General features: G+C 43.1%; 2 long non-coding RNA genes across 4 annotated transcripts; one reads left to right on the plus strand and one right to left on the minus strand.

Moving 5' to 3' along the window:
• Positions 1-37,187: 37,187 nt before the first annotated feature.
• LOC122461637 lies at positions 37,188-82,045 on the minus strand. 3 transcript variants are annotated; one of them, XR_006283674.1, is made up of 3 exons: positions 81,551-82,045; positions 62,130-62,216; positions 37,188-37,440 (listed from the first exon to the last, which is right to left on the minus strand). It is a non-coding gene; the product is annotated as an uncharacterized LOC122461637 (long non-coding RNA). The 3 variants fall into 3 exon arrangements; XR_006283673.1 differs by lacking the exon at positions 37,188-37,440 and adding an exon at positions 60,970-61,136; XR_006283675.1 differs by lacking the exon at positions 62,130-62,216.
• Positions 82,046-83,117: 1,072 nt separating this feature from the next.
• LOC122461638 lies at positions 83,118-92,385 on the plus strand. Its single transcript, XR_006283676.1, has 3 exons — positions 83,118-83,180; positions 85,027-85,161; positions 91,448-92,385. It is a non-coding gene; the product is annotated as an uncharacterized LOC122461638 (long non-coding RNA).
• Positions 92,386-125,828: the final 33,443 nt, after the last annotated feature.

Here is a 125,828-nt window from a genome sequence, read left to right on the forward strand (position 1 = left end):
ATGGGTAAATCAACACCACTCTGGATGTGGACTTTACAATTAAATTAGCTGTATCTTCAGTTCAGGAGCTCAGTGATGCTCCTGATCTGAAGCACATGTGTTAACAAAAATAATCTGGATAATCTTTGCCAGAAACTGGGAATGGGCAACAGGGGATGGATCACTTGATGATTACCTGTTCCGTTCATTCGCTCTGGGGCACCTGACATTGACCACTATCAGACGACAGGATACTGGGCTAGATGGACCTTTAGTCTGACCAAGCATGGCTGTTCTTATGCATATGAATTCAATAGTGGGGAACAGATTAAGTTGAAAGGGCAAGGCAAGATGGCATGCTCCTAGCAGAAATGGGATGGCTGGTGAGCCTTACTCCAATTGCATCTCCTGTGAGAGGTATAGAAGACAAGATAAAGAAGATCTATTGCAAAATATATGGGATGAAATTCTGGTCAGTTACACTGGTGTAAGCCCATAGTAGTTCCATTGACTTCAGTGGAATTTCTCTGGTTACATCAATGCTAGAGAGAAGAGAAGTTTGCCTGTGGAGACTACGTATGAACCATATTGATAGGTCTGACACTATTGGAGGGCAATATGTAATACTTGTGGGAATGACTACTGTTCAGTGAAGTCAATCTTTGGTATAGTTGAGTTCTGTTCTGTGCTTTGGGTATACTTTGTGTCTATCTAATAACAAGACAGTGGAACATGCTTGGAGGGTTAAAACTTATATGTACTAAATTCTTAGCTGAATACTCTGGGATGTATTTTGAAATTGCATGGTGTATATCAGGACTGAATTTGGCCCTTTTTGTTGCTAAACTCCTAGGCTCTCATTTTTTAAAATGTCTCAGCTAGGCTTCCCACTTTCCACCCACAAATAATTGCAAGTGCCAGGTTACTGGCTCCATTGTGAGCACAAATGATGTCTAACTGCCTGATTTGAAGCCACAACCTCATTGATGTCTACAGGCCCCCATCTGCATGCTCAGCATTTTCTCCCACAATTATTTGCGGGTACAAAATGAGAAGCCAGTTTTAAAAACAAGGGTCTGATTCTGATGTTACTCACACCAGTCTGACACTGATGTAACTCCACTGCCATCAGTAGCGTTACTTCTGATTTACACTAGTGCAAGTGGCACACAATCAGGTACATGGCCCTTTTTACATATACACAGACATACACATATACAGAAATAAAAGCCATAATGTTATACTTTTATTTGTCATGTAAGGCACCCTGAAAGCTGGTTTAAGATACTCAGCTCTGCAATTTGCTGCTCATATAATGCACTACAGGTATTCCTTGGTGTTCCTGATTACGTAAAGGTTTCATTTGCAAACCCATCTGTATATTAATTTAGAAGGGTTGTGTGAGCTGGCTGCTGTATCTTTTTTGTTAACAAGAAAGCAACATTTTGTGACCCATTTATAGAATGAACCTGAATGAAGACTGGAAATACTGAGATTCACCATATAACCCTCAGTATCATTTGTTTTACAGTAATTTAATGCTAGCTGAACACAGTAGTCAACCTCTTTTACTCCTGCTTCCAGGGTAGAACAGCAGGGATGACAAACCTTATTCTTTACTTCAGGAACAGCACACAGCAGTGAGAGAGAGTTGTACCCTAGGAGAGTGTGGGCTGGGGTGGCTCTGAGCAATTCTGATGACTGGATTTTGTTTTGTAGACAAGAAAACCACAGAAATTGCATATTGCACTAAAGCCTGGATTCCCCCCCACCCCCCGCTCAAGTCTAGAAAGTTTTAAGAACCATGAACCACCAATACACAAAGGATTACAAAATAAGGGCCTGATCCAAAGCCCATTGACGTCAACAGGAGTTTCTCCACTGACACCAGTACGCTTTGGATTGACCATAAAAGACAGACAATGCCATTGGGGCAAGACTGAAATAAACTAGAAGTGGATTAATGAGCATAAGGGATTTCTTTTTTAATGAAAAATTTACACCAAGTCTACACCTTTCACCAGTAGGTTTCTCGCCCTAATTCACCCTGGATCAGTAGTGACCAAAAATGGCTGTTGGGCTTCTGTCTATTAAAGGAGATGGCTGACTCCATCCATTATCTAGGGGGAGAAGAGTTCCTGTCACTTATGACAATGTCACAGAAGCACAGAAATGTAGGGCTTGAAGGGACCTCAAAAAGTCATCTAGCCTAGTCCCTTTCATGGAAACACGACCAAGTATACCTAGACCATCCCTGACAGGTGTTTTTCTAACTTCTTAAAAACCTCAAAAGACAGGGATTCCACAACTTCCCTTGGAAGCCTATTCCAGAACTTAACTATCCTTATAGTTAAAAAGGGTTTCGTAATATCTAACCTAAATCTCCCGTGCTGCTGATTAAGATGATTATTTCTTGTCCTGCCTTCAGTGGACAAACAATTGATCAAAGTCCTCCTTGTAACAGCCCTTAACATATCTGAAGACTGTGATCAGGTCCCCGCTCAGTCTTCTTTGCTCAAGTCTAAACACGCCCAGTTTTTTAACCTTTCCGCGTAGGTCAGGTTTTCTAAACCTTTTATCATTTTTGTTGCTCACTTCTTAAACTCTCTCCAGTTTTTCCACATCTTTCTTAAAGCGTGCCCCAAACTGGACACAATACTCCAGCTGTGATCTCACCAATGCCAAACAGACCAGGACAATTACCTCTCAGGTCTTAGATACGACATTCCTGTTAGTACACCACAGAATGATATTAGGCTTTTTTTGCAACTGCATCACATTATTGACTCTTATTAAATTTGTGATCCACTACACCCTTTTCAGTAGTACTACAACCTACCCAGTTATTCCTCATTTTGTAGTTGTGCATTGATTTTTCCTTCCTAAGTGTAGTATTTTGCACTGGTCTTTATTGTATTTCATCTTGTTGATTTCAGACCAATTCTGCAATTTGTCAAGATTGTTTTGAAATCTAATCCTGGCCTTGTAAGTGCTAGCAATCCCTCCCTGCTTGATGTCATCCTCAGATTTGATAAGCATACTCTCCACTCCCTTACCCAAATCATTAATGAAAATACTGAATAGTACCAGACCCAGGACAGACCGCATGCAGGACCCCACTTAGGGTGTCCCGATGTCCCGATTTGATAGGGGCAGTCCTGATTTTTGGGTCTTTTTCTTATATAGGCTCCTATTATCCCCCACCTCCGTCCCGATTTTTCACATTTGCTGTCTGGTCACTCTAATCCCACTAGCTACATCCTCCCAGTTTGACGTGAACCATTGATAACTGCTCTTTAAATAGGGTCTTTCAACCAGTTTTGCACCAACCCTATAGTAATTTCATCTAGACCACATTTCCCTAGTTTGCTTATGGGGATGTCATGTGGGACTAGAGCCTTACTAAAATCAAAACAGGACTTGATGACCTCTCAAGGTCCCTTCCAGTCCTATGATTCTGTGATATATCCCATCTGCAGCTTCCCACTATTCACTAGGCCAGCAGCCCTGTCAAAGAAATTTGGTCCCTATTAATTATTTAGGAGAAAGGACAAGGAAGAAGTGGGCATGGAGGACAAACAACCTTCTTCCCTCCTTGGGATGGTCCTTTTAGGTCAGGGTGGAGGCACAATACCTGGAGTTGCGACCTCCTCTGGCCATGCCATTCCTGCTGGATGGATAAATGGCTTTTGTTGCAGGGGCTGTGAGTTCATTCCTTAGCATCAACACTAAAAAAGTTTTTTTTTTTTTTTAAAAATCATTAACGAAAGCAGTTCTTGACATTTTAATCCTGATTGCATCTGCTATTGCTGCCACAAAATGAAACATGGAGTAAGTGTCAGCCCTGAAGCAGCCGTGCTTTGAGCTTATGGCATAGAGCAGATTGGGGAAAATAAAACAACTCCACTTATCCACAGACAGTACATAAGGCTGTATTAGTTTTGTAATGATCAGCGATCTCACAGAAAGCATGCAAATGACTATTTACTATGGACATCATACAGTCTTCTTGTAAATCATGAAATTCAAGCTCTGAGGTCCCTGTGGTTTCACCTCATTCAAGGACTGAGTAAAACATAGGGCCAGATTGCGTGCGGCTGTGCTGTGGATGAACGAGAGGAGGAAAGAGGATTGTGCTGTTCTCCTTGACATGGAAAATTTGAATCGAGCAATGACATTCCTTTTAGTTAACGTGGCATAACACAGCAACCAGAGCCTGCTGCAAGCTGCAGTCTGCCACCATCTGTTCTGCTCTCTACAGTCCAAAGCCCTGCCTTCCAAAATGGAGGATGACCATTGGTCTCTGCAGCCACACCCCACATGCTGACTCAAGACTGACAGCTACTCCAAACAGGCACAGTGGCCTTCCTCACTTGCTGCTCTGCACAGTGGCCAGGTGTAGTCCCGGGCCCTCTGCTCTCCCAAGCCAGCTGCTCAGCCAGTGCAGTAGATCAGGGATGACTGAGGCAGGTGTTAGTATAACATATTCATTTCACTAACAACTAAGTAAACATAGGAGTGATACTGCTGTAATCTATCCTGGGTGTGTTCTCCACCCCAGTCGCTGCGACTCACTCCCGTGTCTGTGGGTGAATCAACAGGAAGTGTGGCATTGCCTAGTGTCCGGCAGGATGCGTGGCTTCCTGTTGAAGCTTACCCCTTTATAGCATACTTCTTAGGAGGTAGGGCCATGGATTTGCATTCCTTGTCACAGTCTGCTGGGCATGCATGGGGAACTCCATCAGAGGTGTATTAGCTGGTGCACTTTCCTTTCCTCCTGGTGAGTTCCAGGTGGAATTCTGTATTCCTGAGGAATAACTCATTCCTGTGCTCTTTCTAGGGGTGCATATGTGTAATGGGGAATTCTGAAGAAAATGGAGTTGCACTGGTGAATTAAGGGAAAATTTGCCCAGCAGAAACTTTGTTACTAGTGCTAGTGAGTTAGAAGGAAAAAGTTGAGCTTGACTTTCAGATCCCAGACTGAATTTGTGTGGCTCACACTTAGAAAAAAAAAAAGACTATTTTTTACAACAGAGCTAATTAGAGCTGAAGTCATTGAGACTAAATAGGGGGCTCCACAAGGTCATTTTTAGAGAATAATTTTCAGTGCAGAGTCATACTAAAATTTGTGGAAAATCATTAAAGTCTCAGATATATATTATAGAAATGGGAGACAATTAACCTCTTTTCCAAAGGCAAGCAAGAGTATCCAGAAACATATGTAGCAGAAGTTCCAGGTTTTCCTAAGGGCAAGTGGTAAATGGTACCTTGGCATTTATCCAAATAAAAAACATAGAGGTTATCAAGGAGTTGGAAATACTATACCTTTGTAAGTGATTATTTGTCTGTTTCCAGCTATTGCCAGTTATTTCTATTAAATTAAAATTGTTCAGTGCAGGAGACTGGACTAGATGATCTATTGGGGGTCCCTTCCAGCCCTACATTTCTATGATTTCTGTGCTCTATTTCCTCCCCCATTAAGAATTGGTTTGGTGGAATCCTTCAGAAAAAGCAAACTTAGCAATATGGAATTCCTAGGAGGACACCTGTTTTGTGTCGGAGACTGAAAAGGTTGCCAGTGCTGACAAACCCCTTACTGAAGTCAGGTTTCAGAGTAACAGCCGTGTTAGTCTGTATTCGCAAAAAGAAAAGGAGTACTTGTAAATTGGTTAGTCTCTAAGGTGCCACAAGTACTCCTTTTCTTTTTACTGAAGTCAGTAAGCCTAAAATTTGACCTATAGTAGCCAACAGTGAAAAGAAGAGAGTCCATTTGTGCAGATATAAGTCCCAGGGATCATGTCCAAGATGTTCACATTATGACCCTTGCTAATCTCCCATTGCAGCTAACAATGCAGCAGACCAACTCTGACAATATGCACTGGGACCACAATAGAAGACAGACACAGATGTCAACATGAATGACCCCTTTCAGGTACTCAGCCAAAGAGGGCACTAAAAATAGTCTCTCCAGAGAAGGCTGACATTCTTTCTGGCATGAAAGAAGACATTACATGCTGCAAGAGACACACAGAGAGAAAATAACACTAAATATCCATGGCACCATATTGCTACAAACATTGAAAGCAACATCTATGGCAGCATGATACTTATACATGACCAAAGACTGGTGGAAAATACTTCTGTGAAACACCATGGCCCAGTGGAACTTATTGGGCATGGGGAAATGCTTATGAAAGAGATTGGAAAGCAGTGGTGCAACTGCTGGAGGGAGCTGATTGAACCAAAATTGTGCCAGAATAGCAAAAAAGTATGGACCACCATTCGCATGGTGAACCGGGATAGACAGCAGCCAAAGCTCATTGTCACAGTCTCTCCCCACCAAGTGGCACATCAACTCATCCTAAATGGTTAAGGCTAAGAGTTTGTCACAGATATTTTTAGTAAAAGTAATGGACAGGTCATGGCCAACAAACAAAATTCACAGAAGCCCATGACCTGTCCCTGAATTTCACTAAAGATATCCCTGACAAAATGCGGAGGGAGGTGGGTTCAGCACCCACTGCTTCTGGGGCTCCGGGGTCCCTCACCCCTGCAGTGTGTGGGAGCTCTACGGTCCCCCCTGCACGGTGACTGTGCAACTCTGGGGGCGGGGGAGGGAGGGCACTGCCTGCAGCAGCAGGGAGCTCCGGGGGGTTCCCTGCCACCTGCGGTGAGTGGGAGGCTCAAGGGTCCCCCACCGCCCACAGGAGCTGGACTGCTGTGGGGACCCCTCACCCCCTGCCATGGCTGGCAGCTCCAGGGTCCCCCTGCCATGGCTGGCAGCTCCGGGGTCCTCCTGCCATGGCTGGGAGCCCCAGGGTTCCCCTGCCGCCCACCAGGAGCTGTGGAATTTCCCCCACCAGGGCAGGGGCTGGGAGCTAGGGTGGGGCCAGCTGAGAGTTCCAGCCCTGGGGCAGAAAATGTCATGGAGGTCTCTGGAAGTCACGGATTCCATGACTTCCGTGACCTCTGTGACATAATTGTAGCCTTATAAATGGTAAATCAGCCCATAAAACAAAGTGCAGAACAAAACTAACCAAGCAGGAACTTCACTCATTCCTCAGAGAAAGCAACAAGCAGCTCAGCATGGAGGAGCTGACAATAGCTATGAACACCCTGAAATGTGGAAGGCAGCTGGACTTGGTGATATACCTAATGAACGATTACTAGACTTCAGGATGAGAGCAAAGATGTGGCTGCTTGACTTCTTTAACTGTTGCATAGAGTCAGAGAAACACAGAAAAGCAGGCTGTGGAGACAGGCCAAAGTGGCTGCAATGCTCAAACCCCTTAAAGACCCTAACTCTGCAAAGAGTTACCATCCCATATCCTTATTCTGTTTAACCTACAAGCTATAATGGGTACAACAGTGCCGCTAGTGGAAGGGCAGTTGACTGATGACTGTAACCTGTCTGCCAGATGGAGTTGGCAGCAACAAGGGCTGGGTTCAATATCTAGGGGTTTCTCTTAACAATACAATAAAGAATGAGCTCGAGCTCCCACGCAGCAATCTGGGAAAACTAAATACCACCACTGGGCTCCTCTAAGCATAATACTTCCCCTCTCACAATGAGTCTGTGTATAACAAAAGAAAGCTTTTAATAAAAGGAAAAAAGGGACCTAGCATTAATTTGGGAAAACACCAGAACCACAATTCAAAAGCATGTGACCACCAACAAACACCCACCCTACAGTGTGTTGGGCAGTATCCTTTGCCTCAGTTTCCCACTTTGGGTTGTGCAAATCTGACCAATGTTTCTTTACCATGCCACTCCCCTCAATCAGGGCAAGATAAGTACATTCTGCTGCCCTTTACTCACACAATAAGGATATCAACATTTCATTAGAGCACAGCAAGAAGCTGAAAAAGAAAGTGAACTCCAGGAATTGTGCATTCCAGAGACTGGTCACGACAAAATGGGGAGCGGATTCCCAAAACACTCCAAGCAACCAGCTTTGCTCTGTGTTACTCAACTACAGAGTGCTGTGCCCCAGTATGGTCAGACTCACTCCAGGCATACAAAATTGTTACTGAGCTCAAAACAATCCTGTAGCGTCGTCACAGGGACTAAGGCCTTGGCTACACTTGCACGTTATACCGCAATAAAGCTGCCCAGAGCGCTCTAACTCACTCCCCGTCCACACTGGCAAGGCACGTAGAGCGCTCTGACTCCCTGGCTAGAGCGCTGCTGGTCCTCCACCTCCCCGAGAGGGATAAGATTTGCTGCGCATTGGGTGAGACGCTACAGTGTCAGTGTGAACGAGGAGTTCCGTTACAGTGCTCTGATTGCCCTCCGGAAAGGTCCCATAATCCCATTAACTGAAGTGGCCTCTCTTGCCTTTGTTGTAAACTCTGGCAGGAATGGGGAAGTGGCCCTTTTAAAGCTCCATTTCGGAGTGCCAGCTGCTTATCAGCTCCGAGAAAAAAACAAACAGCTAATGTTTGCTTTGAGTGAGTAACAGACAGGCGGGGAGGGAGGGGGGGTCTGTACTTACAAGACAGCATGCTGACACACTCTCAGAACCCCCAAAACACACTCTCTCTCCCCCCACATACACACAACACACTCCACCCCACCCCCCACCCCCATTTGAAAAGCACGTTGCAGCCACTTGAACGCTGGGATAGCTGTCCATAATGCACCGCTCCCAATGCAGCTGTAAGTGCTGCAAATGTGGCCATGCCAGTGCGCTTTCAGCTGTCAGTGTGGACCGACTGGAGCGCTTTCCCTACTGCGCTATACGAAGGCTGGTTTAACCAAAAGCGCTCTACATCAGCAAGTGTAGCCAAGCCCTAAGAAACCAACTCCCACTGGGTCGCCATACTGACTCATGCACTTGCACCACCATCATCTGCCTTCAGTAAAAAGGGAGAGACAAAAAAAACCAGAGTGCATGATGCAAGACATCCAGTCTGGACAATACATTCCACCACCTAAGAGACTGAAGTCCAGAAAGAGATTTGCCTCTGAAAATCCCTTACACAAACAAAACACAACTGTGGAAGGCTACAGAGTAACAAAATGGCAGGAAATATCTATGATCTTGGCGAAACTGATTCCTTCATAACAACTCTACCCAGGCACTCACCTCAAACGAAAACAATGGCATTCTCTAAATTGAGCAAAAGCTGAGCTGGCAAAGGTGACAGTGTGATCAAGTGGAAGCTGAGGAATGACTCCAAGTGTGAAGGTGGAGAGACTAGGCAAACACTTGAACACTGTCTGATGCAGAACCAGGTCAACATCTTGTGCTCCTGAGGAACTATTTGAAGTAAGTGACAACAGCAGATGTTGGCTAGGGTTTTGAAGTGACAAGCTGTGATAACGATGGTAAAGTCCTTCACAGAATCTTCTTTCCAGTTATTAAGACCAATTTACCACCTTCTTTCATGACTTCTACTTTGCATGCATGCAAGTCCACAGTGTTCAGGAGGATACTGACTACTAGCTTGATTCAGAGCCCATTAAAGTCAATGGTAGTCTTGAATGAACTTTAGATCAGACACTGTGAGTCTATTTTTCCAAGGTGCTGAGCAGCCAACACTTCAGTTGAATTCAATGGGATTTGGGTGCTCAGCACTTCTGAAAATCCAAGCCCACATTACTAAAGTAACTACTGAAAAGGGAAACAGATCTAATCTCTTGCAGTCCTGGCATCCTTACATACCCCCCAACTTTGAAAAAGCTGGAAGGGTTTGAGGGAGAGCACAGGGTGCTCAACGAATACAAGATGGAGTTCATGTTTTATAAAAACAATTAGGAATCTGGTGGTACCTTAAAGACTAACAGATTTATTTGGGCATACGCTTTCGTGGGTAAAAAACCCACTTCTTTGAAGAAGTGGGTTTTTTATGCATGAAAGCTTATGCCAAAATAAATCTGTTAGTCTTTAAGGTGCCACCGGATTCCTCATTGTTTTTGCGGATACAGACTAGCACGGCTACTCCTCTGATACTTGGTACCGTGTTTTATAGTAAACCCAAGAAGACTTTGGGGCTGCACACATGCTGGAAACAAATACTTATGACTACAGCTGGTTGGAAATATTCCAGCAAAACAAATTTTCATCAAATTTACGGATTTATCTAAAATTGAAACATCCTGTGGAGATGGTTTGATTTTGACAAAGTTCCTCTGAAACCTGCCGGTTTTTTGCAAGCTCTGCCTTTTTTGCAACTGGCCTGGTGGGCTGCTGGGGAGCTTGAGCTTCCAGGATATTAAGCTCTGGGGCAGCCAGCCAGGTGCATTGTCTTGGGGGCAGGATGCCAGGACATCCAGGGTCCATGGTGTTGGGGCAGGCAGACTGCTTCCGAGTTGGGTATCTCAGGGTTTCCAGGTTCTGGGTAGTCAGTGAGGTGGACTGCACAGAGTTCTAGACCTCAGCGACTTCCCTTTCATGGAGAATTTGAGGAGTTTGTTCCTAGTCGGAACAAATACTGACATCCTCTGTGAAATGGAACTACCTTTCTCTGAACAATTCTACTCATGACATGGAGGACGGGGAATTAGTGGGGGTCTACTTTATGACACTGCAGTTCATAACTACTACAGCCAGGGGAGGAGTGTGCGGACTAAAGAAGGTAGATGGTGAGACATCAAACTAATATTCACAAACCAAAGCAGCTGTGGTTACCCACTAAGAATATGTTTCTACAAGGATATTACTCTGCTTTCACACGCATACTGGTGTGAAACCAGGAGTAACTTCACTAGTGTGGATGGAGTTACTCTGGTGTAATAACAATATAAAGAGAGGAAAAGGTTCCCAATGTGGTTGGGTTTTTTTTTCTTTCAAACAAATCTGTACACATGTCACACAGATAGATGTGTGAATAGTAAATTATTCCATTCATTTCTTATTCTTGATGAACAGTAAATTGGTCTAATAACATTTAGTGTTCTATTCATTGATTGTCAGAGGGAGATTAGAGGCAAATAGCTTTTAAGTCTTTCCAGCTGCAAACATTAGGCTTGTCTAAAGTTCTGATTTTTGACTGTAATTGTCTCTGAATCTCTTCTCTGACATATCCTTCCCCTGCCATCCTCCGGTTCAGATGCACTTATCTGTGCCCTCAAAAATACATCATAATGATAACATGCTGTTGTGCTCATGTAGCACCTTCCATCCAAGGATCTCAATGCTCTTTATAACTATTAATTCATTTTTGCAACTCCCTTTGGGAGATAGATAAGCATCGTGACCTCCATTTTACAGATAGGAGAAACTTAGTCACCTAGACAATAAGAGCAACATTTTCAGAAGCGGCCAGTGATTCTAAGTGCCTCCATTTTGGCGTGCCTGGTTTTAGACTTTGGGGCTTGATTTTCAGAGATGCAAGCCCCTGGAGCTCCAGCTGAGCTTCAGGTGTAGTTGTGAGGTCTCAGCACCTCTGAAAAAACAGCCAAAGGGCACCCAAAAATCACTGGCCACTTATGAAAATGACTTACTCAATGCCACACAGTGAGTGGCTGGCAGATATGAGAATAGAACCCAGGAAAAGTTTGCCAGCTCTACCAGTGAATGAAAGGTTTATCTAATCACTGTCTCTAGGGCCTGATGTCTCTCTCACACTGGTGTAACTCCACTGTAGTTGATGTAGCCACACCTGTGTTCTTCTTGCACCCCATGGGCTTTGCTCCCTGGCTGGACTACATCTCCCAGGATGCACCATGGTCTCACTGTGAGGCTGAATCACCACTAAAGATCCCATGAGGCACCATGTCACCTTAGTTCAAGGTAGAGATTAATGCCAAACCAAAACAAAATGTTTCAAAATTTCCTAATTGAAAAATTTCTGTACTTTTCATTCTGCAAAAAGTTTCAATATTCCAATTCCTGATATGGGACAAAAATAAATAGTAAAATATCAGAAATGTAGGTTTTCTATCAGCTCTACTGCTAATGCATTTCAGGTTTACAAGGGGAAAGGTGACAAAGCCTTAATGATAAAGAAGTATAATAACTGTATTGTCATATACCAAATACAATGTTAGACAAATTATATGGAACTTTTAAACATGATTCACTAGGTAGCGTCCTTTTATATTAATTCTTCACCATTCAAAGGTGCATTCATCTTCATAATAATGTGTATCAAATATTGGCCATGTGGTGGATCTCTCGAGTATTCTTTTCAAGGATGCTTCCTATACATTCTGGAGTACACAGAGTTAAGAATAGCCATTGTGTGTACATTAGTGCATTGAGGTCAAGGATGCACATTTTAAGTGGTAGGACACCGTGAAAAATCTAAGTTTAACTATAATAAAAGTGAAGTTTCTATTGTTAATGAGGAGCGTTGTCTGCTGAAGACACTAATTTCACTACAGGGTGCAGTCTTCAGACTTTTCATTCTAATTAGAATTCATTTCCATATTCTTTATCAATTTGTTCTCCTGCTGAAATATTCTCAAATGACCTTTTGTCTTCACTTCTGACTCACCCAAAGATTTTATTTTTCCCAAAACAATCGTTCAGCTGCAACTGTGTTTTTCCAGTAAACACGTTCAACAATAAATGACCTTGCCAGCTCCTGCCTACATAGTGGGAGAAGGGCATCAACTGTGCTGAAGCTGCTACTAATATGTGTAGAGAAATTAAGAGCTGGGAAAGACCTTTTTAAATTCCTGGAGTCTTTCAATTCCAACTGCCCTGCAGTGGAGTGTGTCTTGTTTCAGTACTCAGTGTTATCCCATGGAATTCAATCTATGGCACTAGTAATCCCTTAGAGACCAGGTGACATTTTGCATGTAAGGCTAATAGATTACCTGTTAATGGAGAATTTTTCCTTGCCTTCTATTCTTCATGGCTTTGTCCAGTCCAGTGTTTATAATGACTAAAATTTCATAATAAAGTAAAATATTAACTGTAGTTGACAGATGATTTTCTGTTTATAATAGACTTTCAAAATGATTCGTGAGATATATTCATTACCCACATTATAAAAAAAAATGTGTTGAAAATAAGGAGAGGAAAGGTAGCAGCATTATAAAAGTAATAATTTCCACTTTGTGCATATCTTTCCTGAATTTTGGCAAATGTTGAATTAGGCAAGACAGACACTAATCTGGAAGCTTTCAGATTAATTATTGAATTCCTCTGCTACCAAATTATACAAATTCAGTGTGTTTAGATGCTATTGCAAATAGGCTTTCTTCCCCAAGTTGCAAGCTATTTTGCTGTGTATTGATATATTTGAAAATACTATGACATGTATTTAGTCCTATGTCCCCAGGTCGAGGCTTACTCTTCTTCTGCAAAATGCAGTTACTAACGGAGAAGATTTATATAACTCAACTTGAAGTTCACCCAAACATCTATTTTCTTATTCAGTACTTTAATGCTTCAACCGTCTCGGGGGGTGGAGGAGGGGAGGAGTGCAGTGAAGATGAGTATCTTGACAACAATTAATCACAGTGCTTTGTTATCCAGTTATAGTTCTCACAAACTAAGAATCAAACAGTTGCTTTCACTTTAAAGATGCTTTATAGATGAAAACACATTTACAAATCTTCTTTCAGAATAAAACAATAATCAGGCAGCTAATTAAATATACTGTAAATACTAAGCCTTTGAGCTAAAGACCTGTCCGGGCTGCAACATCATCTTTACTTTGTTATGATATGCCAAAAAGCTAATCAAAATATTATTTGGATAAAAAAAGAAAATCACATTAATGATTTTCCAGAGTGAACGTTGATGTCAAAAATGCTAATCCAGAGAAGCTGTCAGGAGTTTAAATTCATTTTTCATAGATTCGCCGTTGTTAAGTATAGCTCAGCGCCCAGCACAGGGTAAAACTTTTGCTTTCGAAACCAGCTATCAGCTTTGTGCCATCTCTTCAAGTTCTCTGCTCTGTTTCAAATGGATCAATTGAATGCCAACGCATAACACTTTTCATATACATCTTTTGTTAGGCTTCCTTATTCACTGCAATTATTTTTTCCTCCCAACTCTATGCTAATAGGGCTAGGAGAGATTTCATGGGAGAAGTATAATTGGCAATTCAGCATGCCCTTTCTGTGGCTCCTTTTCTGAAAGCAGATCATATTCTACATTTTAAAAATACATCACTTAACTTAGGGGTCTGCTGGCTAGTTAGTAAAATAATCTACAATAATTAGGTCAGGAGGCAATAGCAAGTAGTTGTATTTAACGTATGTTATTAATTTTCCACATAATATAATTCTCCCAAGTATCCAAATCAGTTTTCAGAAATGCGTAGGGAATAAAACAAAACCCTGACATAGGTAGAGTTGACAAACTGCCAAGCCAATCTACTAACTTTCACAGGGTATCCTATAAAAGGGATCTTTTGTTCTCTAAGTGCTGATTAAGTCCCATTAATATCCACATTCAGGGCCTCAAGTACAGTATTAATGCTAATATTGTTGTTAGGCAGATAGAAAGCAAGACGAAGGAACACTAAACAATCATCTCACAATATCATTGGACATATTCATTCAGCATGTACTGTGATGAGATCCCATAGATCTGAACATTTCTAAAAAGAAAAGGAAAATCCCATTAACATCTTCTGTGTAAATCTGTTGGCTACTTTCATTGGTGATGACTTCAGACAGCTGTGTTGCAGTTTTGCCAAAACCTCAATTATGTTTCAGTTCTGAAGGGTTGATGGCTTTTGCCCAACCAGAGCATCTGATCCAACAACCCTTACTCATGCTGAGTAATACCTACTCACACTAGTGGCCTCACCAGCCCCTGGCATTGCTCAAGTAAAGCTACAGCAGGGGCATGCAGGCAACCAGCAACCCCTGCCCCGTGTTAACAAATACATATATAAGAATGTGTAAGCAATAAGCTTCCATGTGTGCAGTTTCCTGGGTAAGTGGCTGGCCGTGTGGTAAGTTGGTTGCTGTAGCTGGGTGAATGGCTGCCTAGGTGAATCAACAGCTGATTCCCTACCACCAAAGTAATAGGAGCACATGCTAAAGGGAGAAACCTGCCAATCTCCTGCAAACACACATACAAGGACCTCTTTCCACTTGATGGGGGAAGGGAAGGAGGACCTAGATGTTAGACCCTGCGTAGATGCTGCCCAGGGGGGTTGATGCCCATCCTATCCTAAGTGCTCATGTGTGAGGATCTACCTTTAATAGTTAGGGCTGGAGATGCCTGATTTAACAGCGCACAGTAAGCTGTGGGGAGGGTAGCAGTACTTTCCTTGTAGATTTATGCTCTTTGGGCAACTGGGGGTGTGGATGAATGGTCTCTTTCGACAGCCCTCCAAAGAATGGAAAGCTGGGCTGAGGGAAGAGAGGTGAGGGCACAAGAGATTGGGTAGGTCTGAGGTCTCAGGTGTTGAGGGGGTTCTGGTGAGGGCTGCCAGCGGAACAAGAAGTTGGGAGCCATGGGAGTTGGAACAGGTAGAGACCTCAAGGCCTTGGAGGGAGCCAGGAGGGAGTGAGTGGACTGTGGCTAGTATCCTTCTACACCTCAGGTGCTCCTGGCATCCTTGTCCCCTGCCCTCACATTCTGCTCCCCGGTTTTTGGGCTTATTGGGATCAACAGAACAAGTCAAGTTTGATTAAAAATTGGTTAAATTGTTTTAAAGTTATGAAAAAATAAAATTAAATTGTGCAGCATTTGAGATGATGTCTACTGGAAAGAATCCCCAGTTTGAGATTATTTCTAATTTAAGACCATTCTAATTTTAGACTGTCCAATATTTGAAATGATCTCAAGTTTATATTGGCCCATTGGGAGATAATATGCATGCTACCTTTGCATAAAACGTTGTGTAAGAAATTCTAATTAATATTTTATTATATATTGTATTATTTGAAAAATAATTTATAATCAAGGCCCCAGGTCTTCTGTGGCCCTAAACTCTACACTAAGGTCCCTTACATTTGTGATGCTCTGGTGCAGTAACTGGAAATTCTGTGCTAGCTTAGTTTAAATTTAACAATAGACATTTTTAATTAAATGCAAAAATGAATCACACACTAAGCATCCTAGCCCCTGTGTTATTTACTTTTAAACTATATTTGAATTTGATGGATAAGAACAGTAGCTGGACACTTCTGCTAAAATTATCTCATCAGCAGTGAAATATTTAACAAATCTGACAGTAAAAATTTCATCTTTAGGTTTCAGAGTTCACAGCCCGTTACGATGAATGGCACAGTTCACACCTCTCAGAGCTGTTGTTTGCAGATGTCTGCACAATCAGGAAGACAATGTTTATGTTTGGCTGATGATTTCAAAGTTGCCATCACCGGACTAGAAACATTTTTTAAAAGAGCAAACACTGAGATGCAGATGATCATTTCTGCAACAAGGGCTGGGTGATTGGTGGTCCACGGCAAATTCCACAACCCTGGAATCCCAGAATTTCTCTTTGTAATGATGTAAAAGAGACCATACATTTGTCACAACAGTTAAGGCTAAACTCTGTGTTTCCTGACTTTTGAGCGTTTGTTTTCTCAGCCTTAAAGTTATAGCCACAGTAGTTTAGCCACATATAATTTCCTTGGGTGTTTGTTTGTTTTGTAGTTTAATTAAATTTTAATTCTAAAAACACAACTTCAATAGAAAAGTCTATTGCATATGTGTGAAATTTCCCCCTGTAAACACTCATAAGCGCTGCTGGCTAATTTGCAAGATCTCAGTAAAACCTACAAAATAAACTGGGTGAACAGAAGGGGTTCAGCTTTGACTGAGTTCTGCATGTGCAAAATTTCTGAGTGGAATATAAAAGCTATTGCTTCATTCATAATGAGTGAACTCTACCTCTGGGCAGTGGACTAGCGCAAAGCATATGTACAACATCTGTCCAATTCAAGCCATAGGGTGCATAAACCTTTAAGTATTATTATTATTTATATTAATGTAGCACCTTACAGCCCCAGTCATGGACCAGGATCCAATTGTGCTAGGTGCTGTACAAAACACAAAAAGATGTTCCCTGCCCAAAGAGGTAGTGCCTAAGCCTTGTCCTAGCCCTGTGCATGTAGGTCAGTTTCATTCACAGAGGTGGAAAAGAGTGTTGTCCCTTCTTCCAGCAACAGCATCCTTTTATACCAGCATTGGCCCCTACCAAGCAGTACCAGACTTCTGTGGCCTTGCATGTCTGCTTCCCAATGGAGGAGAAATCAGCGAGGATAGGCCTATCTAAGTGTAATTTGGTTTATTTACACATGCACAATAGCCCTGGACCAGAGATGATCACAAGCAGCATGCCTCCAATCTCCTCTTCCAGAAATCTCAGCCCGCACACTCATCTCTAGCTCCTAGAAAGGTACATTGTTCCAAGAATTGCCTCCTAATATGCAGAAAAAAGCAGAAAGCAAACTCTTTGCTATCCACAGTAGCTCTTCTCAAAGGACCACTGCAAAACTGAACTAACAGAGAATTTAGTCAAAGACTAAAAACTTGCTTGCATGCTAAGAAAAATAATTTATAAGACTGTGGGTATGTCTACACTGCAGCTAGAAGGGTGCTTCTCAGCACAAGCAAACAGACATGTGCTAGCTCTGCTCAAGCTAGCACCCTAAAAGTAGTGGTATAGTCAGGAGTAGCATGAGATAGTCACTGGAGCATGTACCCAGGTCATCCAGGGAGTTTGTACTCAGGTTGCTAGCCCCAGGTGCTACCACCAGCTATGCTGCTATTTTTAGAGTGCTAGCTTGAGCAGAACTAGCACATGTATCTACTCATGCTAGGAAGCATGCTCCCTGTCTGTAAAAATGCCATCTGGCGGCTCTCAATATAACACTAAATTCAATGATTTTGTTCACACTTCCCAAATAAATTTTTCTCTAGGATGAGGCCACGAATGTAAATAATTAAAGGCCCCGATTCTACAACTGAAACAATGAAGACAGACACTCGTGCCGCTGAAGCACTTCAGTTGGATTTTGTGTGGGCATAGGGATCAACTGGCATGGCTCTGATTGCAGCATCGGTGCCTATATTAGCTAGTTTTGAAGTTGCTGTCTTTTTTTCAAGGCTTTCCAAAAGTGAACTTGCGTCCCTAGAGCCTACTTATAGGGATACCATGGCTCTCAATGCCTGTAAGAAGCAATGAGAGAAAGTGCAGGGCTGCAGGAAGGGTTCGCTAAACCTCAACCTGAAACTAACGAATTTCTTCCCATTGTCCAGTTTTATAACTGGAAAACAAAATCTTCCTTATTGCGCCTGTATTTTCTTCAGCACCCTCATTATCGAGCCTCTTAACTTTTGGAGATGCGGCATGTCAAAGTGAGATGAATATACATTAATTTATACAAGAATTTCAGCCGCAAACAAGAACTATTGTAATTCAATTGTAAAACAAGCTAATTTACAGTTTACATGCGTGGCTGGACTAATACTAAATTCTGAATTAGCCTAGTTTAGGTACTGAACTTACCTAACCCAGATGGGCTGACCTATTGCTAGCGATGCCCAAGGTTCCCTATAGGAAGTTTACTGTAATTCTGATGAACCTGAAGACCCTGATAGTAGACAGAACCCAAGTGTGCAGGATTAGATGCAAAAGCTTATTAACAGGGTAATAAAATGAAAATTATTCTTCCTGGATTTATTGGTGCACAAATGTCTGCTTTACATTCTCACAGTTTCTGTCCTATCCTTGGCAGTTGTCTTCTTTGTTGTGTTCTTACAAAGAGAGAAATATCAAAACATTAATTTAAACTGTCACAATGCAAAGGGCTGACAGTCACATAAAGAATTATCATTATGGCAGAGAATCGAAACAAGTTAGAGATGGAAAATTAAAGTGACTAGCTAAACAGAACCGAACTTTTTGAAAAATCTAGGGTATTGCCATGACAATTCCTATTGCTGGAACCTTTTCTTTTTGTGTTTTTCAGCACATTCCTACTCAGTCTATTATCAAATTGAGAAAAAAATGAGAAAGAAAAAGAAAAATAATTTAATATGTATGCTAGTTTTAGTAAAATATGCGTTTCAAAAGAGAGACAGTTCCTGTTGTGCTAGTTTAAGGAGTAAAGTTATTCAAATAATGCAAATTTTCATAAAGTTTTCCACGACTGTGGAAGTTGGAATGAACAAGGACATAAGAATGGCCATACTGGGGCAGGCCAATTGTCCACCTAGCCCAGTATCCTGTCTTACTTTAGTGGCTGGTGCCAGATGCTTTAGAGGGAATGAACAGAACAGAGAAATTATTGAGTGATCCATCCCCTGTTGTCCACTTGCAGCTTTTGGGAGTCAGAGGTTTAGGGACACCCAGAGCATAGGATTGTGTCCCAGACCATATTGACTAATAGCCACAGATGGACCTATCCTCTGTGAACTTTATCTGTTTCTTTTTTGAGCCAGTTAATACTTTTGGCCTTCACAACATCCCCTGGCAATGAGTGACATGGGTTGACTGTGCATTGTGTGTCATTCTATTTGTTTTAAACCAGCTGCCTGTTAATGGGTGACCCCTGGTTCTTGTACAAGAGCACATGCCTTTGTCTAAGCCCATTTCCATTACATACTTTATGGATTCTCTCAGCATTCAAACAACACTAATATTCCACAGATTCTCCAAGGATCTCAAAGTGCTTTGCAAGCACGTATGAGGAAGCATTACCCTTATATCACAGATGGGGACACTGAGGCATAGAGGAGCCATATTGGATCAGACCAAAGGTCCATCTAGCCCAGCATCCTGTCTTCCAACAGTGGCCAATGCCAGGTGCCCCAGAGGAAATGAACAGAACAAGTAATCATCAAGTGATCCATCCCCTGTCACCCATTCCCAGCTTCTGGCAAACAGAGGCTAGGGACACCATCCCTGCCTATCCTGGCTAATAGCCATTGATGGACCTATTCTCCATTAATTTATCTAGTTTTTTTTAACCCTTTTAAACCAAAGATTGAGCTGGGAATAAAATCCAGTTTTCTTGACACCCAGTCCTATGCTTTAGCCTTTATACCATGTGCCCTCCCTACAAGATAAATTCTAGCTCAAGACAAAGTTATGGGCCTGATGCAGGAATCACTGGGTAAAATCGCTGGGCCTGTGTTATGCAGGCGGTGAGACTTGTTATAATCATCAATCCCTTCTGATCACAAAATCTATGATGCTCTAATCCCAAAGTAGTCTAATTAGCCATGTGGGTTAATGGCTAGCAGGTCTAACTATCAGCAAATTCTGAGTCCAAATCTAATAAGGCTGTTTTATTCATTTGAACTTTTATAATTAATTCCTATGCACACAAACTACATTAAAATGCCAATATCAATGGGTTGCCTCAGTTAGCAAATTACAGGCAACTGAGAAGAACCCTGAAGCTCTGGGATCTGTTTTCCCAAGGTGGATGAATAGGGGATTTATAAGGCTCACAAGAGAGAGGCATATAAATCTCCATGGATATAGGAACATAAGAGCCTTTCCTGGTGTCTGCCATTTGGGTGTGCTTTAAAGCACTGTAAGTGTGGAAGAACACCCCGTTTGGAATTCATTTCAGCATATGGCCCTAAATCTGTGCACCAAGTTACCATGGTGATGTGAGCCCATTTGAAAGAGGCGTTAGACCAAATGACTAACAGTCCCAAGTCATGCTGGCCATATAATACATGCACATAACCGGCCTGTCTGCACCCTCACTGGTCATAGGAAGTTTGCCTTTGGTCACACAGAGTAACAGGAGTGGAGATAATTTGTAAATGAGTATTGTTCTATGAGCAAATCAGAAAGGTTCTTTCCCACGTGGAAAAACATTCCAGAGAACTGAAAAATATTAATGACTGCAATATGAGGAGGTATAGCACCAGAGAGTTAAGGGAGTCAATTATTCATGTGGCTTTTATCATCCCAAATTTTCAGAGAAGGTATGTTCGCACATTGCTTTATCTGCCCATGTGAAAAGTAACAATGTGCTTAACTCCTTCTGTACAGTCACCCACCAAATGGTGCAACTCTCCCTTTCTCCATTAGCACACCAGGGATGTTTGACAGAACAGTAGGTACAGCCTAGACATAGCAACCTGGAATATTCAACAGCAGTCATGGCGTTAATGTGACTACTTAAATAGAGAACCTTAGGGTAAATTGCCTTTTACTAAATCTCATGGCTTTTATGTGACTGACTTTTTGTTTATCACTAGTCTCTTTTTTTTTTATTACACATTACATTTTTTTTTATCAGATACACCTTACTGTGAGGATGAATTTGACCATTTACCATTGTATTATCAGAAAGAAGCCTACTAGACCATGCATTCAAGGTAATTTCATTTTTTGCTCTGGGAAGTATAATTGAGGAATTACATTTTCAATGTAAGACAATATCTAAAACTAGTTCCTGGCATGAACCCTGGTCAAATGGTTACAATCCTCTTTAATAGGGTCTTTGATAGCATTCATTTAGAACTCTAGTGCAAAAGTTTGAAAAAAGACCTTGAATAAAATTAGTTTCCAAAGGAACGGGGATAGTAACAGAAGCCTCTTTCTCCCCAAATTAATGACAATCTTAAAATCTCCACTGCAATTGCTTTGAAACAGCACATTAATCTACAATGAAAATGTTTGCATAGCATTTAAAAACAATACAAACAGGATTAACAAAGAATTTCACAAGGACAGGAATGTATTTAATGCAATTTTAAGATATGAGAAGATAGGTTTAAAACCTTGACTATAACCTTTTTTTTTCTTCTTCTTTTTTTTTAAAGGAGGGTTATTGGGAGTGGATATAACTAACTTGGAAAACAAAATATCTGAGCAACTTGAACACTGAAAGGTTTATATAATAATTTAATATGGCCATTGTAACATTAAGCCTAGCTGCAGAGGTCAAGGGCGTGCATATAATTTTGTCTCCATTTCTTATTACCGGCTAATTCATTCTACATTTCCAATTGTTGCAGCAGTCAACTCAGAGCGGGATTTAGAGTGAGTGCAAACTACTTTGCACATATTATGCCCTCCTCAGCCCCTGTTGGGTAATATTTTACTCTGTGAGTAGTCCCATTGATCTCAGTAAAGTACTATTCAGCTTGAGTGAGGGTGGGAGAATGTAGTTCACGAAGAAGAGAAGTGTCTATAGGTAAGCGCCTCCTTACGTCCTTGCGGCATTGTAGAGTTTGAGCCCAATGTGGAGTGCTCAATGTGCAGAGTCAGCTTCAGCAGAGAGGCAGTGAGTAGAAGGCCTTATCCAAAGCTTACGAAAGTCTTTCCCTTGTTTTGATGGGTTTTTCATGAGGCCCAGCATCAGCTCTAAGAAAGGAAGTCGAACACTCTAAACCTTTCTACAGACATCTCCTGTATTTATATATATAGCAATATAGATTTACAAAGATACTGAAAATGAAATACAGGACAGCAAGCTTTGAAAAGCCAGCCATTTGGCCAAGACAGGCTGGGTTTGAAGAAGGGAGACTAGAAAGGATGTTTTACTTCCTGTGGGAAGGTTGGCAAATGTGGTTGGGATGTGACTCAAGACGCTGCTTTTTGGAGAGGGATATTTGATCTGCCTAAGTATCAGCCTCTGTGGAACCAGGGATATGAATCCAGATGGGGTGACTCAGCCGGTCTATTCATCCTCTGAGAGATTAATTGAGTTCCATGCTGTTATGTTGTGGGGGACCTGGATGAGATTTTTAAAAGAATCCCATAGAACTTTTTCTAATAGAAGGGGTTGACTCTAATGTTATTGGTCAAAATCACCCCACCCAGCCATTGCTGAAAGGAGTACTGTGTGCTATTTGAGCTTTTGGCATGTTATTTCTACCCCACAGGCGACTGCTCTTCAAAGCTGTATGCATGAATCTGCTCTCATTAAAGTCAGAGGCAAGTAAAGCTGAGTGAACTTTTTTGATCAAAACTTTTTTAGTGAAAAATGCAGATTCAATGACAGTAAAACATTTTGTGAATTCAGGTTGATTTCACTGAATTGTTTAGATTCGGGGGAAAAAATAGAAAAAACCCTGAAATGTTTTGTTTTTACATTTTTTGAATGAAACATTTCAGTTACTTATGTTACTTTTCAATTCACTGAATATTTTTCAAAAATTGTCATTTTTGTTTTCAGCTGAAACAATGTTTTTCTTCAGTTTTGGGAAATTGTCAGAAAACTGAGAAGATTTTCAGAAAGCCTTTGACAAGGTCCCTCACCAAAGGCTCTTAAGCAAAGTAATCTGTCATGGTAAAAGAGGGAAGGTCCTCTCATGGTCTCGTAACTGGTTAAATGATGGGAAACAAAGGGTAGGTATAAATGGTCAGTTTTCAGAATGGAGAGAGGTAAATAGTGGTGTCCCCCATGGGTCTGTACTGGGCCCAGTCCTATTTAACATATTCAGAAATGATCTGGAAAAAGGGGTAAACAGTGAGGTGGCAAAATTTGCAGATGATACAAAACTAAGATAGTTAAATCCCAGGCAGACTGCGAAGAGCTACAAAAGGATCTCTCAAAACTGGGTGATTGGGCAACAAAATGGCAGATGAAATTCAATGTTGATAAATGCAAAGTAATGCAAATTGGAAAACATAATCCCAACTATACATATAAAACGAAGGGGTCTAACGTAGCTGTTACCACTCAAGAAAGATCTTGGCATCATTGTGGATAGTTCTCTGAAAACATCCACTCAGTGTGCAGTGGCAGTCAAAAAAGCTAACACAATGTTGGGAATCATTAAGAAAGGGATAGATAATAAGACAGAAAATATCATATTGCCTCTATATAAATCCATGGTTCACCCACATCTTGACTACTGGGTGCAGATGTTGTCGCTGCATCTCATAAAAGTTATATTGGAATTGGAAAAGGTTCAGAAAAGGGCTACAAAAATGATTAGCTTCCATATGAGGAGAGATTAATAAGACTGGGACTTTTCAGCTTGGAATAGGGACATAAAGGGGGATACAACTGAGGTCTATAAAATCATGACTGGTGTGGAGAAAGTAAATAAGGAAGTGTTATTTACTCCGCATAACACAAGAACTAGGGGTCACCAAATGAAAGTAATAGGCAGCAGGTTTAAAACAAACAAAAGGAAGTATTTTTTCACACAATGCACAGTCAATCTGTGGACCTCCTTGCCAGAGGATGTTGTGAAGGCCAAGACCATAACAGGGTTCAAAAAAGAACTAGAAAAGTTAATGGAGGATAGGTCCATCAATGGCTATTAGCCACGATGGGCAGGGATGGTGTCCCTAGCCTCTGTTTGCCAGAGGCTGGGACTAGGTGACAGGGGATGTATCGCTTGATGATTACCTGTTCTGTTCATTCCCTCTGGGGCACCTGGTATTGAGCACTGTCAGAAGACAGGATACTGGGCTAGATGGACCTTTGGTCCGACCCAGTATGGCCGTTCTTATGTTCTTAAGTCCTTTATTTGTGCCAGCTCTAGGATGTAGGGTCAGGTCAATAGTTTGTAAAGCAAGTGGTATAGGGATCTTTTTAGCTGTAAGGAGCCCCAACTGATCTGAATTGGCCTAGCTTCACTGATTATGGTTATTTAGACCAGCTTAGAATCTGATTTGTATAATATTAGCTAAGAAGGCAGAGCTGTTGATCCAGCAGACCATAACCATACGCAGGAAAAAATGTTCATGGCAAGAGCAATCAAGGCAGAAGCTCAAATGGCAGCAAAAGCTGAAGAAACATCTGCAGTCATTGTGCATCAAGGATAGCACGGGCCCTGCCTCCACAGCCAGTAGCTCCAGGTGCTTTACCTAGGAGGCTTATTGCCAGCTTGTCTCAGCTCTTTTCACTGGCATTTGAGTGGACCAGTAGATGAAGCAGATGACATGGTGCAAACTGAGACCTGAGTGGTGAGAAATATGAGCGAAGGATCCAGATAGGGCTAAGTAAAGGCAGAATGCTGAAACAGTTTGTATAGTGGGGGTGCTGAGAGCCAATGAACCAAACTGTAAACCTTGTACATGATCTAAACCACTTCAAGCCACGGGGTGCAGTAGCACCCCCAGCTCCAGCACCTAAAAGTAAGAGTGAGCCCTAGGTGACATCCTCCATGCTGAATGGAATAAGTCCTAAGTCGGTTGCATGCCTGTTCCTTTACTCGCAATAATGGAAGGTAAAAATGGAACTAGGCGTGGCTGGAGAATGGCTGTGTCTGAGAGGATATGGGTTTAAATGAGATCATCATGCTGCTGGAGCAATTTTCTACCTATGCCCATTCTTTGGCTTCACTCTTGCAACTAGGTAGCAGTAACTTGGCAGCTGCATAGCGGCACTCTGGTGAATGTAACATAAGGCTCCCCCGCCTCCTCTGTCCTGCTCATCATTTCTTAATTTGCTTCTCTGTGCAGAACTCTCTACACCTGCACTATGTGGGATCAAGCCCTGGGAGTGTGTTTCTTGCAGTGAATTTAGAATGAGATGAACAAGGATTGTTTCAGGAGCAAAGAGCAAACCTAAGCTAAGACTTAAAATCTGATTTTTTGTATGATTATTGATTCCTCAGGAGGTGTGTGTGTGTGTGGGTGCAATCTCATCTGTATGTACTTTTTCTCTAAAAGAAGGGCAGCAGAAATGATTAAACACATGGAGAAAGAGGCTTCCATATGAAGAAAGATTAAAAAGACTAGCTCTGTTTAGCTTGCAAAACAGAAGAGTAAGTGATGATATAAGAGATGTATATAGAAGAATGCACAGAGAAGGGCCTATTTATCCTCCCCCTCACCCCACAAAAAAGGATTCATGCATGGAAAGGCATGCAAATGTAAAGGCAGGAATATCTGAAAAAATGCTTTGTACACAGCATACAATCAACCAATGTAACTCACCGCCGAAGGATATTATATAGGCAAATTTGTCAAAGATTTTTGAAGCATTAGACAATTTGAGTAATAAGCTGCAGTTATCAGAGCTAAGAGAAAAAACAAACAACCAAAGGACTGTTCCTTGTCCTTGTGTTCTGATTGGTTATTAATGGAATTTTTCTCCCCAAAGGCACAGCATTACTCATTGGACATAGTGGATAATGGTGCTCTTTTCCTTGAAGCATCACATTCAGTAGAAGGCATTGAGAAAGCCAGTAAGTGCCAGCTGTACCCAGAATCATATACATAAACCTGGCAGTGGTCAAGTAGCTCACTTTTTTTTATTTTTTCCTGAGCTAGTTATTTTCCCCAAAGAACCTCAACTTTAAATAGTGTTATAGTCAATCTCTTCAATCTCTCTGGTCACGCAATCACAGACATGAGGGTCGCTATCTTAAAGCAAAAAAACTTCAAATCCAGACTCCAGCGAGAAACTGCTGAATTGGAATTCATTTGCAAATTGGATACTATTAATTTGGGCTTGAATAGAGACTGGGAGTGGCTAAGTCATTATGCAAGGTAGCCTGTCTCCCCTTGTTTTTTTCCTGCAACCCCCCCCCCCCCCCAAGACGTTCTGGTTAAACTTGGATTATTGCTGTGCACATTGTAAGATGAGCTGTTGCCAGCAGGAGAATGAGTTTGTGTGTGTGGTTTTTGGAGGGGGGTGTGTGGGGGGTGTGGGGTGAGAAAACCTGGATTAGTGCTGGAGGTGACCCACCTTGATTATCATGCGCATTATAAAGAGGGGTTTCAAAGGGGGATGGGCTGTTGCCAGCAGGAGAGTGAGTTTGTATGTGTGTGTGGGGGGGGGGGGGGGGGGGGAAGGGTGAGAAAACCTGGATTTGTGCTGGAAATGGCTCCACTTGATGATCACTTTAGATAAGCTGTTGCCAGCGGGGGAGTGGGGTGGGAGGAAGTTTTGTTTCATGGTCTCTGTGTGTATATAATGTCTTCTGCAGTTTCCACGATATGCTATGCATCCGATGAAGTGAGCTGTAGCTCACGAAAGCTCATGCTCAAATAAACTGGTTAGTCTCTAAGGTGCCACAAGTACTCCTTTTCTTTTTACGAATACAGACTAACACGGCTGTTACTCTGAAAATAGTCAAGGTTGTGAACCTAGTATCTTAAAATTGAATTAAATACATTCTTGTCCTTGGAAAGTTCTTTGTTAATCCTGCTTCTGTGTATGTACTGTTAAATGTTAGGCAAACATTTTCACTGTGGATATAGCCTATTGTGCATATATGAGAGAAAGTGTGGTATCTCAGATATCATTCCATGGTAGCAGTCAGTGGACACTGAATTTTAATGGCATCCCCTGTATTTGCCACTGTTGAAGGTAATGTTATACTGCTAATGCTTAAATCCTCATTCCATACAGCTTGAGCATTTTTCAGTTCATATTTTCAGAGCTCTGTCATCTGTTAGAAAGCAATGGAAAATGGTGGTGGTGGTGAATAGAATTAGTATCTGCCTAAAAATGATCTGTAAATTGAGTACAAACTGTCTTTTACAGCATTTAAAATGCTACTTTTAGGTTTTGAATAATTTTCTTGCAACTGTTGGGCCATCTGCTTAGAAAGGGGTCTGTGTATTCACAAGACAGAAATCTTAAAAATACATTTTTCCCCATAAACAACTTTTGTTTGGAAAATCCACACATAATGCAGTCAGTGGAGGCTCAGGCTGAAATGAATGCTTGGGCTAATCACTATAAGAGGAAGTAATTATTTCATTGGATTTAGAACCTATCTTCAAAACAGGGTTTTGAAATGCACAAAATGCAGCCTGGGATACACATGTGCACATCCTCATAGCCAACCGATACACACACAGAGACCCACTCATGTACAGACTCTGATAGGCTACAAGAACTCCCTTGGGCATTTCCAAAATACAAAATTGGGTTGGGGACACAAGAAGAAACAAGCTTTCACAAGGCTAAGCTCCCAGAAATTACATCATATCATCAGCCAATTTTCTGCCCACACTGCACCATTTTGTACAAGGCATATGAAAAAAATAACATTGTGATCATATAATTAAAGACTGTATCATAATGCACAAGGGGGGGCTGAATTAAAGTTGCACGGGCAAACTTAATTCTGGCCTTTCCTAACTTTATGCTACAAACATATGTGACAGAGTTGGGCCAGATGGCTTCAGGAGAGTGACAGAAGGCAGATATATTAGCCCCAGGTTAAGTAGGTCCCTTTTCCCTGGGTAGGGGAACTTTCTGGAAACAATTAAGGCAGATAGGCTGATTAGAACACCTGCAGCCAATCAAGAAGCTGCTAGAATCAATTAAGGCAGGCTAATCAGGGCACCTGAGTTTAAAAAGGAGCTCACCTCAGTTTGTGGTGTGTCTGAGGAGCTGGGAGCAAGAGACGCTAGGAGCTGAGAGTGAGAGCATGTACTGTTGGAGGACTGAGGAGTACAAGCATTATCAGACACCAGGAGGAAGGTCCTATGGTGAGGATAAAAAAGGTGTTGGGAGGAGGCCATGGGGAAGTCGCCCAGGGAGTTGTAGCTGTTGCACAGCTGTTCCAGGAGTCACTCTAGACAACTGCATTCCACAGGGCCCTGGGCTGGAACCCAGAGTAGAGGGCGGGTCTGGGTTCCCCCCAAACCTCCCAACTCCTGATCAGACACAGGAGGAGTTGACCTGGACTGTGGGTTAACGAAAACGGCCAAGCTGAGGGCTGCCGTGCATCTCTGAGGTGAGCAAATCTGCCAATAAGTGCAAGACCCACCAAGGTAGAGGAGGAACTTTGTCACACATACTATTTTTTAAACATTTTTTTGCATACAAATATGTATATATGCAGAAGTTGTTTGCTTGTGTATATATACATAATTATTCAATTGTCTGTCCTTATATTTTTCTATTCATTTCTATAATTATTTCATCTGTTTTGTTTACCTGCTTTTCATCATGAAAATGAATAAAGTTCACACCCACAAAAATACTAATTTCCCTTTATATAAAGATAAATTAAAACTTCCTGATGTTCTGTATCAGCAAATTTCAGCAGGAATTTTCAAGGGATGCTCTATAACAAGTAAAGAAGAAATAATGTTTAATTATCCTCTTTATAAAATCCAATAATATGTCCCATCTTTTCTTATTTTTCTGTACTCGGGATTAACATCAGCCTCTTTGTGATGAGGAATCTGCATTCATGGCTTTTCTATTTAGATTTAAATAGGAATTATAGTTCTTGGCAGAAAAGAGGGATACATCAAATATCACAGCATTTGTGGCAGGTGGTCACTGCATTGCTCAGTACAGATTCAGCCTTACCCATTGCCTTAAGGAAACCTAAAAAAGTCAGAGATTCCTTTTATAAATATATACATATAACGTTGTATTTAACAAACATCTAATTTTTGACCCTACAATACTTCTTCCCTGAATTAAACCTCACTGAATTCAAGTTTGGTCTACAAAGCTGTGTTAGCAATTCAGGGGCACTATTGTAGCTAAGGATATGTTATGCTTTGCAATATAATCCCTGTTCGGGAGGGCTTAATGACTCAGCTGGTTTTAAGTGGACAGAGCTGTAACTTGTCATGCTTGTTATCAGTGCAGATGCCAATCAATCAGTATTATAGTCATATATTATTTTGCCAAAATAGCCTTACATTGGTTAGTTTGCCTTTTGTGGGACGAAGCTGCAAAAAAACCCAACCAAACAAACCCCCCTTACCAAAACCCTAATACTGTTTATTTTGATTCTTATTTTTCCTTTGACGGGCTTAATCAACTGGACTTTTGAATCTGTGGCAAGTGGGAGAATCATGGTGCAAGAGCTCCATTCTCAGGACCAAATTCTACCCCCCTGGCTCCAGTTGAGGAGCTTTTAATTCCAGAGTAGTCTGATTGAAATCAAATCACAGAGTAAGGGGCCACTCCATGTGTGTAAGGGTGGTAGAATCTGGCCCTGAATTATTACTGAGAGTAGAATCTCTAAAGAAGTTGAGGCACAGCTTGGATCGTTATCTGAACCTTACTCAAACTCTTCTGATCTGCTAAACTAACCCTGATGCCTCATATAAAGAGCTTCCTAATGGAATGTCAAGTGCTTATGCCTAGTCGTGTGTGTATGAAGGAGAAAATAGTAACTCTCAAGTCCTAGGATTTTCTTTTGCATTTATTTACCAAGCAATGAAGAAGCAGAAGGCCTACAAAGGCATTGAGAAGAACCTGAATTCTCTGAGATGGGGTTTGTGTAATTTTACCCAGCAAGTCTGTTTTGGTGGTTTTAATTGACTGCCACATTAGTGAAGCTGAAACGTATTCTATTACTGGGTGCTCATTTTACTTAGCTATTTGACTGGTAAGGGCCATCTGTTCTTTTCTATCCATCCCCATGTGCAGTGTCTATTGTTGTCAATGGGAGTTACACACACATGGATCAAGGGGAGAGTGCTCCTCTAAGTATTTTGATCCCTTGAACCTGGATTTTTCATTTTCATTGTGTGCATGTGATGCTCTCTCCATAATAACACTTGTTATTTAAGAATTCATATTGATCTTGTTGTAGACTTAAAACTGGTTTATAATTACTATGTTTATCAAAAGTTCAATCTTACAAAACAGCTATAGGTATATGGAACCTGAAGGGAAGGAATCCATCACAACATGGGAGTTATTGGAAAATATGTCCTTTGTTTTGGCATAGTGCTAGACTACCCTTAAGATGGGAGGCAGCTGGGATTTAGGTAAGTATGGTTGAGAAAAGGGATAGCAGATATTAGTGATAGATGAAGCTCAAAATCTACATAAGTTAGGTATGGATAAGCACCCAAATGTTTGGCTGATTAAGCAAAACTTATTAAAAACTCTCTAAATTTTACGTCTTTTGCATGAGATTTCTAGAACATGAGATTCTCATGAGATTTCTAGAACAATAATTCCAGGCTTGGTCTGGCTAGAAATACCACATGCACAGCTACTGCCAAACTTCCAGCACTTCCAATCTCAGAGTCTGATTCCGATCTCCACTATACCAGTGCAAATCACCACTGAAGTTAATGGAGTTACAAGAGCATTAATTAGATCTGGGACACTAGATGTGCAGAGGCAGCAGGGAAGAGAGACCAAACAGAAAGTTACCCAAACGTTTCAGAAGCTCTAGTGCTACCCAGATTCAGTGCTCCATGTGTGCAGAGCTTTGAAGTAAGGAGCCTTAATTTTTCCTTATGTGTCTGCCCATCCCCACTGGACACTCACATTGCTCTTACTATCTCCACCAAAATAAAAATGTTCATATTTGTCTATTAATATATAATCTGCTAACTATAGATTTAAATTAATAACCAGGACTGTGTGAATTTTTCATGATACAAAAAGCATATACTTTTACTGGAGCTTCTCACAAGACACTAGCATCCAGCTAACATCTTACCATACTCCGTGCTATGGATCATATGATCTGTACAGTGTTGATTGATTTTAATTGACTTTTGCTGCAGATAGCGAATCACAGTTGGAAACATTCCAAGACACTGCTAGCGAAGAATTGTGGGTGGGTGCATGTTTTGAAGTGATGATAAACATTGTGACATGTACTATGTGTATTACATATTCTCATATGCACACTTGACTTTTGTTGCCTCCACTTTTGCACAGTGTTTTTCAAGTTGACATTCCCATTTGCCAGTTTCAACAGAAGTCTGATACTTTTTGAACACCGCTTGCCAGTGTGTGTAACTGCTGGGCCCGCCCTTGCAATCCTTACTCCTGTGAGAAGCCCCTTGGAGGTCATTGAGACTATTCACATAAGCAATGCTTCTCTGTGTGAGCAAGACCAGCAGAATTGGGCTTGTAAAGAGTAACTTAAATGGGAAATGGTGATTGGGGAAAATTAGTAGCAATCATCATGCTGTGCAACATAATCCACTAACTTCTAATATAATTACCACCACCTAGAAGACTTCCCTCTTTTAGTATCATCAAATAATTTTATTCTTCCAGAAGATGCTAGTAACTATTAGCCAGAACATCTTCAGAATGCAAGTCCAGTGCGTTATAGATTCAACAGTGGGGTGCATTTTTTTCCACTGCAGCACAAATTCAACTCACAGAGGCCAAGCCCAGCTCCTTCGTGATTACCCAGGGCCAAATCCTGAATGGAGCTGAGCACCTGCAGACCTTCTTGAATTCAGTGGGGCTTAGCACCATTCTGTATACTACCATACAACAAACCAAATATATTTGTGCTGCTGCTGTGTGGGATGGGGTAGGGGATGAAGGACATTAAAAAGTGTGTTATGTGGTTCAAGCCCGTATTGTATTTTTCTAATATGTATCTTTCTTATACACACTCATGCTGTTATCCTTGTGCAGCCTAGAAGAATTTACCAGTAATCTGGAACTCCACACTTTTGGCCTGTGAGCTGTGTGTGTAATCAGGCTCAAAAACAGGCAGTGGGAGACAGCTTTGCCCTAGAACAACAATTAGGCAGCATCCATGGGAACCTAAAGATACAGCGCAATACAGATTAATGCGATACGGCAATGTATAGAAGCTAGAACCACTGTAAAGGAGTGGCACTAATTCACTAGACTTGTTCTGTGCAGAACACAGTGGAATCAAAGCTGTTAAATCTGTGCCATGAGGTATTATGGTCGTCATATGCACTCCTAGAGTTTACCCAGCAAACTGCCTTGCCAGGAACCTTCTCTATATTATAACATGCCACCTGCCTTCTGCTACTAATCTGAGAGCAGAATCAGAGTGGGGTGTGGGGAAGGATATAACAGGCATAAGTAACATCCGCAAATAGAAGCCATTCCCTTCACCTGGTGCTTCCTCTTTGGACATCCAATATTTTTGCAATCCGTTGACCTTTAATTTGTCCTTAGCCACGACTATTAATTGCCATGGAGATGAAAAGAGATAGAGAGAGGGGCAATTTTTGAGCAAGTTATCCATAGCCTGGGTTTCTGTCTTTTTAATATATTTCTTAGCAGAAAGTGCTGATTGTTTTCATTGATCTGTGCTGCTTCTGGTTTAATTTTTCTTTCTTTATCTTGAAGGCCCATGCTTATGCCTCTGTCTTTGCCAGGCTGTTCATTTGCTGCTGGCTAATCATAGGTTTGCATTTCAGTTAGTTGCCTATTTTCTCCATTTTTCCAGTCTATTGTCCACATATTTTTCTACAGATTTTGTCCTATTTGTGCACTGACAAGTGGCTATCAGTTAATGCCAGTATTTTTCCTGCTGGGTTCTTCTTCATTGCATCATCAAGGGCTTAAGTGGGACTTGTATGAGGCACAAGCCCAGCTGCCCTCCCAGGTGCAGGGTGACGTTCAGTGTTGGAGAATATCCCTCTTTTGCAGTAGCTGATTTTAATTAAATAACATTTCCTCTCTGTGTTATACTTTAGTTTCAGTCCCATATTGCAAGGGTTGATAATTCTTGGATAAAATATATTTCTGTCCCTTGAATCTATGATTCTAACTTTGTGTCAGGTTCTGATCTTCTGCTGCTATAAATCAGGAATATCTCCATTCAATTGAGTTATTCCGGTGTAGACCTGGTGTTAGATCAGATTCAGGCCTTTCTTTATATCTTGCCCTAATTCTATATGAGACTGAACCTCTCAGTGATGGCAGTGAAAACCTTTGCAATAATAAAAAATAATATTTTGCAATTTGATAGCACCTGTCAGCTGAGGTTATCAAATGCTTTATGGCCATGAATGAAGCTGCTGAGATGTAAACAAACTTCATGATCTCCATTTTAACAAGGGGGAATGGAGGCACAGAGGGATTAAGCGATTAGCCCAAGATCACACAGCAAGACAGCAGCGGAGGCAGGAAGAGAATACAGAGCTTTTGACTCCCAGTTCTGAGCCCTAACCACTAGACAACTCCACCCTTCTAGTCATAAAGCTGAGTGCTTGATCATTGGTGGTTATTAACACGATACTTTCTCAAGAATACTTTTGGGGTGTTAGCTGCAGTGTTTTGCCAAATTCCAGTTTCACATTAAGGTACTGACACCTGTAATTGTTGTGTTGCCCAGTTCACCAAATTCTTAGGGTGCCAGTAGCGTGCCAGGTGTATCACAACTCAGAGGCCAGCACTGTAGTTGCTTCAGCAGCTAGGTCTTGTATTAGGACCTGGATCCTAATAACCACTATTAATAACCGCTTGGACACATGGCTAAGTGTGCTGATATTTTACTAGGGCTGGCAGGGAAGGGGAAGATAGCAGATATCCTAGGGACAGAGGCTTAAATAGAGTTCAAAGTGAGCAATAGCAGTTCTGATTTGGGTCCTTGGGACAGTCCAATCGAGAGTCAGGGCTCATCAGGTCTGGTGCCTGGAGTTCTCTCTCCAGGGCAGTCCCTATTTCAGGAAACAGGTAATTGCAGATTTCCAAGCCAGGCTCAGTTAGTCTCTCTCATTGGGGCCCCTCTGCACTGGCTCCCTGCCCGGCTGTTGCTCCCCTATAAATCCCATACAGACCTACACCCAACTGTAACATCCATGTGACTCTACGTGTTCCTGAGCTTCTCTCCAGCTCCTGGGGCTTCTCGCCAGCTCCCTACTGCCATGCAACTTCCACTCCCAAACAGAGCCAGGCCTCTTCCTGGTTCACTATCTTTTCACTTACCTGGCCATGGGAAAGAGGCAAAACAGGGGACTACAACTCCCATAAACCCATCTATTCATTCATCCTATCCTGAACAGTTATCTAGTGTTGCTTTGCATTGTTAAACTGCTGCCAGGTTTTACCCCAGAGGTGGTTACATTTTAGTGCTGGTTAGAGAAAGTCTGCATATACATTTAAGACTCCAAGTCTGTAAAGGGATCTGCTAGCATGTGGTAAAATCCCGGCCCCACTGAAGTCAAGCGCAAAATGCCCATTGGCTTCAGTGGGACCAGGATTTCACCAATGGTTCCTTAGAACCATGCAGAGTCCCATTGAAATAAATGGTACCTTGCGCAAGAAATAATACAAAAGTGTGGAGCGAAGGTGCAGAATGATGTACACAACTCTGCCAGTATCTGTTAAAGCTGACAAGATGCAGTTGCAAGGCATTATTATTATAGCTGTATTTATCCTTTACTGAGGGTATTAGATTGGCTTTACTAGGCTAAGCAGATCATCAGTTTTTGATGGCTTCCTCGTTGTCTGGCCTTACTTTATACTCAGTAAAGCCAGGTCTGTATTCTGCTTGGATTGTGTCTGTACGTTTGGTCATGTATTCAATATCCCATGAGGCTTAAAAAAAAAAAAGAAAGAAAAGAAATGTGCGTGAGAGATCTACATGGGAGTAAACCAAGCACTGGTGAAGTGTTTGAGATTGTCTTCCTGCCATCAGTGCATTAATTTGAGCTCCCTTGTCTTTCCACCCTGGTTGAAAATAATTCCCATCTGCCTTTACTCCTCATCTAGCATACAAAGGATGAGGTCCCTTGTCTGAAATGGAGGGAGTGGGAAATTTTGCTGTGTTAATGAAGCATTTGGTTCAGAATTCTGCTGTTTCTGCCACTGGGATTTAAAACAACATGAGGTCCTAATATTTTAATTGATTCCATTGCAATCAGTCTGTCTCTTCTGCTCATGTAGAGTTTCTCAGTTTTTGTATTCTTCTTTGCCCGCCTGGAATACATGTGTAACTCCCCCCTCTTTCTTTTGGCTTATGCTGAAGATGCAATCATCTTTGATCCAGCTGGTTTTTAATTTATTATTTCCCCCATTGAGTAGATGTTTTTTCTCATTTTTCTGTCAGGCTCAAGGTTTGGCTCCTGTTTATCTAGGATATGTTAACATTCTGTTCCTCTTCTGGACACAGTCAGCCCATTGTATTGCCTGAAATTAAACACTGGGGATTTTTGAGTATTATTTTCTTCATCAACCCAGGGATTATCTTCCACAATTGCAGTTTTTCTCACTTTCTTCATATTTTCTGGCTCTTGTAATACTATGGGAAATACCTTTTTTTGGTCTTTGCCTCTCCAAATCTTTCCCTAGATAAACTACTGACCTGAAATGTTCGAATCCCTGCCTGCATGCAGGGACGTGAAGCAAAAGATAGTGTAGGATACTATAACTTGCCCCAGTGAGTCAAAGGTAGAGTCAAAATACAACCCAGAACTCTCAACCTCCTCCAGCAAGGGAAGGAAAGCCTTTTGACTAGAACACAGGATAAGCATTCAGAAGATCTGAGGTCTTGTCTGTCTCTGTTGCTGTCTTTCTGCTCCTTTTCTGTCACCTGGGGGAAGGCTTTCTGTACATTGTTTCCCACACTATGAAATGGGAACATTAATGAACCAGCTACTGTATTTACTGCCCTCAAGTGGATGGAATCAGAACTGAACAACTGTGTGTCATAAGCCTTATGATGTAGACAGGTATTGGAGATTCTCCTTTAGCTCAACAAGGTGTGGTCTTGTGACTTCGGAACAGGAGGGAATCTGAGTTCTAGGCCTGCTGCTTCTGGAAAGTTCCAGGTGGTCATGGTGTAGAACATAATGACAACAGTGAAGTTCAAGATAGACATGGATTTGTTAATATTACCTCCCAAGAGTTTTACAAGCCTTAATTCTTTAATGTGTAAAGCGTTTTGAGATGCACCTTAGGAAGATGATATAGACGTGCAAAGGATTATTATTAAAAACTCTTCCCTTTTTCTCCAGGAGCTGCTAAAATGCATTTGCAATTTATATCCTTTTTGATGAGCATTAAACATTCCCATCTGAATTAATAAAGCATGGGTTAGGGTTTTTTTTAGCCCCCTTCCATTAAAAAAAGTTACTGAGTTTTTTATTATTATTTTGCTTAGTGGTTTTTGGATTTCAATAAAAGTAACAGTGTGGTTACAACACTTTGCAAGATAAGTGAAGAGAGATCTTTTCACAGAACAATTATGAAATTTCAAAGCACCTTATAAATACCCTCCTATCTGCATACATGAGATAAGCATATTTTAGTAATAGTTATGACAGGCTAACAAGGAAAATGTGTGTGACCGCAGTACAGTGCCATCCCACTCAGACACACACACTTCCAGATAAACCAGCTTTTGAACAACATAGTGTTTCTTTGAATGGACAGTGGTAACTGGGGGAAGCTGGAAGACTTACAGAGATATCAACTCCCTGGAGGTTGAAGGTTGTGTGGAGGTGGTTCTCATCTTTCTGAGAAGAGCAAGGACTGATGAGATAGGGACGGGGTGTTCTGAAACCCTGTTTTCCCTAGTCTAGTGCTACAACACCAAAGCCGGGGGGAGTGGGGAGGGGGAAAGGGGGAGGAGAGGGACCCGCAGATTGGAGGAGGCACCTCTCAAAGCAAAGAAGAGCTAGTAACCTTATGAAAGGGAGTTCTAGTTTGGATCCTGGTTTTGTGTACCTAGGTGGTTATGGGACTGAATCTCCTCTCATTTACAGCAATGTTACACCAGTGAACTGAATAATCAGGCCCAAATCTCCACCTTTTATTGTTTTCTTTAGTTTCCAGCATATGGGAATGGGAGTCTGGAGATTTAGGGTGCAATCCTGGCTATTGAAGTCTCTGGTAAAAGTTCCACTGACTGCAATGTGGCCTGGCTTCACCCATAGGTTCTGTGTTCTGTTTCCAGCTCTACCCCGACTTTGTGTATGTTCGAGGGTCACTTCATTCCTCAGTTTCCCCTTCTGCAAAATGGGGATCTCCGGCTGCAAGGTCTAGATAAGGACAAAGTTTCAATGACCATTGTTATTGTTACACATTTACTAGCATAAAAACACTTGGTTATCTAACACCTCTTGATGGCTCCCCATAGACCCTCCTGGAAACATAGTATCACAAACCTTTAAAAAGAAAAGGAGGACTTGTGGCACCTTAGAGACTAACAAATTTATTTGAGCATTAGCTTTCGAGAGCTGTAGCTCACTCCGCTGAAGTGAGCTGTAGCTCACGAAAGCTTATGCTCAAATAAATTTGTTAGTCTCTAAGGTGCCACTAGTACTCCTTTTCTTTTTGCGAATACAGACTAAAACGGCTGCTACTCTGAAACCTTTAAAAGGGCCTTCCAACTGTGACAGACTCATTGGTGCCCTTTTATTGCTTCTTTATCATGTATAAAGATTTGTTAGTCTGTCTCTGATTGTGTTTTGACATTAACATATCAAAGCTTTCTTCCCTGTTTTTGCAGGATCACTCATCAGAGGCCTGAAGAACTGAAGTGGGAATTTTCTCAGCCCTCAGTTGAAAGGGTGGAGGTGTTGATTGTTTCACAAAGAATTTTTTCCTAAGCGTCTGTCAGGAGTTGACACTAAACAGCTATTAACAAAAACCTGCCAAGACCCCAAAGTATTTTTGTGATGGGTTGCTGTACTCACCCCTGGACGGCGCTGCCTGCTGGCGGTTTGGGGGAATAGCTCAGTCAGGCCGACACCTCTTACAGTGGTTACACCCCATCAGTTTCTCCTCTACAGCCTCTCACTCACTCTCGGGAGTCACAGCTGTCCTCTTCATGACTCAGCCCTCCAGTTAGGTCACTATGGTGGTTCACCTTTCAGGGGCAGTGCATCAAGGTTCCTGCTCTCCAACAGTCTGAGGCACTCTTCTGCTTCACTGCCTCACAGTACCACTCCCACAGTGGCTGGCTCAGGGACCCTTTACACACCAGCCATAGGGTTGCCAGGCATCTGGTTTTCGACCAGAACATCCGGTCAAAAAGGGACCCTGGCATCTCCAGTCGGCACTGCCAACTGGGCTCTTAAAAGTCCGGTTGGCGGTGCAGCGAGGGCCTGGGGCTAAGGCAGGCCCCTGCCTGCCCTAGCTCTACAGGACTCCCAGAAGTGACCGCCAGCCCCTAGACACATGGGTCCCTGCAGCCCCTAGACACATGGGCATCCAGGGAGACTCTGTGTGCTGCCTCCTCCCAGCATGTGGAGCCTCCCTGGCCGCCCACGCGTCTAGGGGCTGCAGGGACCTGGCTGCCACTTCCCGGGAGCTACGGTAAGCACGGCCAGGACCCCTCATCCCTCTCCCGCATCCCAACCCCCTGCCACAGCCCAGAGTCCCCTCCTGCACCCAAACTCCCTCCTGTACCCTACCCCCACCCCCCAAAACCCCAACTGCCTGCCCCACCCCCCTCCTGCACCCCAAATCCCTCAACCCCAGCCCCATGCCAGAGCCCACACCCCCAGCTGGAGTGCTCAAACCCGCCCCCCCCCCCCGCACCCTAACTCCCTGCCCCAGCCTGGAGCCTTTCCTGCACCCTGAACCCCTCATTTCTGGCCCCACCTGGAACCTGCACCCTAACCATCTGCCCTGTCCTGGAGCCCTGTCCCGGAGCCCTGTCCTGAACCAAACCCCTCATTCTTGGCCCCACCCCAGAGCCCGCACCCCCAGCCAGAGCCCTCACCCCTCTTCTGCACCTCAACCCACTGCCCCAGCCTGGTGAAAGTGAGTGACGGTGTGGGAGAGCGAGCAACAGAGGATGGAGCGAGCAGGGGTGGGACCTCAGAGAAGGGACGGGGCAGGGGTGTTCGTTTTCTGTGATTAGAAAGTTGGCAACCCTCACCAGCCAAGGTTCATTCCCTGCACCTTGCTGCCTTTTCCTGAGCCGTTTCCATACTTCCTGACCTTCCCCACTCCACTGGGTTTGCCAGTCTCTTCACTCCCTCCTTCCACGGAGTAACCTCATCTCTGCAGCCCCTCCCCCCAAACACTCTTCCCAGGAAGCGTCTGCAGCCTTTATCAGCAGCTACTTTATTGACAGCCTCCTGGCTTTTGTAGAAGCCCCACCTGTCCCTCCCAAGTGAGCTTCTCTCTAATTAGCTGCCTCAAGCCTAAAGTTCTCCAGTTTGCAGCTTAATTAGCTGATTGGGCCCACCTGGCCTAATGCAGCTATTGCAGAGCTAGTGGGGGAGTACACCCCACCACCGTTTTCAACTGTTTGACTAAAACGCTTTTCCTCTCTCAGCTGATTCAGGTCTCCAGGTTTCCATCTCCTGAATCTTGTGGGGTTGTGTGCCAACAACGTTCTTTGTCCTCCAAGGAGTTCTCTAGCAAAAACAAAGGTGGCATGGCTGGTGGCATAGCAATTTTGGGTGCCTTGCATTCTAGGAGCTTGCTTTGAGACAGCTGAAAGGGCCTTGATTTTCCAAAGACAGGTGCCCAGCATTTTCTGAAAATCAGGCCCTTTCAAGCTAGACTTCCCCAAAACCACTAGTCAGGCTTCTTCTAACGTACAATCACGCTTAAGTTTCCCTCCCTTAGATTTAAAATGAATGTCCATCCATCTATCCTTCTGGGTTTTCGTTAGACATCATAAAGAAACATAAGAGGGCATAAGCTTATCTTTTTTCTTGCTGCAGGTGACCTTTACCACAACCTGACCTAGCCATTGAGGTTCCCGCTGTGCAGTGGCAAAGCATTTATTCTGGGTAATGATGTCTAGAAGCATTCACTCCTTCCATGCAGTAGGGATGAGACCCAATGTCACTGGCACTTGCAGGTTCTCAGGAGGGTTTTGGTTTCCACCAGTCATGTCTGTGTAGATTCAGAGGATGACATTGTGGGAATGAGGAGGCTGAAGGCAATAGCCAGGACTGTGAATTCCCCAAACTGCAGTCATTAGGTTTTAATTCTGTCATGAGCACTTGAAAGTCTGCATCTTCAACAATGGAGATGGGGCTGAAAGACTTGCAGGCAGTTGTTACCGCCCAGGTTGTGGTGCTAGTCACAGGGCCAGAGGAGGAGCAGAGGAGGGGGCAGTTTTGTCTCTTCAACTGAATGATCCCTGACTCTTTTACTTTGTGTTTTTTGGGGAAAAACTGCAGAGAGGTCACAGATGAAACTGTGGAAGCTGGAGGGGTCGGAGTGTGTTAAATGGAATGTGCAGCACTAGATGGTACAAGCCACTGCTGGACAGACTTGGGGTCAGAGATACCGCCTGCCTCCATGTCACCGGCTGCTAGATTAATGTCACAAGCACACACCTTGGGTCTGATTAGAGGGCTCAGTCCCAGCTGGTATGACCTATGACTTCTGCTAATGCTTTGTTTGCAGCAAGAGCAACAAGCTTTCTGCTTATCACTGAGGTCCCACATAGTGTAATTCTGAAAAGAGAAGGATCACTCAGGTCTTTTACCACCTTCCGATTACAGGTTTTAAACACTAGCAGCCATGGAGGAGGTGGCAGCAGACGTGGAGGAGGGGGAGTCATCCTTTATTGTTGGACTGATTGTTTGGGCTTAGGAGAAGTCTCCCTTTCTGAAGTAGATTTCTACTTTGGATTTTTTTTCCCCCTTTTCTTCTCACTTTCAGCTTGCACCAGGAGGGCAGAACAGAACAAGCTGCTGTCAGATTTCTCTCTCCCTTTTTCTCAGTGGATTCCAATTCTAGTCTGTGGCAGAACAAGCTAGTCTCTCCAGCGGGAAGAAGTAGTTAATGAGTTAGGGAACCTCCCTCACTGAAGGGCAGTCGGCCTGTTTCAGGGCCACTGAGCTGCTCATGTGGGCAGCAAGGGGGGAAATCAGAGAGGGGGAGTAAGGTGTGTGGAGCTCAGACAACAGGATTAAAGAGGGTAGTCAGCGGTGGCTGTTTGGAAAGGGGCTTGTAACTGCAAGAGTGGGACTCCAGTGTTTGATGGTGCAAGCAGAGGTGATGACCATAAGAGGTGGGGCACTCGTATTTCGACAGTGACCTCTTTGGGGGCCTCACAATAAGTCTCAATCCTGAGCCGTGGGCTGCCCTTCCAGGGAAGAAGTCTTAGCCAAGTTGGTTTTTAAATGGTGGAATCTGAACTACCCTCAGAGATGAGGGGGTCTGGGAGTGGACTTCAAAGTGCATGGGCGACATTCTGCAACTCTAAGAGGTACAGCACAGAACTCACAGTCCAGGGCAAGGAGTGGCTGGTCCAGGAAATAGAGAAGCCCCTGGTGTAATTTAGACAGACCAGGCAGCATGTCTAAGTCACCACAGCCTCCCCAGGCTGTTCTGTGGGCCAAAGTGCAGCCTGAAATCTCTGCAACACTTCATGCTGCGGCTGTGCCCTGACATGCCCTTCCTGCCCCCAACATACCATGCATGCCAGGGCTTGCAAAAGGGGTCCTTGGAGGACAGCCTTACAGCTACCTTCCATGGCACCTGCACCAGAAGGATTCTCATCCAGGCAGATAAGAACATGAGAACGGCCATACTGGGTCAGACCAAAGGTCCATCTAGTCCAGTGTCCTGTCTTCCAACAGTGGCCAATACCAGATGCCCCAAAGGGAATGAACAGAACAGGTAATCATCAAGTGATCCATCCCCGTCACCCATTCCCAGCTTCTGGCAAACAGAAGCTAGGGACGCCATCCCTGCCCATCCTGGCTAATAGCCATTGATGGATATGGGGCTTTTACTTTGCTCTGGCCCTTTTACCTGGTGTAAGGGACTTGGAGTGGTGATGAGGATCTCACTCTGTGTATCCCAAAGATCAACAAGAGGACAGACTTGAAGATCCCACGCCATCTCCTTGAAGGGCCTGGGCCTCCACATCACTCTCATGCTTATCCTTCCTTGTGGATAACCTCACTTTGCTGGCCTTAGTCCTCTGTCCCCACATCCACCCATCAAAGGTGCAGAGTGGGCAGTTACCGTGGCTCCATGCAGCAGTGACTAGTGAATCGCTTTCCTTTAGAAACCTGCTGGTTATCCAGGGCAACATGCCGAGGGTGTCTCCTCCTGTCCATCCACAGCCTGGCCAATAGCTATGGAGCCCCTAACCCCTCAGATTTACAGTGGTTAGGTCCCTGGTGGTTGAGGGGAGCATGCGTATGAGCATCTGTTGCAGTACAAAGCAGAAGGCAGCTCAGGGCCCCCTGTCCATCTTGGTCTTTCTTTGCTGGCTTGCATTTGAAAGCTGTGAGGATGCCCTGACACTCTGTTGCAGGGATGTTGCTTGTTGCTGTAGGGCTCTGTGATTTACAGCACCAGAGAAGAGAAACACCTCAAATCATTGCCTTTTATAGACCACTGAAAACACAATAATTGACTGCAGTGTCAATTAGAGGAAGCAGGCAGCATCCCCAGGAATGTATGTCTCTCTACTCCCAACCCGGCAGTGCTGCACGACTAATAAACCAATCAATAAAGTAACTCTTACCTTTAAAAAATAAACAAATCGCTATTATAAACACCACCACCCACAAAGTGCACTGTAAACAGCCTCTTCTTCCCTGACCAGTTCTACAGCCCATCTGCTGACACCCAACTTCCAAAACACACCGTCAGCGTCTACCCCCTGTATGGGTAAGGCCGGGGAACAGAAGATACCCAAAGTACTGTTGTGTCAGTGCTTCTGTGAAGCAGTTATTTGAGTCTCCTGCACATTCTCAAATCACTCTGACAGTTCCTAGCAGAAAAACTCTCTCAAACTAACTCTCTCCTAGCTCCTCAACCCAGTATAAAAGCAGCTTTAACCTTCCCCCCCACAACATATCTATGTAATATTCCAAGAACTCAACACTCTGTCCTCATCACCCATCAAGACCCTAATCCTGGAAAACTTACATGCATAACTTTATGCATGTGAGTAGTACCATAGATTTCACTGTGCTGAAAGAAAAGCATATGTATGTCTTTGCAGGATTGGGGCCCTCATGTGCAACAGTAAAAGAACTCATATTTAAACCACAATAACAATACATTTTCCTATTTAAACTACAGGTATCGCTTTAAGATTATTTAAGCAAAGTTTTTCTTTTGCTCTTTGCCATTTGTGCTGTTTCTGCACTTCAGCTTGAACACAGATAGACTAGTCTATTTTACTCTAGGTTCTAGTGAGGTTCACATTCAGGCATGTCAAGGTTCCTTCCCCACTCTGAACTCTAAGATACAGATGTGGGGACCTGCATGAAAAACCCCCTACGCTTATTTTTACCAGCTTAGGTTAAAACTTCCCCACGGTACAAACTATTTTACCTTTTGCCCTTGGACTTTATTGCTGCCACCACCAAGCATCTAACAAATATATAACAGGGAAAGAGCCCGCTTGGAAATGTTTTTCCCCCCAAAATCCTCCCAAACCCTACAACCCCTTTCCTGGGCAAGGCTTGATAAAAATCCTCACCAATTTACACAGGTGAACACAGACGCAAACCCTTGGATCTTAAGAACAATGAAAAAGCAACCAGGTTCTTAAAAGAAGAATTTTAATTGAAGTAAAAGAATCACCTCTGTAAAATCAGGATGGTAAATACCTTACAGGGTAGTCAGATTCAAAACAGAGAATCCCTCTACGCAAAACCTTAAGTTACAAAAAGACACAAAAACAGGAATATACATTCCATTCAGCACAACTTATTTTATCAGCCATTTAAACAAAACAGAATCTAACGCATATCTAACTAGATTGCTTATTAGCCCTTTACAGGAGTTCTGACCTGCATTCCTGCTCTGGTCCCGGCAAAAGCAACACACAGACCGAGAGAACCCTTTGTTTCCGCCCCCCTTCCAGCTTTGAAAGTATCTTGTCTCCTCATTGGTCATTGTGGTCAGGTGCCAGCGAGGTTATCCTAGCTTCTTAACCCTTTACAGGTGAAAGGGTTTTCCTCCGGCCAGGAGGGATTTAAAGGTGTTTACCCTTCCCTTTACATTTATGACAAGGCGCTTGTGCACCAATGCTATGCTACAATTTTGGGGTTGCACAGGCTGCAGAGGAAATAGTTCTTTCTTTAAAATAACTCTTTCCATTGAAACATTTCTGCTCTTAAATTTTGTAAACATTTATCTTTACAAAACATACATTTGGAGGGACAAGTCTGACTTGACAGAGTCCCTTCAAGGCAAAATTCCTCTCTGGGAGTGCTGCAATAGCTTCATTTTTATTTTATTAAAGATAAACAGATTTGTTGACACTGCAAGTTTTTCTGACTCAGGTAAATGGCTTCTCATTTCTATATCATTTGGTTACATAAAAGAAAACTCCAGTGTAATGAAAGAAAAATTCTAATAACCTCATCTAATTAAAAAGTGTCTTAATTATATTACAGAATAATTAATTTCTTTTGATACTTACAAATTAGACACTCCCCCTGTGTACCTCTAAGGGCCAGAGGAATTAGGAACCGTAACAATGGGAATCTGTCTTTGAGAAGACAGAGTCCTCATAGGATTTACCTTGGCCAGTCACCAGTCTTGCTCATGAGAACAGGGACTCCATGGTGGTCAATTATTTGGCTGGAAATCCTGAACTGGCCCACCAAGTCCCAAACACAGAATGGTCCTATGCCATTTCTGTCATCAAAATGCATAACACCAAGTCATACAAGTGTTTATCCTACATAAAGCACTGGGGAACCATCCCTCTTAGCCTGTGCATACCAATTTGCCAGTTAGATTCTGTGTCCTATATCAATGTCTTCTGGCAGTGTCAGATAATGCAGGATGAGGGAGCGATATAGTTCAAGTGAGAGTGCTACAGGTCTCATTTTGAGATGGGCCCAAATCAAAACTCTGGCTCCAAACTCCCCTTGGCTGTCAGGAGATCAGACCCAAATTTCTTGTCTAGTCCTATCTCTATACTGTGCAGAACAAAACCCATGGACCTGATCACCCTCAAACACCAGAAACTTTGTGGCTGGGACTGTCTCTACTCCCATTCTACATGATGCTTTTTTACACTAGTTTTGTAGAAGGCAGGTTTACAGCAGAATGTCATCCACCTGGTTACAAAACTCCTATGCCGTACAACAAGTGCTATCCTGACCCAGTAGCTGAAAACACAATTGAGGCCTCTCCTCACATTTGCATCTTCATGGTCCCTATTACGGGTGCAAGCACCTACTGAAGAAGTGCTTTACATATAATATACTAGGATATAGTATTACTGTAACATGCACACCACCTCTGAGATACATGATATCCAGAGAGCTGGGTTCACTACACTGCCTAGGTTACATATCTAGGCTGAAGCGGATGCATGTGGTGTTGGTGGTGTAATACTATACAATATAATACAACTTGTGCGCATGCTCCTCTCAGCCACCAGGGACCTAACTGCTATAAAGTCTGGGGGGTAGGGGCTCCATAGTTACTGGCCAAGCTGCAGGTGGACGGGAAGACTCCCCCTTGGCATGTTGCCCTGGCTAACCTGCAGGGTTCACATTAAGCTTCCCAAATGCCATAATGCCCCTACAGGGGTCACAGGACTCTGGCTTCAAAATCGCTTGCTTTTCAGTTACAAACATCGGCATCCAGCATACATAGCAGCATCAACTGAACAGTGAAGGGAAGACAGGCATGAATTTGCAGCATTCCTGCAGGACCTGATGGATGCCAGCAGTGATCTTTGATTTCTCTCTGCATCAGAGGATTCTTTCCCTCCAAGAGGTATTTTAGAATTCAATGAAATTAAAGTTTCTGAAGCACACACACGTCACTATGCAAGCTCCATCTCTTACTCTGTGTTTTATATCACCTAGTCCAATAGGACCCCAATTCTATTTGGGACTTCTGGGTGCTATTGCAATCCAAATCAAACAATGGAGAGAAAATTATAGTAAAGGCAGTCGTGAATCTGGTAGCTAAAAGGATGCAACGAAACCACAGACCTGCTTTCCAAGGAGTTTGGCTGACTTCAGTGAAAGCTATCAGTGCACCTCATTTCGTCCTGTAGTAACTCTCGCTAATCTCCAAACACCCATTCACTAGCTGTAGATAAGAGTCACATTTAAATGTGGTCAGTCACACACTACTGCACCAGGAGGTGCGGCAACATTATACATGCTACTTACTAATGTAAAAGTTCCCATAACAGTAAACTTCTTCCTTTGACACTTTGATATCAAGTAGAAAGAAGAAATATTCAATTACTTTTCACATTCTTAATAATATTCACTTATCTTTTCCAGTTTTTTATATTGAAAACATGCCTGAGTTTGAGACGTCTACAGGCTCTTTTCCCTAGTAAAATTCAGCAAACCTTATGCTCATCTCTTTCCCTGTGAGGAATTAGAAAGAATTAATAATAAGGAATTTGCATAAAGTTTTTGTTATTTCATGGCCAGGCTCCGCTTCCCTAACCTCTGCACTTAGAGCGACCTCACCAATTACTAACGTGTATTGAAAATAAATATTCCTTGTCTCTCCTACCAAGACTTTTCAGACTTAGCAAACTGATCTTTCAAAATCACAGAAAAGGCAAGGGATATTCTCTCTCTGAATCACTCTACTCTACTAGAAATACAATTTTGAGAAAAGGAAAGCAATGTTTCCTTTTCACTGTTTCCATTCCATTCAGGCTGATAAATTCCTCTGGGATGTAACATTTCTATTCCATTTATTCCCTGTCTGATCCTCTCTCTCTCCTTCCTTCCCTGCCCCTGCTCTCCATTTTCCAATAGGCCTTGGAGTAAACTCTCCATTAGGCTGCAGTGGAAAGTGTTGTTTGTCATAGGCATTGGTGGCATATGACTTTCTGTTTGCAGTAACGGGGAATTGGATTTTTAAAGACATCTTTTTAGCGCAAGTACTCAAACAATCCTAGCTGACGGCATCAACCAAAGGACATTCCAGACATGTCAGATTCTCAGCCGATCAGGTGGGTGGCCAGCAAGTGAGCGATGGGACTTTATTACAAAGGGGCTTACCCAATAAAGTGTGTTAAGACTCTGTAAGGAAAGCAAAAACACTATGAATTCATGCTTTTCTGAGTGCTTCTGTTGGCAGTAGGGCACTGAATTAGTTTGAAAATGGAAGGTGTATGAATCTTTGCCTTGTAATCCATTATTCAAAAGGGAAGGCTCACTCACCATTTTCAAGTTATTGAAATAGCAAAATCATTCTGAAATATTTAAGTTTACCCTAGGGGGAATAAAATGGCCACATGAAAATGACTCCCTAATATTGTCAGACTGCCACTGTCTTCGTGTATTTATTGCATTTGCCAGCCACAATTTTGGGTCGTAGTCATCATCCTCCATTCTACTGCTCAGCCTCCTTGAGCTGGCATGCCAATGCAACAGCACCCCCTTTGGCCTGTGTCTTTTCTTTGTCTGTAAAACCCCATGCACCCTTATTACTGTGCTGTATAAATAATAACGACAGATGACAAATACACCAATTGTACATTGCTGCCATGGGGGATATTCTTTCCTGACCCTCATCACTGTGGGGTCCTCAAGCATGAGCCTAGATTTATCTGCATCTTGGAATCATCACGACAAACATCACTTATCAAAGTATACAGCCACTTCCTAAATCCAGATAGAGCATTTGCCTCTGGTCTTTCTGTGGCAGTGAATTACATAGGCTGCTTAAAATTGAATAAGGCTGTTGGGTGCATGTAAATGTTTTAGATTTGACAATAAAAGCAGCTATAGCAGACCAGTAGTTAATTGCACCCATCACAAACAACCATATCCAAATACAGATCTCCTGGCAACCTCAATACCCGCTTGCCCCCAACAAGTCCTGATTGCCTCAGATTCACCCTCTGTATTATAGTTGAGTAACAATGATCGACATTCTCACCATGAGACTCCACCTGAAAGGTGCTGCACAGGTATGTAATCCTGCTGCTCCTCCATGCACTGCTGCAAAAAGGAACTGCTGTGGTCCTCACCAATAGGGACTAGTAATGACCTACAGAGATGCCCTGCAAAGGATGCTCCATAACCCATGTATGAGGTGGTACAGGGCACCTATAGGCTGTCTGCAAGGGCTAGCATAGGGGTGTACACTGCCTGGGAAAGTCCTGGGGCCATGAGCAGTGGTTTCAGAAACTACTCATATCTACTAGTCACAAGCCCTGTGTAGGTACAGTGCAGGAGGCATGGATCAACCCACACAGATTCTTTGCATTCTGATTCTGGGGAGCAGAACATCCCATCCCCCAGGTGGGTCATTTAAGCAAGTCCAGTTTACTCAGAATTTACCTTCAGCAAAAAGTATTATTACAAGAGCAATTTCACTGGTTAATACCACTCACTCCCAGCAACACTGTAAACAAGAAGCGGGCAGCACCATCTCCTGCAAATGCAAAGAGGAGGCGTTTGCATGGGGCTTTTGTGGCCAGCATTGCAGGGTATTTGTGCGCCAGATGTGCTGAACATTTGTCTGTCCCTTTGTGCTTTGGCCATCATTCCGGAGGACATGCTTCCATGCGGATGATGCTCATTAAAAAAATAATGCGCTAATTAAATACCACTCACTCATGCTTAATGACCAGAGCTGCACCAGTGAAGAGATTTACATTGATTTAGTTTGCCTTGCACCTGCCTGTTACCCACCCGCCCCGCCAGTTTTCCCCAGGATTCTAGAGAACAGGCATAAGGAAGAGACAGAGATTAGGTAGCAAACACAGTCTCGTGGTTGTGGCTCTGGACTGGACTTCAAGAAACCAGCATTCAAATTCCAACTCTCCCACTGACTTGTGGTGTAGCCTCCACCAAGTCACCCAACTCTGTGCTTCAATTCCCCATCTGTAAAATGGGCAGTATAATATTTTTTTTATCTTGCACGTGTATTTAGATTGTAAGCTCTTTGGTCTCTTTCTATGTGTTTGTGCAGCATCTAGCAAAATGGGGCTCCAATGGGGTCTGTTGGGTTCTATTGTAATATAAATAATAATGAAAACCACACGACAAAAACCATCAAACTCCTGCTATGACACAAAAAAGAGACACCAGGAAAAGCTATTTAAAAAAAAAGAAAAGAAAACTACACAATAATGATAGGCTATAAAACAGCAATAAAAAGAAAGGAGATTAAATTGAGGCATGCAGGCAATTTAAAACAAATAAATAAAACTGAAGAAAGCCCAAACTTGTTTTTACTTGGTCTTAGAAAACAAATCTGGGGCAAAAAATCCACAGTTAGGCTAAAAAAAGACCTCATGGAAGGAAAAAGATTGACAAATACTTTGAGAATCAGTGTTACTTTTAACCAGCTTGAATATTCAACTTGGCATAAAAATATTCCTTCAATTAAAAATTATTAAAATTAGCTCAAAGTAGTTTTTGGTGTATTCACTGCTAGAATTTAATAGGATCTTGTACTCAACAAAGCTTTGAAGCAAAAATAATGTCTCAGGAGCTCATTACACAGTAAATCCCATCAAAACCAGGGTCCCGCCATGAAATTAACACAATTTGCAAATCATTATTGCAGAGTTCTCTGCCCCACTCTCCCCCTCCCTGCTCCCATCACTTTTTACTTGAATCTGAGATGCAGTCCCAAACCAAACCAAGCCACCACTGGAAAAAAGGGAATTATATCTTGAAACATCCTGAGCTGTGACTACAACACTGAAGCAGCACCATACAATTGTCACTACAAACAATATATACAGGGAAGAAGCTGCCAGGCAAACTGTGAAAATAGAAAAGGATCAAGGGATCCAAAGCAAAATATTGGTTGAGAATGTGTTTTGCTGTGGAAAAGTTTGAAGCTTTTGATAGTCTCAGCTTCTGGAAATAGAGGGGAAAGTTTTCAGTTTTCATCCTGAGTCTTAACACGGCTGAATTAATTGGTTATTTTACAGGACATGCTCGCTCACAAGTATTCATAAAAAATATATGGCTGGACAACGTTTCACTTTAATGAAATACTGATTCTTATTTCCTCTTGGCTGAATTGAAGGAGAAAAAAAAGGGCAATCAATAGAGTCTGAAACAGACATTACTCATTAAAATCCTAGACTGTCAATACAGTATATGTCTATCACTTAGGAGACTAGTGAAGTGTTGTCGGTAAAGGCACTTTGCTATTGTAGCTGTTAAACACTTTTGATTATGCTAAAACTTAGCAGGTGTCCTTTGCTTTCAGTGCTTCTTGGGTGTGAGGGAAGGTCACAATTAAGGGAGAGGTATCACCATGCTTAACTGATTTCACCTAAATGTGAAAACCAGTATAGTCTAGTTAGAGAAAAGTCTCCATAGAGCCCAGCTGTTACTTTTAATGCAGTATGTGGAATATTAAACTATTTATCTTGTTATTGAAGCCATAAGGAGGCTCTTTCATGTCATCATTTCTATTTTATTTTGTTTAGACTCCTTCATTAACTTTTCATATGGAAGATCTGTAATTTACATCTTCAAAGAACTTTCAAAATGTAAGTTTTAGGAACGACAAGTGCTGTATGTGTGCAGTTCCTGTCTGATGGCAAAATCAAATCACAAAAATACCATCAAGAGTTTTTCTTCTTTTCCTTTTATTTATGAGTAAAACACAAGGGACTTAATTTTGGAAAGGAAAAAAAAGGATCTTATTTTGACTTGCTATTAATCAGTACAAACTGAAGGTTAAAATAGTGCTGGCACCAAGACGCTGTAGAAGAATTTATATTTTATGGTCCGAGGCAAAGATCCCTGCATTAATTAAGTGCATTATACTGTCCTGAGACCAGGAATGTTCTGCATGCATTTATTGATACTAGAGACATACCAACTATTTTGAGATCCTAACTAAACCGTCAAAAAAAAAAAAAACTGTCCTACTAGCTTTCATTTTCTTCTTCTTCTATGTTTGAGAGAAGTGGCCTTATTTCTGAAGACTGGCAGCCCCAAAGTATATCTACAGAAATCTTTCGGACTTAGATATGCATCCTTATTTGCCTATTACCTTTTCCCAGTGAGAGAGAGAGAGAGTGTGTGTAGAAGGACTGGTTCATATGAAAACCTTCAGCTTGGATAAGGCAGATTTTAAAACATTTGCATGAAATACTGGTCCTACTGAAGTCAATGACAAAACTCCCACTAATTTCAAATGGGTCAAGATTTCATCCTTTGAGTGTTATAACTCCCTCCAGATCCAGGCCCCGATAAAAAAAAAAATTCCCCGAGACAACTAAATCATTTATTCCCATCTAACTCCTACGGAAATGTTTCATGAGTAAAATAAGCAAATGGTTAGCTTGGAATGGATTAGATGCAACAAGTTTAGTTCAACAATCAAGAGCTGTAGAAATATATCATTGTTGGCAACTGTTACTCTTGGGAGATGCTCACACTGGGTGGTGGTGGTGGTAGTGGGGGAGGGTGGGGGGTGGCAGTGTTGTGGAGATTCAGGTCCAGCCCAAGCTGCAAGTTCAAAGAACTGTCTATACAGCCATTTTTACAGCCTGAGTGTGAGCCCCACTAGCCCAGATCTGTTGACCTGGGATGGGATGCTTACTTCTGCGAGCTACATATAGACATAGTATGTAAGAGCTTAGATAGACAGATGGATATTTTGCACCGATATGCTTAGTCTGAGGCTAGGTGACCCACCAATGGGGAACGGGGGGGAGAGGTGTCAAAAGAGCCATGTAAATTTCATTTATACCAAAAAAGAGGTATATTTTTAAAAAAAGAGGATTGAGAATGCTCCCAGTGATCCAATCATGCAACAGACATACTATATGCACTTGGGAAGCAGAATGGTCTAGCGAGCACAGGGCACTAGATGAAGAATAAGGAGATGGAGGCTCTATTCCTGGCTCAGACTCTAACATGATGCGTGATCTTAGACAACTAATTTCTCCAGTTAGTTCCTCTGTTTTGCTTCCTCACTCTTTGTACATCTTGCCTATTTAGATTGCAAGCTCTTTGGGGGCAGAGATTGTCTCACACTACGTGTTGATATTGTATCCGGCATGTTGGGGCCTGAATCATGGTTGTAGCCTCTAGGAGTTTCTGTATTACTAATCGGTTAGTGTTCTTTGAGGGGAGTCAACAAAACATGTGGACAAAGGGGATCCAGTGGACATAGCATACTTAGATTTCCATAAAGCCTTTGACAAGGTCCCTCACCAAAGCCTCTTATGTAAATTAAGTTGTCATGGGATAAGAGGGAAGATCCTTTCATGGACTGAGAACTGGTTAAAAGACAGGGAACAAAGGGTAGGAATAAATGGTAAATTTTCAGAATGGAGAGGGGGTAACTAGTGGTGTTCCCCAAGAGTCAGTCCTAGAACCAATCCTATTCAACTTATTCATAAATGATGTGGAGAAAGGGGTAAACAGCGAGGTAGCAAAGTTTGCAGATGATACTAAACTGCTCAAGTTTCAGAGTAACAGTCGTGTTAGTCTGTATTCGCAAAAAGAAAAGGAGTACTTGTGGCACCTTAGAGACTAACCAATTTATTTGAGCATAAGCTTTCGTGATGCATCCGATGAAGTGAGCTGTAGCTCACGAAAGCTTATGCTCAAATAAATTGGTTAGTCTCTAAGGTGCCACAAGTACTCCTAAACTGCTCAAGATAGTTAAGACCAAAGGAGACTGTGAAGAACTTCAAAAAGATCTCACGAAACTAAGTGACTGGGCAACAAAATGGCAAATGAAATTTAATGTGGATAAATGTAAAGTAATGCACATTGGAAAAAATAACCCCAACTATACATATAATATGATGGGGGCTAATTTAGCAACAACTAATCAGGAGAAAGATCTTGGAGTCATCGTGGATAGTTCTCTGAAGACGTCCACGCAGCGTGCAGCGGCAATCAAAAAAGCAAATGGGATGTTAGGAACCATTAAAAAAAAAGGGATAGAGAATAAGACTGAGAATATCTTATTGCCCTTATATAAATCCATAGTACGTCCACGTCTTGAATACTGTATACAGATGTAGTCCCCTCATCTTAAAAAAAGATATACTGGCATTAGAAAAGGTTCAGAAAAGGGCAACTAAAATGATCAGGGGTTTGGAATGGGTCCCATATGAGGAGAGATTAAAGAGGCTAGGACTTTTCAGTTTGGAAAAGAGAAGACTAAGGAAGGATATGATAGAGGTATATAAAATCATGAGTGGTGTGGAGAAAGTGAAAAAGGAAAAGTTATTTACTTGTTCTCATAATATAAGAACTAGGGGCCACCTAATGAAATTAATGGTAGCAGGTTTAAAACAAAAGAAAGTTCTTCACTCAGCGCACAGTCAACCTGTGGAACTCCTTGCCTGAGGAGGTTAAGGCCAGGACTATAACAGGGTTTAAAAGAGAACTGGGTAAACTCATGGGGTTAAGTCCATTAATGGCTATTAGCCAGGATAGGTAAGGAATGGTGTCCCTAGCCTCCGTTTGTCAGAGGGTGGAGATGGATGTCAGGAGAGAAATCACTTGATCATTACCTGTTAGGTTCACTGCCTCTTGGGCACCTGGCATTGGCCACTGTCGGTAGACAGGATACTGGGCTGGATGGATCTTTGGTCTGACCCAGTATGGCCATTCTTATGTTCTTATTACAAATAATAATTTTAATAATGCACATCTGAGCTCCAGTGCCTCGGGCTGAAGTGATCATTTTGGAAAGCCGGAACAGTTTCTCTCATCTAAAAAACAGTCCGGATGAAGAGACACTTCTGATTGATAAAAGGGTTGAAGTTTGGATGTGTATTGTGAAGGGAGGAAGAATTCAGAACTATGAAGGAAACTAAGACGAAAAAGCATGAACTCTTCCAGGATTTTATTGTTTGAAACGAAGGGAGGAATGAGAGATCAAAGGATTGTCTGCAGTGTTGTTGTAGCCATGTTGGTCCCAGGATATGTCTCTCAGATTGAAGGATTAGCAATATAATGTTCTGGAAACTGGAGTTCAAAAAATGCTGACCTTAGTGTGGAGTTTCTGAATAATATTAATAAAAATCATAAATCTGCACTTAGTTAAAACATACCATAAAAGAAGAGACTTGGTTCTTTGGTATGGAAATGGAATTTGTTAGATTTGCAGATTTGGTGACACAAACATTTCACAAATTCATGGTGATTTCACTGAATTATTTCAGTTAAAAAATAAAAATAAAAATTTTCACAAAAACTCCAAAGGGAAACATCTCAATTTTTCCATTTGAAACAAATTTGTTATAAAATTTCCTTTAATTTTTTAAAAATCAGAAATTGTTTTAAACAGTCAAAACTGAAGTGAAATATTTTGATTTCCAGACAATTATTTCTCACTTTTTCATTTACTGAATTTTACTGAAAAAGTGGGAAACAATTATTTTTGGTTCCACCCCAAATGATTTCCTCCCCCAGAATTGCCATTCAACCAAAAAAATTATGTGAACAGCTCTCCGTGGAACACAACTGGTCAACATGAAAACCCAGCACAGCCTTTGTGCTGGGGATGGGCACACCAGTTGGATCACAATAAGAACCAGCCTGAAGCAGAATCTCATCAAGGTCTGAATAACATTTTTTACATCATTATCCTTCAGTTTCGCGTGCCCCAGCACTGCCTGCTTTTGAACAGAAGAGAAAGTCAGAAAAGTACCCCAAGAAAGGCTGTTCCAGATCTTTCCTCTCCAATTCTGCAGACTCAGGAGGTTCAGAGAAGCTTTCAAACATTTTAGTGCTTAAATTGGATGCAAGCAAACTTTTTTGAAGCTTACCCATCACTTGGAATACAGAAACAGCATGAGAGAATCAGATAATCAGTAGGTCATAAATCTATGTTACCTATGCTAGGACTTCATGATTGTCACTGTGCTGCACACGAGGGCCACACAGACATTCACAGAAGCAGCAGGGATAGAACTCAACTCCTCCTGCTCCAAAAGCACAGGCCACTAGAGCTAAAGGAGAATATCCACCATCCCTTACCATTACAGGGACTATGACATGCAGCTGAGCAGTCCTGCTACTATCAAGCAGGAGAAAGCGGTGCAAATACACCCTATAAGGTAACTGGTATGTGAGCAACTGTGATCAAATTGTTAATATGTGAAAGGTGGGGGCCTGACTCTCCACTCACATCAGTTTTACAGTGGTGTAGCTCTACTGATGTCAATGAAATTTTGCTACCCTAAGACCAGAGCAAGTATATGGCTGATCAGGCCCTACAGTTGTAAGAACTATCTATTTTCACATGTGGCAACTGCAATTTCACTACGAAAAACATTATTTTTCCAGACAGAAAATGAAATTCACCAGCCATTCCTCCAAGACTAAATATTATCAGTTTGACTATTTTCCCCTTGAAAAATTCACATATTGTTGTATAACAGAGCAAAAGTTAAAAACAACCCTCCCACACACAATTTCTCACTTTACATGCAATAAGCAGGTACTATTTTTCAACAGAGGCATGCAATTGTATATACAAAGGTGCACTTCCATCAGTGACCCAGCTTACATGGCTTGGAAAGGTATGAAGCATAGACCTGCTGAGCTGCCTTTATTAACAAAGATAATTAAAACAGAGTAGCTAAAGTCTGTTGATAAAAAACACCTTTCATCTGAGATGCAGTTTTTCAAAAATTAATTGGCTAAGCCTGTGAGGTAGGTGAAAAGTTTGATGTCCACTTTAAAGATGGGAAAACTGACACATGGAGAAATGAAGTGACTTCCCCAAGATACTAGGAACAAATCAGCGGGAAAACTGGGGATAGAATGCAGGCCTTCTAGAGCCCACTCATCTTCTCTAACTACTAGACATCACTCCCTTTCTGCTAGTAGGAAGAGGACCTCAAAAATATAACAGTAGAAACAAATTTCACAGGCAGCAGAGACATAGTCACTGCACCCAAGTTCACATGCGTTCTCCTTAGTCTATTCTCTGATACCACCTAATCCACAGTCCATTGGAGTGCATGGAAATATTCTTGTTCACTTTACTAGGCTTTGGATCAGCACCACAATGCATGATGCATGTGAATTGCTTTGGTAAAGATCTGAATGTTCTTGGGGGAGGTAAGTAAAGACTATAGGAACAGGATGTATCAGTCTATTGTTTCAAGAATTTCCACTTGAGAAGGGTAATGGAGGGAGCTAGTGTGATATAGAACTTTGACACTGGAGGCTGAACTGAGGAAAGACGACAGTAATTATTGACTTTATGGTCTAGTGATGTGCACAGACTGAAAGGGTTAAAAGTCTGCATTTAGCCTGGGATTTGCATTCCAGGAAGGAGGCTTTGAAGTGGATAGAATATGGGCTGAAGAAGTAAAAGAAAGCTGGACTGATAGAAAGTTGCTGGGCTAGTGAATAATACAGAAGCAGATAGTAATTGTTGAGGGAGATCTGATAAACTGTTTCAGAGCAAGGTCAAAAAAGCCAAACGTCAGAAAAAGGGAAAAAATGAAAGAAAGGTGTTTGCCAAAGGAAAAAAAATCTAAGAGGTGCTAGAGGGGAGAATCAATAGGTCCGATATCAGGTGCATTAGAACTGACTCTTAAGAAAGCCAAATTCTTCTGCTTCAATTTCATGGGTGAAGTAGCAAGATCTGTTATGGAATATCTGAGGTATGCATAACAAAGCACATGAAGGCACAGACAGAGGAATAGCTAGGAACCAAAGGTAAGTGAAGAGGGGCTAAGAAAGAACAAATTAGAAAAGTTTGCATTAAGACCCTCCATTTGCTACCATGAACTGACGCTCACTTGGACTCGAGGTCAGAGTGAAGGGACTACAGAGTGGAAGAGGCAGAGGAGATTGGGTGGGCTAAAAAGATCCAGACTAGACTGAACAAGGTGCCCATGTTGTCTAGTTGCTGAAATAGTGAAGGCAGCTTTGATATAATTTATGATTTGGTAGATGTAATGCCTGGAAAGGACCAAGGATCAAGGACTGGAACATCTAGGGGCAGAGATGATTGGACAATGTTTAGTAACCACTGAGTTACGGATGCCCATCAGTAGCAGGTCAGCCAGTTTAGACATCGGAAGAGCTGCCCAAGTGCTGGGGCTTATTGCCTGGTGTGCTGGATGCATGTGATAAGAAATGGAGGGAAGAACAGATTGAAAGGCAGAAGAGTTGAAGGTTGTGGGGAGAGTTCAGTAGATTTGTTGGAAAGATCCAGGTTTGGCGGCTGGGACAGAAAAGGGTAGAAAGAGGGAACATTGAGTTAAACTGGTTCTATTTGGAATCTTGGGAAGCCATTTAGCCAGATCATAGGCTTCTTGCAGTAGTTACACTTGTGAGGGTAAATGCAGGCAGAAAATTGAAAATACAGACCTTTATTAAGCTTGTTCAGATGGGTGATCTCCAGCTATGGGGTTGCCACAGTTCTAAGGACAACTGTAAACTTTTAGATGGAGGAAGACAAACCTATTCCCCTGTGTATGCGCTACTGAAACCATAAAGAGGAAGGTTCTGATGCTGATAGTTCAGCAAAGAGCAGAGATTTGGGAACTAGGGATCTGAGTTTGCAAGAAGTTAATGAAGGAGATTAAAGTAATTTGACAGCAGCAGGAGGGCCAACACAAAGGCCCTTGGCTCTTTAGAGACATTAAGAGAAGAGCGGCATGAATGCTGAGGAAAAACAACAGTCCAGGAATATTTGTTCAGAGCTGTAAGCAATTTGCTCTGAGGTGTTCTCATCCCTTTTGGGTTTGCTTTGTGTAAATATGCCAGTGAGCCAGTTTACTGGCAAGAAAGCGCATGAAAACAGCATATTTTAAGCAAATGAGGAGAAGGAAGGGTTCAAAATATTTAAAGGTTCTAATGTACTCGATTCACATTCTATTGTATACTTGAATCAATGTTTCAAGCATAAAAAGCTCTTTAACACATTCTATTCTGCCCCTCTCCTGCAGCAGACGAGGACATGCTTTACCATCCGTGGGCTCTCGGTGTGTTGTCAGCACACAGTTCACACGCTTGTACGTTTCTGTTGCCAGGGTTTGAGTCTGCATTCTCAGAGAGGTTGAAATTTGCTGCTTGCATGTTTTCAAATTCAGTTTGTGTTTGCAATGGACTAGTTGCTAGATCAAAGCCTAGCACTGTAGCTGGCTTAGAGACTGAGACATTGCCCAGCTGGTATCGAAGGATGGATCGATGAGGACTCTAAGTTTAAGAGGCTTCCTTTGAAGACACGCTGCTAGACTTCCCAGCCAAGCTTACTTCCACTTCCTGCAGATTAGAGAAGATTTTATAGCTGCAATGAGCAACAGGGCTTTCTTCCAATGAAAACAAAGGAGGTTTGAGCAAGCTGCCTTCTCTTCAGAAAAATAAAACCCACCAGACACCCTGCCTGTGAGGCTAATTATAGCTGGCCTGCCACCTCCACCAACCCCAGTCCCCACCTAAACCTTGTTATGAGTGATGGTCCAGTGAGCGCAGTCTCAAATCCAGTTTAGCATGAAGCTCCAGCCTTGCGAAGGGTAGAGAAATACAAGGAAGGAAGCATGAGCTAGAGAAAAATGAGTAATTTTTTCTTTTCTTTAAAAGACAATTAAAAGGCAAAAATCACCTGCAAAAAAAAAATCTTCAGTACGTTCCTGAGTAGCATCCCAGGATAGCATCCCCAGCATGTGTAAAACGTGAGTGCAAAAGCAATCACTGATGAAAGTTAGACCAATCAATTGGAGGAGAAACTAAGGGAGAGCCAAATCCTGCTTTTGTTTGCATCTATGCAGCCCCCCAGTTCCTCAGCCATTAAGCACGTTCCTGCACCCACTGGAATCAATAGAAACGTTGGCATTGACTTGCATAAGTGCAATATCAGGCCCATTGACTTCAGTGGGATTTTGCGGATGTAAGAAACTGATCCAATAACCACTGAATCCGGTCTTTTCAGTGACTGCAGTGGGCACTGGATCAGGCCCTAAGCAAAGGGGGAACAGGGCTTCGATGGGGTATACTTAGGGGGGAAAAGTTCAAAGTATTATGAACATATCAAAGCTTTTAATGCAACCAACTGTGTGGGCAGCAGTGGTGGAGGTGGTACATTTTTAAGGATTGTTTCAGGTCCTCTGTTTTTAGGCACAGAAGAGAGAAACGGCAAACCCACTAGAGTGACTGAATGTGAGAGGGGTGTAGAGTTGACTTTGTTGCAAAAAAATGTAAATGAAGCCAGAATGAGGTCCACAGAAGACTTGATTGGGACAAAGCACGTACTGTAATCTTGATATGCTGGTGTCTGTGGAATACTGATTTGACAGAGGCAGTGTTTCCCAGTGCGTAGAAAAGAGGGTTGGGATTCAACACCACTGGCTTCTATTCCCAGCTCTATCACTGATTTACTGTGTGACAGTGAGCAAGTCACTGAATTTCTCTGGGTCTTAACTCATTTTATAATGGATTAAATAATACTTACCTACCTCATGGGGTGCTCCGAAGTATTATTGTTTGCTTTGAGCTCCTTGGACAACAGGTTCTGTAAAAGTGCAGTATTCTAACTGACCCTTTCCCAAAGCTCCTGCATTGTCTGCACTTGCTACTGCCATGGTAACTCACACCCCAGAAGAGCTTTGATAGAAATCTCAGTCATCTGTTGCACATCTGCCTCTAAATCAATGCTAACCCTGCACGCCCATTATTCTGAGCAGGCACACCACTTTCGTGATGCTGTTTTGATGGATGACTTAATAGAGCTGCTACCAGATCCCGGTCTATAGGTATTTCATAAAAGCAAATTGATTTACATCCCTAAAACAACTTCTGATGAATTAGTGAGACTTGGGTGTCGATGTGCAAAGGAAATTTAAGTGACATAAATGGGCATGAGAGAGATTCTAATGTACTGCGCTTTCCCCACCCCCCCCAAGTGATATCACAGCACGAAGGCTTCACCAGGCAGTACTGGCAAGTAACAAGATGAGACTGTATCCCTATCCCTGAGTTTCCCTCCAACTGCTGAGTACACCGTGGCATGTGCAGCCTCTGCCATTTTAACCTGGTTGTTATCACTCAAGCATTCAACCAGTAGGCAAATGTCAAAAAAGTAGATCTAACCTTCTTTTATAGAACAGAGAAGGGATTATAGGGGGGAGAGAGAATATCTGAGCCTATATGCTGTTATAGGGCCAGATTCTGGATACCCCAAAGCTTTACTTGTGCAAATAGTCCAATGGTTTCATTACTTACTCATCAGAGTAAGGTATTACAGAGTTTAACCCTTAATGCTACGGAGCTTCATTTTTCTAAACCCAGAACAAAGATAACATGCACATTCTTAAACAATCATTTTTAAGACCCATATTGTTGCTTCTACTTCTAGGCATGGAGGGGATGAAAACAGTGGGAACCTGGGAATTTTTTGGTCAAAATCTGTTGGAGAAAGGGAAGGATAAGATAGCTGAGACAGCATGGCATAATATTAGCTTTCTTGGAACCTGCAGATGCTCACTCATGTGAACAATGCATAGACAGATCTTTGGGAAAAGGTCATGGCCAGTGGACAGCCACTATTTACATTATTTTCCCCCTGGAATCTGATTCTCTCACTCAGGATATGAATTATGTCCATTGGTTTCAATGAAAATTACTCAGCTCCAATAGCAGAGAATAGAGCACACAAAACGGGGAAGCACCCAGGTAGAACAATGCTAAATTTGATATACATTCACACACCAGTGCTAATTTCAAACACCCTTGGAAGATGAGGCTGGTCGTGTTTGGGTCTGTGCATGGAGTGGGTCACCTTGTGGAGCTGTTCTGCTGGGTTGAGAGGAAGGGGTAAGGCATAGAGTAGTGCAGAGGGGCACAGATCTTGACATCTCACCACTCTGCATCTCAGTTTCCATCTGTAAAACAGGGACAATGATACTGACTTCCTTTGTAAAACGCTTTGAGAGCTACTGATGACAAGGGCTATATAAAGAGCCAGGGATTAAAATACTTTGCAGATGTCCAGTAATCTGTGGGATTTCACCACAGATCTCATGAAATCTATGAATCTAGAAGGCTCCACCCTGTACCCCTACCACAATCAGGAAGACCCTATCCTCGATGTCTAATGCAAAGGGAATTCCACAAACTGAAACTTGTGGCAGTGCCCATCCTTGCTAGGGATTTTCCTCGCAGGGCCTTGATATGGCCCCAAACACTCACAGAAGTAGTCCCACTGAAGTTAATGGAACTACTCGTGTAAGTCCTCGTCAGCATGAGCACAGAGCTGCAACATCTGGCCTGTGGCCTTTTATCATATCGGAAAGACCCGTAGACATGTTTTAAACATCCTGACTGGCTGACGTGACAGCGCTTGTTACCAAGTCCTGATAAGCTGGAACATACAGACATCTATGAGTGCCTCAAAACATGTCAGAACACACATTTTAATTGATCAGGACCAACCAGAAAGCACACGGACTTAATCCCTGACCATGGAACGGCGAAGGTGATCAGATATTTGCCAATATACCCGTGTCTTTGATGAGTCTACTAAATATCATGTATTGGGCAATAAAAGACAATCAAAAGCTTAATGATTTACAGAATGTACTGTAGATACAGGGCCAAATTCCACCTTGTGTTACATTCAGGAGTTCCAGTGCAGCCAGTGGGGTGGCAGGATTGCTAATGAGGGGCAGTATTTGGCCCTCAGTTGTATAGTGACCATTTTACAAATGCATCTGTATCAAGAGGCCTAATAACTGTGATTTTGGACTTGCACCATATTCCCAACCTTACAGGACCTTTGCATTAATTGTTGTTGTCTGTATGGTTCTTCTTCTGTACAATAAAATGAAAATTAACAAGAAAACATTCACAAAAATGACAATTGAACAGTGACGTACCGATCAACGGGTTGATCAAGGAGCGCTCTGATGCATGACGAACTGATCAAGGAGTTCTCTGATGTTGGAGCGGAGATGTATCCTTTCCTTACCATTCAGGGAAGAGAATAAAGCTCTCATCATAATAACTTAATTTTATTGCATTTGAATTTTCTGCTTTAATCACAATCTGCCCCTGTATAGCTCCCACCACCTGCTTTTAATGAGACCAGTCGGCTGACAGGCCTTTACAGGATGAAACATGACTCTGTGGCTGCCTTCTTGTCTTGAGTAAACTCCTTAGCAGTTTAGAAGCTAATCTGTATGTTTTGTGACAATGCATTAATGATGCCCTGGCCTCTGAAGCAAAGGGGGATGCTTGGGTACTCAGGCAGATTAATATCTCGGGGGTCGAGTAAGTTGGGCCAATCCCCAAAAGCTGACACTCCAAAATATTAATCAATTGGTCAAAAGCCTTTAGAGCTGGCATGGCTAGAAAGCCAACTCCCTTAACAGCAACATAAAGACCCTCTGTGGCTGGTGTCCCCTGCAGGAGGAGGGGAGTCCTGCTACCATTATTTCTTGCAGGCTCTGGAAAATGTGGTGCCTGGCCCTGTAAGAAAGGAGAGACTCTGCCATTGCCTAGCTGTGAGATGCTCCCTCTTCTTTCCCTGCTGTTACTTATTTACCTTTTGCCAGGGACTCAGGCGCCAGCTTTCTTGCATCAGCCTCAATGGGACTTGAAGCACATGCTTACGGTTAGGCACATGCTAAAGTGCCCTGCTGAACTGGACCCTGAGTGCTAAGACCATAACAGAGAGAGCAAGCTTGTACAAAGTTATCTTCTGTGCACAGGAAAGCTAGAGATTAGAATCAAAGCCTTTGCAAAAACATAGGCTCTCATGACAAGATGCTTTTTGTTTAACATAGGCAGGTAGCTTTTGAGGAATAGAGTTGCTCTAAGGTGCCACAAGTACTCCTTTTCTTTTTACGAATACAGACTAACACGGCTGTTACTCTGAGAGTTGTGACTGGCGACTCCAGAGGCACTGAATAATAATCACCTTCACTAACTCTCACAGGGTTGTTTTTGCCAGTACAAACTGTGAGCAATTTATTCACAGGGCTGTGCTGCGGATGGACAGTTCTGCTCTATTTTTTAATAAGCACAAGTAGATAAATTACTAGAAAAGTTAGCTAGATGGGCCTGGTTGATCTCTAGTGGATAACAAGTGGTAATGATATGTACAACTGCCAGGTTCAAATGGCTCGAGGACCTAGGCTGTTTGGCAGTAAGAGATAAATGATAATGATCTTGATCATGCATTTCAATAGCACCCTTCATCCCAACAAATACCAAGAAACACTCTTAAAACCAGCAAAGATCAGTTATAACAAGAGATCCTCACATCCTTTCCCCGCCTCCTACCCTGGACTATATTTCAGATGCCTGTCCTGCAGTGGGAAAGGGCTGAGGGATTGGGAACTTGGTCCTTAAAACAAAACACAGTATCAAGGGAAGCAGCACCCAAACAAAGGTCTATGAAGCAGCACTTCCTACATTCTTGAAATATGACTTGATCTTGAAAACCCCCTTATTCATGTGAGTAATCCAACTGAAGTCAGTGAGACTACTGACAAAGTAAGAGTGTTTAGGATTAGGTGCATACTGAGTGTATTGATAGTGTAGGTTTCAGCAGTATTTTAATGAGCCCAAGGAATCAGTCATCTATAGCTGGGGTCATTTAGCAGACTATCCACAAAAGTGGTAAAGTTTAACAAATACAGGAAAATCCGCCCAATTCACCCCTCAGTTTGATGGCAGCATTTTAAGAAGGGTTCCCATTCCCCATGCTACTCAGACATCACTAATAATAAAAAACCAGACAACCTATACCGAGAATTATGCCATTTGCATGCGGCCACTTGTGTGCTGGGGTGGGGCAGTTATTGGCTAGCACTCAAACACTACACAACAGTGTATGACAGGAAGGGGGGGAAAGACATTCTATCTGACACCTCAAGGAGAATTTAGGGGGGCAGAATGTAGTTGTAGGAGCTGAGGAAAATTTATTTGGAGAATTTTGTCTCTTGCTCTACTTGCAGAATAACCATTGTGATAAGCTTGTGATCAGTTTAACAAATCATCGTGCAGAATTTTTTATACTATGGATTGAAAATGAATGTTATCAGTTCAATCTATATTTCTTACTAGTGAATGGTCATATAACTTGCATGACACTATTTCTGTTCCCTGATTGGATGAGAAAGCAGAGGCTTCCTGAAATTCACTTTCTGTGAATACCCATCCCAGTAAGCTGGATGACTAGAATATTTGTGAAAAGTGAACACAAATTAAGTACAAACATGACCACGATATTTTAGCTTACAATTCTAATGACTATTTTTGCACATCATTTTACCTTATTCACACACTTCCAGTAGTTATCCAAACTGGAATTTACTAGTGTTTCCGGCTGAAACTTACAAAAAGTGCAGTAGGATCTTTAATGACCACATGCAATCAGGCTCTTGCTTTTTCATCTTATCTGAAAGATGGCATCTGTAGCTGCATAGAGAAAAATGTCATCTACTGAATCACATAGCAACAGTTTTGCAGCAACTGGATATTTCTTAGAAACCATCCATCTGAGTGACCTGTACTGTCCATCTTTGTCTTGTGAGAACTGGCAGAATCACAAAAGAAGGTGAAATGGTTGTAGGATCGAGGTAAGTTTAAAAAAAAAAAACCCACCAAAACATTTATCAATGTAAAAGATAGGCAAAAACCCCACATCATTTCTGTCTCTTTTGTATTAGCTTATGGCCAGATTTGATCATTTGTTTAAAACCCAGGTAAAGTGACAGGAACTTGCACGTAGAGGCTTTCACAAGTCAAATTGGCATGCATTGAGGCCGTGGGGTGGCTGGTGTGCCAGCTATTGGTTTATCTCAGTGGAGTCTTGGCATATCTTGATACATCCTTCAAGCACAGGCAGCTGCATTTCAGCTTTCCAACTACATTTTACCGCTCACAAATTAAATATTGCTCTGTGAACTCAATACAACTCATGGATAAAAAACTAGAAATAAAGAAGGAGAAATGATCTCAGAAGCATCAGCAGCAAAAGCTGCTATTCCAGAGCTAGATTTCTCTCACTCACTAAGCAAACGGGGGGGGGGGGGGTGTCAAAAAGAAATGCCAAGCAAGTGCTATCCAAAACGGAATGTTTTCACAACACAAAGGGCTTGCTGAGTGTCTGTATCCTGGCTGATAGCTGCTCCAAGCACAACCCCTTGGCTATGCTCTGACTGGATTTTGGTGAGAGCCAAACTAGGGGCAGCCATCTTCCACCTATCACTCATGCATTTTCAGATAGGCACACAGATACTGTACAGAATTTGGCTCCATGTACGTATTTTAATGTATATGAAAAGAGGTGTATCACTGCAAAATTCAAATCCAAACTGAATTTGAAATCCCCTAAAAGGTCACTGGATTAGGATGTGGGGCTCAGCTGTGTCTTATTAAGAGAGGTCAGCTGCAAACATCAGATCTGGGTCTTGTTCAAAGTGTGCGTGGGCTCTGGTATGCAGTTTTGGTTCAGACTCACAGCTAGCAGAGCCCTAAAAAATTCTCCCAACAAAACAACTAGTAGGGCAAAAGTCTTGTACTGCCTGCGTATTCTGTGCTCATCCCACGCATTGAACTTCCATAGACATCAGTGAGCATCCAGCACCATACAACAAATGTTGCATTTGCAGCCCTAATGAAGTTGCTGGTGTAAAAAAGTTCAGGCATTCCCTAGGCCCTTCTCATGATGATCTCCCCCCACCCCTCAAAATCTTGGCTGGCATTGTTTCATTTTCTTATAGTTCACTTCATGTGCATATGCAGGTTGTGTTTGGATGTTTGTGTTACATTTTGTTCCATTATACCCTTGTGTGTGGCTAAAAAAAACCACTTTCTACATCCTCAGAGGTCCTACCTTGGGCTGTGGCATTTTCCTGACTGTCAACAAAAGGAATGCTTAGGAGACAGGTATGCAAGCAGCTGGGCACATTCAAAAGAGTTAGCCCAGTAGTTCCCAATGTACTGGGCTGCTTGCCACCCAGGGGACCATGTGACTTGTCTCAGGGGAAGACCGTGCTTCCATCACTTAGTCTGCGGCACAGCCCAGTGGTGTTAACAAACAAAGAGAGACTCTCAGCTCCAGAGACTGCAGCTTTCCATACCCCACTCTTGGACTGGCCCCATGAGATTACAGTGTGAGGATTGGGTGCAGCAGCTGTAGAGACACTGGCAGAGATTGGAGGAGAGGAGCAGATAGGGAGGAAATGGTCAGATTCTTCCCCCTATAGCAAAAGTGGCTCCTAGGTGCGGGGGCTGAAGCCAAACATCAGGGAGTGATTGGTAGTCATTGAACCTGGCTGCTTGGCTTCTCTGCCTGTTGTCTTTTAGCAGCTCCCCCCTCAAAGAGCCTGTTTTCAGTTTCCACAGACGTACACAAATAGCCCAGATGCACCAGTGGACCCCTTTGCTAGGGAGGGGAAGGCAAGAGACACCTTCTGCACACCTGCAAATAGTCCTTATCTGGGTGAGACACTCTTGGCATTTGAAAACCCATCCCAGAAATCTATTGACTGGGGACTGTATGTCAGGCAGGTGCTCGGAAGCAAGCACGTCTGTCCCCTGCCACAGCAGTGGGCCCTGTAGGGCTGCTGGAACCCCCATGTTACCTCCAGGAGCTGTAGGCCACATGAGGCTGCCAGAACCCCCACCCTGAGCAGTGGTCTTTGGAACCACATCCTCAACAGAGGAGCAGATGAAGGTTGGGCCACAAAGAGGCAGGGGCTCTGTGATGGGAAGCCCAGGGCTCTGGATTGCCTTGATCCAGCCCTGACCTAGCTACTTCAGCAATAGAATAGCTAGAACCACACCCAGAATCCAAAACCTAAGGTGGCAGCTGCACTGCGAGCAGCGAAAGGCAGCGAAACTTTCAAAAGTCCTTTTACATGTTTGTAATGATTATGAACATAAGTTTGCAATAATTATAATAGAGCTAACCACAATATCATTTCCTACCGAGGTAAGCTATAGATTTGTATAAAATATGTATCAAATTAATTCTAGATTTTTAACTTCAGAGCAGACAGGAATGTTTTATTATAATGATTCTGTATTGACATAACAACTTTTAGCTAAGCGGTTAGGACTATATATTTCCCTCATGGCCTGCTAAAGCACTGTAAATTGAAATGTACATTAAAAACAGTCAATCTTTGTTTGCTAGCAATCAGGAGGAGGAATTGACTCTATTTTTATTAAAAACCTGGTACCGGAGCTCAACCTGCCATGGGAACCTAGCTTCGAACCAGGGCTGGATCCTGAGTGGTCGCTCCCAGGCGACCAGGCCAGAGCAGAACGGTGGCTCTGTGTCGACTGGGGCCGGTCACTCTGCCTGGAGTTTGATCTGAAGCAGGCTCTTAGGGACTGGTGGTGCTCGACGGATCTGTGACAGCTTGGAGCCAGCGATCTACATCTTGCACTTGACGAACAGTATTGGGATGAGGAGAGGGATCAGTGTCAGAACGGGCCCGGTCCTGGGAAGCGCCTGCACGCAGTGATGCCCTCCTAGGGGATCAGCGACAGTCTGAGGAATGGTAACATCGATCCCTCGACAGGTCGCTGGAGCGGTACTGTGGTCTAGGAGATATCAGGTGCTGGGGGGCGCATGGCTCCGAAGGTCTGTGCCTGGTAGCCGGCGAGCTGCACCTCGAGCCTCTCTGCCCGTGTCCAACAACTGAATGGGACTGTGCTGTGTTTGCCTTTTGTGGTCAGAGCCGTGGCGGCTACTGGAGGGTGAGCACTGGCGGGACATCCCCTGTGATGGCGAATGGTGCCACTGAGGTGGGGACCATGGTGGTCCGAAGGCGGGTTTACCCCATGACCAGGGAACTGCAGGAGCTGGTGTGGGTGGCACTGGGAGGGACATGATCTCCTGCGCCCCCTGCAGGGCCTCCAGGGTGGATGGTACTCAGAGCTGACAGAGGCTTCTGCCACTATTCAGGGTGGCCGGCGGGGAGCGGGCTGAGCTACACCCCTCTACCAGATCTTGGGCCGGAGATCCCGATGAGGGTGAAGAGTTGCCCAGCATGGGACCTTGCTCACACCCAGACTTATCCTTTCCGTTGTGGGAGGCTGGAAACCAACCACGCACGGTCTTCTTGGTCAAAGCCTCGGATGGGGACTGGTGCCGGCCAGTGGACGGTCCCATTGGGGCACTGCGTACCGAGGTCACGGTGCTTGGCACTGAGTCAGAGCATTGTTCCGGTGCCGGAGTGAGAGCCAACTCCATAAGGAGTGCTCTTAAACAAATATCATGCTCCTTCTTAGTCCTTGGCTTGAAGGACTTGCACATTTTGCACTTTTCACTAACGTGCCCTTTGCCCAAGCAATGCAGACAGCTGCTATGTGGATCACTAATGGGCATGGGCCTCTTGCAGCAATCACAGGACTTAAAGCCTGGGGAACTGGGCATGCCCTGTCCCGAGGCAAAGTTCCATTTGGGACCTATGAAGTCTCTAACTATAGCTAAGGGATCTACAAACACTAATAGGAAACTCTATACACCATAATACAAGAATTAACTAGTTCGTACAAATGAGCAGCAACAGCACTAACTGAAGCAGCAACAGTTCCAGCACCATCACTGGTGGTAAGAAGGAATTCAGGGTGTGGGGAGCCGGCGGCACCCTATATACCGTGGGATGTGCGTTCCACTCCAGGGGGCGCCAGAGCCAGTCCCCTATGGATACTGCTGTGGGAAAAAACTTCTGGCACCAGCGCATGTGGTGAGCACACACACCTAAGTTGAATGGACATGAGCAAGCACTCGAAGAAGAATGGGGGTTTGTTTCTTATTGACCTTGTTTCCTACAAATCTGATAGCCTGATCCCAAGCCCCTTTGATTGGGAAGGATCTCCTGGACTTCAATGAGCTTTGGATCAGACCCGAATACCATACTTAATTGAAACCAGAGACACTTACATGTCAATTCCATTATTCCAGCAAGCACATAGGTCAGCAGAATTCTTCTGATGTAAATACCAGGCACATTAGAACCAGAAGAGATGTCTACTGAGGCTCATTGGTTCAAAGGCTGCAGCTGGAAACCATGCAGGATACATGCCTGGCTATTCAGTCTCATGGGGGGGGGGTGGGGGGTAGAAGGAGAGGAAAAAGCTAGGTTCTAAGAGCTACCTAGAGGCTGTCTTCTGGGCAAACTGCACATTGAAAAAGCATCTGTTGTTCTAAGGAGATTCGCCACTAAACAATAGTCAAAGTTATATTTGGGCCTTATTATCTTTTCAGTTACACTAGTGTGAGTTGGCAGTAACTCCATCAAGGGAGTCACACTTGTGAAAAACTAGTGGGAGCAAGTAGAATCCAGCATGCATCAGTTTTCCTTCCATTTCATCGTGTAAATTTGTCAACTGCTCTTTTGTAGCCTTTAGAAAGTTTTGTTGGGAGATGCACCATCCCTTTTGTTATTATTTGTCTCGTGATAGCTCCTAGGCGCCCTAGTCACAGACTAGGGCCACTGTTCAAGCGCGGTACACAGAACAAAAAGACAGTCCCTGTCTACTCAAGCTTACCCTCTGTTTCTGGCTTTACAGTCGAGTGCTTAAATGCATCCCCCTCATACTCTGTCTTTGTACTAATGTTTGCTGTAATTTGTATCATAACCTATTTGCTTTCTATTTTGCCTCCATATTTGGGGATGCAGTCTGCATTAAACAGGCTGAACAAAATAAAGCTGTGTTGCACTGTCTAGCAGAACAAACTCCTTCAAAACACTTAGGCGGGGTGGGAGGAGGGAGGGATTGCATTCTCCTAAGAATGAAACAAAAGCAAAGGCGTACTAATTGAAGATAGTCAGTAAGATGGAGACCACAGACCAAAAAAAAAAAAAAAGAAAGAAAGTCCAAAAGCAGCTACTGGAGTTTATTGAAGAGCTCAATAGTCACCAAATAAGAAAACAAAGTGGGTTTCCCATGTTAAGGAAAAAAAATCCAAACAAGTAAACAGAGCAAGCAGATTGCTGGCCTTGGAGCAGTGATTAAAGCCATCCACCATCCAACACACAAACCACCAAGAAATAATGAATGCCTTCGCAACCTATTATCAGACCCTATATTCAGAACAAGGCAACCCTGGGGGCCAGCCCAAAAGAAGTCATGAGATTTCTTTGGCTCAAACTAGGCCTAATCAAGCTTTCCTCAAATGCAAGCTCAGGAAAATAATGACAGGTTTCAGAGTAACAGCCGTGTTAGTCTGTATTCGCAAAAAGAAAAGGAGTACTTGTGGCACCTTAGAGACTAACCAATTTATTTGAGCATGAGCTTTCGTGAGCTACAGCTCACTTCATCGGATGCATACTGTGGAAACTGCAGAAGACATTATATACACAGAGACCATGAAACAATACCTCCTCCCACCCCACTCTCCTGCTGGTAATGGATTTGTGCTGGAAATGGCCCAACTTGATGATCACTTTAGATAAGCTATTACCAGCAGGAGAGTGGGGTGGGAGGAGGTATTGTTTCATGGTCTCTGTGTATATAATGTCTTCTGCAGTTTCCACAGTATGCATCCGATGAAGTGAGCTGTAGCTCACGAAAGCTCATGCTCAAATAAATTGGTTAGTCTCTAAGGTGCCACAAGTACTCCTTTTCTTTTTTCAGGAAAATAATGATTTTTAAGGGCAGATAGATTCTTCGGAAATCACAAATTTCTTCCAGTCATTTAAAGCCCCCTGGTTTAGTTGTTATGGCACAGAGCTCTGAAGAAAAAATAAACCCAAACTTTGCAGAAAGAAATCAGGGGTTGATCCTGTGAGATTCTACTCATGTGCTTAAAGCTAAGCATGTGCTAAAATGCTCAGTTGGAGCAGGGCCAGGTAACCAAGGTACTCCGCATCTTGTAAGCTTGAGCTCTAAATCCCCAGGGTTTAACATTTTTTCCCCAGGAAAAAAAAGAAACTTCCCAACAAACTGGAGAGAACTAACATTTTTATCACCTTATTTTGAGAGGTGCTGAGCACCTGCAACTGTCATTGGATTTACTGGGCCTGACTCTTATCTCCGTTACAGTGGAACAAATTAGGAACAATTTCACTGACATCCAGGAAGTTTCACTGGTGCACAAATGGTGTAAATAAGTTCTGAATCATGCCCATTATCTTCAGTGGCAGTTGTGGGTAGTCAGCACCTTTTGGGATCAGTCGCAAAGACAGGATCCCTGGCACCCCACTCATTTAGGGTTCTACCTACTCAATGTATTTACTACATGTGAGATTACAAAAACATTGGATGGAGGAAAGAGTGGTCTCTGGCCAATCTCACACTAATACAACTAGCCACTGATCTATTTTCTCCTATCTGTTCCTGTGTTGTGATTGAAAGTCAGGACTTCTGGACTGAATTCCTGGTTGGGCCACAGATTTACTGCAAGATCTAGACAAATTGTTAACTACTATGCCTGAATGTATCCATTTGTAAAATGGATATAATGTCATCGACCTAACAAGGGCATTGTAAAGATCAAGTCATGTTTGTAATTATGCTTTGAGAGTCCTGGACAGAAGGTGTTATGAGCAAAGTATTCTTATTCCCCATGATTTTGTCTCTGAATACTTGCTCATCTTAATTGTTATGAGACAATTTTTTTTTAATTGATTACATGAACAACCTTTGGGCCAAACTGCACTCACGCTCTCTCTCTTCAGCCACCACAATTTTGCATCAGTAAAATATTCTGGTTACTGAAAGAACAGTGAGGCAGCCATACAGTGTTGTTGGAGATCCTGATAGTTCAGGGTATTAGAAGCGGATACATCAAGTGATAGAAGCAAGTTTTATTGCACAGATACCTTTTGACCTCACCCCCTTTTTAATAGCCAAATACATCCCACAAGGACTATTAGTTGCAAAGGAAAAGTATTTGCTAATGATACAGCTTAAAAGCAAAACCAAAAATTACAGCTCCCTGCTTCAAAAAGGCCCTCCTACGGTTCATTTATGGGTTTTCAAAGTGAAGGATTCCAGAAACGGAGAGAACAACTGACAGACAGCTCTCTATCCATAATGCATTCATCCCTGGGCACATTTACAGTATGTATACTGTACGATTTAATTAAAATCCCTAGATATATAACTAGCAGCTCCAACATGTATCATTTTTAGAGGCTGATGTTAGTTGTATCCGTGGCAAGGACTTTATGAGTTCTCTTTGATTGTGACCTGTACTTTACAGTACATCTCAACTCACCTGCATACAGTCATGTCTATCACCAACTGAATGTTTCTTTGGTGTGAAATTCTATTTCCAACTCTTGGTTGCTCCCATTCATACACAGATTCTCTCCCTTCTTGACTATTCCACTGATATCTTTGCTTGACTCCCTGACCCAGTATCCACCCCCTAGGCTGTGGCTGCCTGTTTATTTATGCTGTTGGCTTAATTTCTTGATTGATAGTCTCACATTCCCCCTGCTACTTACTTATTTACATTTTCAAGACTTGCTTCTTTAAAACCTCAACCCCAGTTTATTTATGAGAATCTCTGTGTTTTCCACAGTGTGTTCTTTATGCTCCTGTCATGACCTTCTACAGTACTATTAATCATCCCTAATATTGCTATGGTGAGACTGCCATGTTTTTCAATCTTCTGTTTCCCTTTGGTGGAATTCTCTTGCTGAAGAGACCTCATTAGCTGACTCAGTGTTATTGTTTGCTATACTTGTTATGTCTTTAGTACCTAAATGTGCATCACACTTAACAGAAAAATAAAAGATAAGGTCCCTCTGCTACACTGCTTACCAGCGAAGGCCTTGCTTCAGCTTTCACGTACACCAGCAAGGGATAAATACCATGTAGGTATTCTCATTAGTAAGGCACACATTTTGGAGGTAGCTCAAATGGGGGTCAGGGTGGGAGGGGTGAAAAATTCTGGCTCCACTGTAGTCCATGGCAAACCCCCATTGACTTCAGTGGGGCAGGAATTTCACACATGCAGCTGGTGAACACTCTGAACCAGTGGTTCTCAACCTACTTACCATTGTGGGCCGCATCCAATACTGCCTCTATGGCCCTGAGGATGTCACATGGGCCACAGCTGTGTGCTGATTGGGCCACGGGTTCAGAACCGCTGCTCTGGACGTAAGCAGTTAGAAAGCACATGGTGCTGCCCAATTGCAAACATATTTCTTCCTTCTAGCAAATTGCTTTCTAGCACAGCGGTTCACAAACCCATTTTAATGGGCATGCCAGGGCTGGCTTAGACATGCTGGGGTCTGGGGCTGGAGCCAAAGTTGAAGGCTGAGGGCTTCAGCCTTGGGCATCGGGGCTCAAGTTGCAGGCCCCCTGCCTGGGACCGAAGCCCTTGGGGTTTGGCTTTGGTCCCCCGCCCCCAACGGCGGAAGGACTCGGGCTTTGGCTCCCCCACCTGGGGAGGCAGAGCTCAGCTGGGCTCAGGCTTCCGTCCCCCATCCTGGGATCATGTAGTAATTTTTGTTGTCAGAAGGGGGCCCTGGTACAATGACATTTGAGAACCCTGCATAGCAGTAGTATTGCCCTTGCACCTGAACGTGAGTTTCTGTCATGCAAAAAGCTGTACAAAGCCTTCTTGGTATGTTAAAAACCAAAACAAATGTACTTCCTAATTAGTGTACTTCCTGCCTCATTTCTATTAATTCAATAACCTTCTGCCTCACAAGTAACGCAGAGGAGAAGGGAAAGCTTAACGCTGCTTCTTGAAACTAATACGCAATGCTGATGTTTACCTTGTCCTCAAGAGTAGGATGGAGAGATGCCTAGTAGTTAGAGGGGAGAGGGAGAAGGGACTGGGAATCAGGACTTCGTGGTATTCCCGAGTCTACTATTGATTCAGTGTGTGTTCTCAAGCATGTCACAGGCATTTATTATTACATACATAGAGGCTTGACTGGCACTTTACATATAAATAGCTCTGGACTCTGTGCCTTGGAGGTTACAGTCTAGGTTAACCTCAGTTTCTCTAAAGAGTGAAGTGGGGCTATTAATATCTACCTCACAGGTCTGCAGTGAGGCCTAGTTAATATTTGTGAAGTGCCTGAGATCCCTCAATGAAACAGGCTCTGTAAGAGCAAAGTAGTATCATTAACAACAGGGTGAACTGAGCTGAGCTAGGGAGGAGCTGTGCGCTCACGCTTTCAGATGGAAACTTGGAAAACTCTAATAATCCAGATTTAACAAGCCACTAAAGCCGGCTCCAGTTTGTTCCCATTAACTGCCTCTCTTAATTGGTTAGCTCTTAAGAAGCTTGAATGTTTGTTTTGCTCTGGGATAAGAAGCAGAATCTGAGTCCCTCTTGTTTGCCTATTTCACCAAAGGGGAAAGGAGTCGGCAGGGGCTATTCATTTAGCAAGTGGCAATGCCACAGGGGGAAGAAAGAGTAGATGCATCTGTGCCTGCAGTGATACTTAATTCTTCTCCCACCATTGCCTTTAATGAAGATTGAGCCAAGGCCAGGAGAGGAGCAGCTGCTGGTGGTTATTCAAACTGCTGTGCCTGAGTCCAGCCTGAGGCTTGGAGAAATCAGTGGTGGTTTTCCGAATAGTGCCTTTCATACTGAAAGGCTCACAAAAACATCCTTACTGGCTGTGCCCCGGGATTCTCCCTCAACCTTGGCATGGGGCTGTGGGATGCAGACGAGGCATCCATTTTGAAGGCAATGCCCAGTCAGCAGCACGGTGGCTAAGTTATGAGCAGCAGGGCTGATGGGGCTGCACTTACTGCAGGGAAAATGCTTAGTGACTGATTAGGAGTCTTGCTCCACCTTATTGCTAAATCTGTTCACCCTCATTTGTATGCAGCAGCGCCCGCAGCTCCATATCCATTCCACCCTCCAGTCCAGAGGATCCTGTCACCGCCATCATCTTAAGGGGCATAAGTAATAATTTGTACTTCCTCGGTCCCAGAGGCATATCCAAAAATAAACTATAACCAGAAAATTTCACAGGGAAATAGAACACCAGAACCATTGTCATAAATGGGATCAAACCCAGCCTACTAACATCTGCGAAGATAAACCTCACAAGACATTAACTAAAATAGAATCAAAGGACTAGATTCTACTTGCAGTTGTACTGGCTTCAGTGGAATTATGGTGCATTTACACAGATGTAACAAAGCAGAGCCGGCTCACAGACGTAACAAAGCAGAGCCGGCTCACAGCCCCTTCCTGCCTCAGGAGGTCAGTGGTGGGCACTGGTAGGCACTGGTATGGGTTATGCCCAGTTACCTGTAGGCCAAGTGCAGGTTTATCTTGTTATTTCAGCTACTGATAAATGTCTCAAACTTCAGAATTTAAACATTTCAAAAGTGTGACATTTTTGCTAATTTTTATGACTTCATCTGCCTGGACAGCTCTGGGGACTTGTTTAATTGACACACATAATGTGATCAAATGTGGTGGCAAGACACCAAACTGATTAAATCTCATACAGCAAAACATGGAAATTGAGGGCGGGGGGAACTGAACCAGAGTCTATTCTTCTCTTGTTATGGACTCAGTGGTGCCTCTTGTGAACCTGACTGCCATTGGGGGTGGGCAGTAGACGACACAGGTGCATCAGCTTGGAAGCATGATACCTTAATGGCATAAGATCTTCTGGTCATTGGACAAACATTGGCAGGAGCTGGTGCTCACCCAAGGCAATAGAACAGACCATTGTTCCACCATACTCCATCCATGCACACACTGTGACAAAGTTCCTCCTCTATCTTGGTGGGTCTTGCGCTTATTGGCGGATTTGCTCACCTTGGAGCTTCACGGCAGCCCTCAGTTTGGCCATTTTTGTGAACCCACAGTCCAGGTCAACTCCTCCTGTATCTGATCAGGAGTTGGAGGTTTGGGGGGAACCCGGGCCCGCCCTCTACTCCGGGTTCCAGCCCAGGGCCCTGTGGAATGCAGCTGTCTAGAGTGACTCCTGGAACAGCTGTGCAACAGCTACAACTCCCTGGGCTACTTCCCCATGGCCTCCTCCCAACACCTTCTTTATCCTCACCATAGGACCTTCCTCCTGGTGTCTGATAATGCTTGTACTCCTCAGTTCTCCAACAGTCCACGTTCTCGCTCTTAGTGCCTCTTGCTCCCAGCTCCTCACACGCACACCACAAACTAAAGTGAGCTCCTTTTTAAACCCAGGTGCCCTGATTAGCCTGCCTTAATTGGTTCTAGCAGCTTCTTGATTGGCTGCAGGTGTTCTAATCAGCCTGTCTGCCTTAATTGTTTCCAGAAAGTTCCCTTACCCAGGGAAAAGAGACCTACTTAACCTGGGGCTAATATATCTGCCTTCTATTACTTTCCTATAGCCATCTGGCCCGACCCTGACACAACACCATCAGAAGGCTGTAAACACTGGCACAAGAGCCTGATCCACCTTGCACTCCCTAGAACTGGTGGCAAGATTATGGCAGCCTGTCCCCCATAGAGGAGTGAGGAGACCTCCTTCCATTCCCATTTGCACTCATACATGGGAAGGCATACTTCTGCCCTGACTACGTATTAGCATCAGTGGGAACTCCACATATGTATGAAGGAAGACCAGATTCCATTGCTTTACTAATACAACAACCTCTTTACTATACCCTTTTTAGATCAAAGATGGACGTGTGCTTAAAGATCAGGAGCTTCCAAGAGAGAGGAGGTGAGGGAGTTACATAAGTGTCACTACCTACTGGCTCATAAGGAGCCAGTCAGAAATGCTACCTACTGTTACAGAGTTCTTTTTTCTCTGCAGAGTGATAATGTTCTGCTCACATCTGATCTTCATTTCTTGGAATAATATTCTCTCTCCGACAAGGGAGGCCTGAGAGGAGTCCCCTGAAATATGCACCTAAATTATATATATTTTAAAATAAACTGTGCATTGTTCAATACCTACACGTACTTTGTTCAATACCGATGCACTATACATTTCAAATCCAATCTTGCAAGGTGGTAACATCTCCTTTGAGGTGAGGAGTGCTCTAAACTGCCAATGAACTTGGGCAAGGAGAGCATTCAGCAGCTCGCAGGTCGAGACCCTTGGAGTGGGTGGAGGACTGTGAGGGGAAAAGTCTCAAGCCTGGCTCAATCAGAAACTCCCTGAGAAGTTAAGATGCTTTTTGGAATCTGTTTAGTCTAGAGATCACACAGGCTCAGCTTCTCTCCCGTGAGTTATAGTACTAGCTTGGTTTCAGCTGGAAAAAACTTTTTTTTTTTAATCAATACTTCCACTTCCTGCCTCAAATCAGACGTTGCAGAGGCATGGGGAAGATTCTGTAAATGTGATCAAACTTTTTTGAACCTCAAAACAGGATTAGTCCTTGTTTTATTCCACCGGGCTTGGTTGACCCATCTGTTATTTGAGGGAATTGGAAAGCTCCTAGGAGGAATAAAAAATCATGCCCTCTAACTATCTGATATGCCACTGGCATTCACGTACCAGTTTCCTGCCAACAGCCTAGCATTTAGAGGGGACAGCACCTGAAGGGGTTTGGAATGGATTTGGTTCAAACTCTACATAATGTGAAATGAAAAGTATATTCTGTACTGTCAGAGGCATCTTCCCCTGCAAAAGGGACATGCATAGATCTGGAGTTATTTCCTCCCGCTCTTCCTTATTACTCTCTTTTTGTTGTCTTGCTTATCTATTCCTTTCTAATGTATAATTCTTTTGCCTTTGGATGTGCGATGCATTTTGACATGTGATGCTGGTTGGTGTAATTGGAGGAGAAAAGCTGCATGGTGATTTAAAGTGTTATTTTCATGATTGTGCCACTCTTGAGTGTGGCACAAAGGAAAATATGACACATGATCCTCCTGAAGAAAATAATCAGGATGACAGAACGTTAAATTAAAAATTAGACTGTCCTGGTTTAACAGAATGTCTGGACATCTAACCTTATAGGATTATATCTAACATCCTTTTACCAGCGACAGTTAATGCTTGAAGGGATTTTATTCTCATGTAATCCCTGCATTGCTTTCAAAACTGCTTGTTTGGGGAGATATAATTAAAACTTATTATTCTCCCCTTCTCTGTCAACCAGCTGGCAGACAGCAGGCCTATGGTAAAAAGGTTTTCTTTACCAGTGAAAGACCTAGTTAGGGTAAAACTAAAACCTTTAAATGTATATTTAACTTCAGATCAAGGGGTCATTACAGCCAAACACTATTACAGACATACAATGGCAAAACCCAGTGCCATGACATACACGGATAAGCAAATTGCTTCGGCAAAAAAATAAAACAAAAACAATCAAGAACAAAAACCAAAAGAAGATCAAATTAGGGTTTCTTCATTTTGTTTTTTAAACACTGGAGAAATCCGTTTCAGAACCCATCTCCTCCTCCATCCTCTCTCTCTCTTTATTCTGTACCGTAGTTTATCAGCTGACTGTCATATATAGATGATGCAGTAAAAATGACTAGAGTGTTAATTCCTTTTGTTCACATTTGCCTGTCTGAGTACGGTGTTTGGAACGGAAGATTTAAAAAAATGGAAGGGGTAATATGGCTAGGAGTGTCATCTGAAAAAACCCCTATAGCCAGAGCATTTTTTTTGCTGACTCACTCTAATGTGGGGGGCTGGATACCTGCATACCAGTTGCAGTTATTTTTGCGGACTCACATTGATGTCAGGTCAGGTGGGTTCTAATAGATGTAATCCAGGATATGACGGTTTGGAAACTCTTACTGGGACAGAGACAGTCCCTCCGGGACAGAGACAGTCCCTCCCACTAGGTACATCAAGCTCAGGAGAAACTTATGCTGGGAACAACATCATACTGGTATTTAAGTTAGCAATAAAGGAAGGGTGGTGTGGGGAAGTCGGGGGGAACAGAGCATTTCCAGTGTCTGCTGCTGTGTTTGGAGCAAAGCAGGGAACTCCACCTCTTTACAGACTTATTTCCTACCGTCTTTCACCATTATTAAAAAAACCCACCACCTTTTACTATTTTAAGTGGATTTAGGGCTCTTGAAGGGGTCCAGTCTGGAGTGAACTTTTTATCCAATGTCTAGAGACAGGCTAAACACATGTATAGCAATTACCCCTTAGTACAGCAACACACAACAACAAATGGATTTCCACCATGCTCAAGTGCAGCAATCCACATAGCATGGCAGCTTTTACTTTTGCATGGTCAAAGTGCCAGCTGATAAATGGGTTAATATTGTTGTGACACTCTTTTCATCCCAGGCACACGTTGCACTGTTAGCATGACAACAGTTTTGCGGCAGTTAGCGGAATCACTGTAAGCCAGTGTGCTTGTAGCCTTGGATGGGTTAATGTGACATTTATACTGGACACGTCCTCACTGGACTGGAGAGGCGTGAAATAGACTGTACACAACATGTACCTGTTTCTGAGTCGCTCTGACCTTCTGCTTACCGATGTAATCAAGTGCTATATGCCAAACAATGGCCTCAGCTGAATAACAGGAAATAAGTAAAATCAGTCTTCACACGCAGAGGCTCTGATTCTGCAAAGGGGCTCTGTGCTGGTACAGCCACCCACCTACACACCGTCAATTGCACGATCCCAGCCCTAAGTAGTCTCCATTCTTTGTTCCTGTCTACAGGCAGTTGTAAGAGTTTTGCCATGATGGGTGCTATTGAGTGGCCTTGCTTCCCTAGGATAGAAAACTGAAGCTTCACTCAGTAATTATCTTTGTTGGCAGATTTCAAAGGACGAGCCAGTCAATTCTTCCAGAACAAAGTCTTCAAAAGTGTCTGGAGGTAAATGATCCTATGCCTGAAGTACACTATGGTAGTCTAAGATTTGAAAGTGAGACTAATTTAAACAAAACGGAGTAGCCTGGAGGTTCATTGGTTGCTATTAAACTGTCATCAACTTCCAGTAGTTACCATGCAGTGCTATCTGCAGGTATGTCTATACTGCAATTAAATGCCCATGGCTGGCCCACACCAGCAGACCAGGCTAAGCTGCTCTGGCTAAGGGGTTGTTTAATTGTGGTGTAGATGTTTGGGCTCGGGCTGGAGCCTGGGTTCTTGGACCCTGAGAGATGGGAGGGTCTTAGAGCTTGGGCTGCAGCCTGAGCCCGAATGTCTACACAGCAGTTAGGGCCCCTTAGCCCAAGCCTGAGTAAGCTGGCACAGGTCAGCCACAGGTGTCTAACTTGTCAGGGTAAAAGTTCCCTAGGTGCCTATATTCCTGCCTCTAGGCATGTAGACACTTATCTTCTACCTAAGGTCCAGAGTGGGTCCCATTCAAAATATGGCCAGAAGAGGAGATGGTGCTGGGGGTGTCTCAATGCCTAACTTCTTTTGTGCATCCAGCCATCAGTTATCACTGTGCGCTACCTGGCAGATGACTTTTTAAATGGTGTATGCAACTCTTGCAAATTCTGCAGAGTTACACCATAGCAACTCCATTCAAGTCAGTGAGGTTGCAGCAGTAGAGTATTCTGACAGTAGAAGGACAATTTTCAGGAGAAAAGATGAGAGTCATTTGTGAAACCCGTGAAGAAGCCAGTCTTTCTCCTGCAAGAATCTGAACTTGATATTCAGCTGATATAGGTCAGCATAACTCCACTAAAGCTTGATGGAGCTCCATTTATTTACACCAGCTGGAAATCCGATACATACCCCCATCTTTCCCTTTAAATTTAACATCAAAATTAAGTAATTATATTTTATTTTTAAAGCTTTTTAAATTCACGTGGGATGATTTTTGAAGAAGAATATGAGTGCTCATACAAGAAAATTAATTCCCCAAGAAGCTAAACTTTCTGACAGCTTTCTTCAAAGAAAGCAAGCAAGCAACGAGTTTTTATTTACCCGAGAGAACCCTTAACTACCAATTCTCAGTCACCCACAGGTGGCTGATTGAAATATTGATTAAGGTTTCTTTTCTGCCACCTGCCAGTTTGGCAGGTTTGCTGTAGCTCATTTTTAAGAGCAGAAAGAATGTATTATTTGGGCAGGGGGAGAAGAGGAACGCACTAACTTGATCAGGGCTTGAAATGACCTGAGGCCAAGCTAAATCTGATTCATCATTTAAAACTGTCTAACAGGCATCAGCAATAGACAGGTCTCCATATGCCTTAATCATGTCCTGCAGGGCTCATCTCTGTAAGGGGGAGAGGGTATTTCAGTTGCCTGGTTCATTCAGTGACTGGTCAGTAGTGACACCGCTAAAATATTGCAAATTATGATCATGGTTTTGTGAAAAGGCTGCAAACTGAACTTAAAATCAAGGATATAAACCTTTTCCTTCATTCTTTTGTCTTCCCTTATCATGCTTATTTGTTACCCTTTCCGTTAGGCCCTGGAAGTCAGTTAACCACATGTTTAAATCTATCCGTATTCAGAAAACCCCTTACTCACATGCTTAATATCTAAGCACTTATGTTGAATCAGAGGGCCACAGGGTGCTCTACTCACTACTGGAGTGCCTTCTGCTGGCCACATCTGGGATGCCAGTCTGATGCCCCTTCCTGTAAGTGTTCACTCCCTCTCTCCTCGAGACTTGACAGCTCCCTCTTTGGGGCTTGCCCCTCTGGTCAGGTCACTGTAGGTAGAGGTTGTGTATCAAAGTCTCTCTGTACCAACCGTCCCAGGTAGTCTTCCAGTGCACTTCCCCTCAATAGTAACAATTCCCCAGTGGCTGCTAGAGGAACCTAGGCCTGGCTTCTTCTCTGGGTTCCAGCCCAGGGACCCTACAACCAGCAGCTAACATCTGCACTGTTCCACACCTTGCTGCAGTTTCCCTGGACTGTTTCCTACATAGCCTCTATCTGGCTCCTTCTCCACATATTCTCTTCCCTCTAGGCCAAGCTCCATTCTCTCCCTAGTGTCAGTATAGTCATTCTACTACAGACTTCCTCCCTGCAGCCCATTTCTAGCCTCAGCTACCTGGCTTTATACAAACCGCACCTGTTTCTCTCCAGGTGAGCTTCCCCCTTTAATTAGTCCTCATTGTTCCCTATCTCCTCCTCCAGTTGCAGCCCAGGTAGTTGACTGGCCCATCTAGCCACCTTAACATAACTGGTGTATAGTGGACACCCCATTCACATTGAGCCTTAATACGTCAGTAAGAAATTAAATTGTACTGTTAGCAATTCTGTTCCTCTTCAGTGAAAATTCCGTAATTAATCCCTCATGCTTCAGGGCATAAGACAAAATCTGACTGATGAGGGTTAGGAAGAAACTTTCCCTAGGGGGACATTATTCTATAACTACATACTGCAGGGTTTTTTGTACCTTCATCTGAAGCAGCTGGCACTGACCACTGGACTAGGTGGAGAGGATTCTGGACTAGATGGGCCACCAATCTGAAAAGTCCTATGCTCCTCTTTATTTCATATAGGCCACTAAACAGCCATCAGATTGTAATGACTGGACTGTCAAAGCATAATGGATTCCCCTCCCCCCTCCTGAGGAAGAGTTATTTAATTTGGAAATAATGAATAAATCAGGAGTTTGTGATCTGCCTATGCATTGAAAAGCAGGTGAACTCTGAAAAGACATTCACCCATTATCAATTATTCGCTCAGGTCCACTAATGAATTTGAATCATCACTGACCTGAGGCCAGATTCTACTAATCAAAGTCAATAGGGTTAAATGGGATTTATATCAGGGCAGAATTTAGCTTCTAGTCTGGATTTGAACCAATGATGTATTGATGAAAACCTCCATTCCCTATTGCTTCCCCATACCTGAGCCCATCTATTTATCATATCTGTGATACATGAAGGGGGGGGGTGGGGAGAGTAGCTCCCTTTGATGGACACCCAGCCAGCCAGTTAGCTGTAAAATCCCTCTTGGTCTGTTCTCTGCTTGTTTACATGTAAAGGGTTAACAAGCCCACAGGTAAAAGAATAGGAGTGGGCACCTGACCAAAAGAGCCAATGGGAAGGTAGAACTTTTTAAAATTGGGAAAGAAACTTTCCCTTTGTCTGTTGTTCTCTGGGCTGCAGGGATGAAGCAGCAATGCTGTGTAAGGCTTGAACCAGGTATGACAATTCATCTTCCATACCTAGAAAAAATTATTTGGATAGTGAATGCTTAGACAGTCAGGTTTATTTTTTATTTTAGCTTGTGGATCTCCTCTGTGCTAACCCCAGATGCTTTTGTTTGCTTGTAACCTTTAAGCTGAACCCTTAAGAAAGCTATTTTGGGTGCTTGATTTTTGGAATTGCTCTTTTAAAATCTAGCAAAAGCCTAAATTCCAGATAAATTTTATTAAAAACAAAAAGGAAAAAATTACACCTTTTTTAAGAACAGGATTGGATTTTTGGTGTCCTAAGAGGTTTGTGCATATTGTTTGATTAGCTGGTAGCCACAGCTAATTTCCTGTGTTTTCTTTCTCAGCTCTTCCCCGGGGCGGGGGCGGGGGAGAGGAAGGAATTCCCAAGTGCTCCTTCCTGGGTTCAAAGGGCTGTGTTTTGGTTTTTTTTTTTTTGCATTTGGGTGGTGGCAGCATTTACCAAGCCAAGGTCAGAGAAAAGCTGTAACCTTGGGAGCGTCATAGAAGCCTGGAGTGGCCAGTATTAATTTTTTAAATCCTTGCGGGCCCCCACTTCTGCACTCGGAGTGACAGAGTGGGGATTCAGCCTTGACAATATCATTATACTGTTTTCTGTTCAATCTCTTGTTCCTTCATATCACAACTCAGTTGTTCAGTCTTCACCATTTATCATATCACTTATTTTTGCTATTATATTGTTCTACCTCTCAACTGTAGAGAATGTATGATCCTGTGCCAATGTGCTCAGAGTCCTCCTCAAACTAGAACACTTGATCCTAGTCATTATATAGTACTTTAATAAATTACCTATTTGTTACTTGGCCTCTCACTTCAGATATTTGGATACAGAAAGTGTTCTCCATTGGAATTAGTAGTTAGCAAAAAAAGAAAAAAAAGTCACTGTCAGTATATCAGCATCTCTGGTGGGCTCTCTCTTACTAATTTGGAGATTCAGATTCTAGCCTAAAACATAACTAAGGAATTCTAATGTGTTCCACATATATAGCATCTTTCACTGCAAAGGGGCTTACAAACTACATATACTTCCTCACTACTGAAATGCAGCCAGCTCTAGGGCAAACAACAACATCTGTTTAAATGAGCACTGAAATGCTATACAACAGCTGAAGACAGAAGATGAAGATCACATACTGTGGAAACTGCAAGAGGAACTCAGGTATGAAGAAAGTAAATCCAGAAACTGGAATTTGGCTAGGACATCAAGGTTTATGCCCCTACTCTTGAGGCATTCCATAGTTTCTTTAATGATAAATGGCCAGCACCTTGGTTTTACATCTCAGCTGAAAGACATCATCTCCAATGTCTTACCATCATCCCTTTCTGCAGCAATTTGGAGTTACCTCACAGGACTCCCATTCAAGAATTGATCAGGGTTAATTTGTTATATCAAAGCCAAGGTTAATATGACTTCACGTATTCAAAACACAGAGCAGTCAGGGACATCTGAATCAGAAGTAAAATACCAGAGCATAATGGAATTCAGTTTTTCATTGCCATGGGGTTCAAATAATTACTTAATACAACATTCATTATATATTCAATTAAAATTGTCAACCACAAGCGCTTAAAATCACAAACCTGTCCCAACTACATTCTACAAAATGAAAACTGGTTTACTAGATATCAAAAAACTTAGTCGGAAAATTGACTCATGTATGCAAGTTATTTGTATTAGAACATACAAGACACACAATGTGCTCCCTGGTAAAAACCCAGACATAAATTGCCTTAATGCATGCAGCACTTAGACTACAAACCAAAATCTCTTTCCATGGTCTAATCTAGTGCTGTATTCTTTTGTTGAAAAACAGGAATATAAGCTACATAAAGAAACTCTGAGGACTTGTCCAAAGAATACTCCAATCTACCGAATTCTACACAAATCGCTGCGTCCAGCCAAGCTTCTGTAACCATCCCACCATTCAGAAACCTCACCATCTTCAAAAGTAAGCCCACTTCCACTGTAAATTAGCCTATTCAAGCACCACTGTCTAGTCAATTTCCACTAATCAGTCCCCCTGCCTTTATTTAAAGTATCAGTAAACTGTCAGATATTCTGACACCAGTAGGGGGGAAGATCCTCATTACCATGCAGAGCTCAGACTGCAGCTTAATTAGTATCATAAACATCCATAAAACAACAAAAGGTGAGAGGCGGCGTATTAAGCTGAGTTCCAGTTCAGTGACTTCCTACCTCTACATGCATTGATCTATATGCTATATTTTGGCCTCCTTCCTTCTGTGCCATATTCTTGTCTGATAGGGTGCCAGATTCACAGTGTATGGCTCATAGTGTGTTAAATTAGTAGCTTGGGTGGTGTCTATATGTAAAAAACCCAGCTCCCCACTGTTCACAGTACAGTGGGCTTCATAGTACGCATTAGAAATTTTGCTGAGTTTTATGACATAGTAATTAGAGGTGAGTTGTGCTGCCACCTGGTAATTTAGGTACCTACAGACATGAATGTAATTTAGCAACCCAAGTGAAGAAGGTATTTCTGGAGCAGTGGAGCTTCTGCTTCCTTTAAAAAAGAATACCCAGGCATACAAATTTGCAAAGAGCTAGGGTATAAGGCACACACAGGAACTTCCTGCAGCACAGCCCGAGCCAAGCATTTTGTAGCTTTACCCGTGCAAAAACATTTATTTCTAAAGTAGCTAGAAGTCAATAACTTCCTATGGGTAGAAGTAGCTAATTGATGTTGCTGCCACCTATGAGCCAAAGTAAGCAGTGGGTATCCTATTACTTCCTAGCCTACTTCACGCTGCAGATGGTATTTCACATTAGCCAACTCCGGACAAATTATTCTAGTTCCACATCTTTTTATTGCTGCTAATAACTTGTTTCAACAAATAGCTATACATTGCAAAATGGACAGAAAGAAATATTGTTTTAAATATTGGCACTGGCAAAATATATCCTCCTAGCCAAAAGAGTTATAGAACTTAATAAAGGAAATGTGTTATGGGCACAAAGAAGAGGGTTGGTTGGAAGGGAAGGTGCTTTAGAGTGCATGCTCAACCACCAGAACCCCACTTATGTGACAACAACAAACATGAAGAATAGTACAAACTAGGAGTGCAAGAATCTTAGTATGATGTAGATTTAACTTCTATGCTGTATTTTGTGACCCCTATTTCCTGATTAAGTATTGCTAATTCACAAAAACAAATACGGGTTGGTGCAGATGGGGAATTGTTAGCTTTCATCCACCTGGTTCAAATCCAGCCAGGGTTGGCCTGGGAAAAAAAAGGCACTGTTGCTTGGTGGCCTTTGTGAACTACATTTATGGAACAAAAAAATGTCCACATCACCACAACAGTTGGTGCTAACCGGTGCCTTTATTGGCCATCTCAGGTGAGTGTCTCCATGTAGAATTGAATACTCTGTCACCAACAAAGGATGTCTCTCTAGATAAGAGCTGAAGTGTACCAGCATGGCAGTGTGAAGGAAATTTGCATTGCCAATACCTGTGCCATGCCCAGTGGATTAAAGCGGTGGCCTCCAGAGCTGTTAGCTCACTTGTATTTGGATTTTTAATGCTTGTTAAAGATGCTGAGCTATCTACCTTTGCACATGGAGATGGATGATTAGAATGCTTCATACTGAGGAGGGTGGGAGGTTTCTTAATACTGAGTGGTTGTTGGTAGTAGCTTCCTAACCCATCATTCGGGGGAAGAGGAAAGAGAAAGGACCCTTGAGCATTTAATGGCTATAAAAATAATACTATACCATTAGATAGCACAGAACACTGCTTTAAAAAAAAAATTTCACAGAATCTCACAATACCCCATGTCCTGGGGCACTTTCACCCCTAGGGTGCCTCCTTCTGGCTGCTCTGGGCAATTAGCTCCTTCCAGGTCTGATGCCCATTTCTGCCACTCATTTACATATCCTGCCACCTGTCTCTTACTGCAGCACTAAGTGCTCTCTTTTTATGGGTGGGCTCTCCAGCCAGCTCACAAAATCATTCCCTTCAGGGATAGCAAAGTCCTAGCTGACAACTGTCCCATGCAGTCTTCTACTCCATTGCCCACTCTGTACCACTGGTAGGGGAACCTAGGGCTGCCCTCTACTCCAGATTCCAGTCCAGGAAGCCTATGTCTAGCAACTGTTGTCTGCTTTCTCCTAGACCCTCTTGCTATTTCCCTGGACTCCCTCCCACATCTTCTAGCTCCCCCATCTCTGGATTTATCAGTCTAAACTCCCTCCTCCCAGACATAAAATGCAGACTACTGAACTCCAGAGCCCTAAATACACCTCCCTTCTCCCAGGAAATAAGTGTAGACTACTTCCACGGCAACCCCCTTTGGCTCCCAACTTCCAGCCTTTATACCAGCCCCACCTGTTCCTTATCAGCTGGGCTCCATCATAAATCAGCCTTCCTAGCCCTAACTCTTCTTTAGGTGTAGCCTAAGAGGTTAATTAACCTAATTTAACTTGCTCTGCCTTGCAGGGTAAGTCAGTATTATTATACCATTTGATGAGCTGGGTCAACTGAGGCATAGAGAGGTGAAATGACTTGCTCAAGGCCATGCAGCCATGTCAAGGTTGGGATTGGAATTCAGGATTTCTGACTCCCAGTCCTCTACTTTAACTCTACTTTTTCCCAAGTCAGTGCTATGGTTGTTTATTTCAGGGTGCTAGGCAGCATTAATACCGTTCTTTAACATTGGTCTTCTCTTGACAGATAGTAGCCCAGTGACTCTGGAGCCACACAGATGATGCTAGTGCTTGCTCCTTTTAGGCATAGATTGATAAAAAACCTAATTCAAAGCTTACTGAAGTCTATGGAAAGACTCCACTGAGGCTTTGGATCAGGCCCATAAAGAAAATCTTGCAGTGTCCATGAGATTGGGATACCTCTCTGGAGTAGCTTGGTGTGATGGATGGAATGCATCCCTGTATTCACACCCTAAACACTATTGTAATAATTGTTGTACAAAATATGCCTTGTGAAGCATCTGAAAATGCATAACTTGCTGATCAGTAATATCATGGTAAAATGTGTGTAGCAGCATTATGTGTAAAGCTATAAAATTCCTCTGTATGATTTTAAAATCCAGGGTCAGACTCACATAGCACAAAACTGGTCAAACAGACCTATCTTGTTTTACTTTGCATTTAAGCAGTAAACAGAGTCATCAAGTGGGAAGGAAGACAACAAAAGAACATCCTTCCGGACTCTTTGTCTCCTGGTTCTCAGCTGGACATACTTTTCAAGAGGGGGACTGAAACTATAAAAAGGAGGGGCAGACACTCCCCAAAACATCTTTTCTGTCTCCCTTTCTATCTCACTCTTTGTACCTCAGAAGACAAAAGAAACAGCTGTTGGACTCTGGGGAAGGGGTCCTAACTAGAACAGTTTGGTTAATAATGCTGTTGGAAGCATGTGATGCAAAACTATCCTTTGAACCTCATATAATCTGTCAAGTTTAGCATTAAAAAGTATTTTATTTTATTTTTCTTGTAACCACTTCTGACTATGTTGCCTATGCTTATTCTCACTTAAAATCTATCTCTTTGTAGTTAATAAACTTGTTTTATTGTTTTATCTAAACCACTTAGTTTAAATTGGAGTATCCAGGTAACTCCATTTCAAGTGGGAAGTTGAATATTATTTCCTTAAAGGACTAATGGACTTAATACATTTGGACTGTTCAGGAGGGGGCTGGGCAGTACAGGACATACATTTCTGGGAGAAAATCTGGGACTGTTGAGAGCTAGGGTCTGACTGACAGGATGCAGTCTCTCAAAGACATCTGAGAATTAATTAGCATGCTGTCAAGCTGTTTGTGAGTGGTCCTTGTTGGGAGCTACAACAGTATGGTATTGCAAGGCACCTCAGTTTGCAGGGCAAGAATGACACAGCCCTGACTGATCTGGATTGCACCCCAGTAAGTCACACTTGGGGCCAGATTTTTAAAGGTGCCTAGGCAGGCACCTAGTGTGATTTTTTCCAAAGCTCCTTGGTGCCTAACTCAAATTGACTGTTTTCTTTAGGGCCCTGTGTCTCAAGGCACCTAGGTACCTCTAAAAATCTGGCTTCTGGACTAGATCTCTCCTTGGTGATCTGCACCTGTGTTTAACCTATTTGACTTTGAGGAGGCTTGGAACCTGCTATATATTAGTGGTCAAAAGTGGTGAGTCGGGGAAAAGAAACTTCAACCAAATTGAGAACAAAATGTCTAGAAAATTGAAATGACAAAGTAGCATTAGTAGCTTGTTCCAAAATTAGTAACATGTGCTGTTATGATCTTAATAAAGACAGACACAGGTTTTTATCACATTCAAAATAAACCCTTTTGACTTCCTTAGATTCAGCACATCACATGCAGCTTAGAACCACTCTGCAATTAATGATCATTAACAGTTACATAATAGGCTAATATATGGCTGGATCCATGAGGATGGTACAGAATCTTGTCCTATGGGACAGTGCAGTAGTTCAAGTAGATCGAAGATAGTGAAAGGAGGTAGGTATCCAGGGGTTGGAGTAGCACAGGAAAGGAGGAGGAGCTCACCAACTTTGGGATCAGTTATCGTGGTGATTCAGTGTCACATGGTGATGCAAAATTGTGCCAAGCTGGAATGCAACAAAAAGGAAAGGAAGAAGAGAATTACTCAAATGAAGCCCATTTCTCCAGGGCTCAGGGATTTTTGGAGAGGGACAAGATAGTGGTAGTGCTGTTTCAGACTTGCTGGTGACAGGTGGGTAAAAGCTTCTTAAGGTTTTTTGATGGTAAGTTGATAAAAACAAAACCATGAAACTGTAAAGTGTGTGTGTGTGTGTGTGGGGGGAGAAGCTCTGTATTCCACAGCCTTGAAGACATAGCTATAGTTGATGAGATGCAAAAAGAGCCATTTAAAACCATATCCTTGTAGCTTCCCGCTCCCAGCCTGCTGATTAATGTAATTAGGGCAATTTCTGATCCTCTTCCTGATGAGCTCCTCATGAGACAGCACCTTCTGTTTGTGATGGACAAGGGTAAAATAAATTCTCCCCCCGACCATCTCTGTCTTGCTTCTCTTTCTAACTCACTAGCTAATGTTTCAGAGTGGTAGCCGTGTTAGTCTGTTTCAGCAAAAAGAACAAGGAGTACTTGTGGCGCCTTAGAGACTAACAAATTTATTTGAGCATAAGCTTTCATGGGCTAAAGCCCCCTTCATCAGATGCATGCAGTGGAAAATACAGTAGGAAGGTGTGTGTGTGTGTATATGTGTATGTGTGTGTATATGTATATACATGAAAGAACATGAAAAGAACATGAAAAAATGGGGGTTGCCATACTAACTAACAAGAGTAATCGATTAAGGAGGGCTATTATCAGCAAGAGAAAAAAAAACTTTTGTAGTGATAATTAATTTGCAAACTGGACACCATTAAATTAGGCTTGAATAAAGACTGGGAGTGGATGAGTCATTACACAAACTAAAAACTTTTTCCCCATGCTAATTTCCCCCCTACTGTTACTCACACCTTCTTGTCAACTGTTTGAAATGGGCCATCCTGATTATCACTACAAAAGTTTTTGTTCTCCTGCTGATAATAGCCCACCTTAATTGATTACTCTTGTTACAGTTGGTATGGCAACCCCCATTTTTTCACGTTCTCTGTAGATATATATCCTCCTACTATATTTTCCACTGCATGCATCTGATGAAGTGGGCTTTAACCCACAAAAGCTTATGATTAAATAAATTTGTTAGTCTCTAAGGTGCCACAAGTACTCCTCGTTCTTTTAGCTAATGTTTGTAAGTGACTTGGAATTATTAAGCCCTATACAAGTGATAAGGATTATTAATTATTTTGTTCTGTTTTCTGACTCTTCTCCATTTTCCTCCTCTGCTTCCTTTCTTTCTTGTTTCTTCCCTCTCCCCTTTATTTCTTGCTTTCCCACAGGTTTCCAATGCCACCGCCTTCCTCTCTGTGTGTACCCATGGCTCTCCTCTTCCTTCTGTCCTTCTGGTTTACTTACTGTCTCTTTTCTCTGCCAGGTCTCCTCTTACTTGACAGTTTCTACTTCCTTCTCTGCTCTGATCCTTGCTTGGTTCTTTCTGCTTCTCCTCTGCATCCTCATTTCTCCAAGATTTATATCCACAATGTGGGAGCTCTGCATATCCAGTGGGCCCATTACCTATTGCCAGGGGGACAAGGATCTTCTAGATCCCCATGCATTTGTTTCTTCTAGATCCTCACGCATTTGCTTTTTGTTGACTATTTCTTCCAGATCCCAAAGTGCATTATAGAATGGTGCAGCTTCTGCCTGGACAGAGGATAGAGAGCTCCAGAAACTCCTTATCAGGGGCAGCTAGGATCCTAGCAGCTCCTCCTGCCTCACACATTTAGTATCTCCATGGTGGTATTGTACCATCATCTCTCCAGGCTGAGCACTAGATGAAAATGCGTTCCTGGCGGCAATGAGGAGGGACAGCAGCAAGAGTGCTATAGCGCCTACATCTTTGGGGCACGAGTCAAGTCTGTCTTGGTATTGATTGAGTGAATGAGGAGAGAGATCTGTTTCTTAATGGCCGTCTGTCATTTAACAAGCTCCTTGGAAATTCTGACAAATGATTCTGGTGCTAACTGTTGAAATTCCTACATCAATTCAGTAGAAAATGGGCACTTATTAAACAAATGTCAAATCACCCTCCTATCTGCATATGTGTCAGTCTTCTATAGACAAAGAGTATTGGTAATTGACAGGAAAGCAAGACATTAAAATTCAAAAAGAAGCAAAACCTCCCTTTCCTTTGGCCCTTTGATTCCGTCCCAGTACAGCTGAAGCGTGACAATGCAGAACTTTCATTTAAAAACAACAGCCACAAAATATCCTTTTTCAAAATTTCATACATTCTGCTTCTGTGTGTTGTGGAGTTGTACTGACTTTGTGGAGTCATTGCAGCTGCTTGTAAATGATGTATGAAAAGAAAAATTCCTGTCCTTCCAGTGCACTGAGAGAATTCTGTAATCCCTGCTATGCTGCTTGCTTATATTAAACTCAAACACAGCCAGGAAAGAGCTTGAATGCAAAGATTATTAGCTTTCCCCCACCCAATTACATCTTTTGCTTCTTTAGAGGAGATTTATTTGTCTCTCCAGGTGTCCCCTTATCTCCCTCCACCCTAGCTGTAGGATTTGGACAAGAAATATACCATATTTATTTGTTTTAAAGAAAAGTTTTATGACTATTTTTTACAGGAGTTGGGTGGGGTTCTCTCTGCCCAATAACACAGGCAAGATTTCCTCTGTGTACCAATCCCACTGTCAGAATGGTTTCTGGAACAGTTGCAATATCACGGAAAGATGTTATGACAGTGATCAGGAGCCTAGCTGAGCTGTGTCCCCATTCAAAGTTCAACCCCTCCTGGTTTGGTGGCAAGCACAAACTGTTAAACCTGGCACTTGATGACTAAGTAGTTAGAATAGTGCACTCTGTACCTGTGTGATCTCTCATTTATTTATTTATTTATTTATTTTTAAATCCTGTGTTCTATCATAATAGCACCCAATTATTGTAGTTACACTGTGGTGGACTACCTTACTTTTAGACTATTATACTAGCAATTCTTTAAATGAGGATAAGATAGGTACCCCATGCTGCTTGCATATTGTTAATCCTGGGATTAAATTATGACTGATGAAGCCAATGGGAGTTTTGCTGCTGAGTTCAATAGGGCCAGGATTTCACTCCTGGTCTTCTCTCCACCATCTGTTTGGTTTAGGCAGGAGAACTCAACTATACTTCTCAGCAGTTAATTTTCTTTAGAATACTGCCCGTTAATTAATGAAGCACCAACATTGCACAAAATACTTTTTTCAACTCACAGTCAGCTCATAAAGGGGAGTTGAGTGTGGAACAAAAAACTGCTCTCTTTTATAAATCACCTAACCTTTCATGGATTCTTGGTTCATGGGCCCTGTGCTACCAGCTCTAGTATGCTGTACCAACACAGATTACCTTACTTTTTCTATGGGGATAACATGTTGACTCTTATCTATAATTATGGGATGGATTAGGTGAGTTACTCAGAAAAGAAGTATCCTGGCCCCAGCTGAAGTGAGATGTAAGGAAACGATGGACTAGCAGCTCTCCTGCTATAGAAAGGGATGGATTTTTAAAGCTCTCAGATGCTGTATTCTTAAATCTCTAAATAGATTCAGAATGCCCATGTCCAGGAACCAGGGGCTTGTGTGTGTGTGAGGTATACTTTGTATTTCTGCACACAAAAACACTAAAATGGAAGAGAAGTCTGGGACATCTTCCTCTGGGCTATCGGCATTAGACTACTGCATTTTGGCAGCATGTTCACAACAGGCCATGTAGGCCGGCACTGGGGGCCAGCACAGGGAGGTTATACTCAGAAGTCTTATGGAATAAGCTGCCCATCTTGAAAGAAGCCCTCTCTTAAAATGGGGGGCTCAGCCACAAACATCATCTTTAAAATCAATTGGTGCAAAGTGATGCATATGAGAATTTAATTCAGCAGCTGGATAAAAAGAAACCAGAGGGTAATAACCCATACCAAGCCAACTGCCGAGACAAAAATCTATGCTGTAAATCCTCCTCCACTACTGCTCTTCACTACCTTCCAGCTGCCCCTTACCATTATTTCTCTCCACCCATCACTGGGATGGGAGAGCACCTGCAGATGATGACGCTTAGGCTATGTCTACACGACCACCGGATCGACGCTCCAGCAATCGATGCACTGGGGGTCGATTTAGCAGAAAAGTATCCCAAAATACTACATGAATGTCACCTACTTGATTCCCCATGGGCTTCATTGCTCCAGTGCAGTTCCAGGTAGCTGGGATGGCCCACTATGTTTTGGTTTACAGTGGTCTGGAACTGCTAATGCAATTTGAGGGGGAACTGACTATAAGAAAGGTTTGATTAAGATTAGTTAGGTGCTATATGCTCCTCTACTCCTGCTATTTGGAGTTTTATTATTTGTATTACAGCAGCATACAGAGGCCCCAATCGGGATCAGGGCCACATCGTGCTAGGAGCTGTATAAACAGTCCCTGCTCTGGAAAGCGGCTGGTCTGCATCATAACACCAGTTTGAGTCTAGCCAGGTCTGTAGTGACTGAAAGCTGTCTGTTTATCTCTTTATCTATTCATGGGCCACTGTGAAGTGAGTCCAAGTACCATAAGAGCTCAAAAAAAGACCACCAAAACTAGCTCTAATTGTCTGTGGCCCTTCTTTGCTTCCCAAGGCCTGTAGGGTGCTCTAACTCATACTAGGGGCTGGGTAGGCCTCTCTGCGCAGCCTCAGAATACAGGGAGAGGAGAGCCATTCCTCATGCCTGCCATGAGCACTGGAATGCAGTAACTGAGAATCAGGCCCTGGTGGGCTTGTCTTCCCTAAGGAAAAGGTGCATTTTAAACATGTCAGCTAACACATTAACCAAAAGCTCTAGTGTAGACTAAGGCTGCCAACTCACCAGGATTGTCCTGCAGTCTCCAGGAATCACAGAAACCCTGTGCCAAGATGCAGGATTTGTTGTGTCTAAACCATCCAAGGCAGATAAGATCAATCTTTAATTAAAGATTATGTCATGTGATGAAACCTCCAGGAATACGTGCAACTAAACTTGGCAACCCTAATAGACAAGGCAAGTTGTAGTTGTAACATGGGTTAGCTGTTTCGGTAAACATCAAGTAAATCCTGTGGATAAACAGCAGACTTGGATCTGCACTACTGTCTGTCCAGCATCTTTCACAGGAACTAAATTACCTTCAAAATTGGAAATGAGGGATTGTAGCTGGCTCTAGAGCAGGCCCTCTGGTCTGCTGTATGAACAACTCTTGGCAAGTTGTGATACTTTGTAGTAACCTTTTTTTAACTGAAGCAGCCAGCTCTCAAAAAACTCTCCCTGCAACAATCCTGATACCAGTCAGAGAGATTTTCTGTATTAAACAGAGTACATGTCTTACAACTATTTGTCTGTGTTTGCAAACAAGGGGTCTAGCACCATTGAAGGCTTGAGCCTGCAAGGCTCCTAACAAGATAAGGTGCTAAGAGAGACAGGCATTCTGGGTAAAGGTCAGGAAGTTGTTCTCGGTTTGTGAGAGTGAATTAACCATGCAGCAGTGCTGGGTAAATAGCTTGTTGTTTGAGTTCCTCTGTGCTTATTTGCAGCGTGACACATTTGATCTTTGTACAGTCATCACACACAAATGTGCACAACACTCTCTGTTTACAGAGCCAAACGTAGGCATTAAAAAGAAATATAGACAAATTAACAGTGCCAGATTAGTCAAGGGCTAGAGTCAGCCCTTTCCAAGCTGTAGCCTTAGGCAGCAATCTCTCATTCCCAACTTTAACTTCATCCCACACAAGCCTGAAATCACTGTGGTTCAATGGTTAGTGCACAGGACAAAGAGGCAGGATTCCAAGGACTTGGCCAAGAGAGACTAAAGGGAGGCCAGGTACAGAACCAGTTTAAATAAATGTATTGTACACAGAAAACATGCATGAAGAGATTGATAACTCAGAAATGGTATAACTTCAAGCCACTAATCGGAAGGTTTTGCTCCTGGCTCCGTCACTCATCTGCTGTGTGTTTTTCAGAAAGTCACTCACCACATCTCCATATGCCTCATTTTCCTGATCTAAAAAGCCTCCCCAGGTTTCGGATACTGTTTGGCTGCGGTGGTCTTGTAAATCATGCACATAATCTGACTCTTGAAACCTAGTCTCAGCATGGTAACATGCCAGATTCCTGTCACTGCTCTAGGACAACAATTACTCATCTTACCTAAAGAATCAGGAACGTATGAGAGAAGGTAATTTGTCTGACACCTGTAGAGAGAAGCCAGGAAGGGCTACTTAAGATTGCATATACTGCAGGGAGTTATGGAGCAGACAGGAAAATATACAACATAACCCTATATCTGATGTAGAACGCCACACTGTTTGCTATTGCCAGCATACATAAGGTATATACTCATTTCAGATATTTTTAAAGTAGCATAGAAGAAGCACTAAAGCAGGTGGCAGCTGTCTGACATAGTAGTGAAGGTTGGAAAAATCGGATTTTATATATAAAATATTCAAGACACATAGTTTTGATTTGCTGTACTCCGTTTGTGTGAGTGTGTCTGCTATTGGAAAGGTGACTGGGATTCCCAGCATTTCCTGTTTCCTTTATAGAATTTTCTGATCAGTTCTACCAATTGTCTTCACTCTTCCTTTCAAACCCCCCGATTTCTTTTAATAAGAAAACAATGCCACTACATCTTCTCCAGACTTTATAGATTAAAACAAAATAAACCCTGCCTGCAGGGCACTTTGTTTTTAATCATTCATCCTCATTTGCTTTATGTATTATGGGTGACGGGTGTAAGAATACTATGTAATTTTAGGTACTTACGACAGTCATTATTACAAATTGCCTGGAACTTTTGCCCCCCAAACCCAGAATCTGCCTCTGCCCATTAATGGCAAACACTGCTGTTTAATAGAGCTGGCAGGAAAATTTTGATCGTTCTGAAACTTTGATGAAAAAGAAAAATTATGTGAAGTCTTTTGTAAGATTTTCTCCATCCTCTCTCTCCATTTTTTAATGAATTCTACAGCTGGATGGGAAATATGAAAAATCATCAAATTAAAAACAAACAAAAACACAGAAAAAATCACTATATTGTTCATAGTGATTTTTCTTTTTTATTTTCTTCCCATCTCTAGTGTTCTGTATCTCAGTTGCCTTTCCCAGTGTGAAGCAGGAGTCTATCATCAGAGCTTGCCTGGATGCTATTCTGAACAAATCACCAGTGAGCATCTCAAAGTCCTGAAAAGGAGTGAGGTATATTTTTAGGATTAAACATTAGGAGGTGTTGTCCAGAGATTGAAAAAGGGGTCTGGAGGTCAATACTCCTGGGTTCTGTTCTCAACTTTGGCACTGATTTGCTATGTAACCATGGGTAAACCATTTAACTTTGTGCTGGGAGAGAAGCTGAGCCCTGATTAGGGGGCGGGGCTTCACTGACTAGGGGTCCTAGTTAAGGTAGCAGCCAGTCAGGCAGCGGCACAGACAGCTGCAGCGGCACAGGAGCTAGCAAACAGAGCTGTAAACAGGGGAGTTTGAGTGGGAGTTCTGTTGGAGGAGAAGGTATTTGTGTGTGCTTGGTTTTGTATTGGTAGTATTTGTATGTGTAGAGGCTTGTAGGGGCTTTGTGCTGGGAGAGAAGCTGAGCCCTGATTAGGGGGCGGGGCTTCACTGACTAGGGGTCCTAGTTAAGGTAGCAGCCAGTCAGGCAGCGGCACAGACAGCTGCAGCGGCACAGGAGCTAGCAAACAGAGCTGTAAACAGGGGAGTTTGAGTGGGAGTTCTGTTGGAGGAGAAGGTATTTGTGTGTGCTTGGTTTTGTATTGGTAGTATTTGTATGTGTAGAGGCTTGTAGGGGCTTTGTGCTGGGAGAGAAGCTGAGCCCTGATTAGGGGGCGGGGCTTCACTGACTAGGGGTCCTAGTTAAGGTAGCAGCCAGTCAGGCAGCGGCACAGACAGCTGCAGCGGCACAGGAGCTAGCAAACAGAGCTGTAAACAGGGGAGTTTGAGTGGGAGTTCTGTTGGAGGAGAAGGTATTTGTGTGTGCTTGGTTTTGTATTGGTAGTATTTGTATGTGTAGAGGCTTGTAGGGGCTTTGTGCTGGGAGAGAAGCTGAGCCCTGATTAGGGGGCGGGGCTTCACTGACTAGGGGTCCTAGTTAAGGTAGCAGCCAGTCAGGCAGCGGCACAGACAGCTGCAGCGGCACAGGAGCTAGCAAACAGAGCTGTAAACAGGGGAGTTTGAGTGGGAGTTCTGTTGGAGGAGAAGGTATTTGTGTGTGCTTGGTTTTGTATTGGTAGTATTTGTATGTGTAGAGGCTTGTAGGGGCTTTGTGCTGGGAGAGAAGCTGAGCCCTGATTAGGGGGCGGGGCTTCACTGACTAGGGGTCCTAGTTAAGGTAGCAGCCAGTCAGGCAGCGGCACAGACAGCTGCAGCGGCACAGGAGCTAGCAAACAGAGCTGTAAACAGGGGAGTTTGAGTGGGAGTTCTGTTGGAGGAGAAGGTATTTGTGTGTGCTTGGTTTTGTATTGGTAGTATTTGTATGTGTAGAGGCTTGTAGGGGCTTTGTGCTGGGAGAGAAGCTGAGCCCTGATTAGGGGGCGGGGCTTCACTGACTAGGGGTCCTAGTTAAGGTAGCAGCCAGTCAGGCAGCGGCACAGACAGCTGCAGCGGCACAGGAGCTAGCAAACAGAGCTGTAAACAGGGGAGTTTGAGTGGGAGTTCTGTTGGAGGAGAAGGTATTTGTGTGTGCTTGGTTTTGTATTGGTAGTATTTGTATGTGTAGAGGCTTGTAGGGGCTTTGTGCTGGGAGAGAAGCTGAGCCCTGATTAGGGGGCGGGGCTTCACTGACTAGGGGTCCTAGTTAAGGTAGCAGCCAGTCAGGCAGCGGCACAGACAGCTGCAGCGGCACAGGAGCTAGCAAACAGAGCTGTAAACAGGGGAGTTTGAGTGGGAGTTCTGTTGGAGGAGAAGGTATTTGTGTGTGCTTGGTTTTGTATTGGTAGTATTTGTATGTGTAGAGGCTTGTAGGGGCTTTGTGCTGGGAGAGAAGCTGAGCCCTGATTAGGGGGCGGGGCTTCACTGACTAGGGGTCCTAGTTAAGGTAGCAGCCAGTCAGGCAGCGGCACAGACAGCTGCAGCGGCACAGGAGCTAGCAAACAGAGCTGTAAACAGGGGAGTTTGAGTGGGAGTTCTGTTGGAGGAGAAGGTATTTGTGTGTGCTTGGTTTTGTATTGGTAGTATTTGTATGTGTAGAGGCTTGTAGGGGCTTTGTGCTGGGAGAGAAGCTGAGCCCTGATTAGGGGGCGGGGCTTCACTGACTAGGGGTCCTAGTTAAGGTAGCAGCCAGTCAGGCAGCGGCACAGACAGCTGCAGCGGCACAGGAGCTAGCAAACAGAGCTGTAAACAGGGGAGTTTGAGTGGGAGTTCTGTTGGAGGAGAAGGTATTTGTGTGTGCTTGGTTTTGTATTGGTAGTATTTGTATGTGTAGAGGCTTGTAGGGGCTTTGTGCTGGGAGAGAAGCTGAGCCCTGATTAGGGGGCGGGGCTTCACTGACTAGGGGTCCTAGTTAAGGTAGCAGCCAGTCAGGCAGCGGCACAGACAGCTGCAGCGGCACAGGAGCTAGCAAACAGAGCTGTAAACAGGGGAGTTTGAGTGGGAGTTCTGTTGGAGGAGAAGGTATTTGTGTGTGCTTGGTTTTGTATTGGTAGTATTTGTATGTGTAGAGGCTTGTAGGGGCTTTGTGCTGGGAGAGAAGCTGAGCCCTGATTAGGGGGCGGGGCTTCACTGACTAGGGGTCCTAGTTAAGGTAGCAGCCAGTCAGGCAGCGGCACAGACAGCTGCAGCGGCACAGGAGCTAGCAAACAGAGCTGTAAACAGGGGAGTTTGAGTGGGAGTTCTGTTGGAGGAGAAGGTATTTGTGTGTGCTTGGTTTTGTATTGGTAGTATTTGTATGTGTAGAGGCTTGTAGGGGCTTTGTGCTGGGAGAGAAGCTGAGCCCTGATTAGGGGGCGGGGCTTCACTGACTAGGGGTCCTAGTTAAGGTAGCAGCCAGTCAGGCAGCGGCACAGACAGCTGCAGCGGCACAGGAGCTAGCAAACAGAGCTGTAAACAGGGGAGTTTGAGTGGGAGTTCTGTTGGAGGAGAAGGTATTTGTGTGTGCTTGGTTTTGTATTGGTAGTATTTGTATGTGTAGAGGCTTGTAGGGGCTTTGTGCTGGGAGAGAAGCTGAGCCCTGATTAGGGGGCGGGGCTTCACTGACTAGGGGTCCTAGTTAAGGTAGCAGCCAGTCAGGCAGCGGCACAGACAGCTGCAGCGGCACAGGAGCTAGCAAACAGAGCTGTAAACAGGGGAGTTTGAGTGGGAGTTCTGTTGGAGGAGAAGGTATTTGTGTGTGCTTGGTTTTGTATTGGTAGTATTTGTATGTGTAGAGGCTTGTAGGGGCTTTGTGCTGGGAGAGAAGCTGAGCCCTGATTAGGGGGCGGGGCTTCACTGACTAGGGGTCCTAGTTAAGGTAGCAGCCAGTCAGGCAGCGGCACAGACAGCTGCAGCGGCACAGGAGCTAGCAAACAGAGCTGTAAACAGGGGAGTTTGAGTGGGAGTTCTGTTGGAGGAGAAGGTATTTGTGTGTGCTTGGTTTTGTATTGGTAGTATTTGTATGTGTAGAGGCTTGTAGGGGCTTTGTGCTGGGAGAGAAGCTGAGCCCTGATTAGGGGGCGGGGCTTCACTGACTAGGGGTCCTAGTTAAGGTAGCAGCCAGTCAGGCAGCGGCACAGACAGCTGCAGCGGCACAGGAGCTAGCAAACAGAGCTGTAAACAGGGGAGTTTGAGTGGGAGTTCTGTTGGAGGAGAAGGTATTTGTGTGTGCTTGGTTTTGTATTGGTAGTATTTGTATGTGTAGAGGCTTGTAGGGGCTTTGTGCTGGGAGAGAAGCTGAGCCCTGATTAGGGGGCGGGGCTTCACTGACTAGGGGTCCTAGTTAAGGTAGCAGCCAGTCAGGCAGCGGCACAGACAGCTGCAGCGGCACAGGAGCTAGCAAACAGAGCTGTAAACAGGGGAGTTTGAGTGGGAGTTCTGTTGGAGGAGAAGGTATTTGTGTGTGCTTGGTTTTGTATTGGTAGTATTTGTATGTGTAGAGGCTTGTAGGGGCTTTGTGCTGGGAGAGAAGCTGAGCCCTGATTAGGGGGCGGGGCTTCACTGACTAGGGGTCCTAGTTAAGGTAGCAGCCAGTCAGGCAGCGGCACAGACAGCTGCAGCGGCACAGGAGCTAGCAAACAGAGCTGTAAACAGGGGAGTTTGAGTGGGAGTTCTGTTGGAGGAGAAGGTATTTGTGTGTGCTTGGTTTTGTATTGGTAGTATTTGTATGTGTAGAGGCTTGTAGGGGCTTTGTGCTGGGAGAGAAGCTGAGCCCTGATTAGGGGGCGGGGCTTCACTGACTAGGGGTCCTAGTTAAGGTAGCAGCCAGTCAGGCAGCGGCACAGACAGCTGCAGCGGCACAGGAGCTAGCAAACAGAGCTGTAAACAGGGGAGTTTGAGTGGGAGTTCTGTTGGAGGAGAAGGTATTTGTGTGTGCTTGGTTTTGTATTGGTAGTATTTGTATGTGTAGAGGCTTGTAGGGGCTTTGTGCTGGGAGAGAAGCTGAGCCCTGATTAGGGGGCGGGGCTTCACTGACTAGGGGTCCTAGTTAAGGTAGCAGCCAGTCAGGCAGCGGCACAGACAGCTGCAGCGGCACAGGAGCTAGCAAACAGAGCTGTAAACAGGGGAGTTTGAGTGGGAGTTCTGTTGGAGGAGAAGGTATTTGTGTGTGCTTGGTTTTGTATTGGTAGTATTTGTATGTGTAGAGGCTTGTAGGGGCTTTGTGCTGGGAGAGAAGCTGAGCCCTGATTAGGGGGCGGGGCTTCACTGACTAGGGGTCCTAGTTAAGGTAGCAGCCAGTCAGGCAGCGGCACAGACAGCTGCAGCGGCACAGGAGCTAGCAAACAGAGCTGTAAACAGGGGAGTTTGAGTGGGAGTTCTGTTGGAGGAGAAGGTATTTGTGTGTGCTTGGTTTTGTATTGGTAGTATTTGTATGTGTAGAGGCTTGTAGGGGCTTTGTGCTGGGAGAGAAGCTGAGCCCTGATTAGGGGGCGGGGCTTCACTGACTAGGGGTCCTAGTTAAGGTAGCAGCCAGTCAGGCAGCGGCACAGACAGCTGCAGCGGCACAGGAGCTAGCAAACAGAGCTGTAAACAGGGGAGTTTGAGTGGGAGTTCTGTTGGAGGAGAAGGTATTTGTGTGTGCTTGGTTTTGTATTGGTAGTATTTGTATGTGTAGAGGCTTGTAGGGGCTTTGTGCTGGGAGAGAATCTGAGCCCTGATTAGGGGGCGGGGCTTCACTGACTAGGGGTCCTAGTTAAGGTAGCAGCCAGTCAGGCAGCGGCACAGACAGCTGCAGCGGCACAGGAGCTAGCAAACAGAGCTGTAAACAGGGGAGTTTGAGTGGGAGTTCTGTTGGAGGAGAAGGTATTTGTGTGTGCTTGGTTTTGTATTGGTAGTATTTGTATGTGTAGAGGCTTGTAGGGGCTTTGTGCTGGGAGAGAAGCTGAGCCCTGATTAGGGGGCGGGGCTTCACTGACTAGGGGTCCTAGTTAAGGTAGCAGCCAGTCAGGCAGCGGCACAGACAGCTGCAGCGGCACAGGAGCTAGCAAACAGAGCTGTAAACAGGGGAGTTTGAGTGGGAGTTCTGTTGGAGGAGAAGGTATTTGTGTGTGCTTGGTTTTGTATTGGTAGTATTTGTATGTGTAGAGGCTTGTAGGGGCTTTGTGCTGGGAGAGAAGCTGAGCCCTGATTAGGGGGCGGGGCTTCACTGACTAGGGGTCCTAGTTAAGGTAGCAGCCAGTCAGGCAGCGGCACAGACAGCTGCAGCGGCACAGGAGCTAGCAAACAGAGCTGTAAACAGGGGAGTTTGAGTGGGAGTTCTGTTGGAGGAGAAGGTATTTGTGTGTGCTTGGTTTTGTATTGGTAGTATTTGTATGTGTAGAGGCTTGTAGGGGCTTTGTGCTGGGAGAGAAGCTGAGCCCTGATTAGGGGGCGGGGCTTCACTGACTAGGGGTCCTAGTTAAGGTAGCAGCCAGTCAGGCAGCGGCACAGACAGCTGCAGCGGCACAGGAGCTAGCAAACAGAGCTGTAAACAGGGGAGTTTGAGTGGGAGTTCTGTTGGAGGAGAAGGTATTTGTGTGTGCTTGGTTTTGTATTGGTAGTATTTGTATGTGTAGAGGCTTGTAGGGGCTTTGTGCTGGGAGAGAAGCTGAGCCCTGATTAGGGGGCGGGGCTTCACTGACTAGGGGTCCTAGTTAAGGTAGCAGCCAGTCAGGCAGCGGCACAGACAGCTGCAGCGGCACAGGAGCTAGCAAACAGAGCTGTAAACAGGGGAGTTTGAGTGGGAGTTCTGTTGGAGGAGAAGGTATTTGTGTGTGCTTGGTTTTGTATTGGTAGTATTTGTATGTGTAGAGGCTTGTAGGGGCTTTGTGCTGGGAGAGAAGCTGAGCCCTGATTAGGGGGCGGGGCTTCACTGACTAGGGGTCCTAGTTAAGGTAGCAGCCAGTCAGGCAGCGGCACAGACAGCTGCAGCGGCACAGGAGCTAGCAAACAGAGCTGTAAACAGGGGAGTTTGAGTGGGAGTTCTGTTGGAGGAGAAGGTATTTGTGTGTGCTTGGTTTTGTATTGGTAGTATTTGTATGTGTAGAGGCTTGTAGGGGCTTTGTGCTGGGAGAGAAGCTGAGCCCTGATTAGGGGGCGGGGCTTCACTGACTAGGGGTCCTAGTTAAGGTAGCAGCCAGTCAGGCAGCGGCACAGACAGCTGCAGCGGCACAGGAGCTAGCAAACAGAGCTGTAAACAGGGGAGTTTGAGTGGGAGTTCTGTTGGAGGAGAAGGTATTTGTGTGTGCTTGGTTTTGTATTGGTAGTATTTGTATGTGTAGAGGCTTGTAGGGGCTTTGTGCTGGGAGAGAAGCTGAGCCCTGATTAGGGGGCGGGGCTTCACTGACTAGGGGTCCTAGTTAAGGTAGCAGCCAGTCAGGCAGCGGCACAGACAGCTGCAGCGGCACAGGAGCTAGCAAACAGAGCTGTAAACAGGGGAGTTTGAGTGGGAGTTTGAAAGGGGAGTTTGTCGTGTGGGGTTTGGTTTTGCTGTGGGTGGTGGTGTTTTGGTGTGGTTTGTGTTTCCCAGATTAACAGGATTTAGGTGGAAAGGATATGACAGATACAGAGGTGGCAGTGGGAGTGACCCATGTAGCAGATGACACAATGAAGATGACTGGATGTGGAAGCTGTGGTATGTACATGATCCTGGAGGGGGCACCTGGTAAGAGTTTTGTCTGCATGAAGTGCCGTCTGATAGAGCTGATGGAGGAAAAGATCCGAGGTTTGGAGATGCAGGTGGAAAGTCTGGTAGAGTTTAGGAAGGGGTTTGAGCAGATTATGGAGCAAAGACATGAGGTATCTGAAGGGAAAAGCTCAGACTTGCAGATGGAAGCAGGACTAGGGAATTCTGAGGGGAGACTGGGTGAGGAAAGTGGTCAGTGGAAGCATGTGACTAAAAGAACTAGGCAGAGGAAAAGGCGGGCTAGTGAAGGAGAAATAGAGCTTAAGAATAGGTTTGCAGAGTTGGAAAATGAAGAAGGGGCTCAGCAGGTAGTCACTGAGGGTGACAGGGCAAGGAAGAAGAGAAGAGAGGTTAGTCCTATAGGAAAAGGGGAAGAGTTAATGGAGATTACACCAAATATGAGCCCCAATAGGATACAGGATGGGTTAAAAAGGATTACAAGGGAGAATGGGAATGGAAAGAACTTGCAGCCAGAGGGAACAGGGGATAGACTGGAGAATAGCACCGTCACTAGGAAAAGGCAGGTCTATGTGATTGGGGACTCTTTACTGAGAAGAATAGATAGGCCTGTAACCAGAGCTGATCCAGAAAATAGGAGGGTGTGCTGTCTTCCGGGTGCTAAGATACGGGATGTAGACCTGAGGTTGAAAAGGATTCTAAAGGGAGCGGGAAAGAATCCCCTAATTATCCTTCATGTGGGAACAAATGATACGGCTAGATTCTCGCTGGAAAGTATTAAGGGAGACTATGCTAGGCTGGGGAGGACGCTTAAGGAAATTGAGGCTCAGGTGATCTTTAGTGGGATTCTGCCTGTTCCTAGAGAAGGGCAACAAAGGTGTGACAAGATTATGACTATCAATAGATGGCTTAGGCAGTGGTGCTATAAGGAGGGCTTTGGGATGTATGGCCATTGGGAGGCATTCATGGATAGAGGACAGTTCTCTCGGGATGGACTTCATCTGAGTAGGGAAGGAAATAGACTTCTAGGATGGAGGCTGGCACAACTGATTAAGAGAGCTTTAAACTAGGAATTTGGGGGAGATGGTTGGGAGATGTCCAGGTAATCTCCACGCCAGAATTCAGCATAGAGTGGAAAGAAAATGAAGTAAGAGTGGATACAGCTGTAGGTAGGAGGAAGGGCAGTGTAGATACAAGTCTAATAGGTTATACTGGTAGTAAAATAACCGTGCCTAATAGGGTACAGAATGTGAGTGAGGCTAAACAGCAAAAATTAAGATGTTTGTACACTAATGCAAGGAGCCTAGGTAACAAAATGGAGGAACTAGAGTTACTGGTGCAGGAAGTGAAACCAGATATCATAGGTATAACAGAGACCTGGTGGAATAGTAGTCATGACTGGGCTACAGGTATTGAAGGGTATGTGCTGTTTAGGAAAGACCGAAATAAAGGTAAAGGTGGTGGAGTAGCACTGTATATCAATGATAAGATAGAATGTAAAGAAATAAGAAGCGATGAAATGGGTATGACTGAGTCTGTCTGGGCAAAAATTAAATTGGGGAAGAAAACTATTAGAGCCTCCCCTGGGATAGTGCTTGGGGTGTGCTATAGACCGCCGGGATCTAATTTGGATATGGATAGAGCCCTTTTTAATGTTTTTAATAAAGTAAATACTAATGGAAACTGTGTGATCATGGGAGACTTTAACTTCCCAGATATAGACTGGAGGACGAGTGCTAGTAATAATAATAGGGCTCAGATTTTCCTAGATGCGATAGCTGATGGATTCCTTCAGCAAGTAGTTGCTGAACCGACTAGAGGGGATGCCATTTTAGATTTGGTCTTGGTGAGTAATGAGGACCTCATAGAGGAAATGGTTGTAGGGGATAATCTTGGCTCAAGTGATCATGAGCTAATTCAGTTCAAACTGAATGGAAGGATTAACAAAAATAAATCTGCGACTAGGGTTTTTGATTTCAAAAGGGCTGACTTTCAAAAATTAAGGAAATTAGTTAGGGAAGTGGATTGGACTGAAGAATTTATGGGTTTAAAGGTAGAGCAGGCCTGGGATTATTTTAAATTAAAGCTGCAGAAGCTATCGGAAGCCTGCATCCCAAGAAAGGGGAAAAAATTCATAGGCAGGAGTTGTAGACCAAGCTGGATGAGCAAGCATCTTAGAGAGGTAATTAAGAAAAAGCAGAAAGCATATAGGGAGTGGAAGAAGGGAGGGATCAGTAAGGCAAGCTACCTTATTGAGGTCAGAATATGTAGGGATAAAGTGAGACAGGCTAAAAGTCAAGTAGAGTTGGACCTTGCAAAGGGAATTAAAACCAATAGTAAAAGGTTCTATAGTCATATAAATAGGAAGAAAACAAAGAAAGAGGAAGTGGGACCGCTAAAAACTGAGGATGGAGTGGAGGTCAAGGATAATCTAGGCATGGCCCAATATCTAAACAAATACTTTGCCTCAGTCTTTAATAAGACTAAAGAGGATCTTAGGGATAATGGTAGCATGATAAATGGGAATGAGGATATGGAGGTAGACATCACCATATCTGAGGTAGAAGCGAAACTCAAACAGCTTAATGGGACTAAATCGGGGGGCCCAGATAATCTTCATCCAAGAATATTAAAGGAATTGGCACAAGAAATTGCAAGCCCATTAGCAAGAATTTTTAATGAATCTGTAAACTCAGGGGTTGTACCGTATGATTGGAGAATTGCTAACATAGTTCCTATTTTTAAGAAAGGGAAAAAAAGTGATCCAAGTAATTATAGGCCTGTTAGTTTGACATCTGTAGTATGCAAGGTCTTGGAAAAAATTTTGAAGGAGAAGGTAGTTAAGGACATTGAAGTCAATGGTAAATGGGACAAAATACAACATGGTTTTACAAAAGGTAGATCGTGCCAAACCAACCTGATCTCCTTCTTTGAGAAAGTAACAGATTTTTTAGATAAAGGAAACGCAGTGGATCTAATTTACTTAGATTTTAGTAAGGCGTTTGATACGGTGCCACATGGGGAATTATTAGTTAAATTGGATAAGATGGGCATCAATAGGAAAATTGAAAGGTGGATAGGGAATTGGTTAAAGGGGAGACTACAACGGGTCCTACTGAAAGGTGAACTGTCAAGTTGGAGGGAGGTTACCAGTGGAGTTCCTCAGGGATCGGTTTTGGGACCAATCTTATTTAATCTTTTTATTACTGACCTGGGCACAAAAAGTGGGAGTGTGCTAATAAAGTTTGCAGATGATACAAAGCTGGGAGGTATTGCTAATTTAGAGAAGGATAGGGATACCATACAGGAGGATCTGGATGACCTTGTAAACTGGAGTAATAGGAATAGGATGAAATTTAATAGTGAGAAGTGTAAGGTCATGCATTTAGGGATTAATAACAAGAATTTTAGTTATAAGCTAGGGACGCATCAACTAGAAGTAACGGAGGAGGAAAAGGACCTTGGAGTATTGGTTGATCATAGGATGACTATGAGCTGCCAATGTGATATGGCTGTGAAAAAAGCTAATGTCGTCTTGGGATGCATCAGGAGAGGTATTTCCAGTAGGGATAAGGAGGTGTTAGTACCGTTATATAAGGCACTGGTGAGACCTCACCTGGAGTACTGTGTGCAGTTCTGGTCTCCCATGTTTAAGAAGGATGAATTCAAACTGGAACAGGTACAGAGAAGGGCTACTAGGATGATCCGAGGAATGGAAAACTTGTCTTATGAAAGGAGACTCAGGGAGCTTGGCTTGTTTAGCCTAACTAAAAGAAGGTTGAGGGGAGATATGATTGCTCTCTATAAATATATCAGAGGGATAAATACCAGAGAGGGAGAGGAATTATTTAAACTCAGTACCAATGTGGACACAAGAACAAATGGATATAAACTGGCCACTAGGAAATTTAGATTAGAAATTAGACGAAGGTTTCTAACCATCAGAGGAGTGAAGTTTTGGAATAGCCTTCCGAGGGAAGTAGTGGGGGCAAAAGATCTATCTTGCTTTAAGATTAAACTCGATAAGTTTATGGAGGAGATGGTATGATGGGATAACATGGCTTTGGTAATTAAATATTCATGGTAAATAGGCCCAATGGCCTGTGATGGGTTTTAGATGGGGTAAGATCCAAGTTACCCGGGAAAGAATTTTCTGTAGTATCTGGCTGATGAATCTTGCCCATATGCTCAGGGTTTAGCTGATCGCCATATTTGGGGTCGGGAAGGAATTTTCCTCCTGGGCAGATTGGAAGGCCCTGGAGGTTTTTCGCCTTCCTCTGTAGCATGGGGCACGGATCACTTGCTGGAGGATTCTCTGCTCCTTGAGGTCTTTAAACTACAATTTGAGGACTTCAATAGCACAGATATAGGTGTGAGGTTTTTTTTTGTGGGAGTGGTGGGTGAAATTCTGTGGCCTGCGTTGTGCAGGAGGTCAGACTAGATGATCATAATGGTCCCTTCTGACCTAAATATCTATGAATCTATGAAAAAAAACTTCTGAGCCTCAGTTTCCCCAGGGCATAATAATACCTAAGTCACAGAGATGTTGTGAAACTCAATATTTACAAAGCACTTAGAGATCCATTGATCAAAGGGTTTATTCAGTGTAGGTGCTAAATATTGTTTTTAGCAATAACCCCCTAACTTACATATCACAGGAAGAAGGAAATGACAAAATAGAGGCAAAGAAAAAAGAGAAATTAACTAATGAATGGAAATTGCCCACTGTCACTGTGTGTAAACATACTATCAGGGTTAGGTGCAGGATTCTTACCTTCTTTTGCACCTGGAATCCATAAAAGCTATTCCTGCTGCTGCTTAGCATGATAAAAGGTTTCAAAAGAGCTCAATAGTTCAAGGCCACTGCACAAGACACCAAATCAAGGTGTGATACCAACACGATTCAGCAATATGTAGGAAGAAAGAACTATTTCCCCAACTTTATTTTTAATTGTTGCTCTGCTCCCCCCGCAGATCACATATTGAAGCACAAGTCTCAGTTACCTGCCCTAATATTACGTGCCCTGTTGCACGAGTGATTTATGCCTCACATGCCAGTAGCTTCGCACAAAGCTGGATTGGTATCTGAAATCCTCTTGGAGATTCTTCATGTGATGAAATGCCCCCCACAGGCCTTGATGTGCTTTAAATTGATGGATGGAACCACCCAATGCTGAGATGAAACATGACAGGGATAACAAAGCCAACACAAGCTCCCCTCTGCCCATGATTTCTAAACTATTCATCCTGATTTCCCTGCTGTGAAGTCCTCTCTGAGCTGGCAATTGGCACTAGCAGTTTGTCAGGCTCTGTTTTTAAAAACCTTTATCCCGAGGCACTGATGCATACTAGAGCAACCCTGGTAAGTGTGGTTTATAGTATCACTGTGGTTTGACATGTTAGAACAAGCACAGTGACTCTCCTGTCACCAGTGATTTTTTGGAAGGGTGAGGGTGGGAGTTGAATTGGGAATGATACTTGATCCAGATTCAAGTATCAAACTATCCACCCATGAAACAGTATTGGTTTCCCATTAGGAGAGGGGGCTGAATACTAAAAAGTGTGTTCATAAACATTTTATTCCAAATAGCTCTTCAGTTCAACCATGCCACTTTTTATTTGCTGTTTGCATGCACAAATTTTTGTGCTGATCTCAATCTAGATGCCCCTTATGCTCATGTGAGCAAGGTATCTGTGTGCTATTCACTACAGGTGAATTTCACTTGTGCACAAGCCTAGCCCAAGGCCTATGCCCAATTTAAATCTTCACAAATTAGGGCTAGATGCTGCATAAGCATTGTGCTGGCCTTTTGCACAAGGATGAGTTTCACCCTGATTTTTCTTCTGCTTAAAAAGGAAGCAATGCATTACCATGAACCAGATCCTCAGGTGGCTTAAATCAGCAGTTGAGATATGGTGATTTACACCAGTTGGGAATATAGCCCCATATGTCTCAGATAACCAGTTGTGTAGTGAACAGTCAAAGCAACAGGTGCATGATCAATCCTTAGGCCGTAAATTGTTCATGCAAATGATTCTGTGACTGCTTGTGAACGGTGAGCACATTTGCAGCTCTCTGCCTTAGTTCACAAATCATTCACAAGCAAAAAATATGCTGGAGAATTTATTTGTGGCACAGAACTTGAGCAACTCTACCCATTAGCACTATGTTTTCAAACTACACGTGAAAAGACTGTCCAAGCTATTCAGTCCCACTTTGCAAAACTCAAATATTTCTGCAAAAATGGCCAACCCTTTCCCGCCCCCATTTTTTCTATTTATCAAACCTGTTTGCTTCCCATGCCCTCTAGCACATACTGTGAAAATACTAGAAACTTGAGTCTTAAAGGCATGGGTCCTGAAACCACCCATGTTCTACCGGACCTTGTCCCCCAGGTCATACCTGTTTATCTAGCCACTCCTGGTGGGCTTGTAGTGTCCCCTGAGGCTCTTTAGGCCGGCCGGACAGCAATGCCATCTTTTCCAAATCCATGTGTTCCACAAGTCTCTTGGTATTTGGGTCTTCTCCAGCTAGCAGGCCTGAAGATCCTCTGGGACTGGCTCAGCAGGGAGTAGCAGGAACAACCAGGTTGTACCTCAGCAGGGTGGTAGAGGAGGACTGAAGGCTCTCTGTGACTGTTACACCAGGGAAATCAGGTGAGACTCAAGAGGTTTCAAGGACCTTGGGGAAAAAAATAAGGAAAATTTTATAGTTGTTACAGTTGAACTGGTCCCTTGAGGTGTTGGCCTTAAGGGACTTTGCCTTTAGGAAAAAAGTAGGAGTTGTGCAAGGAGAGAAACCTGATTTTTGCCTTGTGTAAAACATCGCTGAGTGCTATGGATGGGGAGATGGGGTGGGAGAGGGAGAGAGGGACGGGTAGATTACTTGTTAAGACTCCTAAGGTTTTTGCAGGGACAATTCTTTTCAAATTCTAGAGTTTGGTTTGCTGTAAAATGAAGCAATTTGTCACTGAACTGAAGCAAAGTGCTTCTGACCTTTAGCAGGGACAAGACACACATCAAATACTAAATGTTTTTACTGTCTTCCCCTCCCCTTTATTATAAAAATACTACAAACCATACACAGAATAATCATTTAGAAAAACAAGCAGTCAGTGAGGGCTTTCTGCAAAGCTGGATAGAAACCTTCATGCTAACAGCAATGTCACAAACAAGCTGCAACAACCCCGAAGTCACTTCCTCGGTATAATTTCCAGTGACATGAGAAGATCTGAACCCCAGCCTTCAGGTGGCTAAATGATGTTGCTTAGCAACAACAAAAACAACACACACACACACACGACAAGTTGGGGTTAATTCTGCACATTTGTGAGTCAGGGCAATATTTCTTTCTCCTTCTCTGCTTTGTGAAGGGAACTGATTTGGTGACAGGTGTACATGCTATTTGGTATTCTTTTGAAATAATAATAATAAAAAGGGTCGACATAGGTAGGTACACAAGTACATTGTTACAGCTAAGAATGACAACATGAAATATAGCAGCCATTTTTCTCTGGAGAAGAGATGCTTATACATTTACTTGGTCCAAAGTATCTCTCACTTCAGCAATACATCAAACTGTGCAGCCCATCCGTCTGAATCAATTAGAAATTACTCACCAAGTAAATTACACTGAAAAGCTTTGATTTGTTACCGGAGTTTGTTACTGTTCTCTTCAATCTTAAAAGACTGAAAGCAAAAAAGTAATAACATGACAGTGATAGTGAAATGTAACTTTTATTGAGATAGATGGAAACCTATTTGCTACAATATTTGCTTTTAATAATTTAATTTTTCAAACACTGCAGAGAAAGCCATAAATATTTGATTATGAAGCTTTTCCAATTTATGGTACATTAGTCTGCACTGGTTGCCTATCTTTTCAACATTCTTATATATCACTTAATAATTCTATCAACCGTGTGTCCATAACCAGCTCTTAGTTTGCCTTCTAATTGTGTTTTTTAACTTTCATCCGCTAGGATGAAGTAGGTTTTCTCTGACATGCACTTCAGGCATTGAAACAAATTGTAAAATGACAACTCCCTTTATAAAAATATTATTTCATTATTGTTTAGATCTTTGATGTTGGCTTTAATTTTTATTTTATTTTTCTATAATGACTTAATCTTTCTTGGATTAAAGTCAATGACAAAACTCACATTGACTCCAACAGGAGCAGGATTGGGTCCCTTCATTAGCATTTTTCACATAAATCTTTGCAACTGAGGTTTGCATGGCATCTAGGTTCTAGCAGATTTTGAAACAGAAAATTTCTTTTTAACCACAAAACTTGGTATGGCCAATATGAATAAGAATAGTATATGAATAAAAATAGCACATGCAGTCTATCTGGGCTAGGATAATATTACAAGGGTATAACCTAGTTGCTCGTTTGGATCAGAAAGAAATTTTCCCTTTGTAAAATTAGATGCATTTTGGGGGTTTATCTGCATTTGGACCATCAGGCCTTGGCCATTTTTGGAGCTGTAACAGCAGACTAAACAGACCATTGCTCTTTTCCAGTTGTTATTGTCTTATGTGTGGAAAGCAAGAGTGTGAGTTCCCTATTACTGCTTTCCAGAAAGTTTCAGCTATGTCCAAGTGTAAACAGAGATGAGCACTGAAACAGCTTCTACATCAAGGTCCTTAACAGACAAAGAAACCCCCAATAATAATAATATTGCTAATAGTTCAGAATGGTGGTTTTCATGTACTGCAGAAAGACATTTTTGTTCCTCACCTCAGGAGTGGACTCTACCGGCTTCTGTTGTGCTGTTTGGTTGGATGTTAAACTAGGATACTTTACCGATGCCAACTGCAGATTTTCTAGTAAGTTACATTAATGTCCAGAAAACCTTTTTGACAAATAGGGTGTCTTCAAGCTGAATTACTTTACCTAGTACCTGGCAAAGACTTCTGGAGCCAGAGAGGTCAGCAAGAGAAGATTAATGTCCTAACATTCCTGATCCTGAGGTCTTAACTGAAGATTAAAATAAGCAATTTAGCATAACATACCTTCAACATTGTAAATGGTTGCAAATGCACTCCAAAAGTATTTCTTACAAAAGGTATCCTAAGTAAATGTCAGCTCCTAAGGTGAGTCAGTTCTGAAGAAAACGGCTTAGAAAATGAAAGACAATGCACATGAAATCAGACAGGTTGAGATCTTTTAAAGGCTGGTAAGTAAATGACAAATGTAGTTCAAAGAGTGCAGGTGAAGAATGAGTCATTATTAATGACCAGGGGCATTGGTTATTGGTACTGAATAGAAAAAAACAATTATTAAGTGTGAAGCTTTACACTTGTGGAGAGTGGAAATTATATGCAATCCCTGCTAAGTGCCTGATTTTGCTGCTAGAAAATCCCTCTGACAGAAACCCACTTCAAAGTAAACTACTTCAGAATTTCTGTGCACTGTTGGATGCCTAACCAAAGGTCGCTCTCCCTCTCCGTGTGTCTCTGTGCATCATTTTAGTGATTTTCTTTTTTTAAGCGCCCCCCCCCCCTCCCTTTTGCAGTTCACACAGATTTTTCTAGACCTCAAAGGAGCTAAACTGAAAATTGGAGAACTGGGTTTGGGCTTGAAATGCAAAAGCAGGCGCCTGTAGTGATTTAAAATGAGGATGTTTATTCACTATAGACCTTACCCTGCAACATGCTGGCCTCCCGCTAGTGCCATTGAACTTAGTGAATGTGGAGGGGCTGCAGAGTATCAGCCCCAGGTAGGAACCATATTGGGAGCTGGATTTCAACCCCTCCAAACTCCTTCCACGCAGAGCCCAAATACTCCTGAGATTTACCCTTTCGCCCATTCTACAGCAACTTCTCTTAAAGCCTACTAAAAATCTCTCACCGTGGAAGGCTTTTTCTTAAAGTTTTGGAATTCTCTTCCTTTAACACCTCTGCCTCTCGGTGTATTTATTAATCTACTTGTTAGTTGGAACAGTATAATACCAAAACCGAGTCAAATGCTGAAAAGGAATGGTTTCCCACGGTTCACTCTTAAAATTCCAGGAATGGAGAGAAGCACAAGAGAAGCAGCCATGAGTGTTATGAGCAGAACAGAAGGCTTTGTAGAGGAGGTAATATGCACTCTCACTGCTGTTTTGTTACTTCAGCAGAAACCAAGTACCAAATCTCCTGGGATGCAGCTAAGCTATACAGGGCATAAATCTGGGGGGGAGGGAGGAGGTTAAATTGCACTCTGGCACTCCTCTGAACCAGCTGCAGTTCCATTCACAGTACTTTGTAGGAGCAGCCTGAGAACTGCTCTAATTTACCCTGGCTATAGTGGCCTCAAAGGGCTGAAAATACAGCTGAGGATCAGTGTAATTCAGGGGCAGACTGGCAACATTCCCTCCTCCCTGTGACACTGCCAGCAGGGAGGGCAATTGGCTTAGCAACCTCTACCTGGGCAAGGATCACACTTACACTTGCGTGGAGCCATCAGAACTGTCCCTGCATGCTGGGAGCTGCTCTCTGCCTGCGGTGCCCATATCCTAGAATCATAGAAGATTAGGGTTGGAAGAGACCTCAGGAGGTCATCTAGTCCAACCCGCTGCTCAAAGCAGGACCAACCCCAACTAAATCATCCCAGCCAGGGCTTTGTCAAGCCTGGCCTTAAAAACCTCTAAGGAAGGAGATTCCACCACCTCCCTAGGTAATCCATTGCAGAGCTTCATCACCCTCCGAGTGAAATAGTTTTTTCCTAATATCCAACCTAGACCTCCCCCACTGCAACTTGAGACCATTGCTCCTTGTTCTGTCATCTGCCACCACTGAGAACAGCCGAGCTCCATCCTCTTTGGAAGCCCCCTTCAGGTAGTTGAAGGCTGCTATTAAATCCCTCCTCACTATTTTCTTCTGTAGACTAAATAAGCCCAGTTCCCTCAGCCTCTCCTCGTAAGTCATGTGCTCCAACCCCCTGATCATTTTTGTTGCCCTCTGCTGAACTCTCTCTAATTTATCCACATCCTTTCTATAGTGGGGGGCCCAAAACTGGACACAATACTCCAGATGTGGCCTCCAGTTTCCACCTCTAGAACCACACTCGTTCTCGTAGCAGGAGTGCTTTCTGTGGAGGGAGAGGAAGGAGCTAGATTTGTCTGTAGGAGAACCATAAAACAACAACAAAAAATGAAGTCCATGAGAGAACATACAGTGGCACCTCTAATAGTCTGCACTGAAATGAACTCAAAATGGTGCCTGCCTCTAACAGACAGCAGAAGATGAGAAAACAACATATGGCAGACGTTAGACATATCGCTTAATGCGCTACTGGAAGGCACGAGCATGGTATAAGAACCTGTATAGAGAGTCCTCAGAGATTTAAAGATCCAATACATAGAAATCAAAGTAATAACAATTACATAGCTAAGCACACAACTATTTGGACCCCAGAGATATTTAGCAGAGACAGGCAAAATGAAGGGTTTTTAGTCGTTTATACACCTAAGAGGGACTGTACCTCCAAATGCAGTCTGGCATGTTATTAAAGTTTTGGGCATAGCAAGGAGCAGCTGGTAGGAAGAGTCACATGAGAGAAACAGGGAAAAGGTCTTTGCTCTGGAAGTATATGGTCTGAAGGCAATCTGAGCCGACCAGGCTGCAGTTTGGGAGGTTTCAGAACAGGTCAGAAAACTAATACCGGCTTTCTGTGAGATGCTGTAATTTCTCAAGGAGACAGTGGTTAAACTGTTTTCTGTATGAAAAGATATTTGAAAAATAAATCCAACTGTTGTTGCTGATGTGAAATTAAATTTGAGGATGGACTCACAGCTGCTATGAAGAAATGAAAAAGTCTGATCCCAGAAATATCAGGTTAGGAATAGGACTAACCTCTGAGGTTCTGGTCTTTGGGGATGCTGGAAAACTCTTTAAACATTAGAAAAAAATCCAACAGTTGCCTGAAGGGGAAGTTACAAGTAAATTATATTGTGAATCCCAAAGGTTGCCAAGGCCATCAGAGCAGGGAAGAGGGGGCCTTAAGGAAGTTGAGACTAAATGAGGGCATTCACAGGCACCTTGTTACGAAGCTTACAGGAAGCCCTGGCCAATAGAATAAGCCAAGTTGCAGAATTATACCTTCTGGGTTGCAAAGGCAGAGCACCAACACTTCTTATGCTCGGAGGTCAGGCTGAATAAAAGTGGGGATGATGAGAGGCCAATGAAGGCAGATGAATTCCAGCACTGAGTAAAGGCAAACACTCCTCTCAACCTGAGGTTTGCACATGACTTATGCCCGTTGACACAAGATTTAGCATTTTCTTTAGTGAGGACTACAAGCACTTAGCTAATACAAAAAGAAAATAATTTTGATGCTTATTAAAAACACTGCCCTATATGTTATCTTATAAAAGATGTTAATGTAACTCTCCCTTCGAACAAGCAGAGTTCAGTTATGGAAATTGGCTCTGCCAAACACAGGAATGATTTTCTGTCCTGCAGATAAGGTAAGGGTTATGTGACATACTTGTCTACAAATCGTTGGTGGGTCTGGGATGGGACTGATACAATGTTTGCTTTCTACCCCCCATCTTCAGAACTACTTAGCCATATTCATCCCCGATCATTCACTGAAATCTGTTGGGGTTGATTCTGCTCTAACTTATATCAGTGTGTAAAACTGAGGCAAACAAGAGGGGAATCAAACCCAACGTGCCTATCGTGGGGATACTTCTGAGAATGACATCAGAGAACTCAAGGAAGGAGGGTGTTATATGCTGGAAAATGCCTTCTACATTCAGACCAAGACACTGGATCAACTGCAGTAGAATCCATGTCAGATTTTACAACACCTACAGCATACACTGGTCTGGCAGGACTTTGGGAGTTTTAATTAGGACTATGCAGACAGGATGCCAGACATGTTATGTTCAATAAACCAGTAAGTTTTTACATCAATAATGAGTCTTAGAATATTAATGTAAACCCGTCAGAAGTCTGAGATCCAACAGTGGAAGTGCAGTGATCACAGAGTTACCCCTACGTTCATGGGGGTAACAGAGATATTACTAACCTTAACAGCGTAATGTTTAAAACACTGTGGAGGAGCAAACATATACTTTTCCATGGGTTAATATAATCAGCAGCTGGTAGATTTCAGAGGATTATCTCCAATAATTTAAGGAGAAATTTCCCTTGCGGGCATAATAAAAATTGTTAATATGTTGCTGTTTTATTCAAGGTGAAAACTTTACTTTAATCACTTTCAAATAAATGTGAAACTCTACTATCACTCCCTTTTAATAACGCCAAAGAAAATAGTTCACAATAAATCTAACATAATGAACACAGCATGTTCATAGAGAACCAAGTGTTCTGAGTTTAAGTCCCCTTTAATCCATAATTCCTTTGGAACTACATATTATATCCACATGCATACCAAAAAGAGGTTTATGATTAATTTTATTTTAATGAATAATAAAAGAATTGACGATGATCTTACCCAAAGATATTTGTCTTTTTTTATATACATGAAGATTTTGTTGTTGGATACTCACGGTGAGCTGGAGCACTGCACACTGACTAGGATGGTAATAAGTTTGCAGTCATCTAAGCAATGTGACTATACAAATGGGTTGAGCTGGCAATAAATGCAAGCTATGAGTGCCCCCAGATTTCTTTGCTTATCCATGCTGATCTATGAAGGCTACTACATTTGGTACATACAGTCTTAGAAAGGTAGAGAGATCTGGAAGATCTGGAAGCGAGATATGCTAGGACTAATTCTGATCTCACACAGGTGTAACATTGTTGATTTTTGTTACTTCTGATACAAAATTATAATTGGGCTCATGCTTAGAGACTAGAAATCCTGATTTCCATTCCTGTCTCTGAGCCAGCTCTTCAATTGATGTAAAAGTCAGTGAGGTCAATAGAAGTTAATGGAGCTATGCTGATTTACACCAGCTGAGGATCTGAACCTTGGACTCTAATTCTCTGTATGACCTGGAGTCTGCTTTTCAACAGTGAGGGGCAGCTGTAGTTCCCATTTACTTAAATATGTGCTGGAGCTGCTCAGCATCACAGTATGATTATGTCATTTCTGGGAAGACTGCTACCACAATAGCCTCCCTGCATAACCAGACACTGTGAACACTGTCCTACAAATGCCTCACTCATAAGATTGGTGTGCAACAGATGATGCTGTCCAGGATTGTGGCACTCAGTGGGTAAAATAGCATCTGTCATTCACTTGCTGCCATGAAGCCTTTCTTACTCTGAGGCGGCTCTGGCTCATCTTTTCATGAAAGTCACACAAGGGAAAGGAAACTGTGCTGCAGTGATACTGCCTCACAAGGTGGAAATAACACTGTACCCAACTAACCTATTAATTAAAACCCTTTGGTAGCTGTTAAGTGCCATGGATAGAAAGACTTCTTTAGTCAGAACTCCATGGGATCCCTTCCTGAAAATGCCATCACCCTGTTACTATAACTAAAATTACATCCCCTCCCCTATCAGCCGTCTCCCTTAGGACCAGAGTTGAACCTCCTCTCAAAACACTGCAGTGAGAATTACTTTGCAAAAATGATTTTAGACTCAATTTAAGCAAGGACTTTCATACTGGAATGAACTTTCCCAAGAACATCTATATATAGCAACTGACTTGGTTCATCACTTCCTCTATGCTCCAAGCTATGAATTCCAGATATTTAGCTACCAACATCCAGCTGGATTCTGCCACCAGTTAGTCTGGATGTAACTGGGAGCAGGTTATGGCCCATATTCCTCAATGGTCCTTCTGTTGGATCATGAAGTGTTGTCCTAAACCTGCATGTGTGAGGTCAAACCTGTTGCCAAGGAAATGAATGTGATGTCATGAATGGCTCATGTGAGGACTTTACTGTAGGTTTAAATCCAAATAAATTATGATGGGTTTGAAATCAGGAAAGACGTTTTAGACACAAATATCTGCCATAATTAAATAATATGCTAGCGTTGATAGGGTTGATGTTGTCAGCTTGGGCCATTTAAAAGTTTCTCCCAGTACGAAAATGCCACTTTAAAGTAAAGCACCAATGAATTTATGCAAATGAGGACAGATAACTTCTGAATCAAAACTTGGAGGTTACTTGTTTTCCAGTGTGTTGCACTTTTTATGTTGCTTTTTTGCTTTATTACACAAAAAGCGAACCTGAGATCACCTCCTCAGTACTACACAGAGAAGCATGGCCCATCCCTTTGTGGTACTGAGAGACCTCAATTACTTCTGACTCCAATGGGAGTTGAGGGTGTTCTGCACCTTTTAAGATCAGACTCATAATTTGAAATGAGATGAGAAAGTGTGTGTTGGGTGAATTAGTTAATATTTCATTGTGAACAACCAGCTGGCAACCCATTGTTAGTTAGCCATCTCCATATCTAAAAGAGCAACAGGCCGCTGATATGTTTGTCCCTCACCTCTTATAGACAGGGGCTGAATGGACAGTGGAGGGCCGGAAGACTGTGTCATAACAGATTATGCCTATACTCTGTTTTTCTTTAAAGAAATGAGCAAGAAACTTTGTTTTCTATTCCCCTGTGAATAGCCAACCAATAGATCCACAAGTTATTCAGACCTATAACTACCGTCCATCCAGCCCTTCCAAACAGTTTGTGGGCTGCTATGGTTATTGCCATTTCCAGAAATACCAGCTCCGAGAGACGCACTTAGAGTCTGTAATTTCACCATCAGCTATTTCAGCGCTGCTGTTTCACCTTCACTGGTTCACTATCAGTTCTTTCACAATCACATTATAGCATCTGCTATGTCAGCACCATCTGTTGCAGCATCAGCATTTAACCATCAGCTGTTACACCATCTGCCATTGCAGCATCAGCACTAGAGTACTTTTCAAAAAAACCTGAATCCTCTTCTTTCAGCCTTTCTCCCACTACTGTACCCACCATTCTCCTGGGCAACATTTTCCCCTACTCAGTCAATTGACTTCCCCACTCTCACCATGAAGAAAATAAATTTTCTTGTAAAAGAAAACAATTGCAATGAACCATTCAGTTCCACGAGGTGAAAGTTACAGACTTATTATTGTGCTTTGATCTGGTTTCCTCTGACACTTGCTATCACTACCTCTGGTTTCAAGGCTCGTCATTGTGAGAGTAGGGTGAGTGCTGCTGACTGTTAAATGAGAAGTTAAATGTGGGTTAGTGACAAAATTTTCCTAGAGCATATTGCTGGAGATCTTGGGCTTGATTCTCCTCTCCCTGACAACACATGTAATCATTTTCAGCTCTGGAGAGCGAGTGTGAAATATTATTGGCACTGTAAACTCTCTGGGCGCAGAGACCCATTTCATTATGTGTACAGTGCCTAGCATAATGGGGCCCTGGACTCTGATTGAGGCCTCTAGGTACTGCCACCTTGCAGATAACAAACAACAGCATTGAATGTGTGTATCTGCTGCACCTTTTGGAGATGAAACACACAAAGGCACTTTAAGCCTCCTTTGTGCCTTCCTTATTCTGGGCTGTTCGGGGGGTGCCGGGGCCTAAGGTGTAACTGAGGCAACCAAAATTACAGCAGCCTATCACCCGCTGCCTATATGCAGCTGTTCCACTCGGAATTTCCACACAACTACGTGCTGCAAGCTGACCTCTTCTCATTCCTGACATACCATCCTTCCCCTGGGGCTGCCCCCAAGCTGGGGCCTGTCTAAAGCCACTATACACAACACCTGTGCTCGGAGAATTTTCCCTTGGTCAGCTAACGGAGTTTTCCAGGCCCTTTACACAATCCCTCCCCACTGCGATTTGTTACCCATGTTGCACTCACTTTGCACAGGTGTAAATGGCTTACACAAGCTGAAAGTCAGTGGAGAATCCAGCCCTTTGTGTATACAAGAGAATCCAGGGAGCTCAGATAATCTGCTAGTTTCTGTTGGATTTATCACACACCATCAATTTCTTCTGGAGGTGTAGGAATCTCACACGCAAGTGGTGACCTGGGTCATTGCTCTCTGCTCTCTTGCTGGTAACTGCAATGTGTGTGCATGGTTTAGATCATGAATGAGTGAATCTGACTCCTGTTAAGTTTACAGCAATTATTTTTCAAATCCACACCACGTAAAGGGTGTCAGTTTCTTTTGCCTCACTGCAAAATTCGTCAAATGCAAATTTTGTCAGCTTCACTTTGGGTGTGAAATTTCCCCACACAGCTCCTGCTTATCTATAGAAAGCTGTAACTGGAAAGATATCTTTCTGGAAAAAAATAATGCTGTGCACAGGGGCTTACATGAGAGAATCATGGTTAGATTAACAGGAGTGTTGTAAGAAAGACATGAGGCGTAATGCTTCCATGCTACTCAGCACCGATAAGACCTCAACAGGAGCACTGTGCTCTGTTCTGGGCACCACACTTCAGAGAAAGATATGGACAATTTGGAAGAAGTCCAGAGGAAAGCAAAAAATATGATTAAAGGTCTAAAAAATATGACCTATCAGGAAAGATTGAAAAAATTGGGTTTGTTTAGTCTGGAGAAGAGAAGACTAAGGGGAGGGGTCATGAATGCAGTCACCAAGTACATAAAAGGTTGTTATAAAGAAGAGGATGATAAAATGCTTTCCGTAACCACAGAGCGCAGGCCAAAAAGTAATGGACTTAAATTGCAGCAAGGGAGATTTAGGTTAGATATTAGGAAAAACTTCCTAACTATCAGGGTACTTAAGCCCTAGAACAAATTATTTAGGGAGGTTGTGGAATCGCTGTCATTGGAGGTTTTTAAGAACAGGTTGGACAAACACCTGCCAGAAATGGTCTAGATAATACTTAGTCCTGCCTCAGTGGAGGGGACTGGATTAGATGACCTATCAAGGTCCTTCCAGTTCTACATTCCCATTGCTGCTCCTTGGGCTAGAAGTACAATTATTATAAGCAGTGGCTTTCTAATTTACATTATACTGGGGAAAAAGTAATCCTTTGGAGACAATTTAGGAGAAGAGAAGCTGAATCGAGATCATCTAAGCACCACAAAAAAAATCTCTAGATAAAAGGCCAGTGTTAGCTGTCCTCTGATAATTGTAAGCGCAATGTGGTATTATGGTCATCACTGTCTAAAGATGTTGCTATAGCTACCACCACCTCCAAGTCTAAAGGAGGAGTTCTTATTTAAAACAGAAAATATAAACTAGCTATCACTGTGACTTTAAGGATGGACAAGAAAAAAATAGGCCATTATTTACAGAAAGTTTATATGATTATAAAAAGGAGGTCTTTATTTTAGTGAAGGATGCATTTCTTCCGTGTATGTTTTTCTGCTATAACAATACTGGTGTAACTATGCCTGAAAGAGTGCATCCACACTGCTTTGTTTCTGCTGGCTTAAGCTGTTTACCATGTGAATCACCATACAGCATTCTAAGCAGATATCCCAGGGTGCAATATTCTGTTGCTGGACTCTAGGCATTCGGGATTTTTCTCACAGCAGACTGTGGGATATCTACTGGAACCTATTGGAATTCTGAGGAATGGAGTCAAACTAATACACTCCCAAATTCATTTCCTTGTACCCCAGAATTCATGTGGTTTTAGTGATCCAGCACCATTTTAAAATTGCTGTCAGGCAGCCTGGAAGAAACATTGCTGAGCATTAGGATCTCAAGAGCCATTAATATGAACAACAGGCAGGTTACTAATTCATGTGCACCTTTGCAAGCTGTCCTTACGTTGGAGGATGTTAACCTGATGCACGTATAAAAAGGTCTTGTTCAAAACGCAACGGGCGACCGGGAAGATGTGCAGGATAGTGCTCACACCATGGGTGAAGGAATAGAAAGGAAACACCACTTCTTATGGGCAGCCACAAAATTCTGTCTTTGACACCTGCTAGCCAGTGCAAAGTGCACTGCAGAATAAATAGACTTTTTCAGTAACTGGTCTGAACCCATTTTGCTGTAATGGAGTTAACAATAGCGAGGGTCTGGCTGACAATAGCTAGAGCGTTCTGCAACTGACATAGCCGCAAAACCCATATAATCTTTATGCATTATGAAATACCCCTGTAGCCTAATTTGGATAATTTACCTCATATTCCAGCATGCATTTGGAAATGACCTGGAAACTAAAAGCTCAGGTCACTGATCAAACTGTGATCCAAAGTATTTTTCTTGGTTTTGCTGCTTCTATATCTGCTGCTCCAATAAACATGGTTGCCATGCAATGTGTCTGGGTATTTTTAAACCCCATGCTGCTGCCATCTTGAGTGTGTGTGGGGATGGGGGGCTGTGAGTGCCCCCACAGTCAACCGGGAAGGAGATGGAGCATTAAGCAGCATGGAAGGGGGTAGGGCAGGAACACGTTGGGTCCAGGGTTGTGAGATTTCACATTTCCGGAAATAAACCCTTTTGAGATGACACCATTTTGAACACACGGGGGGGCGGGGGGACTTGGGAGGAGGAGAGGGTGATAAAAGCTGAGCTGGCAGAGAGAGGCAGCATCCATCTGGTACGCAGGACTAAGTTGTTTAAATCCCGCTATGCACACAGTACCCAGACAGTTTTTGTAAAACAGCACAGAATACTTACTGGTTGATGTCCCACGTTAGGTTAGCTCTCTGCCTGGGTCTCAGGTGTCACCTCTGAGGCTGTCTCTGTCTGGGTCTTCAGTTTGAGTTGGGCATGCCAAAGAGAATTTGGCTGTCTGAGTAAATCTCCTCCTTGCTGGGCTCCATGGCCAGCTCGGTGTCTTTCAAACTGTCCATAACATAGCTGGGTTCCACAATGGCCTCCTTAGCAAATATCTGATTCAGCTCCTCAGAGTATGCATATGTCTTGGGAGTATTATCAGAAGTCTTGTTTTTGGTCCCAGTGTTTTTATTATTTTTCCAAAGCTCTTTGACTTTGGTGCATGACTGTGCTATGTCCTGACAGTTTTTCCTTGCATTTGCTCTGATAGCTGTGTGTAGATTTTTGCATTCTGGTGACTTGTGTTAAGATGGGATTGGACCTTTTCTTCTCCCCAGAGGGCCAGGAGGTTCAAGACCTCCAGCTGAGGTAACACCGAAACATGGGGCATGGTTACTATAATGGACCGTGGCTATGCGAACCTGCCAAACTGGAATAGCAAAGGAGCACACCTGGCTGTTTGCCAGTATTTAAACAATGAAGTGACATCTGGTCAAGGTGCCTCTGGAGCAGTAGAGAGCACACAGGTAAATGGACAGGCTGGTACAGGTGTGAAGCAATGTAATGTGGGATAGCAGTGAGAGGACTGCCTGAAGTGGTGTAGTTAATTTGAAATAGGGATGCATCCACATGGACCTTATACAGGTGTAACTATTCCAGGACAGAATTATGTCACTTTCAGAGCAGATTAATTAAAGCAGGATAAGATACTAAATGAATAAAAACAAAGAACTTTTGTGAGTGGACACAGTTGATGCCAAAATATCTAATGTTATACTTAAAAAGCTTTCCCATGTTGACAAGTCCTTAGAGTCCCGGTGACATTTTTAACATGTGGAAGATGGAGGTCTTCTGTTTAAGTGCTTTCAAAACTTGTTTACTTAGTCATTTTTGTCTGGGTACGTTGCTATGAAATAGCCCACCTATCAGTGGGGATTCAGCAGAGGGAATACTTCATCCAACTGAGATTTTATCAGTAGTTCTTCTTCTTCTGTGAATATAGCCTGATATTTCTAAGATGCTCCACAAGTGGTAACGGCTACAAATACTTTCTATTGTAACTCACCAAATTTCTCTTTCAGAAGTGAATTCACAAGTGCATTCCAGCCAATATAATCTTTTACAGCCAATAGGGTCTGATTCGGTACTATTAATCATTCTAGCCTTGTAAATTGTAGACGGCTCTCTTGCAAAGTGGGAAGTAATGCTTCCAGCTGTAACACTATTAACCGAATCCCTGGTAGCTATAACAGAAATTCATGATATACAGTTTACGAGGTACCTGGAAAGATAGTTGTTCCTTGATGAAGTCTGAGTTGATCTTTGATTTCAGTATGCTACAAGTGTTGTTGGAAACATCTGAAATAAAGCTGCAGAAGTTAAAGCTTTTGCAGTTTTGTGCAAAGATGATGAATGTTAGTCACTGCTGGGTTCAGTTCACTTCTTTGTTTTTTTGTCAAAAACAGAAATAACTTGCGTGTTCTACATAAAAATATTGTGTCAACATAAATATTAAAGGATAAAGACAATGCCATTAGGGTACATTACCAGCATTACCAGGATTGCATTTCATAACTCATATTTTGCTCTAAATCCCCACTAAATATGTCTCCCACCCACTGTTCAACCAGGATTCATTCTTCGATCCTATTTCACCACAACTTCCTTCCCTACCTGTATGTTGTGTTGCCATCTTCACCGAAGAAATATGAGGAATATAGAGCAAAAAACTGACCATATTAAATTGGTAGACACCATATTTTAACTCTGCTTATGATAAATGTATTGGACCAGTGGATCTTTACACTAAAGATCTGTTGGATTGCCCTTGAAGTGTAAAGGAGGTATAACGTGTGAAAGTGGAAATAAGAATCAGGCCCATCATTTTACCTCTGACCAACTAATAGAGCTATGGTGTATCTATTTCACCATATTTCCGAAAATGCACTGTTAAGTCCTTGATTTTTTCCATCTTGCACCTTCAGATTTCTGTGCTCTCTCATGGAGACTTTACTTTTGTCATTTTTCTTAATCAAACATAAATTATTTTAAACTGAAAACACTGTTTTGCTCCTTGGTTATGGTAACTCAGGAAGACCTAATTTTTGGTGTTC

The sequence above is a fragment of the Chelonia mydas genome, chromosome 9 (assembly GCF_015237465.2).
Source record: "Chelonia mydas isolate rCheMyd1 chromosome 9, rCheMyd1.pri.v2, whole genome shotgun sequence".
Lineage (NCBI taxonomy): Eukaryota > Metazoa > Chordata > Testudines > Cheloniidae > Chelonia > Chelonia mydas.